This window comes from Enoplosus armatus, chromosome 19 (assembly GCF_043641665.1).
Source record: "Enoplosus armatus isolate fEnoArm2 chromosome 19, fEnoArm2.hap1, whole genome shotgun sequence".
Lineage (NCBI taxonomy): Eukaryota > Metazoa > Chordata > Actinopteri > Centrarchiformes > Enoplosidae > Enoplosus > Enoplosus armatus.
This window is the reverse complement of record NC_092198.1, coordinates 11,489,426-11,633,604: the sequence shown is the minus strand read 5'-3', so window position 1 is coordinate 11,633,604 and position 144,179 is coordinate 11,489,426. Positions and strand designations below refer to the sequence as shown.

At 40.7% G+C, this 144,179-nt stretch overlaps 6 protein-coding genes across 10 annotated transcripts in view; 1 reads left to right on the top strand and 5 right to left on the bottom strand.

The window, feature by feature from the left end:
• flvcr2b (FLVCR choline and putative heme transporter 2b) overlaps positions 1-12,818 on the bottom strand; it is an 18,803-nt gene extending 5,985 nt beyond the window's left edge. For 2 of the 3 annotated variants that reach the window (XR_011598902.1, XM_070925785.1), the window contains exons 1-7: positions 12,230-12,818; positions 8,215-8,356; positions 4,914-5,054; positions 3,630-3,697; positions 3,019-3,122; positions 1,952-2,062; positions 383-488 (exon numbers count right to left, since the gene is read on the bottom strand). Coding sequence is in view for 2 of the 3 variants with exons in the window: in XM_070925785.1 (XP_070781886.1) it covers positions 383-488; positions 1,952-2,062; positions 3,019-3,122; positions 3,630-3,697; positions 4,914-5,054; positions 8,215-8,356; positions 12,230-12,817 (1,260 nt within the window). In the remaining variant the exon portion in view is untranslated. Of the gene's footprint in view, positions 1-382; positions 489-1,951; positions 2,063-3,018; positions 3,123-3,629; positions 3,698-4,913; positions 5,055-8,214; positions 8,357-9,124; positions 9,767-12,229 lie in introns of those variants that run through there. The other variant, XM_070925784.1, reaches the window with a different exon arrangement.
• A 966-nt stretch (positions 12,819-13,784) lies between these two features.
• On the bottom strand, positions 13,785-18,987 carry batf (basic leucine zipper transcription factor, ATF-like). The gene is made up of 3 exons (XM_070926058.1): positions 18,874-18,987; positions 17,720-17,824; positions 13,785-14,678 (listed from the first exon to the last, which is right to left on the bottom strand). Exons 1-3 carry the CDS (start codon positions 18,934-18,936, stop codon positions 14,472-14,474), a joined length of 375 nt encoding a protein of 124 aa, XP_070782159.1. The 5' UTR covers positions 18,937-18,987; the 3' UTR covers positions 13,785-14,471.
• Positions 18,988-23,758: 4,771 nt separating this feature from the next.
• On the bottom strand, positions 23,759-29,506 carry zc3h14 (zinc finger CCCH-type containing 14). Its single transcript, XM_070925585.1, has 17 exons — positions 29,391-29,506; positions 29,012-29,054; positions 28,794-28,908; positions 28,622-28,662; positions 28,298-28,469; positions 27,839-28,160; positions 27,568-27,731; positions 27,257-27,357; positions 27,021-27,179; positions 26,574-26,645; positions 26,242-26,398; positions 25,896-26,101; positions 25,169-25,307; positions 24,931-25,070; positions 24,458-24,540; positions 24,207-24,313; positions 23,759-23,970 (listed from the first exon to the last, which is right to left on the bottom strand). The coding sequence occupies exons 1-17, from the start codon at positions 29,424-29,426 to the stop codon at positions 23,967-23,969; spliced, it is 2,061 nt and encodes a 686-aa protein (XP_070781686.1). The 5' UTR covers positions 29,427-29,506; the 3' UTR covers positions 23,759-23,966.
• Positions 29,507-69,068: 39,562 nt separating this feature from the next.
• Positions 69,069-77,375, bottom strand: bmf2 (BCL2 modifying factor 2). The gene is made up of 4 exons (XM_070925279.1): positions 77,294-77,375; positions 74,020-74,265; positions 72,470-72,687; positions 69,069-69,266 (listed from the first exon to the last, which is right to left on the bottom strand). Exons 2-4 carry the CDS (start codon positions 74,240-74,242, stop codon positions 69,150-69,152), a joined length of 558 nt encoding a protein of 185 aa, XP_070781380.1. The 5' UTR covers positions 74,243-74,265; positions 77,294-77,375; the 3' UTR covers positions 69,069-69,149.
• A 25,485-nt stretch (positions 77,376-102,860) lies between these two features.
• On the top strand, positions 102,861-120,225 carry ptk2bb (protein tyrosine kinase 2 beta, b). 3 transcript variants are annotated; one of them, XM_070925655.1, is made up of 31 exons: positions 102,861-102,939; positions 107,506-107,741; positions 108,115-108,293; positions 108,400-108,487; positions 109,010-109,089; positions 109,339-109,401; positions 109,633-109,687; positions 109,816-109,956; positions 110,107-110,181; positions 111,012-111,113; positions 111,284-111,401; positions 111,574-111,613; positions 111,814-111,845; positions 112,032-112,076; positions 112,171-112,268; positions 112,562-112,643; positions 112,720-112,820; positions 113,047-113,162; positions 114,254-114,354; positions 114,444-114,533; positions 115,320-115,524; positions 115,938-116,046; positions 116,150-116,209; positions 116,325-116,447; positions 116,601-116,753; positions 116,994-117,029; positions 117,892-117,916; positions 118,041-118,075; positions 118,316-118,450; positions 118,573-118,653; positions 119,116-120,225. In XM_070925655.1, exons 2-31 carry the CDS (start codon positions 107,544-107,546, stop codon positions 119,329-119,331), a joined length of 2,982 nt encoding a protein of 993 aa, XP_070781756.1. In that variant the 5' UTR covers positions 102,861-102,939; positions 107,506-107,543; the 3' UTR covers positions 119,332-120,225. The 3 variants fall into 3 exon arrangements, with proteins under 3 accessions (XP_070781756.1, XP_070781758.1, XP_070781755.1); XM_070925657.1 differs by having other exon boundaries at positions 111,811-111,845; XM_070925654.1 differs by having other exon boundaries at positions 116,601-117,029.
• A 2,277-nt stretch (positions 120,226-122,502) lies between these two features.
• chrna2b (cholinergic receptor, nicotinic, alpha 2b (neuronal)) lies at positions 122,503-130,708 on the bottom strand. Its single transcript, XM_070925658.1, has 6 exons — positions 130,642-130,708; positions 126,220-126,371; positions 125,478-125,522; positions 125,216-125,325; positions 122,939-124,100; positions 122,503-122,628 (listed from the first exon to the last, which is right to left on the bottom strand). The coding sequence occupies exons 1-6, from the start codon at positions 130,706-130,708 to the stop codon at positions 122,503-122,505; spliced, it is 1,662 nt and encodes a 553-aa protein (XP_070781759.1).
• Between the last annotated feature and the right edge of the window lie 13,471 nt (positions 130,709-144,179).

Here is a 144,179-nt window from a genome sequence, read left to right as displayed (position 1 = left end):
CTCTTTTGTGCTGCTTACACGCAGATCGTAAATATTAGTAACGTCATGATTTATACATTATTGTTGCTCGAAAACTCAAAAATGTCATGCTCATGGTGATGCGTGATTTGCAAGTAACAGGCTCCAGACTGCAGACTTTCAAATGCAAAGTCAAATAGACTGTTGCTGTTATTAACTGTATTATTGTTTGAGCTATATATAGTTTTAATGCAAATACCCAGGTCTTCTTGGAAACCTGATACTGAGTGAAAGAAGGTGAAGGACTCACTTTTTTCTGTACAACCAGTAAAAACATTTGTTCTCATGCAATCTCTTTGCTGGTGTGCTGGGCTTTTATGCCACTATTATGTTGAGAGGGACCCTAAAGGTCATTGAGCTGTACCTGTGCTGAACAGTTGAGGAGTCCGGATGAGGTTCCCTCTGACTCTGGGTACGTCAGCTCGACTGCAAACTCAAAGCCCAGCGGCAGGTAGCCCGTCATGAAGAACCTGGACACACAGAGACATGCAGTAAACCTAATTGCTTATCATAAATAATCACAAGTTCTGGACCTAATTTGATCTAAATTTTAATAATTTAGTTTGGAATTTGCATGTAAAAGATACAAAAACACACCTTCAGCACAGGCTCTGCCCAGTGATGTGTTTTGCCTCTCCCTCTTAATAATACCTCGCAAGTGGATGAAAACTTTGTACCTACTAAATGTCAAGGTCCTCTCGGGAATTTAAGACTAACGCCCTTGTCTATGGCTTAATGACACTGGTGATGTTATACAGGAACAACAGGTTTTGAGTGATAATTTTCTCACTCAGTAGCACCATGTCGTCCTTCCACTTAAGTGACAACAAGTAAAACTCAATTACATGTACGTTCTTACATGGCAACAGCAGCAGCAAAAATGTGAGGGACAGTGGTTGTACACACTGGGAGAAAAAGGTTAAAGAAACATTAACTTTATCAGTGGAATGCCAGGAATCTCAGCAGGAATGTGAAGCTAGCCGTATTCTCCATTAACAAATTAAGCTTTCTGTGAGTTATTGGACAATCCGGCTTGAGTCACATGAATGATGTACACTGTCTGGCATGTGTGCATGCATGCTGTATTATGTAGGTGTAGGCCTTCACAGAAAGGGCGAGCACAATCTGGACGTCCAATCTGTGCTATTGAAGAGGTGTAATCATTTCCCAACGGCCACATAAAGGTTAAAACTAGATGCAAAAGTACTGCTGGCTGGAGAGAAACATATGTATGAAAATATATGTAGCCTTGTAGATCATTTTCAAGTGGCTCTACAACCTTTATTTTAATGTGCTGTACCCACTTCACTGTGATACTTAATCTGACGTAATCTGACTTGTGTCTTGATCACAACTTGACTATTACTGCTGTTTGATATGTTTTAATTGTCCCATTTTTGTTTTGAATAAACAGCATGTTCCCAGGACTCCCTGGGAAGCAGTAATGATAGAGTGCATTATCTTGGTGCATTAAAGTCAATTAAATTAATTGTTTCTCTATTCCCATGAACAGCAGGCTGTATTACCTCTGCTCTACATATCCGGGGTTTAAATACTGGATCAGCGTGTATCAAAGGCAAATTTTTAACGCTGGTCCTACTGTGTGTAGAGAGTATGTACGAATGCTCATCAAGCCAAAGTTAAAACCTAAATAAACACAGCTGTAAATTATTGTTGCAAATGTCAACAGAAATTTTGCAGTTAGAGAAATTACCATAACAGAATTCAGTGAATTCAATGGAACAGGTTTGCGCAAGTTTCCATCTCTGATTCATATCTGCACCTGCACTGGAGGAGACACAGCCACTGTATAAGGAATGTGCAAATAGTTAGAGCTTAAAATGGGATATTACTGAGCTCACTCCAGCTAATTTACTAAAATCCTTACATCATGTTACTTCTATACCCAAAAAAGGAAAGAATGAAAGAATACCCAAGTGCTCCAGCTGTGATGAAGACCACCCAGAGGTGTCCCAGATTGAGTGTAGCAGCATAGACTATCATCCCTACCAGAGACATGAAGTAGACTGCAAGGGTTGTCTGCCTGGAAAAACACATGAGACATACACAACACTGAACATGTCTGATAAATCATTACAGGCAGATGCAAAATTTAAAGGTACCTTGTGGAGTATTTGACCACTCGTAGTGTGCAAACAAAGCCAGTGAAACAAGAAAAAGAGCTAGTAAACATAGATGTAAACAGTGCAGGTTTCAAAGTGTTCAAAAAAACTGCGAACAAAGGAAATGCATTCAACGCGTTTGTTAGACCTCAAGGATGCACACACAATGTGTTTTGGTGACTAACTCTGAATGTAAACAGAAACACTGTCTGTTTACAAGAAAACTCCACAGGACACCTAACCTTAATATTCACAACATAATTACTGTTACTTGTTGAATTAGAATTACACATGAGTTCACAAAAACATAATTTCATACATCTTGAAATAAGTATTGTTCGCACTGATCATTAGACCATCAAAACTGCAGTCAGGACGGGCAGTCAGTGTAATTACAATACTTCAAATGTCTGGAGTAGACAACAAAGCCAGGTGGGACTGAATGTGTCCCTGCATGTAGCCACAAACACACCCGCATTTCCCCATTTTCAGAACAAAACTCTTGTAAATAAGACAGAGGGGGGTGACTGAAGCCCCCCATAGGGTTGATACTGCTGTCACTACACAGCCAGAGGGTCGACGAGGCAGGAGGTCAGAAAGATCACTGTTAGAGCAGCATGCTGCACCTGGATAAACAGACACGGAGCCGCGACAGCCAACTCGTACACACTAAACAAGAGAGATGAGAAGCGAAATGGCAATAAACAGAACAAGAAAAAGCTTGTGTAGATGCCTAATGTCGGAAAAAATACAGGTAAACAAAGTAGTCATAAACTTTGTCAATCAGTCATAATCTTCTTTTTTTGTTCAGTTTTCAACCACGTGAACTACAACTTCAACTCCCTCCCTGTGCATCTGTATGATTCCCAACTCTTACTTGTAGGTTTTAGTTTTGTCCAACCAAACGCCACAGATCAGAGAGCCAACCATCCCCGCAATGACAATGGTGAGGCCAATCCTCCCAGCGTTCACCTCTTCGCCCTAAAGAGCCAAGGACGAAAGCTCATAGGTTAGTGACCTTGCGGCCTTACATACCGAGGAAAGGCAAGGCAGCTTCAGAGAAACCAAAAGTCATTTCAAGCCAGGGATTTGAGGTGAGTTTCTGCATTAATCTAGTGTCACATCATTGTCTTGTCCACACCTCATATTGATGGAGAGTGAAATCAAATTAAAAGCTTCAGCAGGCAACATTATTCCTTAAGAATATACACATATCTTCATATCATAGCATCAGCCTGTATTGATACTTCAATAGAGAAAAGCATCCTGTCCCCATAGTTCCAAATCAATCAAATAGACATTACCACACCTCCCAAAGGAAAAGATGAGAAAAAACTTCTAATCTGAAAACTGGATTTACCAGTGTTAAAACTATTACCACAGTGCAGTTTGTTGATGTTAAGTTACATTATCTCTATTAAGTGTTATAGTTGAAATCTTTGCAGATGTATATTGTATGTGTATCCAGACACCGTAGGCAGAACTTACAGGGTAATGCTCGATGATCATGCGGTTCAGCAGGGTGCCAACAGCATAGAAACAACCCACGTTCAAACCTGCGAGTTGGGAAATATTGTCAAAGTTGGCACAACACAAACCACCGGACAAAAACATCTTTCAGGAAACTTTTCACAATGTCAAGGAAGCACTGAGATAACTTACTTGAGCGAATTATGAAATATTGTAACGTGAGCAGTGGAGGGGTTTTGGTTTTCATTTGTGTCAAATGAACCTGATCAGACTAGTTTCCGAAACAGAGAGGTGTCCCAAACCAAGGATTTCTATAAAAGGATAGGTCTGCACTGAGGGTTTTGTCTGAGAGAATATACACCTGAAAAACTCTTTTTTAAGATCAGTATTACCATTTTTTGGAAGAGAATAATTTAATAAATAATTTTTTATTTTATTTTATACTATTTATTTATTACTTAAAATGTTACTAATATAACTGGACATTCAGGAACAGCAGCTACAGCTCAGTTAGACAGACGGGGACAGGTGGAGCTGCAGCGTGCAGAGTGACGGTCACAGGTAAACCTGAGACCAAGTGAACTCTGCATACTTATCTGGCAACCCAAAGATCACATGCAGAAAGACAGAAGGACAGAGAGAGACACGCGCACTAATAATAAGTCACATGAATTTGAAATGACACGGTGAGGTCAAACAAGGTGAAAGTGTTTCCTTGAGCTGCTCACAGCTGTCGGACATTTTTGCTGCGAAACTTGACTAACCTGACAGACTGCGAAGAAACTCATTTCATATTTCATGTCTCAGAGTGCTTTCACTTTGTGAAACGTTTGGCCTTTTGGTCACATCAATCAAAACGCATCTGTTAAACATTGTCAGACCATAAACAAACTTTGGACCCCTGTAGGACAAACTCGCTCTAATCTCTGTGAGCTTTTGAATAACTAATGACTTGTGTGCATTTTTTATGAGATTCAACGATTAGATGAATCTTGTTACACTTTAAAGGGAGAGTGTTGAGGCTTTCTTGGGAATCAGTTCGGGGTTTCCACACTGATTCACTGGCTGGTGTGGTGTTGGAGAATACCTGAATCTGGCACACATTTTGAGTGGGACAGGTCAATTTAATACCTTGCCACACTAAATGAAAAAGCCAAAGCCTTACTGACATCTGCAGTGTAAGAATTTAACATTTTTTAAACTGTTTGACGTAGTGTGCAGAAGGACCTTTCCCCTAAAATTAAATAATAAACCACAAAAATGATGAACAACACGATTTAATAAATAGTACTTTGGACCAACCGTAAGTGATGATGAGGAGGATGAAGGGCCTGTTGCGTAGCAGCCTGAGGATGGAGGCAGTGTAGGAGTATTGCTCCGGGGGGATGCTACGAGCTGTGGCCTGGGCCTGAGTCGGAGGAAGTTTAGGACGCTCCTGGAAGACTAATATAAAGGAGAGACAGAGTAAACACAAATAACAACAACAAACTCAACACTGGCCAGTAACAGGCGTATGAGCATACAGAGTCACAAACGGATGTGCAAAATAATATAGTAATACAGTATAATAATATATGTAGTGTAATCCTATGCCCTTGTATTTGATTGTCAAATATATTGCATATTTCAATGTGTACTTTGGCTTTGTAAACCTGCACCTGCCTTCAGCTCACTGGTAGGTTCATCATCACAAACTGAAAGAAATACCACATTGATCTGCATATTTATCTCACTATGAGATTATTAAGTTTCAATTTGGAACAACCAGAAACAAAATCACTGTATGTAATGTTTATTCTAACTTTGACTAAAGGGGGAATACATATATATATATATATATATATATATATATATATATGGGGAATATTGGCCATGTTAGGGTTTAACTGGCTAAAGCAACAGAAGCTTACTGTTGGACATCATGTTTCTCCTCTTCTGCAAACAAGACTGCAGTCTGACATGTCCACACACTTATGGTATGTAGATATCCTTATATTCTTCCACTGAGCGTCTCTTAGGCTGAGGGACAGTCAGCCAGTCTCTGACCGGACAGTCACCTTGTGGGGTGATGTGACCTGTTTCAGTCTTTTTCCTGAGTGGAAGCACGTGCCCTCGGGCCTCATGGGGAAACACAGATGTCTTGTCTTTGTGGTTCTTGGAGCTGAGCCAACCTCTTCTCCCTTCAGCAAATCTGACCTGAAGGTTTGCGCTCAGCAACTAGTTCTCACTAATCCTGTGAAACTAAACTAACCTGCTCTTCCAGACAGCTGTTCTGACGAAGAGTTAATGATCTCATTGTCAATCAAACGAAACACAAAGTTTTATTCAGATAGTCTTTGGAGTTCTCATACTGATAATTAGTAAAACAGTTTGTACATGCTAATTTTCCTTTAACACCCCTGGGGGGTTCCCCTTTTTCAATCAACCAGGTCCACTCATTTTATGTCTCAATGCAGACTTTATTTGTGGTTAACTTTGGCTGCCAGTTTGTTTAGAGGAAAGCAGCAGCCAAACTTCTTCTTTCACCTCTTTTTGCACACAGTTTATGCAAATCCCTGAATCCTGGGACTTTGTCTGCCCTGCTGACTCACAGGCCTGTTGCAGGGCTGCAGATGGCCCTGCCAGCAGGACAACCCTCACACATGGCATCTTGCATGTATGTGTGAGGGTGTGCTATGTGTGTGAGTATATGTGTCATATCATGAAACTACTGTGGCCAACTGGTGTGAATTATCTCACTGGAGTAACCAAGAGCAGCATAAGTCCATCGCATGACAGAAAGTGGAGGAAAGTCTGCACAGAATCAGTTGCCTGATCAATCTACAGAGCTATATGATGTGGGAGAATTCAGAATATTTACACTTTATCGCTAGAATATCTTTTTGTTTATCTTGTTTGTTTATATGAAATAAAATAAATCAGTAGTTCCTAACATGGGGTCAAATTTACTTATTTGCTTTACTGCAGAGATTTAGATGAGAAGACAGATATCACTCTCATCTCTATACGCTGAATATTTCGAAACCACTAAAATTAATTATGAACTAGGTCAAATGAGCAGAGAATGAGCTGGAGTCTGAATTTCAAGGCGTTTCATTAACAACAGGAGAGTCAAAATACTAAGCACACTGACAGTTTAGTCAGTCTGAATGTTGTACATGGTGCTACTATGGAATGCCTTCACAAGCATCCTTTTGTGTTTCTGAATGCAGAGCGCTTACGAGCACCCGCGCCCTCCCCCTGTCCCAACAGGACAACAGCTTTTTCATGCAACTTGTTCCTCCTCTCTGTCAACTACTCTGTGTTCCCTACAGAAAAGTACCACATCGTCACAACATAGTTTGCTACTGTAGTCTGACTAACCACTTCTGTTATTAATCTAGCTCCCCTCGAAATGACACAGCATGTGATTCTAGTTTTCTCCACAATCAAAACAGAGAGAAAAACAAACGTGATTGCTACTTGTGATGCGCTAAACGTGCAATTAAAAATAGAAACTCTGAGATGATATATAATGGAATGGCAGGAAAAAGACAAAGAGGGGTCAAAATGCATGGACAGCAGATATAAAGACCATAACTAAGCATTTTTCCAAACAACTCACATCCTGTTTGTCATGTCAAGTTACGCCACTTCCTTCTACCAGAAACTGTCAAGTCCTTTTGTGATCCTAGATCCTCTATTTCTCATATATCTATACTATAGCTAACATATACTTTACAAAATAATGCTGTTTTTTTCAGTGCTGAAGCACTCTTGCACTTTGTGCCCGTTCCCGGGACATTTCTCCTGCCCTTTCTTGAACCACAATAGTATCTTTTTTGTCGATCTCCCCTTCAGGGAGGGTTTTGTGTTGGTGCGAACATGCTGGTCAGCACTTTTCTTGTCCACTGAATGGTGCTTCTTGTCAGAGTGTAAGTCTGCTGTAAAGTAAAACCATCATCGAGTAGATCCACTGAATAAAGAAATCCCATCGGCCTGAGTGAAAAAGGCCCAGACACACATCAAATGTTCTGATGGAATGTACAAAATGTGGGGAAGTGGAAAGGTTTAGTGACTGAGGTGATGGCGCCTTTGACCACTTCACCTCTTTATCCATTCACAAAAAAAATCACTGGTTACATGGTCCAGTGAAATCAGTTTTAAAATCTACATTTTATGTAAATTCAAAAACTGCCGAAACTGCAAAAAACCTTCATGGTGTCTAGCCATGCAGAGAGTTTCCGTTTTAAGATATGTGGCTCTGAGACTACTGTAGACACTCCAATATGATGGAGGTGAATGAAGAAATTATATTTGAAAAACACTATCATGTAACTGCCCTTGTTACTCTGAATAATCCACAGACCGTCAATATTAAGTGTCTTCATCTGAACTATTTTCTTTCAAGGAAAATGTCCGAATTTAAATTCTAAAATGTGGTGATTCAACGCTTTGAGCAGCACAAACCAAATCCATTCACCTCCATTGTGTTGGGATGGCAGGAGATATTTCAGACGCACGTTTCAAAACTTTGGCACATAAAATCAAAACTATCTGTGAACTATAAGTGAGTGAGAAAATAAATGAATTGACCCTTTATGTGCCACATGACAAAACTTACCAAAGACAACAAGGATGAAGAGTAAGGTAGCCACTCCTGCTGTGATGTAGAACATAATGCTGATGTGGTGAGCCAGCTCGTCCAAATCGTCCACATTAGGCACCAGGATGGGAGGCACAAGGAACCCAATGGCAATACCCAGCTATAAGACAATGAACACATGTAACACAAATTAACACGTAATGTCCAGTAATATCAAATGAAGGTGGCTTAAAAATGGAAAAGTTTTGCTTGTATGCCACACTATTATATTTTCTAAATCATACATACTGAATGGCATCACAACATGTGTATTTAGAGGCTATTATTGCTTGTGTTGACACCACTTTAAGGGTATATATTATTTGTTTGTTTAAATGTAAATTGAATACGTTTAAGACCCAATCTTTAAAGGTCAGTGGGAGCAGTGTTATCTACAGTACATGATAAGAAGACAGTTGCCTCACATCTTGGTTTTTAAATAAGAATTAGAGAATAAAATACGAATTGTTTTTACTTTTCAGTCCTCTCAAACAAGCTCTGCTACAGTATCATCTGAAACTAGCATGTGCAGGTCAATGACACCACATGGAAACTATCTCAGAAACGTTTTATTCTCTTATTGTTACCAAATCAGGTCGCTATATGAACATGTTTTAACAACATCTATGTCATCTGACTAATTCAACACAGAACTTCACGACTGGGAACATTTAAATGGCTAAACAGACAAAGTATGACGAGAAGGTTTCAGCGAACAGTTAACACAGTTTTCTCAGGACTCTCGCACCAGGACACTAGATGTCTTATGCGACTCTGGCATCCAGTGCAGCCCTGCATAATCTACAGACAGCTGTCAGACAGCCTCGCTGAGTGGACCCTGCTGCAGAAGTAGAAATTAAACGGTGATTAATTAGATATTCAGACAAACCTGGTTTCCCAGAACTCCTATGGAACAAGCAGTGGAAACCTCTTTCTCTCCAAACCACACTGAGGCAAGGTAAGAAGGAATACCAAGGACGAAAACAGTGGCTACTGAGCACACAAACTGGCCAAAAAAGGTGACTGGGAACAGATTAGGACTGGCACTACCAATTTTTATCCAAGCACCAATGCAGTTAAAGGCTGACCCGACGAGGACAACATCCCGGATTCCCCGGTTGTCCAGAAGCCACAGGACGGGCAGAATAAGTGGAATGTAAGTGAGCAGGTAGATCATGGACAACCAGTCGATGGCCAGAGAGTCAATGTTGTAGAAGCGCATGAATATGTTGCTTATAATGCCGTACTGAAGCCACATGAAGGCATTGCTGGCTGAGACGGCACTGAAGAGGAACAGCATCAACCAGCGGCGATGGTAAAGTTTGGTCTCAGCCTTGGGGACCAGCTCTGCCCGGTCAGCCTCAATGTCTAACCGTGAACCAATGGAGATGGCTCTGCCTAAAGGTCCTGGACTCCACTGCAACGAAGCGAGGCCCGGAGTGAGATTCTTTGCAGCCTTGGACCTCAGCCACTCTTCGCCACCGAGTTCAGAATTTGCATGGTTGCCTTTCAGTGTATTGTTTTGTGGCATTTTAACTGTCCTGAAGCGGGGCCCCTGGAGCGTGAGAGGTGAGAGGTCTTACACTTTCAGAGCTTGTGTCCTAACAGCTTGCTGTCCTGTGCGCAAACTGCCCGTTGTAGAAAGATGCTTTTGTCAGAGAAGCCGGAGAGCGAGCACAGCTGGAGTTACTGGAGTCCATTCACAACTCATTGCACATATCTTCAGTCCTGTCATGTGATGCTAATATAGGAAATCCTCCAAACTTACATAAACCACTCCTACCAACTCATACCATGTATTACCTCTTAAGTTAACTGCCCAAATAAGAAAACACAAAACAGACATATTTCTCTGTTAAACTTTAATGATGTTTAAGGATAACTAATTTGAAGAGGTTAATGTTTCCAGGTCTTTGTTATTGATCACCCACTGATCCTGTACCCTTTCCCCCAATCATTTTGTATGCATTCGGTTTAAAATCTAGATTTTATCACAGACTTTGTTTTATGTTCTTTATAAAATCCTGACTTTTGACTGTGCTTGAAATGAACTGCTCCTCAAGCCTTTAAAGACACTGTAAATGAGACATTGGTGTGGCAATGTGATGTTTTTGACATATGACTTACTTAAACATATTCCTTCTTGTAGGCAATTGAAGGGAGTGATATGATGAAATGTACTGATATAAAGGCAGTTTGGACACAATAAAATGACCTATGACACAACCAAATTGAGGCCTAATTTGTATGGAGGCAGTAAAGTTTTTTTACCGTCATTTGTGCAGGACACAAATCCAAAGAAAGGCTTCTGATGTTAAGAAAATAAACTCTGATATCTCCACTGGCTCTGTGCAGGTGTCAGTATGAATAGTGTGAAGGAAATTTTGCCAAGGAAAGTTTGAATGGGGTGTTAACGCTGTCAGAAGACCAAAGCATCAAATACACAAAGATTGCAAGTTGAAACCAGAGGATTTTTTAAAAAGGACAACATGCTTGTTAGAAGTCCATCTGAAATCAAACAAATGTTTGTTCTTACTTATTGAAAATGCATCCAAGAGCCCAGCCCGTGCTCTGGGCTACACACAGCAAATCTTCCAGCACTAAGTGATGACTTTTTGGTGACATTTACTTGGAGTTGCTGTACTGTAAGTTGACTCAAGTGTTGTTTGTTCCAAATCTTTCAGTGTTAAATCTGATGCCCGTGAACTTACATTAACAGTGGCACGATGCTGATCTTTGCACTCCTGCTTATTTGGCTGCTCATTTTCAAATGCCCTGCTGATACTAATTTAGATAAACAGAATACAATAGCAGTGCACTAACAATTGTTTGTGTGTGCGGGGATACTGTGTGCGTTGTTCATGTTAAGCAATTTCCATGGGTAATAATGTGGGACAAAACAATGGTCTATTACATTCAATACAATGACACTGTATGTATTTACAGCTTTGATCTGTTTGTTTTTGAGTAAGTAACTGCTGTATCTCTAGCAGTTTTGATTACTGTAATGCCCTCCTCTGGTCTAACCAAGAAAGCTTTGAATTAACTGCAGTGAGAACACATTATGCCATCGAGTACATCCATTAGCTAGTTTTTGAACAAACGTCATGATTCTGCCATTGGTTTTGCTATCGCATAATGCCTGAAGACATTCACTATTAGACATGATTGTATTTAATGTCCCTTCTAAATCCTGTAATTTTTCCAACTCTCATTTAGGCGTTCCCTGGGCCAGGACCAAAATCTGCAGCTTTGCAAAGGACCTGAGGGCACCCCTATCTGCTCACAGCTTCAAGACATACTTTTCCGGTGTGGCGCTGACATAATGGTATAAACTAGATGAACATTCATTTTTCCTCGCTTACAGCCATACCACCTGGAGCATGCTCAATCCTGACTTTTATTATTCCCTATTTCTTTAGGATAACCTCACCTACATTAAATCATAGACTGTTTCTTTGCCATCTTTTAACTCTCACTATTTTATTGGTGATTTACACAAATGTGGATGCTTTATTAGTTTGTTTCTTTCAGACAACTTATTAATACAATTGTTTTCATTGTATTACCCTTTCTGTTGTTACTATTATGGTCAAGTTTAAGGACAAGTTTAAAAGAGAGGTTGTTCTGATATCTGCCTCTTGTATGTTCCATGTTGATGAATAATAAGTGTTGGCATGGTTTCACATGTGTTTAGAGATCTCTTTCTCTACAGAGTTTAATATATATGTAACATGATTAGACAAACTGTATATTACTGCCATTCATTCTTTCACATTCCCAGCAAGCAATGTTGTGGCTTGAACGCACATTAAATGCTCTGTTGTCTCAAGAACGCGCGTAATTACGCGCACACACCAAATAGATGTGGGAATGTCCAAATGATCAGTGGTTAGTGGAGCTATTCCATGTAGTTTAAATCAGTGATCAAGTAGGTGAGGAGCTAACCTAGCCTAGTTACTGACTACAGGACAGCCGGTGTCTCACAGCCTACCTGATTGCCGAAGACTCCGATGGAGCAGGCGGTGGACACCTCCTCTGAACCAAACCACACTGACGCGATTCTCGACGGCATCCCGAGGATGAACACCTGCGCGAACGAGCAGGAGAACTGTCCCAGAAAGGTGACGGCGAACAGGTTGGGCCTGACGCTGGCCACTTTGATCCACGTCCCTGCACAGTTGAGCGCAGTGGCCACCAGCGCGATGACCCGGAGTCCCTTTTTGTCCAGCAGCCAGGTCACCGGGAAGATGAAGGGAATGTATGTCAGCATGTAGATCATAGACATCCAGTCTATGGTGAAGGCGTCCACGTTGTAGAACTTCATGAAAATGTTGTTGATGATGCCGTACTGTATCCACTGGAAGGAGTTGCACAGTGAATATGAGCTGAACAGGAGGACGATCATCCAGCGCCGTTTGTACAGGCGGGTCGGTCGCGGCGCTTCATGACCGTCCAGCTGACTCTGATCGTCGGCGCGCGGCGCAGCGTCACCCGCCTCCAGCTTGACATGGTTCTCCAAGTCCGCCTTAGTTTGATCCTCGTTTAGTTTAGTGTCTCCTAACGCTTGTTTCTCGCTCATATTAAACTAGCCTCCTCAATATACTCATGGAGTATAAAGTTTTCGCTCACTGCGCGTTAAACCACCGCAAACTCACTGTTTCATGGGAGACAGGCCTACGACTTCATGTTTTACAGCTAAACGGAGAAGCTCAACTAAACATATGTTTCAACTCTACAGTCAGTTTATCTGAACAGTGAAGCACTTCACAACTTCCACTTAGTGCGGCACCCGCGGGTCCATTAACTCATTTCCTCCTCGGGTTGAAGTTTTGTTCAGTAGTCGAACTTAACACCTGAAGCCCGCGCAGTTTCAATAAGAGTTACAGATCATTTCATGAATGAATATGATCCTTTCTTTCAGGTCGAGGTTTCCGAGTGTTAACACGTGTAGGAGCGCCTGCTGTGACCCTCCACCCGGACCTAAAAACCGCTTTGGGATCTTGAAACAAGTCGGTCGACCCAGACAAGGGCGGAGTTTCACACACTGGTCTTTGTTATCTGAGCAGCCTGTAAAGCCGAGATATCTGGCAATATGACAGTCAGTAACGTCCTTCAATGTCTGCGATTTCTTCTCTGATATAATGTGTCTGTTGTGGGATTTGAAAGTATATTTACTTTATTTTTCATATTCACTTTACTTCCTAGTCTAAAAACATTGTAGATCACAGGTCATTTATTTTGTCCACTATTCTAATAATGATAGAATGGTTACAAAAAAAAGTGAATGACATGAAAGCCTCAGTTGTATTCAAGGACAGAAATGAATTCATACCCACACAAGGCAGGTTATAAATGATTTTGTTTTGTTTGTGCTTTACAACATGAGCTACTGTAACTTCATCTCTCATAATGGTGAACAGTGCCATCTAGGGACTCTCTCATTAAAACAATAAAACTCCGAGGTGGTTTGTCAGCACCAGTGCAGACTCTCTACAAACTGCATGAAGGCGGGAATAACAACCCTCTGGAGGTCAGAAACGATCACCTAAAACGCATCACATTTAATAAATATCTTTGCTGGGTCTTCTCACATACCAGCATTACCACCAGTACACAAGTCAAGACCCTTTGAATACCCGTTCTTCACTGCCAGCCATTTCTTTTTGGTACATTTAAGCCTTCTTTTTAAAAGGATCTTGACTTTTACATTCTTGTTTGTCCACAATCAAATCTGTCAAAATCTCCTGAGCATCATCGATCTACATTTACACACTGAAACACATTAATAAACATGAGAAAACTCAAAACATGACAGGATGACAGAGGTGCTCTGCGTGACACTAAAAACAAGCAATTTACAAAAATACTGTATCGTCTGAGTCACCTGAACACACAGCAGGTTGTTTTTTTCCCCTCCCAATGTAAACATAGACTGGTTGGTAATTCTACTTATCGAACCCTTTAAGTTCACAAACAGATCACTGATATTAATCAGAAGAAAAAAAAAGCACAGACATGAGCAGAAGCAAAATAAATAGTTTTGAATACGGCATGTTACAGTTTGGGTCCCATACTGTCATTGATTGGCAGACATATTGGCCTGTCATGTTACTCCTCGGTCAGTTTTGAACAATGATTAACATTTATAGACACATCTCCAGTCAGTCTTTCGCTCCATTGAGGTCAGTCATCTGTTCGCAGCACGTCTTCGGCCGTCTCAGTAGTCATACAGGTCAGTGCTGGTAGTGTGGTACAGTGATGTGCTGGTGGTGGTAGCTGCCGTGATGAGGAGGGTAGAGGAGGTCGGGGGTCTGAGGGGTCAGGCCGGTGCACAGAGGTTCGTGGCTGCTCAGCACGGATGACAGATACTTGGCCTCCTCTGTCAGCTGCTTCACCTCCTTCCTCAGGGCAGCGTTCTCCTTCTCCAGGTTCTCGCTCTCCTGAAAAAACACACAGGGACAGGATGTTTGAGCAGATGTGTCTTTTATTAGTGATAAATGTGGTTTTACTGTGTGGTTACAAGTCAGCCTGGATGACATAACAGTGATGCTTCCAGTTATCAATGGAAAGCAAAAGAAATCTGCAGCATTGTATCCTGTTTACATACAGCGTTTTTTTTTTTTTTGTTGCATGTTTTAACCACAAAGCATATTTTACTCTGATCATTTTCCAAAGCATGATAGATTTTTTTTAATCTATTTGAATGTATTTTGATGGCAATGTCTGACTGTTGATCCACCACTTTAGTCCAGACTGATATAACTTAGGAAGTACTGGATGGATTGCCATGAAATCTTGTACACACAATCATGGTCCCCAGAGGTTGAGTCCTACAGACTTTGGTGAGCCCATGACCTTTAATCCAGCACCATTATGAGGTTGACATTTGTGGTTTTGAGTGAAGTTTATCCACAACTATTGCCATGAAATTTGGTACACACGTGTCCCCTTTAGCATGACTTGTAATAACTTTGGTGATCCTCTGACCTTTTCTTTAGCGCCATTATTAGGTCAAATTTTCAAATAGTCTAATGGCATTCCCATCAGTTTCAGCTGTACATTGTGTTTTGTGCTAATTAGCAAATGTCAACATGCTAACTCACCAAACTAAAATGAAACATTATGTCTGATAAGCATTAGCATGTTAGCATTGTCAATGTAAGTATGTTGGCATGCTGGCATCTCAGAGCTGCTAGCATGGCTGTAGACTCTCAGTCTAGTTTCTAAACTCATAGCAGCCATTAGTTCCCATTCAGTTCTATAGTGTGTGAACAGCAACATGTAGATACTTAGATCTTACTTGAGATCGGTTTTCTGCGGTGGCATCATGTCTACTTTGTGCTTGCAACTGCAGTATAATTCAACAAAAGCTAAATGTAGACATGATGTTCACTGTGATGGACTGTCTATGCATTGTTGTTTATCAGAGAACAATACCATAACTTAAGTAATAAAAGTAGAGTCTAAGTTTAAGTTAAGTCTATTCAACTAGTTTTTCTTTCTGTACTGAAATGAATGAAAACCAAAGGCTGCTGGGGAGTTAATAAAAACATACAATAAAATCTAAAAATCTACATCATACCTTACCTTAGCTGCTTTAGTATAAGGTATAATAAAAGTCTTGTTTTTAAATGCTGTAAAAGTAGTGCACTGCCCTTTAAACATCAACACATGAATACTGATTCAAACAGACTTATATATAAACTGCCTGCAGCTCACTAAGCACCACAATCTGAAAAGCTGCCATTCTAACATTTTCGATGATGTGAGTACATTTTCTAAAACAAGCTGTCTTTCTTATTGATCATCAACTTTGAGATAATATAAGTAGAGCACACTGCACGTCAACATTTTTTTTTCTTTTTGGTGTGGGTATAGCAGGGGGGGGAAACCTTCCACTTGGGTAATGAAAAGGTCATCACACCATGGCCGAAAGATTATAATACAGAGCTGTGGCTCTTTACTGTCACAGAACCTTTGGGCAAACCCCTGTGCTTGCGTCACTTAGCCAAATACAGCCCACTGCTATCAGCACTTTACAAGAAGTGACTGCCTTTTTCTCCCCTCCTGCCCACGACATACAATTTCAAGCACATTTACACAGAAGAGAAAAAATACTACTGAAGAAACAGGAAATACGCCAGTGTGTCATAGAGAAGGAAAATTTGCCTTCCTGTTTATCTAGTGAGACGATGAAAGTAAACCCACAGAGTGTGCACTGTGGTCCCCTGGTGTTCACTGCGACTCTGACATGTTTTAGATTGATGATATACACCGTACTTCTCAGGATTCTCATGTATTCAAAGCGATGGATCTAGTACTGATCTACTACCTACAGTGTGGTTTCTGTGAAGGTCAAAATCACTTCAGTGCATCTGATAAAGTTCACAGAAACAGCTGCTCTGAAAGCATGGTGACAGAGTACAGAACAAATCGTCTTGGCTTGAACACGGAAGTCACACAGAGAGAGGCTGTGTGGTCAGTATGTTGAAATGTGTGTTGATGTAAGAGGTGACAGCATGAGAAGAGAAGTCACTGTGTTCATACACAGGTAGGTTAGGATTTGAGAAGAAGCTGAAAATGTGCAGCCTCTCATTCACAAATACGTGAACCTGCAAATCCAGATGTTTGGAGGTCTTATTGACTTTTTAATGAATGACTAAAAGACTCATCTCGTGCCAAGTCAAACAAGTAAAAGCTGAAATGACAGAGTCCTCTCTCACACCGACTACCAACTATCACATGAAATGAGCTGCCTGCCAGAATAATGGGGGACGATGAACAAAGCGGGCCGGCCCGAACACACTTCTGTTATCGTATTCAGCGCTGCTGTCTCTGGCGCTGGATTCTGCTGCAAAAAGGGAGTGATTGCCCACACGTGCTAATTTATTCCTTAAGCTTCTGCAAACACACAGAAGCAGCGTCCAAGTGTGCAGCCCAACAGAAGCCATGACACATCGCCACATGGTCAGGTAGCATTCTGTAAATATAGTACAAGCCCATTCCCAGAGGCTTCAAAGTGCTGCATGGGCACTTAGAAAGCATCACAGACAGATACTGTAAGTTCATGTCCACGTATCATGGAGTTAGATTGGAAATTGATCAGTAGGCAATAACTATTCATGGCAAAATATGGAGTGTAAATTTCACTCAATTAATCTGTACAGTATTTTGCAAGGAAACCCAACTAGTGCCATATCTGCTATCAATATATATATATATACATAATAGCCTAGAAATGTGGCTTGAGTACAGAGTGATCCTTCACTTTTCCATCTTTGTTTGTCTCACAAAAACATTGTGCAGTACGTTATTAAGGAACAGTGGTTATACATGTAATACCATACGTGTTTTGCTTGTGTCTCTTAAATGTCTTAAGAGGTAGAAGTCAGTGTGAAATGATGTTGCTTTTGATGCATGAGTCTGGTGTGTGTGTGTGTGTGTGTGTGTGTGTGTGTGTTGCAGAGAAAGGTCTCCTCACCAAGTGTAGGCTGTCAGCTTTCTGAGTTTGCCTCATCCTGCTCTTCTGAGCAGCGATCCGGTTCTTTTCCCGCCGCATCACCTTCTTCGCATCATCTGAGGAGCTCTGAGAGGACACAGATGTTGACAGTTAACATAGACAGAAACACCAAGTGGCAAACTGAGCCGAGAGTGTTTCCTGTACCTGGAAAAAAAAACCTGTGTTTGTTGATTGTGATCAGACCGTCGTAGTTAATGTCACTGGCTCTTGCTGGTGGGTTTATGTGTGAAGCGTTTTAATGACAGTTTGACAGAAGATGGGCTCAAGTTAACACCTAATGTGAGGGGCAGGGTCTGGGAGTGGCTGAGTCATCGGTTAGGTACAACGCACACCCTGTTTCATGTCCTGAACGCTCGATTTTCTTGGTATCGTAATAACTAATCTCATCTCAAAATGCTGAGTCAGTTGTACATCAAAGAGATACCAAAATTAATTATCTAACATCTTCTGAAGTGACCGTTAACGCATTAATGAAAAACCCAAAACAACTGATGCTGCTAGAAATTGCTTCATCTGCATAAAGCGAGGCTCCCGGCTGGTAACATACATACATATATATTAAAAACGTGAATGTTTTATTTCCACAATGCTCTTGAGCAAGAAAAGGTGCAACAATGTGCTGGAGACTGGCACACGTGAAACCAGTCAGCACTGAGGATGAGGATGATGATGCCTCACATGCACAGAAACGCACAGCACACACTGTATTTACCTCGCTGTCTGTTCCTGACAACTCTCTAATGATTCACAGTTTGAGGACTCGCAAAAAAAAAGGATTCCCACTACTTGGATAAGTGATAACACTTTGCAATTCACAAAAGCCTACACTTGAAGCGACTCACGCCTGCAGCCCATGTGTGCAAGTGAAACACTCTTGAGGAGCTGTGAAAAGAGCCAGCGAAGACACAACCAGTGTCTCTTTGATAGGCTGCGTCGCTGCCCAACCAAACATGCACCAACCGCCGCATCCAATCAAAGATTTAGGGTAAATGTGTGCCGTTTAACTCACAGGATTTGTATTTAAAATGTACATCTACAGCTCTTCAGTGAAAAATAGGATGTGACCACGTAAACTGGGTACATTATTGAGAAAGTACATGGAGGTGCACACTTACCGGCCTGCTTCCAGGAGATGGGGACTTGTAACTTGTGTCATTGCTGTCAGAGCCCTGAGCCATAGCCAACCGCGGCGACTGAAACCGTGTGTCTTTGTCCACTTCTGCTTTGTGTTTTTGAGTATGTGTGTGTGGTGTGTGTGTGTGTGTGTGTGTGTGTGAGAGAGAGAGAGAGAGTCTGTGTAGCAGAACGAGTGCTCAGAAGAACTTGGCTTAATGAGTCTCTTTCTTCCCTCTTTTCTTTCCCTTTCTGTCACTCCTCCTTCTCTTTCACTCTCTCTCTCTCTCTCTCTCTCTCTCTCTCTCGCTGACACACATACACTGTGAGACTAGCTGTCTGCCTAATTAGCTGTATTTGATGTGGCTTCTGGTAAGAATCTGGGTAAGTTGCATTAGACTGGAAGTCACATGTCTGATGGAAAGTTAAAGCACATAAGGTAATCTTGTAAACTCCAGAAAAATAACATATTGAGGGTTTAAGCTACGATGGAGGGTGGATATTTGCAGTCTCAGAAAAAGTTTCAACTACTTACCTACCTGACTATGTGTAAAAAATGTTACTCTATTTTATTTTTTTCACTTTATGTAGAAATGAATGTTTGGTAGCAACACAATCAAAACTAAAGAAAAACAAAATTTCTCCTAAAAGACAAAATATTAACCTTGCTGCTACCTTTTTTTCACACACATGATTATGTGTGTGTGTGAAGGGGGGAGGGGGCGTTTAAGTATTAGTGTGTGAAAGGGGTATCATGGGCATTCCCTCTTCCTCTTTTTTTAGCAGCCACATATGACATCATGTTTCAACTAAATCCTCAAGAGACAGTGCATCCTAAAACTCCACATGGATGACTGCTTTGTGACTATTTACAACTGCTTCATGGTGATTTCCAGATTTGTAGCACGCTCTCTTGCTTTGCAACAAGCCAGCTGCAACAAGGTGGAGGCAATGTGGAGGGCTCGGGCCTTGAGAAATGCTCAAGGGGCTCCCCAAAACCCCCACCTAGAATTCCCTCATTGTCTTTCACTCTAAATGACTCTGAAGATGTAGAAGCGTGGGGACTCTACTAGAAAATGTACAGTTTGTGGAGGTTACATTTACTGGACGTACACAGTGATGGTGATGGTGGGTAGCAAATGTTTGTGTTCTTACCCAGTGACCTTTGAAAGGGTGTTCAGTGCCTTGCAGAGAAATATTAGTGTGTATCTGACACATACTGCACCTTTAACGTCCAATAAATTCTGCGTTAAGGTCAGGTCCGAGGACGGTGAAGCTGCATATGCGAGCTCTTGTCTTATTTTCTTGTTTGCCCCCATCACGAGGTAGCATTTGGTGATGCAAGAACAAGATTTTCTTGTGAGAAAAAAAAGAATCAGGACCAAAACAGCTTTGCTTGGCAGAACAGCCCTCCCACACAAAAACATGTTCTACCATCACAGGAATTTTGAAGAGCTTGGGCAAGGGCAGACATTTCTAATGCTTGGCATTTAACGCTGTCCAAGAGAGTTGAGACTGTAAAAAGAAAAGCAGAGAAAACGAAGAGGAAAGCTGATTAGTCAAATTCTGCTTTAACCAGGACGCAGACACAATGCAGTACAAATATAGAAAAACAAAACAAGTCTACGGCTTTCTGAATTCAGCTTATTTCTAAACCTTAAATGACCTTAAGGTGCTAGATATATGACAGATCTTGGGCTCCTCAGAAGCTGCTTTTGGCTCCTTAATAAAGATTGTGATCATTTAAACATGTAAAGATTTTTTTTATTTTTTTTATTTGTTTGACATTTAAACTGTGGGTGCATTTTTGCTCTAGTCCATCTGGGGATTATTACAACAAAGAGAGCTTTTTGCTCTCTTTAGTATTTTTCTCAGAAGCAGCGAGAATTCACAAAACAGGCTGGACAGCTTATCAATGGCAAAAGAGTTCAAGCTAGACACACTTGCTCACACAACATCTGTCCTGAGAAAAGAATTAGTCGAAGTGACAGCTGATAAGTACAGTTGAAATGAATTTTAACTACTGCTGTCAACAGCAGTCACTCCTCTTCTTCAGGCCTCACTTATACTTGGAAAAACCCCTAAAGGGCCATTTATTTCGATAGAAAACTGAGATGCCCTCATTTGTGGTCTCTCTTCCTTGGAAATTACTGTGGGAGGTTTCTAATGAGCGTCGAATTATTGAGGGAAAGTAAAGAACCATGTTGACGCTGATGACGCTAAAAATAACACTGATACGCGTATTAATTATACTGGACACAGACACATATTCACTTCATAACAAAGGCCATTTATGAGTCTAACAACATTGTAAAGTCCAGTCCGTAATGCTGATATTAACTTATTTTTATCTTTATTGGTTCCTTTATACACTTACCCTTGACCAATACTCAGATATTTGAACAATAACTGTAGCTGAAATAAGTCATTATATTAACCCTGGCATTTGTGGTTAACCACAAATGCCACCTGTTTGTCATGAAAAAACCGAGAGAATGGCCCTCTGCTAATCTGGGAAACAACATGGTGGAAAGTTTCCACCCTTACATAGTTTCATATTAGGTTTAGAAATACACTTCTGTTGGTTGTTCTGTGTTTTAACGTTATTTAAGATACTGAAGTTATTCCAGTATGTTGTATTATATGCATGTTGCATCAGTCTAAATATGAGGCAACACGTCTTCCTCGTCACACCATTGGACAAATCCTAAAATCATAGATCAAGACCTATAACTTCCTGATAGCAGCAGCTGCTGGGAGAAGTCAGTCACTTTTGTATCACTGTCACTGTTGATTATTTGAATGAAGCTATAGAAACATAACATTTTCTATAGGGATACAACAAGACCACTTTCTGATTCTTGTGTAACTCTGAGTATCAGGCATGGAGACATCAAGTTGGAAACGCTGACAACAGGTTGTTACAGCGCCGTATTTTACTGTATGAACCATCAAAATGAAAACATCGACTGATAAAAGCCTAAAGTTTGTTATCCTGGTACAACTTGTCTCAACAGTGTAACTGAAAGCCTCTTCTAGTCGTTTGTTTGCAGCTTTACATTAGCGCCACCTGCAGGACATGATGAGAAGTGTTCAGTGTGGTTGGTGTAGTTGCAGGTGTCCTCCAGGTGGAGGCGGTGTAGAACAAGCAGAGCAGCTGGTTTCTGAAGGTTTTTCGTGGAATAAGAAGACGAAGAAGCAGTGATGAAGCTGTTGTTGATGTGAAGATATAATGTTTGAGTGTGTGTGTTGTGACAGCAGTTTGTTGCTGAGTGTAAAAAAGACTGAGTCCCGCTGTATTACTCAGGCTGCACTACAGCGTCTATTCACAGGCGCGATCCCACTACTGAGCGGCACGGGGGCTTTGACCTGCTCCGTTTCCGACCTGGGCCGATGCACCCCTCCTTAGACGACCTGGTGGTCCCGGGCTCCCCCAGGAGCACCATATCGATACCGAACTTAGTGCGGACACCCGATCGGCATAGTCCGCTGCAGCTCAGATCTCCTGAGCTCAAACGATCCGCCAGCCTCAGCCTCCCGGTAGCTTGGATTACAGGCGCGCGCCACCGCACCCGGCGACAAACACGCTCACTCACAGGGTTTTTGACTTGGACTAACGTGACGTCATCGCGGAGCGTGCGGCAGCGGCTGCTAGTGGTGGAAAATAAAACTGCAGCTGCAGTGACGAAGGCTGATCATCAAAACATCACTGATGACTTGAAAATGTGCTCGTGTTTAGCACTTTTTTCTCTAATATTTGAGCTTAATTTACTGTATCTACTGTATGTAATGTGCTGATCTGCCTCAGTCCAGTCCCTCCAGTACACAGAGCAAATAAACCAGAATATATATATACAGATGTTTCATTTTAACAATATTGATAAAAAAAAATCCACTTTTACATCTCCATCTTGATGTTACACAAACCATCACAAAATACTGTCAAATGTTACACGGTGTGATGCTGATGTTAAATCCAGGTGTGGACAAATACGTTTCCAAAAGTTTTCTGTATTTTGATCAGTTGTTCAGTTGTTCACAGTGCACAGCTGCAGGGTTGGAAGGCTCTTCCTCGTCACCTTAAACACAGCCTCGCTGTGATAACAAAGATCACTTTTAGGTACAATGTGTGTGTTTCTGCAGTGTCATGGTCAACAGACCCTGTCCTTTCCCATACGTGCATTTGAGGAGGTTCAGAGTGACAACAGTGTCTAATCAGAAAGGTTTTAAGACATGTCTCAGTTTCTTCATGCAGGCTTGAGACAGGCATCGTGTTGTTGAAACTAGATAAGTAAGAAGAGACGCACACACCGCCATCTGTCACCTTGTTTCTTGGATATAACTGAAGTTGGAAAGATTACAAATGTAACACTGTTATGCTGGTTGTGCACTGTCATGTCTCTGTAATAAAAACAGTCAAAACAGAGAAAGAGTTTGTTCATCAAAACTGAGTCAGACCTGAAAGAACATATATTTCTATTCATCACTCACTGGATGTGTTAGTAGATGAGACGCAAACTTCATTCACTCACAGTATATTCTCTCATGGTTTATCAGTGGGAAAAACTACTTAATTTTTCCAATTAACAGTGAATCAAATCTACTAGAAGAAAGTACATTCTTTGTACATTTTCTTTTTAATTTAACTGCCAATGTTAATGTTATTGTTTCTATGTTTATCATCTGCTACATGATGCTGCATGTGACTTGTACCTGATCTCATCCTCGAGTCGAGAACAAAAGCTCCACTGAACAGCCAACTATCCTCACAGACTTAATCAAAACATGTATAAATAATCACCTGTCAGTGAACGCCTCCACGAACCAACATAGTTAAGAACACGAGACAACAAATGATGAGATGAGATAAATGTTCATTGTGTTCATTGTGGAGCATTTTAATACTCTGAGAGCTTCAGAAAAAAAAACCTGTTTCGTGTTACAAAACATTTCTCTTAAAAATCAGTCCAAACAATCAATCAAATAAAATGTAACAACAGTTAAATCTGAGAATGAAAATCCATAAACACAGATACAGCACATCTTTCATAGCTTCACATGTTAACATCAGACTTCAGTCAGGCTCCGGACTTTATTAGCTGTGAGAGACAAAGACAGACAGCATTTAGTGGATGCAAAAACACGACTGCATATCTTCATGAGCTGCTTTTCAACCATAATACATTAAAATTAGGATTAGAAATGAACTACATTATCAAATCAGATATAGAAGATGACATTACTTAAATCATGGCTTTTAATTCTCATTTTTTAAATGAAACACCCTCAAACATTAGTTGAGCCTTGTGGTTTGTATTACCCCCCATCTGTTCACCTGCTCTGTGTTTTTGTCCACTTCAGGGCGTGTCTCGGGGGCACAGATGTAGTTGGGTGGTAGAAGGTACATCCGGCTCGTTTACACTTGGCAGCAAAGCGACAAGGCTGTAGATAAGAGGAACAATATTTAGAAAGTCAGACTGCACCTTAGGCCTTGGGCAGGGCTTCTCCATTTAACCAAATCCTACATGCATCAAAACGACCAGTTAAAGAATCAAAGCTCCACATCTGCGCTTCACTGTGTTTCACCTTGGGATGATAAAACGGACAGTCCATCTTCTTGCAGTCTGGGAAGAAGCGACACACACTGGTGGTTTGCACTGGCTGAACTGCTGTGAACACAAAGAGTCAAGTTAGCGATAACTGCTAAAATAAAGGTAAGATCTGCTTTATGGTGAAGCTTTATTCATGGAATCCAAATACACTTTTACACCGCTTTGTTTGCATTATAGTTGTCTAAAGAGTTGATCATAAATGTCAATGCTGTGACTGTGGGAAGGAACAGTAATGCTTACGACCTCAGCACACCTTTGGTAAACCAGTGCTAATACTGCACAATAAAGCATTGGTTTTTGGGTTACTGCTAATTATTACTAATTATTTGTAATGTCAAAATTGCATTGAAGGGAAATCACTTGGCATAAAATTGATTAAAAAACTGTGTGTTAGGCAGAGAGAGGCTGAACAGTGTGTGTTGAATCGCGGGGGTAATGAGAGAGTACCTGGCCTGGACGGAGGAGCAACTGTGCCTCTGCGGCTGACATGAGTGAAGGGACAGTCTGGCTTGGAACATCTGGCGTCGTATTTACAATTAGGGTGGACAAAAAGGCATTTATCTCCGAACTTGCAGCTGGGAAAAGTCCTTCAGAAAAACAAAACACATAAAAATCATGATTTAGTGAGTGCTGAGCGATTAAAGCACCATTATCATTTCTGCGCTTTATTAACCAAAGTACTCACTTGCACTGTGTTGTAGGGTGATGGTACACACACTCGTCTCCACTTTTACAGACCGGCCAGAACTTGCAGCGCTCCATCACCTTCTGTTTCTTTAAAGGGACGGCGTCATCCTCCGCCATCTCAACATCCATCACATCATCTGTCAAAAGAGGACAGGATGTAAAGGGATATGACCAAATGACATTATTAGTATTATCCCATATTACAGAACAGAGTAATTCTGCAGGTATGCAAACTGGTTAGGGGTGAAAAAGGTGAGACGGCGTGAGCAGAGAAAAACATAAAAAAAAAAAAAAAGAAAAAACTACTTTTATTACTTTTAGGACACTTTATTATTAGATTATCAGTGTTCGTCCTACCCTGTTCTCCCCTGCAGTATTACTAATAATGATGCATTGGAATAAACTTAAATTAATTGTTGATCTAGGATCAGTGTCTTTACCTAAATGAAATATTCACCAATGTAAGCAAACACTTATATAACACTAAGCTAGAAAACTAGCCAGCTAACTGATCTGGACTATCGTTTGCTAGGCTAACGTTAGTTTATGTAAAAACTAGCAGCAAAAAATCCTCGGCTATTTCTACACTGTAGGTGTCTTTATGGAAGTCGCTTTGAGTAGGCAGGCTCTCGACCCCCCCACCCCTTTCTCTTCCTAGATATTTCTCTTCGTGGATTCCAAAAAGGTGACACGTTTGAATGCCTGAATCTGACGAGACCCCGCACCTTCTGATGACGGGACTCCTCCCTGTAGTCTGTGAAGGACGCTGAGTTTGGGCTCCCTGTAGCCCTGGACTGTCGCCTCCGTGACCTTTGTGGGTGGTCTCACATCATCCAGCTCCATCTCACAGTCCACAAGACTCCCCAGTGGACTCGGTACCCCGTCCAATGTCACGATGAACTTGGGGCTGGCAGAGTCGCCGATCTCCTTACTAGTGTGAGAGAGAAAATCCACAGAGCAGAGAGGAGAAAAATCAACAATGGCACACACTTATGCTTATGTATAAATGAACAGATCTGAGAGCATACTCTGATTATGTGTGTGTGTGGGGGTGTGTGTGTGTGTGTGTACCTGGCCTGGACAGTGCGTGGCAGAGCAGGCTGGACTGCATCTTTGACCAGAGAGCGCTGCTGGCTTCTGGCTGGAGGTTCTTGCAGTTGAGGTCGACTCACTATGAAGGAGCGAGTATCAAATGCCTTGGCCTCACTGCCTGCAGCGACCTCAACACCTACAGGTTACATCACAAAACACACACATGCCAGAGTAATGCATCACCGAAGACAATAAATTAGGCATCTTCTGGGACATTTATCATTACTTACTACTTTTAAATGTTCTAAGTTGAGTTAACTTTTGTGGAAAGAAACTTTTAACGTAGCAAAACTGAGCAAAAAGAAACTCACCATAGTCACTCTGCTCGCCTCCATCATTGCTCTCTGGTAAGTCCAACTGGAGACGTGAAGCTAAAGATCTTGCTGGAGCCGGGAGGAAAAAGTAACATCAAACATCAAAAAACAAACAAAACAACACAAAAAAAAAGACTTTGTTCCTGCAGTAGTTAATCTACAAAGCAATGTCACTCAATTTGTGATGTGAATTCACTTCCATCAGTAGCTACGGCCTCATTCTATTTGCATTAGTGCAGTCTAGTCATACAACAATTACGCATGCATATTCAAAAACGATATGAGATTTCCCGGTTAACCTCTGGAGTTTAACACTGAACACATTTTTGGATTCGTTTATTAGTTTACCTCACTAAACAGTAAGTGTGTTAATTCTGGCTTTTGGATGGCAGGGTGTTTAAAGCCGTACTCCAGTATGTGGTAGTAATTACACGCTTCACATACCAGGTGTTCTGGTAGGAGGTAGCTCTGTGGAGGTGTATGTCTGAACCCTGGGGGCCAGGCTGTGGAGGTGCTCCTGGACCAGCTGGATGGCTGCAGTCATCTCTTCACTGCTGGCCAAGCGAGTGCGAGGCGCCACAGGAACAGTCTGCCTCTGTGGTACTTGGGGGAGAGAGAGGTCAGTGTAAGAAAGTGTTCACCGCAACTGAGATGTTCATGGTAACACACATCAGACATACTTGTGGGGTAGGTTGTAGTTTTGGTGATTGAGTCCTGGGCCTCAGAGATGGCCTTCAGTATCAGATTCCTGTTGGCTTGCTTGGCTGGAGGGAGAGTAGGTCTGAAACAATATCCACAGTAACGTTAAAGCCCAGCAAAATAAGATCACTTTCACATATGGATTCTAACTGAATGCAAATACTTGGGACAAATCACATTTGCTACATAATTTTGATTGTTAACAGTGAATTGAAATCTCAATTCAATTCAATTAATGTACAATGTATACCAAATAATGTTCTAAAGTATCATACGAGGTGTTGACACTGACTTGCGTTCTGGTTTGGAGGGTAGGGACACTCTACTGGACAGCCCTCTGCCTCCATAGCCTGTATCCTCCTCTTCCACATCATCGCTGTCCTCGTCCGCCACTCGGTTCACTCTCACCACTGAACTCGCTACTGGCGCCTTACGCTTCCGTGACAACTCCTCCTGCTGAACAAAGTTGGCAGAACATTGTTATTACGGATCCTTACCAACAACTGTCTGATGCTTTGTCATCTTTGAAAAGAGGGCCGACCACACTCATGGAATCACGGTACCTTACTGGATCCGGCCCTGGAGGTTCTGCTGCTCCTGCTGTCCTGCTGCCTGGTGTGAGAGGATCCTTCTGTGGGTCGACATGTGTCCGCAGAGCTTACTGATGTAAACTTGCTCTGACCCGGTCTGTAGATTTCTGCTGTGGGTCTACTAGCTGTGCGGCGTGTTCGACCGTGGTTGGTTCCTATTTCTACAAGGTCCTCAGCGATGAGGTCATCATCCATCTCTGGTTTGATGTCAATAACAGCCTCCAAGGGGAGCGGCTCCATGAGTGGCTTTACAGTGGAGGTAAGTCGAGAGGAACTCTTCTCCAAGGTGCCTCTCCTGCTGACAAACAGATGTATATCGGTGTTTTTATAGTTGCAGGATCTGACATATGTGCTGTTTAAGACAATGAAATTCAATCAGTGAATGTCAGCACATGAGGACAAAACAAATTATCCTAGCTTTGCATTAGGCACCTGCTTTCATGAGCGGAACTGGACACACGCGCTTCAGTCCTATCAGATCGTGAGCTGGACACCATAAGCACCTTCGACTCCTCTGCTCTGCTGTCTTCACTTACAGACGATCGGCTCTTCCCAGCCACAGTACCACCGTCAGACTGGAGCTGATGTCTGAGGGATGCAGGCTCTGTAACAACCATGTAAACAAGTGGAGGAAGAAAACATCATTTTGTCTGAGACAATAAAAACTACAGGTCACATGCATTCAGTACGTATAACGCAGTTATCCAAACAGTTGGTTAAAAAACACTTGAATGCATTCAACATAGCCTGACTTACCGACTGCAACAGATCTTAACTTCTCAAGGACACCCTGTAGCCTAAAATCAATCAACAAACAAACAGAGTAGTGTTGAGAATAACTGTACAGTGTCCATTTTTACAGGAAAAGAAAATGGGGAATTCAATTTTGACAGGAAATACAAATACAAATGTACTGTTTTGATCGTACCAGGCTGTGAATTTAATGGTGTTGTTTCCAAGAAAAAGGGAGAGGTCGTCAGCCATCTGCTGGGAGGTTTTCTTGTTTGCTACCATCACCATGATATAGTCAGGAAGCTCTTCATCTAAAGCGGAGAAGAGAGGAAACACAATGCAGCATGCAATGTTGGATTGGAGCACCAAGCAGCTGTTGTCTCCGATTACAATATATGCATTTTATTCACTTACCAATATATGCACCGAGCTCTTGAAGCTTGCCCTTGATAGCCGCCTGAAACACATCAAAAGTACAGGAACGTTACAGGTTATATTATCTTTGATAAACAGATATCATTCATTTGCAGATATGACGTTACCTTACAAACGACAACACAGCACTATCTATGTAACTACAGAAGTTTCCTTAACGCCAAAGAAAATGCTGATAACACGTCTGTAAACCTGCCCCATTCCTCGGCCTAGTAAATAAAAACCTCTTTACCATTCTGCCAACTGACAAAATACGCTAGCAAGCTAATGTTAGCTAGCAAAATCTGTGCTACGCTAACCTTACCCAGACTTTAGGTCCGGAGCAAATCACTCATATTCAGCCCATAATATTACTCACTCTTATTTTCTTGCTGATCTCTGTCCCGATCTCCATGTTTATCGTTGTATTATTTTAAAAAAGTTATAAAAGAAGCGACTGTTTTCCAGCTTCGCCGCTAAGCAGTAGAGGCGAATATGACGTGTGATCACGTGGTTAATGAAGGTAGCTGAACAGGGACAAAATTAATCTACCGTATCCGCGATTTCTTTTGTCAAGAGTTTTATGTGGATATTTAAAATTTTAAAATATCGTAAAAGGAAGTACGAAGGCCCCGCACATCGTCAGCATTAGAGCAAGTTGGTTTAAAATGCAACGTTTCTACCTAAACCTGAATCAGGCATCAAATTCGCACAATATGAAAATATAAAACAACAACATCTTTGTACTAGAGCCACAGGCTGCAACAGTCAATCAAAAAAGGAATGAAATCGCAAAGTCCTCGGACAATTACATCAGCAATTGATTAAAATCATCCCAAAAATGACAAAAAAATATAGAAAAAAGAAAGCTGGATTGGCAATGGAAAATACATACATCAGGAATAAACAGTCTTCATTATTGTAATTTATTGCTGCTGTTTCTCTATTCATACAACCAATAACAATGTTGAATGTATGAGAATTTGGGCAAAAAAGCATCACAAACATTAAGACTATTTCAAACCTGAATGCTGTATCCACAAGATGGCGCAATAGACCATAAGGGACACACCACCTAGAGGACATGAACATATTAAAGCCATAGAAAACTTACTCCAATAAACAATGACCAAAACTGATCCAGAAACCTAAATCTGGATCACTGACACACATAAAAGGCATCCAGGGGGTGCAGCTAAAACAAATTAGTGTTACAAATTATAGTGAAGAAATGAAAAAGTGTATGAAGCAGCCCAGTTTGTGGTTTGTTAAAACACTTATGTCAGTCTTAGAATTTAAATTTAATTTAAAAAAGTTAAAATGTTGTATTTTACATTTTTTTTATGTCTATGTGTGTTTGACTTTTGAATGTTCATAGCTGTATGTTTTCCCTCAGAGATTACTTCCTGTTTTGCAGCAACTCAATGCCAACCAACAATGACGGGAAGGATCTCGCTTGCCGTCTAGACAAGCGTCACACACACTCTCAGCCACGGCCGTCTGCTCTGCTCTTTTCTGTCTGCTTTGTTCACACTGTCTGTGTGACAATGTCGATGCTGATGCACAAAATATTTAATGTTTAAGAAACATCAACTTTGTCTTGTGCCTCAGTTAAGAACCTCCACTGACCTTTCTCAACTTTCCTTCTGTAGATGTAGAAATTCCCATTTTAACTTTCACTATTGTCATGCCTTTTCTACCAAAACATGGCTTCATTCAAATTGATGTGGTGATGGGCTGAAAGGTGCTCTAACTCATTGTTCCTCATTATTGCTCATTGCTCTATTGCTTCATTGGATCAAAGGAGAGGCAGGACCTCTGCAGTAACCCCTGTAACAATAGCATTGCAACAACATCCATCAGCAGAGCCAGAACAGGCCTTGTGCTGTACCATCACACACAGCCAGTCTGCCCTGCTGCATGCTCCGAGGCATGGTGGTGTATATGTATCATCCAATGTGTACGCTCCCCTGTATAACATTACCATGTGACTTTGGTTTGGTGCAAATCAGGTGCATACTGTATGTATGTAGATCATCACATAGGCTACGAATATAAATGTATATGTTATCATCACATCACATGTTACCTTAGGTCTCTTGTATTGGATGCCTAAAAAATGATGCCTTATCATATTTAATGTGTTAATGTTACTGTTACACATCTTATTTTAACTTACGAGGGTAGTTTGGCTGACTGCCTAATAATGTTGGCCTCAACAACAAACTGAACACTTAAAGTGACAAATCGATAAGTTGGCTAGCAAGCTAACACAACAGCTAACTAACGTTAGGTCTCTCTGAGTTAATCATAAACTTTTGTTTGACTAGTTTATTACCGAACCTGCCTGTCACACGCCACGCTGTCCACCACCACAAGTAAATTCTCAACCTGTGGAAAACACTGGCGTTGTATGTGTACCAATAGCAGTGACATTTGGCAGATCTGTACATATATCAACAAAAGCTAGACAGGATGATGGTGCGACACTTCACAACATACAGTAAACTTAATCTGGATGTCCTGATGTGTGACCTCCTCAAAGACCATTTCTTATTTCGAATGCTTTGTCACTCCTGGCAGCATATTATTATTATTAAGGGTTTTTTTTCTTTTTAAAAATATAAGGGATTTCTCTCTGTACTTCTGTTTTGGTGTTACAGTATTTGAAATGTTCCAGGTAACACGTATCACATTTACATGGACATTCTGCCAACATACAAGTACAAATAAGATAAGAATGCAGTATGAAAAACACTTCTGAGAAATCTTATGGTAATTTCAACTGTATTCAGTACGCCATCTGTACTGTGTGTATGTGACCGCAAATCCGCTATCCTGCGGCTGGCATCGGTCTCCCCCGACACCTACACAGAGGACTGTGGTAATTCTACTTCCCTTTTCTTTGAATTGTTGTCATAAACTAAGAGACTTTAGTTGTGAATCAGCTGATAAACTTCCGCAAATTCTTCAACCGCATGTGCTGTGATGACGATAGTCCTGCCACCGAGTCCCCTGACCCAGAGACACAGTGAAGCTCTGCTCTCTGCTCCCTCTGAAACTGGTCCACCATTAAGGAAAGTAATACTCTTTTAGTGTCACGTTGCAGTTTGGATAAGTCAAGCTCCTGCCTTGAGGCTGGAAATGGGGTAAAAGAGAGGATGGAAAGGTAGAAGATTACAGAAAAAAAGCCTTTAACAAAGACGTGCACAGGAAGATAATTCATTGCACCTGCTCTGACAATGTCCAGAAACCTAATACAGGCTTTCCTGGACAAGATGACACCTGTATGAATGAAGCTGCTGCAGCTGGGTGTCGCCACACAATCACACTTTCATATTGCACACACACACACACACACACACAGAGAGAGAGAGAGAGAGAGAGAGAGGAAGACTTGCATGCACACAGAGTCACACAGTGGAACAGCAGCTCAAATTTTGTGCACAAACACTTAGATAGTGAAAAAGAGGTGATGTCAGAAAAGCTCCAGTGGAATTATTGGTTTGCTGCAAAGACAAAAAGACATGCAATCAGTTAGAAGTGCAATCAAAGCTTGTTTGCATCAGAAGTTTGCATTAATATAATTTTCTCTTTGAACTGTCTTGTTTTGTGCAGTAAATCAGGAAATCCTGAAAGGTCGACTGAGGACAAGATTTGACTGCACCCAGATGTTAAAGGGTTAACATCATTTTGATCCACGACATTTGAGTGGTGAAGCTTTCACTCATTAGTCTGGTGAGGAAGTGAAAGCCCACTAAGATTTACAGCTGGTCTAATCACTGTTGCCAAACCTGCTGGAGGTTCAGTGTAGGGACTCGGTGGGTCACTGCAGGCTCTCCGGCACTGAGTCTGGATACGTCAGGGTTACACAGCTGGAAACATTTTCAAATATCAATCTTTGTTTTGAGTAGGAGTGCAGGTTAAGGTCTGATTTTGTATTTAACAGCATATTTAGAGAATTATACAACCTGGAAAGTGTAACTTTAAGGAACTTTATGAACTCTGGACTGCAGTCTGTAATATGTGAACTTTGTGATATGTGAACTGTATTATTAATTGGCCCTCAGGAGAGCAGCATCATCTGTGAGGATTGAATGTTTTGTTTTTGTCTGTATGAACCTTCTTCCTATTTTTTTTTTACACACACCAACCACCCACACAGACTGGATATGTTTTGGTAGCTTCTTCAAGAGATATGACCTGGTTGTTTAGAACAAATCCACATTGTCTCTTCTATTAGTATCATTGTAATAAGTGCAGAGAATAAGGGGATTTGCTGGATCATATAAGGACATCAATCAAATTCAGTATTATCCACTGATGTGATTCTGGAGAACATGCAGAAAAACAGGTTTTCACTCATTTAAAGGAATAGTTCGACATTTTTGGGAGACACACGTATTTGCTTTGTTGCTGAGCGTTTGATGAGAAGCTTGATACCACTCTCATGTCTGTACGCTAAATATGAAGCTACAACCAGCTGCCAGCTACCTTAGCTTAGCATAAAGACTGGAAACAGGGGGAAACAACAAGCCTCGCTCTGTCCAAAGGTAACAAAATTGCTAAAGCCAGCACCTCTAAATCTCAATTGCAATGTTATATCTCCTTTGTTTAATCTGTACAAAAACTAAAGCGTACAAGCAACACCTTATGGTTTTACAGGGGGTTATGGGGATTTTGTTACCTTTGGAAAAAGTCATGGGTGAGCTGTATCCCCCCATTTCCAGTATTTATTCTAAGCTAAGCTAATCAGCAAGCAAGCACTATTCCTAACATTTAAGTAACTGGATGTTTACAGAGCAAGTTTTCAGTTATCAAGTAGCAAATGTAGCCTTCTGATTTTCAGATTTTACCATTTTTTCCACACCAAAAAAAAAGTCAGTGGTTTTCTTTTTATTGCTTGGCTTGTGTTGACGCTGCAGGCCCAATAAAAATGTGTTACACCACCATTTTTGGAGAGATTATGTGTAATGGATCAACACTTTTATTTGCAAAGGACATATTTATAACCAATATAAAGTACATATAAAGTACATCTCGCACAGGGCTATTAGAAAAGATAATTTACCATGCCAACGGCCCCTACAGTGTAATTGCATTGACTTAATAGTACAGAAAGTAAACCATGGTCACCACTGACAAACATAAATCTAGTGGTTACAGATACAACCCACATCAAATCTTGTAAAATGGAAAACATCAGGTGCATCTGTTGTGTTTATGTGGAAAACATGGTGTGAAATTTCTGGTAATTTTAAGTACACATGTTAATGAGACCTGACAGGAAACCAGACACAGACAATACCACATTTTTACATATCATCCACACGCTGTATACTGTCAGTTGTTTTTCTTAAACTGGCTGCTCCTGCTAACTTTAGATGCATACAGTTAGTATAGTAGTAGTATAATTTACCAAGTCTTTTGATAATAAATAAAGTGTCATCTTGGTTGATGACAGCAGCACTATCACTTCAATAGATCAAAATGATCGAAACAGCCAAAGTACAAGCTCCTTTCTGACCTAGATGTGTGGAAAATGGAGAGGGTTAAAGCTGAACATGTGGCTTTCTCACTTTTTATTGCTTCTCTAAAAATAGAAAACAGTTGTTCAAAACTTGCTGGATTTAGTTGATGCTTAAATTTGTATATCTGAAGAACTTTGTAACCTTTTTTGATCAATTTGACCTTGTCATCGTATGTCTGTGGACAAGTACATACATTGCAAAAGTATCACATAATACATTTTGGGCAAAAGACCCAGGCTGATTGTCTGTGTATTAACTTTTTCTCTGTGGGGCATGCTTTGACCCGGGCCTGACTTATACCTTGAACTGACTTGTGCACTGTTACTTGTGCATTTGTTGAGGATTTGTTGGTCTGAATTAATGGCAACGACAGGTTTAGTTTGCAGCTACTCAAGACACTCCTCAGCTGAAGCCTGTTAAAAACCTTCACATCTTGGCACGCCTCGCAGAGTCGTGTAACAACCTCCACTGATTGCATTTGCAGCTGGTTGGCTTCAACAAGTGCATTTTCCCATTTGAATAGACAACATATGTGGAGTCTCTTTGTTTGCAGAGAGGTTCAAGCCCTGATTTTTCTCCATATTGCAGCTTTCAATAACACTTTTATTCGTCTGAGGGCCTGGCATTTGGTCCTTGGGCTCCTAATATTGTATAAAATTACACAAAATAGAGTCTGATATAACACTTCAGAAAATATCTTCCATTAACATCATGATCTAGTGTAGCTGTTATATTTTTTCAGTAAACATTAAGCCAAAGGTTTTCTTTGACCTTCTTGAACAAAGCCTTTCTGCCCCTTTCCTACATTATAAAGCACATCACGTTCAGGCTATTTTAACTAATAATCTTCTTATAAAGACAGAATAAGGGAGATAATACATGCCATTGTTAAAATGGATCTCGGTGAGCGGGGGTGACTGATTATATGGTGGAGCAAGCTGTGCGGCTGTTTGGCTTTAATTAGAGTATTAGCAGGATGCCGAGCTGTGCTTTTCATCAGAGGACCAAAGGAGGGAGAAGTTTCACAATGAGACACCCTGCAGAGCTAGTTTATCACTTCTGTTGATAAGACTAATCTCCTCCATGAATGTTAAGATATGATATTCAATGAAAATCTTAATAACAATTAACATGTTGCTTTTGAATATATTAGCGAACATTATTAAGCTGCAAGATAGAGCATTATTTTTCAGTTCATGGTTAAGGGTATGGGGTCTTATTGTTCTTGGCTGTCATCAAAGTTTCTGGTTTGGCAAAAGATTTCATCATCAATTGATGGGTGTAGCAACTTGTGACAGTTTTATTATGTCTGTTTTATTTGCAGCTGATCTTGATCGTCCTGACCTGTAACACTCAGAATACTAAATCACATGGATATGCACTTACACCCACATGAAGGACTTTTCCCTGCTACAGGAAATATTCATTTAGAGGTTGTGGGTGTTTCAAGTTTCTCGCTGTGAGTGACTCACTGTGAATACACAGAGACATTTCCAAAGCCACTGAGTAAGAAGCGGTTACTAATAGTATTCTTTCTATTATGAAAACCTGTTTAATATGTACACTTAACACTGTACGGTACTTAGACTGACGAGATAATGAGCTATTTTTCTCTCCTGTCTGATAACCACCTTTCCTACATGTTTTATGTGAAGAGCTACATGGCAAAATATTACAGCCTATTATGTATGTTATATTTTAACAACGTGATTTACTGTAGATTGCTGTAATCCATTCATCCATGACGGATAATGAACCATTCTGCTCTCCAGAAATACAGTTATAATCATGTATGTACTTCAGCTGAGTTGTTCATTTGTGGAATCAGCAGGTGACCAGTTGACTTAAATGTTAAACTGATCATTAGCTCTACTTGGCGACTTCTACCAGAGCGTCTCACATGATTTCCATGAAGTCAGGCTGCTTAGTCATTGTGACCATATTAATAAGGAAAGGGCGAGAGTCTGTAGAGCTGACTAATAATACATTAGAAAATTACGTGTCGGTATCAACATTAGTGATTACTGAAATCTTGTTTAGAGTCTCGACCCTCTCACGTTAGATCACATTCTGGGCACCTTAACACACTTCTTAATGCACGCACTCTCTGCTGTGTGCATGAGTGCAGTTCCAAAAATTCATCCAATAAGCATGAACATTTAGCATTATCAACTGTTGTTTGTGTTTTAACATGCATGTGATCAAGTAATTATAAGAGAATGTGCAAAAAAAAGCTTAATGTTTGGGCAAATCACTCAGTGGTAATGAATGTATTCAGAAGTAGCCTATAAATGATGCATTCACCTCATAAATCATGACACATTTCTCTCCCCTACATTATGGTACATTTGCCTCTAAAAAGTATTGGTCTGGGTATCGACATCTGTGATTCTGGCATTAGTCGGTACCGATAGATGTATTGCCACCTACCGTTTACTGTAGATGTGCAGCCCAAAACCCACTTTGAAGCGTTTAACATTCTGGCCACAAGTAGGCACATGACCATGGAGAAAAACCCACAAGATGCAGTTAAACCCATATGGTGCAACTGGGAGAAGCATTTGATGAGCTTCAATATTTATGGCTAATAGAGTCTTACAGTTGTGGTTTAATATTGATTGTCTCCTGCCAGGCCTTAACATGAGTCTGTGGGCATCACACACAGGCTAATGCAGACAGAAGGATGATGTGAAGGCTGCAATGGCTGGATGTCAAAAATACAAACATCGGTTGTATATTCTGTTGGAGAAATGGTTGTGATGACCAGACAGCAATTACCTAAACAGCAATTAGAAGAGGTCTGGACTTTTCCTGGTCTAGTGCCTGGCAGATGGATTTAAGCTGATCTGGATTCCCACAGATGTCGTGGACTGTCCAGACAACAAGTTTGTTAAAATGGTAATTTTGCCGTCATGGCCCCTAAGTTTGAACTGCGACCTTGTCCTCTCAACTCATCTATCAGCGCCATCATTTACACAGCTCCACACCTGCACCACCACAAACCTGCTGTCATGCCTCCCTGTTGGTAAAGGAATACGGTGGTTAACTTCTTTATAATGATTTGATGTTCTGTTTTGAAAAAGCACTCACATTCTCACAGTGTTATAATTCCCAAAGGCAGCTAGTTAAAGGAGCAAATGAAACTCTGGAGGGTAAAACAAAAAAAAACTTTAAATATAACTTCTTTCATTTAAGCCTGTCTTTCAGCACTTTCATTGCCCTTGTACCCCCAAAGGCCTGTAGCTATAATTATCTACCTAGTGCACTGTGAATGGGGAGCAGCCTTAGGTTCCCAGATTAATTACCTTTGCGTGAACTTCACTGCTGGCGTTACTGCCTGAATGAAGCTGTCGGACACACTACACCTGACGGCTGGGAGAAGGGAGGCTAACACTGAGGAGCTGGACTTATCTCAGAGGGTTAGACAAGCCCTGGGAGATTACAGGTGCTAAATGATGAAGAACAGAGTCTGGTGACAGTTTTTCTTTTTACGCATGATACATCGTCACATAGAAAAAACGGGGATCGTTGATTTAATAACTTGCTGTTTAGTTGGATTTCTAATCAAGTTTGATGTTGACTTCCTGATGACGTCATGCTTTTAACAGGGGGTTAAGTAGTGAGTAATTATTTTAAATGATCATCAGCAGAGCAGCAGAAATTACGGTTTCATTTCTAATCACAGAATAACTCTTTGTTCTCGATCCCATTTATATATATAATTAATTAGCTCGGCAGCATGTCCCTCAGACTAACAGTACATGCTGCCCTTTCCAAATGCAGCTTTTGAGTTCTTGCTGGTCTATTTTTGATATTCTCTGACATTTCCTCTAATTCTGTTAGTTACGTCTTAACATATATCTGACATATAGGGCCATGAAGTATGTCCCTCTACTCCTTTATCCTGGTCTCATGCTCTGAAAGAAATTCCCCCCAGGGACAGTCCCAGGAATCTTCTTTAGCTAAATCAATTTTAAAGGAGTTCAGTGGGGAATTCCTTCATTAGCTTGTCACAAGTAATCTCACCATAAATCAGGGCTGAGTACCTGCTCTGGCTGAACAAGGATAACGAGACTATTAAAAGCCCATTATTATATTAAAGTAATAATTCGGATCTTTTGAAAGAAGGCAATATTATTTGCTGGTCATGGTGTCAAAGCATGAACTTTTATAGCTGAGACGAGAGTCTTAAAATTTGAAATCTCCTAGCCAGCCGGTCAGAAAAAAGAAAAAAGGTGAAGACAAACATTTTAAGCCACAACGCACCATGAAATCCTTTATGTCTTTATGATGTTTGAGTCTCAAGAGTGACCACATACTGCACAATGCTGCTATTCAGAGTGTCTCATTAGTAGGCTAAGCTAATGGGTCCTTTTTATTTGAAATTTTCGAACGTGGAAAACAATTAAATATTCAATCTGTAATGCTACTTTATGCTTAAATTCATTGAGTTCAATCCATTGAGGATTATATTTCTGGTTCAAACTGTTGAGTTCAGTTTAGTACTAAACTAGGCCCACACAAGCACTGTTTATAAGGTTAATAGCTCAGTCACTTGATTGTTTTTGTGGATTTCGCTGTCTTTCAGTTAGCTTTCAATCTGGGAGTAATGCATTAAGGCCACTGAATCAGTCAGTGACAATGGTGATTCAGGATAGTCAGTTACGTTTGAACATGTGGTGTCAAAGATTTCTAGATGTATTCAACACCTCTAATTGCATGCCCCGTTGTCCTATCAGTAAACTAGGCTGGTTCCCTTCGCTAACGAAAAATTGAGAAAACTAGGAAGCCATGCTAACCAGATAATCATGACACCAAACCATCTGATGAGTAGATGAGGAAGCATTTTGAATTCAACAAAATGCCACTGTCTTACAGTAACGTCAGCTTGTCTTTCAAGCAAAGCAGCGGAGGCTCTGCGAATGAACGGATCAATTCCACAACCTAGTTTAAGTTTAGGCCATGCGGCTTGTGTTCAAATTAATGTGAAGTGTTAGAATGAGCAGTGACCTGACATATTAAAAGAGCAGGATCCATACTTCTTATTTTTTTCACATGCACTTGTGAGTCTTTGTGAATGTATAGAGCATGTGTTATATCCTACATATGTGTGTGTGTGTCTGTGTCTGTGTCTGCATATGGTTGTGTGTGTGACCATTATCCTTTGTGTCTCTGATGTGAGTTGAAAGTTCACATTGAATGCAGAGTGAGAACACCCCGGGCTGTTTTCTCTGGGGAATCTAACAACCATCAGGGGTCACAGCTCTGTCTAATGCTGTGACACATTAGCAGGTAATTACAGACCACATACTCTGCAGCTGTATGAAACATGCCTGTGCATGAAAAACCCACATTTACAAGTGCATTCATCATACTGGCCATGAATAAAGTTGTTGGACTGTAGAAGTGCTATTTGTTGCATGTGTACATTCTGAATCACAAATACAAAAAAAATGCACGGTTTGTGTCAAAAACACAAACATGTCTCTTGTTAAGAGGAGATACATTCTTGTGTGGTGCACATGTAATCTGCCGTCTTTGATAAGAAAGGTAAGAGGAGATGTGTTGTTTGATATTGCCTTCAAGTTGCACATTTAGTTCTTATCATGTTTGGCTTTGTCTGCCAAGCCAGCGTGGGATTACTCACTACACCATATGACCATATTTTGTGGGCTGTGCTGGTTTTCTTTGCCTGTGTCTTCGACCTATTTTAAAAATGGCACTGACTTCAGAGGAAGAATCAATTTAAGACAGCGTACATTGGGTAACCTGACAGTGATCAGTTCCATTTGTTCAGTTTAAGATAAAAACTTTATCAGCCATCTTGTGTCATATTGAATTTATAGTAAACATTTGAAATCAAGTGGTTGGGTGCTTGGACCTACAATCATATCAACATACGCATATCTGTAGTAAAAAAAACCAAAAACTGTGAAAACAGGGTCAGTAATGATTTTTCTTCTCACTTCATCCACACTCAGACTTATTTGCAACAGACACATGGGATCTGGATCAACATACTGTGGATCCAAGATGCAGACAAAAGTGAGTCAGACGAGTCATAGGAAGTCATCACCTCAATCTGGACCCAGTCTGGGAACAACAGGATCAGAGAACTCATTGTATGTCTTCTTCCTATGGAGGAAACAACTGTCAGTAGTTATTCACTGTATTTTCACCTCATCTATCAGCACCGTGCCACAGGGCAATAACAAACGAGGGTAGGATGACTAACAATGGCACCAAAAGCAGATTCACATCTGCGCTGTTTCCTACCTGAACTTTAGTGAAAGAATAAAAGACGGCGCTATGATGAACTGATGACAGTGCATGCTGGGATTGGCACCAAAACCCTCAGTGACCCTGAACAGGATATGTGGGCATGAACTAAACATTCAGATTGGATTCTTATACTGGGACAGAAAAAAAACATTATACAACCAACTACTCTACACCGGGTTCGCCTGTATGTGGCTGACACTCCCATTAAACTATTGGACGCCATTTACCACACTGTCATTCAATTAATCGTCTATTGTTGTCACCACTGTGAGTTATGTGAAAAGGTCAGAGGGTGATCATCGCTGATGATAGAAGGTATTAGCATACCTGTGTTTTCATTCGAAGGCCTTGTTAGCTAAGTTGCAGAGATATTTAACATCCTTAGTTGAGTTCAAAGGTACTGTGACACCATGACATAGCATAGGTTAGCTTAAAGAGAGTTCTCCATACCAACACCAAACTGGGGAAGACTGGTATCTGTTACAACCTTACCACTGATAATCAGCCTGAATAGCTGTTTCACTCATTCAGTTTTGTTTGTTGGGGGTTACTTTGTCGTATTTTGTAAGTAATCAGTACCAAGTGACGTATCATGCCATCGTCAGACACTCGTTGATTGGAAGTGGTTGCTATTAGCTTAAAGCTTCACTCCTCAATATTTTATATTAACAATGCGTCAAATGATTACGTATATGTAAAAGGTCCCTTGTGTTGACATATTGAAGAACTTACCAAGAATGTCGCCCAACTCTACACTTCCTCTCAGTGCTACGGAGTGTTTTAGCATATTTTAGCTAATTGTTTTGGTTTCGTGTTCCTGCAACTTTACTGTTTTGTTTCAGTCTCAGCTCTGTTATCAACCCTTTGTATACACCACCTGCCCAGAACCAAACAGCAGACATGGTTAACATCCAGCTGGTGAACATTTAGGAGCTAAAGAGCCAGATATTTCCCTCTAGAGCTGGTGGAGAACAAAAACAGAGCTAAAAGGTGAAGTGAATGCTAATGTTGCGCTATACATGCTGGATGTGTAAATAAGCAACTGTTTGCTGACACGTTCACCATATAAACTTTATGGGGATAATATGTCAGTGTTGTGTTTACAGCTTGTTCCACTGCCACCTGTGCCTGAAAAAAGGATTTAAAAAAGTTTTTCACATCAGCCGTATTTAATAGCTGTTCTGTAAGTTGACTTACAACATGTTTAGCTGCTGAGCTGTTTTTGCAGCAATTGTTCTGTTTTGTTTATTTCATTAAGTTTATTACTCTGCATAAGTGCATACACTGCATATTCAAGACTATTTCACTTGTGTCACAACAAACTGGTCATTATATTGATTTCCATGTGAAAAAAACAGAAGGATGTCTGATTTTTCTTGTTTTTCTACTAGTTTGAAAAAGCTCTCTGACATTTCCTATGTCAATAAACAGTCAAAAGTCAGCAGATCTTTCATCCCCATCACTGAAGTTTATACGAACTGTTATACTGAGGTTTCCTTTCATCCAGCCACAAAATGTGTCACAGGAGTGAAAAAAATCAGCTTTGAGCCTGCAGCGTAAATCCTCCCTGACAGGACTGCTGAGATAGCTCTGCGTCCACAGCAACGCTCAGAGAACTGCCTGCCTTGCCGTCCACACGGCAACAAAGCTCACACAGCGGGCCTCGACCAATCAGGACGCTCCAAAGGTGACAGGCCCGGGCCAGGTCTTCCTTTGCTCTCTGTCGCTATGGCTGCTGTGTTTTTTTGTTTTCCTGAGAGAAATATCCAGAGATGGAGGGAGAGAAGAGTGACAGGGGATAGAGAAAAAAACATTTCTCTCATTCACAGAAGTCCAGTAAAGCTTGCGTAGGGTAAATATTCATTGTAATACACTCATACCTTTAATATACACATGTACAGTTTCATCTGAATTATAGCAGGTTGTGAAAGTCACGCTTGAGTATGACATGTAGGTAAACGTGTGATTTTCTGTGGGTGGCACTCTGTTGCGTTTACACCTTTCTTATTTTGTGGTTTGCATATGCATATTCTTTTTTATATTTGCATGTACGCATCTGTTGGCCTGTCTGCAATTTGTCTAGACATTAGTACAAGTACAAGTGGATATTGTGGGATATGATAATTGGACTCTGTGTAGTCATTATCACGTTAGTCTGCTAATGTGTCAACATACACATGTCATCTGAGTAAAGAGCAAGCTGTTAGAGTTTGCACACTGTCCTACTACTTATATAGACATATATTAGAGGCAGAAAACATTCTTTGACTTAATGCCTGCAGCGATTGCAAAGCAATTTGCTAATACTAATCTACAGTTTGCAGTGGCGACAGTAAGATCAGGATATAACTGTCTCACATAATTTGTTTCCTACAGAGAATACACTCAAATTCAAATCTATGAACTGCTGCACATTCATTTTAGTCCTTTTTTTCACAGGCTCTTTAATGCACCAGATCCTTTCAATAGTGCATATAGAGCCATCTTTCAAGTTCAAACTGTGCAGAGCTGGTGCACTTACATAATGAATTTCAGCACTGAAGTAGATCTTGGAAAAGAGCATAACAACGACTGGCTCTCAATAATGCTTACACATAGTAAAAGGCAGTAGATTTCCTAAATGCAGAGGTTATTGTGTGTTTGTGGTGCATAAAAGAAATCAGGCCAGTAAAAGCTCTGCACATTGATGCATTCAGCTCACTATACACTTTAAACCTTCACTTGGGCTGTTTTTGAGTGCCTGGTCTCTGTTTAGATTTGAGATTTTAATTGTTCACCAAGTAGTTCTCCTCGGTGTGCTGAGGTAGATAAGGTCTGCGAGCAGTGAAATATCTTTGAAAAGAGACAGCCAGTCACAATGGATTTATTGTGTGTGTATCCTGAGGTGACCTCTATTCTCTCTCGGTGTGTGTATTATTGCTGGAGCCTGTTGGAGTCCATCTGGGTGCTTGGATTTGGTCGCTTCGATCCATGCCAAGAACAATAGTCCTTCCTCCTGTGGCCTGGCTATTCTGCTGGCACCGCTTCACTACTTCACTCTCACATTGAGTCTTGGCACCACACCCTGACCAATTAAGAGATACTGTCAAAAAAAACTCTGAAGCCACGTCAGAGTGATAACCTTTGGTTCTTATAATCAAACTTTTTTTTATTCTTTTGTGTGGTTCAGCCGGATTCCGTGGAGAGAACTGGTGTTAATGACGCCATTTAGATAGTTACTCAAATTCTCACCTTTTCCTCCCAAAACAGACTTGTTGACTCATCGTCATTTGTGAATAGACCTGACATAACAGAAAGTGAGAGAAATACATTTTCCCGCCACAAAATAATTATCAAAGGTGTCAGGACTGAAATCACAGGTCAGGTGGTGGATGAATGCTCTGCTCAGCAGACCAAAGGCTGCAAGACCTGCCTTAACCTTAACTGAAGTTGTTTTTGTTTTCTTGCAAATTAGTTCACTTTTTCATTTAACAAACCAACAACTGAATGTCCAATTGGCCATTTGCTAAAGCCTTGATTGTCCAATCATAGCTAAGCAACCCTAACAGGACACGGCAGGGCTGTCAAGCTTTGGATATCTGCAGCTGTACGAATGTAGACAAAAACACACATTTACAAGTGCATTCATCATGCTGGCCATGAGTAATGTTGGACTGTAGAAGTGCCATTTGTTGCCTGTGTGCATTCTGATTCACAAATATAAAAAAAATGCACTGTATGTGTTAAAAACATGCACAAACGCTGAAAAAATGCTGAGGCGGTGTGCATGGGGGTGTGGTAAGAGTGATATTACCATAGACTGTATATAAAGTAAGCTGTAGCTAGTTTACTGCAAGGATGTTTGCAGTTTTGCTTGGTTTGTAGGATATTTAGAGTTAAAATAAAACTTTTCTTACACAATACCGCCTTTGAATAAATGTTCAGATGTCACATGTCTCATCCTCTTTTGTGCTATGTGTTTTAGGGGTTATGCATTTTTAATGTAAAACTGAGCACATTTTTAGATCTCACTACTGGGCCATTAAGATTAAAGGCACATTGTTATTTAAAGCAGTTTGTATACATGTCAAAACATACATGACCGTGCATGGCCACACAAAGCTGACCACAATAGGCCACTTCCCTTTAAAAACACACACTATATTGCACATCATCATGTTTACAAGCGTTGGTTAACATGAAAGCCTCTTAATGTTTTCTCTGCAGTTCCTCAAACCGTGTCACTTCTGAGATGTAAACAATTCACTTGAAACGTGTGGTGGACCAAGTGCAGCCCAGCTCATCTCTCCTGTGCTGTCCGAGTTCAGACAGCGTGGGTGATGTGTGAGACGCCAAACCATGTCAGCTGTCCTCCCCTTAACCAAAGCAACAACATCAAATAGAAGTTGCACAATTGATATGATCCCTATAAACATGAACTGACAGCTTTTGGGGGGCAAAAACACTTTTTAAAGATACGTTCTTATAGGTATAAGTCTAAATTGGTGTTCTTTGATTAAATTAGCTCCTCTAAAAATATTCTCAGTAGGTTAGAATATCATTCTTGCTGATCTTTGACACATAGAGCTATTGCACATTTGGCAAGTCAAGTGCTCCACTGGACTGTAAATTTAGCTCGTGTCCCTCAGCTGGCAAATCATCTCCTCACTCAGCTGAGACTAACAAAACATCACAGCACAGCGCGCTCCCCGTTTTCCCACGGCCGTCTGTCCTCGACAGTTGGTCCTGACAGTTAGCGGGACAGGTGCACATCTTTCACTATGCTGTGCATTCGGTGTCAGCGCTGCTCCACCATAATGACCTTGCCTCATAGCTGAGCAGGGAGGACCTGTTGTTCTGTTTGCATTTACAGGCGCTAACATCAAATTGACTTATGTTTACATTGTAAAATTACAGGACTCAATACAAGCCTGTAATTACAACAGTCTATTTGGACAGAGTCTGGGTGTGGAGGTGTTCACTCACTGTTATTGTGTGTTTTGTCTCAATCTTCAGTTTTGCTCAGAGGATTAAATATAATAAGGATTATTAAGCCTGCCCCTGTGTGTACCATAACTCCACAGAGGAATGAGGTTAGGTGTCACTTTGTGTTCAGACATTTGCAGCTGAAACACATTACAGACCACAAATCAAATCATCAACCGTCATTGACAGCCATCTGAAACAAAAAACTAAACACATATGTGTTGCAGTGATGAAGCTAGCCCATCCTGAAACCAAACAAAGTGTTTTTGGAATTCAAGCCATAGTTGGACACTTTGACTTGCGGTTTGCGGTGCTTTTGAGCCGCAAATGTCTGCACGCAGGGTTAGAGGACATTGTGTATACGCACATTGGAAAAAATCCAATTTGGCATCAGTGGCTCTACTAGACCAGAGGGCAAATATTGTAACACCACAAATAGAAAATGAACCATGAGCCAAATGGAGCAAACACCAGAGCCTCTATTGTCCCACCAGAACAAACTTTACAACACAACAAACATGTCTTCACCTTGGCAACACACACACTGTTGAAGAGAGTGAAGTTCCTCCACGGGGGAAGGAATGAAGCTGCAGCACCATCCCATTCCGAACCCTCTGCCCAATCTGCCCTCCAACTGAAAGTCTTGACCTTGCTGTTGAAATTTCTGACCTTTCGACCTTTCTGCTGAAGTTTGCCTTGACCCCTGCACAAGTGCACAATGCCCCTGGCTTGGGCCGGATCGCATGCCACAAATACCTGGAGTGTGGGTTTACTTATGGAGGAAGGCGTGCCAGCAGTGTGCACATGAGCAGAGCAGCAGCTGCCGTGTAAAGCTGCTTGTTATGAGCCTGTGATACTTTCACATACCGAACTATCCGTGAGCGTGGATATGAGAAGTGGCACACTCAGGGGAGCGACACAGATATGGGTGTAACTGATGTGTGAATGTGCCCTGTGTATGTGCAAGTTTGTGTGTTTATGATACACAAACCATAGCTGAGTGTAAGCAATGTGCAGTGCATTTAGATGCATGGGATTCCTGCTGAGATATGTACTGCATGTGCACAAAGGGCATGTTAGTTCGTGTATCACTATGCTATTTACTTATAGCTCCTGAAACATTGCTGACACAACTCAAGTTTAGAGGTTGTGGAGCCTTAGCAGATATTGTTGTGCGCGTGCCACTGCACCAGTAAAAGTGGGAGACGATGAGATTGTGTTATAAGTGTATGTCTGTACATGTTTGTACAATACGGCCTCCTCCACATGCTCCGGCAGCTTGAGATAAGGTTGGGGACGGGCTCTTTGTAACATTAGTCGAAAACGCTGATGGAGATTCAATGTTTTAATGAGGCGGGCAGTGCAGGAGGAGAACAACGGTGATAACATTAACACGGGGTCCTCTCGGCCACTTCAACCCCTCGTCAGAAAGGAAGCCTGTGAGAAAACAATATGGGATGTTTCCTTGCCACACAGACCATTATAATGCGGGCTGTGATAAGAGCAATAACAACCTCCCTGCCATGCTGTGCTATTCTGGGAGAAGTGGGCTCTGGAAAAACAGGATATCCCCCTTTGTTTTGGTTGGTGTTAGTTGATTTGTGTGTGTGCGTGCAGAACACATTTTCAATCTTTTTCATCCGTCGTACCAACAATATGTTATTTTTTTGTATTAGCTTTCTTAGTGATAGTGACGGGCTGTGTCATACAGCACTTCTATTTTTTACCCTGTCTTGTCAGCAGATTGGCATGTGGGTCAAAGGGTTATAGGGGTCAAGCATGAGGTTACAGCTGGTGCTCTGGATGTCTACACAGTGATACTGCGAAACTCCTCTCCTGACAACCTCATAATAATAATGGAACCACAGTGTTGAGCAAAATCAATATTTGATATAACGTTAGTCTGGTTATCTGAAGGCCTGACCATCTCATTGGGAGAGGAGGCTCAGGTTCAGCGTGGTCCCCAGGAGGACCTGCCTTTGAAGGCTACATCTTTCGGAGGATGCAGCCCCTGAATTTAGACACAGCTTTAGTGTACTTAAATACAAAGGCTCCTATATTTTAATTAGCACGGCTGACACAAATCTCCATTACCTGTATTTACAGTATAAATAGACCAACTTAACTTGTAAACCTGTGGTGGACTAGTCCTGCCAGTGTTTCAAGGGGATTCTCACATCTGGTTGCATTAATCTTTCTCAAACCTGTAATTTCTTGGCCAGTCTGTAAGAATTTCTGTTGGTTGCCCTACCTGCTGCTAGCACTGGTACCATCATCAGCCTTTGTGCTCAGCTAACATCATACAAAGCCCTGTTGGCTATTAAAGAAAAAGTTTCACATGTGGGAAATATGCTTAACTGCTTTCTTGCCAAGAGTTAAACGAGAAGATCCATACCACTGTCATGCGTTACGTATGGAGCTAGAGCTGGCAGATGATTAGCTTAGCAAAAACAGCTAGCCTGACTCTGTCCAAAGTTTAAATAATCTGCCTACATAAATTCTCAATTATTAACATCCCACAAACATTTTTAAATGTATCAACAACTTTTTTGAGCGTGGACTTGATCTTCTCATTTAACTACCAGCAAGAAGGCATGTTTCCCAAAATCTTCATTCCTTTAAGTAAATATCAAAATTAAATAAATATTTATTGGAAACTTTTCTAGTTACCAATAAATATTGCCAATACTTATTATGGTTATTTGTATACATCTAGACAATTGGATATAGACATTATTACCTGTATTTGAACACCTGTGTGTCCCCTAAAAGTGAATGGTGTTGAGTCAAACGACAAAATGAGTTTGGTTCAAGTTTTTTTTCCTCAACATACTTGCAAACAGACCAAACAGTCATGGAGCCACAATGTCCCCTGACATTATCAGAGATCACATCATTTATTTAGTTTCATCCCATTTTGAGGTTTTTGTTTCTGTTATTATGTGTTTTCATCATCATGGCATATTTCTTCTCTTCTTTTTGCACCTCCTCCCTCCTCCTTTGTCTCTCGCTGTGCGATCGTGGAGTTATCTGTCGAGGAGGGGGAGGGATGCTCCACCACCCAGCCCTGCACTAATCCGCCCCTCTCTCTTTAACATACACTGGCAGCATTGAAAGGATTTGTTTTTCTACGTTAGCTCCATCTCCCTCGATGTCTGATCTCAGGTTACAGTGACTCTATGTTTTCCTGTCAGCTTTGTAAAAGAGAAAAAATCCCAGCTGAGACTTTGGACTGGACAGAGAGACACAGCTGGTGCCCCCAAACCCAAAAGTGTTTCCCCTGTTTCTCTCAACTGACACTGAATTTATAACCTGCCACAGAATTTTTATTCGAGCTGCTTTTTAAATGTGAATCATTAAGCCAGTTTGGTGACAGTCTTATAAGTAAGTTGTTTATACATTTAGCACCACAGCTCTGCAGAATTTGACAGCTGCTCCCACCTGATCCCCATATTTTTTCACTGTGTAGATAGAGGAGATCATGTTATCTAAACAAACCCAATCCTGTACACACTTAATGTCTGCAGTTTTATATGGCTGTAATGTAAATACTGTAAATACTTCAAGAAAGCAGAGCACAAGGACAATCAAATAATGAAACATGATGGCTTGAGCCTAGTTGCAGGCACTTAAAGCTGATATACACCCAAGAAGATGGTGTGTCCTGTGATGAACTGCTGGCGTCTCCAAGGGCTTTCAACAAATGTACACTGGGATAGATTCCTGTCTGCAACACTTAAAGCGAAATTCAGTAATCTTTTCAGTCTGCCTCCATTGTGACTTACTTCATGCAGACTCTCGCAAGAATGTTGCAAGAGCCTCCTATAGCTTTCCAAAATTAACAGAAATACTCTTGAACACCTGTGTTTGAGGAGAAGTCCCCTGGAAGTCACTGTAGCTGTTGTACCAAACTACATAGCGGTTCAAGAGCTACGATTGGAGTCCCCCTTGATTGTGCAGCGGCATTACATGGAAATTGAGCAGTGTGTATCTTTATACGTTAAAGAAGTTCTTCAAGTGTCTGCGTTTCCCAAAGAGCATTAAGCATTAAATATTAGGGCGTTAGCACGCTCTAATTAAAGTGCTTGTCGGATGGTACTCTGAAACCCCTCTCCCTAAATCTTTCCGACGCCGGAATTGGGTGAGCTGCATCTGACAATTTCTGTAACTTAACGAAAGCATCAAACCATCAATAACGCCCTCTTCACACAACCATTGGATAGGTGCAGGTGAGAAACTAGATCAGGATTTGAACTTACTTCTGTCATTTTTGTGTGTACAACAGAGGTTGACACTATGAATGCCTTCCATAAAAGACTGTATAAAAGTGTGCTTTATTATCCCCCTATTTAAACAATTATTGTGTCATCACCTCTACCACCTCGCCTTCAAGTGTGGCTGTCCGGAACAGCTACAACACACTGCCTTCAGATATGATCAGATGACACTTTATATGAACTAGTTCATTTTGAGCATGCATGAATACTCCAGGTATGTCAGCCAGCAAGTTAACCAAGAAGTGGATTCGGTATGTTCTGCCGTTTTAGCTACAGGGATTCCAGGGGACTACTTTCTGTGTTTACTTTCACACTCAAAGACACGTGGTCTGAAAGCTGTAGGAGGCTCACACTGCTTGTCCTAATCAATGCCACTGTTACAGGAGTCAGTGTTTCCCAGAGGTGGTGAGTTAAATGTTATAACAATGGACAAATGTATTAGAATAACACCCAGATTGACATGGAATGTCCCTTTAAAAAGAATAAGCAGGTTAATATATGTTTCAGATTTCATCTGAGTGTCCTCAAGACAGTGGCAAGCTCATAACAAGAACTCTTAAGATGTCAAGCCGTGCTATAAGCGTCTCTATGTTAGGATAGTCTCCATGGACGGTGATGTCACCTCTCTAAGTGTTAGATAAGAGCCTGGAAAGTCCCCAGTGCGTGACTGTCCGAGCTCATTTGTGAAACTGGTTAAGTGTGGCCTCTTATCAAGAAAGTCCTCCCGCTCCTGTCTGTGGTCATCTTTTTAATGGAAACAAATGTATGCAGACATGCACACACACATAATCACACGGCTTGCTGCTTCCTTGCCCACCTCTTTCTAAACCACTGTATGTACACAGAACAGAAACCTGAGTCACCAAAAGCAATGGCATAACGTCTCTCATATCTGTGTGTTTTCAGTGCAGAGATGAGTGTGATCATTAGCAACCACAACATGAGCCAAACACAGTGTTCTACACAAAAACCTCATCGCCCACAACTTTTAACCAGATGAGGCAGACTGTGGCATTTGCATTTGCAGATATCCTTTCATGCACAAAGTCTGTGTGTGAGTGTGGGAAACAAAGAGGTTAAAAAGGTGTGTACTTTTAAAAAAGTATGTGACAGTCACGCTACATATGAGGGTTAAAACAAAACACCAGTATTGTCACACAGAAGAAATTGTCTGGTTTTAATCTCTAAAGCTATCATAATGTTGTTTCTGAATCTACAGGCTACTGAATTGTGTTTGTGTGAGTGTGTGTATGTGCACCAGCAGCTGGATGTCATTACTCATGTTTGCGTGTGCTCTGCTCAGCTCCCCTTTTGGCCTTTTGTAAGTGTCTGTGGAGCCAAAGGCTGTTTCCCTGTGCACTGCTGAGCAACCAGAAGTTTAATGTTCTCCACACAAAATTAAACGTGTGCCAAAATGGACAAGCTCCTCATCACTCAATGTCGTGACAGTCAGTGCAGTTTTTTTTAATAAGGCATACTCACACTGGGAAAAGTTGGCTTTGGAAGTACTTTAGATTTGAAATGAGATCTTTAAAATCAGGAGCTCCATGTTAGTCAGCTGTCAGAAAAGTCACATATGGCTTATTATAATGTTACGTTACGAGGAAGATGTTCAGTTTTTGACGACACTGTTTATGTTTTATCCTTCGAAACTCCTAACAGCATGCAATGTCTTTTCTATTTAGCTTCCGTAGTACAATGTTAATTAATATCATGAGATATCCCTGTGTCCTACAAATTATGTTCATGTGCGACTAATTTGCGATTTATATTTACCAGCTAAATTTTGTGCCAAACCAGGAAGACGTGTGAGGAGTAAATAAAGGTGTGAAAGTCCCAATCATTTTATAATAAGTGGTTTTAGGTGCCCACATATAACCATACCTTAAAGGTAACCTGTGGAGTTTTGACCACCTGTGGTGCTATGGAGCAACGTTTCATGAGCGGATTGTCATCTTGTTTTTATCTTGTGTTCTCATAGCACACACACACACACAAGGTGACGCACTACAAATTTCTGCATATGGTTTAACGCTATGCATGTAAAGAAATGCAGCATTGTGCCGGCAAAGGGTCGCGCAGGGCAGAAGAAGACTGCTAAACATGGACAATAGACAATGGACAAAACAATGCAGGTTTCACTATATTTAAAAAATCAGCTCTGCAAATGTTATTGGATATGTATGGGACACACAATGTGTTTTGTTTACAAAAAAATTCCACATGGTACTTGATGGTGCTCGATGAAAAGTAGTGCAAGCTCACAAAGACCATGAATGTCTGCATTAAATTGCATGGCAAACTACAAATGTGAACCTGTTGGTGGTGCGAGAGGAAAAGTCAGGGGATCACCAAAGTCACCAAAGGATTCATCCTCTGGGCACCATGAATGTCTGTACAAAAATTCATGGCAGTCTATCCAGTAGTAGATATTTCTGTCTCGACAGACCAACACTGACATGCCTAGAGCCACCCCACTAGCATGGATAAAGAGCATATTAGACAAGATATTAGGTTTAATGGGTTGTGACAGTGACTGTTTACACTCTGATGCTGTTTCATTCATATTAATTAAGCCCTGGAGCAGTGATACCAAAAAATACTAATATTAAACAAACACATCATCTGAATTTTACATCATACTATTTAACATCATTGGCTTCATTAACAACACAGGGCTCTTATTGGATTTGATGTAACCATACAGAACCAAACAGGAAACATTCACCAAACAGAAATAAACAATTCCTTGAATATCCACAAAAACAAAGACCCCTCTGTAAAGGGAGGACCAAGACTGGTAGTGACACCAGTGCCTGTGTTTGTTTGTTGTCTATTTCTGTGTGAAAAAGATCAGAACATGTGCAGCAACGTGTGCAATGGATGTGGGTTTATTTCAACCATGTCTGTATACATCCCTTTAAATGCTAATTTCTAAAACCACAACATTATCAACAGCAGTCAGTGTCTGACACGAGGTTTCCATGTCTGTCAAGCTGTGGGAACGTGTCTGGCAGGAACAGCGATTCACACACTTTTATGACACATGACAACACATCCTCGTGAAAGAGACTGTATCTCATAGATCCTGTCACTGTGTCTATGAGAACAACGTGTCATTTTATAGTCACGGTAAAGAAAGGTACAATAGATATGAGATTTAATATGAGTAGGTTAATCTGCATTTTAGAGTTGTTAATCACACAACAACTGTACCATTTGGTCCTCTCTAAAGGTTTGTGCAGTTATGTCAAAGTGTTTTCAAAAAGGGTTCTTGGTTGTATTGGTCATGTGGATCAGGACATGTTTCAGCCTAGTTTACCACAAAGACTGAACTGTTAATCCAACCAAGGACTGTTGACTTATTCTACGGTAAAACAATTTTGACATTAGCCTATTTGATATGACTGGGTTTTCTACACTTTTTATACCACCACTTTTCTTCTGGGTTTCTGCTTATCTTGGCTGTTAAGATACAATATAATCCCAGACTAAAACAACAGCAGTGTGAATAATGAGAGAGATGAGTTTCAAATGGTGGCCTTTCAACCCCCTGACAGACACACTCACCACAAGCCATGTGGTTATACAGAAAAACCAGAAGAAAGTTTCAAATACATGTCATTTACAGAATTGATGGCATATTCACAAAACAAAACAAAAACACAAAATTAAGTGGAAAAAGGTAAGAAAGAAAATGCCAAGGTGACACAAACACTAGTATCAAACAAATTAATTTTCAGAATGTTTTATTACATCTAAAAATCTCTACAACACTACACTGTCATCACAGCTGGTGTCCACTAGACTGAGATTTAGGATTTCATGGAGACACAGTCCATCACACTCTGTGCTTTTACCATTAAGCAAAGCCCATTAAGAGCAAAAATCCAGATGTTGTTTCCTCTGGAGGCGGGCCAAACTATGGTGTCTCCTCTGAAACAAACCAGAGCCTGTGATGTACTGTATGACTGTCAACATCAGGGACAGTGGTTGGACCATTTTGAATTCATCTGGTAGCTTACAGTAAATGGCTTTGACTGTTGTAGATCATAACAATGATATATTCTCAGCAATGTGGCCTCTAGAGACGTTTCAGTTGGGGCCAGAATGACTCTAATACTAATGTGACACGTTTAAGCCAGCAGTTGGGCAGTTGGGTCTAAATCTCTGACGCTTCTTGACTACAAGTATTATTAACATGCTCTTAAAAGGCAACATAAACTTAAGCTGAGACTAGACACATCACAATTATTCATGCAAACCATATAAAACCATACAAACAATATCAACATACATACTCTGACTTTTCATCTAGCGCCATCATCAGGTCAAAATCTTTGTCCAAAACTTTATTTAGCAACAAACACCTACAAAACTAATAACATTCCCACCATCCTCAGTTGACCGTTGAATTTAGGGCCAATTAGCTAATGTTAGCCGGCTAACACACTAAACTAAGATGGTGGATATGGTAAACACTATACCTGCTGAAAATGTTGCCGTGTTGTGACTGCGAGCATGTTAGCTTGTTGACAGTACAGCCACACAGAGGGTTGTAGACTCTTAGTCTTAGTCTAGTTTTATTATCACCTCTATTGCTACATGATGGTTGCAAGTCCTGATGTAAAATTCAAAAATGTTAGTCTTGAAGAGAACAACGGATCAGAGGGCCAACAGTTAGAACCATTAACCTCCACACACTGTATGACTTTATCTCCCAACTGTCAACACCAACAGACTCAGACCTTGATCCCATCAGCAGTGACGCCCAAATCACAAAAAAAATGAAAAAATGTAATGTCTTCTCCCACCTTTAGTAAATAATGTCATGCAACATTACTTTTTCATAATCATTTCAACATTAAACGCATTCAAAGGCTAAATATGCTCTGTGATATTACAACGTAGCTGTCTATGTAAAACAACGCAGCTTTTTTAGTCGTAGTACAGTGTATCAGTTTCAACAATTTAAATTACATTTTACAGCATTCATCTCTCCTTAATACACAGCCAACTTTATATAAGGAAGTCCAACGCATGACAATTCTGTCACAGTTTCCTTCCTCACCTTCACTCAGCAGCAGCCAAGTGGCCTTTTCCTCAGATAGAGAAAGGACCTCTCAGCTGCAGCTCACGTGCCACAGCATGATAAAACGCCCGAGGCCGAGGGTTTGCATGTGGAGGAGTGTGAACAATAACCAGGCATGGTGACTAATGAGCTGCTCCGTCGGCTTTTTCCTTCCCTCCGCTCTCTCCCTTTTCTCCTGATGGCACTGTAGGACACAGCTGTGGAACAAGACTACATTGTGTTTCAACTTCTTTTGTCGGTTTTAAGCTGGGTAATTAAATGTAACTGCTGTGGAGTGAACCCACCTGTGCTGGCCCTGCATTGTTGCACTTGTCAAAATCTTGCTCAACAAGATCATTGTGCAGCGTTATGTAATAATGACCGAAATTTTAAACCTCAAATATACCCTAATGAATTTCTGGTTCAACTGGTTATATCTGTTGATGACTGAAAAACAACTCCGATACCTGTGTTCATGTCACAAAACTGGCTCACTTAGGGCCAGAAGGTATATACTCAGGTGTTTTTATTGCATAACAATAAAGACTTTTCTGTTTCTTGAAAAGATAATTGGTTGGTTACAGACTTGTAAGGTATGTTGTATAAGCAGATAATGATGATGATAAAAGAAAGTAGTGCAGTTAAGATGTTTATTATTTGAAAAACAAAAGCTCTGAGCACTGTGCATGAAAAGACATTCAATATTATATGTCTTTAATGGCTCTAACGAAAGAAACCCACAGTCCCTGTTGTCTTTGCATTTTGGCAGTGGTGTTGGAGGCATAACAAGCTTGCCAGAATAAAACAGGATCATGTAGCACTCGTGTCTCTTAGCTTGTCGATTTGAATCGCTTCCATGTCAGAGTGCCAGGCCCAGGTCACAGTTTGTTAGCCTGGTTGAGGAGGGGGAGCAAAAACTGATGTGAGGGCCATTGTCTGGTGGTCTCTGGAGGTGGTGTAGGTTTCTCTCTCTCGCTGATACTGCTGATTGAGATGGAAAATCAGCACTGCAGCTCTTAGGGGTGTTGAAGTGTCTCCTGAAGTCATGAGACACGACGTGACAAATGGTGGATGAAGTTATACAAAAAGAAGGATCTGGCTGCATAACTTGAATCCATCTTGAGTTTCACTGGATATCACTGTCTCTTATCTCTAGTAGCTGAATGTACAACCAAAACAGTTTATGTATTGGCATTACTAAATTACCACTGACTTGGTGTGGTATAAGGCCTGGTGGCGCAATAAGATACATTTGTTTTAGAAGTCTAAAACAGATTATAAGGCAACCAATTATTTTTCCATCGAATTAGTCCTGATTAACAGACTTAACTACTTTGTTTTTCTAATATAAATATATAAATACAAATCCTCCAAGGTCACGGTTTTGTCTGCAAAGGGAAATGGAAAACTGACCAATATCAACACCTAAAAATCAATACCTGGAAATTCTAGAAATGACATTTATATAACATTATCTAAGAAAACAGGAAATACATTTTGAGAGAAACACAATGCCGCATGGATTGCATTTGTTTTAGCAACATATTGAGGAAATTACATTAATGAACGTATATGCCTATTCGCAATCGTGTTTCATTTGCGTTCCCTGCAATATCCGCTCATGCCAAACCCTACTCGCTTGTAGCAAATAAAGCATTAATAAGGTTTTTATGGTTATATTAGGCCACTCACAGCACTTGGTTAAGGTTAGGGAAAGATTGTGGTCTTGGCAAAGTATTGAAAAAAAAGGAGACTTGGAACAGAAGGCAGACGTGTTTACAAAGTGCTTTTGTTGCCTTCCTTCACTCATCACCACTGAACATACTCAAAGCAGCAATTGTGTTTCAAACTAAACATATAAAAGATCCAGCAAAAAGTCACACTTTCCTTCTGACACATCAAAAGTCAAAGCATATGTGCAATTTGTCTAACTATCACTTTGGGATTAGCATACACTACATTAGACTCTGCATGAACACCTTTTTTGGAAGACATTTCACATTTTTCAGTGAAAGAACAAGGCGAGTCTTCATAAGGAAGAAGATATTATCACCACATTAAGCAGAATCACTAGAAATGGTATATTATATATATCTGGGACAAAAGTGTGTGTAATAAGTGTTAATGCTGATTCAGCATTTTTATTTTTATGTTTCCATTCAACTTTTTTAACTCCCAGTTCTACCAGTTTTACATTTCAGCTTCCAGGTTTTAGAGCAGTGCAGTGCAATACATTTGAGCTTTCAGATTTTTCAGGCAAATGATCTTCTGGTAGAGAAACACTATTGCAAACGCAGCTCTTAAGTGGACAGACAAATGAGCAGCAAAAAGAGGCAGTGAAGGACTTCATTGCCTGGGAAATCTGACAGCAATCAGACTATCTGTGTCTAAAACGCAAGCATTAGTGCTCATTTCCTGTAATTTTCTGTTTCAGTGCGCAGATATCACAGCACATAAAACCAAAGCAATCGCAAAAGAAACAGGGAGAGGACTCTGTCTCAGCTCCCAAATGAAAGGAAATGCTCCCTGACTGAGTGCAGACACATACAGCCAGGAATAAGTTGGTGAACTCTATGAACTATCCCCCACTTCATTTAAAGAGGCAGGTTCTTCATCATCTATAAATCTGAGCCTCCCATTGAGTGCCTCGAGTTGAGATACAAGCTAGCACTTATGCTCTCCCTCAAGTGTCCTCATAAACCACATTGTTTCCAGCTTATTCTCCCCTCTCCCTGGAGCCGGGCGATGCCAAAAGTTCCCCTCGCAGGCCTGTCCTGTTTGGGGACATCTGCTGCCATGTCCAAATATTGTTTTTGGCTGAGCCATCGCTGGCTCTGCTGCGAGAGAATAGAGCTGGGAACTATTTTTACCTCAGCGGGATAGACTGTGTTAACACAATGCCTCTATCCCGTGGTCCTCCAGCTGCAGAGCAGGGCAGCAACTGCTGGAGAGTGCGAACACACAAAACATCCAAACTAGTTGCTTGTGTTGAGGAGGCGAGCCAGTGGTAGTAACAGCATGTGTGAACTTTTAACCTCTTTCACCCTCTCTCTCTGGTTTTGACTTGGTTATGTCAGTCTCAGGCAACGTTCCGAAAGTAAAAGACTAACTTTCAGAATAAATGTCAAGTTTCGTTTGGACAGCATGACATTGATGCTGAGCTTGCTATAATGTGACTGAAATATGTCACTCTCTGAAATGTCATTCATCCAAAATTACAATAAATATATACATATGTGAATGAAATTATTTCACTATCAATGCACTCTTTCATCACTCATTGCTACATTCAACCACCCTCCGATATAAACACTGATAAAACACAATATCTTGGCTTGTGCAGAGTTCCCCAGTTGCTCCTCCCAGACTCTTCAGCTCTCTTTTCTACACATTCCCATGAGACCTGAAGTCCCAATTCATATCCGTTTATTGAGCTAAACGAGGAGAGTGTCCAATTCATTTGTCTTTTAATGGACTTCTTAAGGCCACAGTTAATGCGGGGACCTTAGATTTTTCAGGGCACGCAGAGGAAATTATACTTGGGCTGAGTAATTGAAATGAAAACACTGGAAGGAAAAGGATCTGTGTTTTAAGGGAAGACATAATGACTGCTCACTCTGTTTGCCTTTCACATCATATTACAGTATTACTAGACCTCTTCTGTTCCAGTTGGCAGTGCAGGAGCGCTATACAGTAAGAAATAACAATCAAGACGCCAGTCAATTTAAAAAACAGCCATTAAGATATTCATACAGGAAGATCTGAAAATCAGTCTGGACTCTATTTCAAAGGCTTACAGATTTGTTTAATGCCTTCAGTGTCTCCCTGCATTTTCTTTGTGTCCATGAGCTGCTTTCTGTTCTGGATCAGTTTTGATGATGTCTCCTTTATTCATTCGTCCGACATCAGATTTTGGCAAAACTTGGATAAATTATGCAGATAATCACATGGTTATCAGAAGTATCAAAAGAAAGTTTAGCTTACACACTGAGTGTATCTCTAACCTGTTGATGACTCGGCCTCATTTAACCTCAGAACCCTTAGATGAACCATGACACTGAATATCTAAAGAAAACAGACACAATATCATAAAAACCTTTAAAATTAATGGAATATACTATAATTGCTCAGTATGGAAGTATGAACATCTCCCCCAGCTCCTCCAGAGCCACAGACAACATTATACAACTGTTTTCACTGGCTGAGTAGTACCCACCATGACGAGCAAACTGCTCTTCAAGAGTAAAGTGCCCCATACATAAACCCTAACCCGCAAAAACTATATATAAACAAGCTCAAATGTTATATCTTTACATTTTATGGACACCCTAAGTGTTCACACATTCATATATTCTAAATAAGAACAAAAAAACAGACTTTTATACAAAAGCATTGCTTTTAATACGTTGAACTTCTGCACATACACTATACTTGGAGTGGAGGGTTATCATGAAAAAACACATCTATCATATAGAACAAAGAGAATCAGTAGATTTTTGTTTATCCTGCAATAAGTCAACTAGTCAGTGCCTTTGTTCCCATACTCCATCCTTTCCACGAGGGTTTCTATAAATATCTTGTCTGTCTACATGCACTGCTTGAAAGCGCGCAAACCCTGTGTAGTGTTTTCACTACCTACAAATAATTCATCTCTGAGAACACACACATATAATTGTTTTCTGTCTTTTGTAAAGCTAATTAATCACGTCCATGACTCAAAGGCTGACTGCAGGCTGGATATTGTTACTCCACCGTTCTTACACAATTAGTTACATATCACACATGACACGCAGGGCGTCGTGTCATCAAGTCATTATGTGACTGTGCAAACTGATACTGCCACCATCTCGGGTTTCTGGAAGTATTCATGGTTGTTTGCAGAGTCAACAAACACGATCATCAGAGTTTAACCCTCATCCAACAGACAGACTGTCATAAACAAAACCTTCCAGGAAGGAACACCCCAGAGATTCGCCATAAACACCAGACAGAAAAAAAGAGTTTCTCTCAGATAACGTCAGAGAGATGCCAATTCTACATGAGACAAAGTTTGGACACTAGAAACGAGTGTAATAGACTCACTTTCTAATGTTCTAATGTAGATTGTGACCCGGCTGTCAGTGCTGGGCAGAGTGATACCACAGTGAACTGTTTCCTCATTTTCTGTCTCTTCACTGTCAAATGCTCAGTTAGTTAAATATCACAGTTAGGAGGGGAGCAGTTGAAGTATAGCTGTGTAAAATAACAATTCTTTTGTTTGCGTTAGCGGTGAACATGAACATGGTAAATGTACTTTTTATGTATACTAAATCTGCATGTCAACATGGTCATTGTGATCATGTTAGCATGTTGACGTTAGCATTTAGCTCAGGGCTGCTGTGCTTAAGTAGGCCTACAGCCTCACAGAACTGCTGGCGTGACTGAAGACTGTTGACTGAAGATATGTTGTTTACATATTACACAGAAATCTTTATCTATCTTAGATTGTTTGAATTTATATTGTTATAAAGTTGTGATACAGACTATACTGCACCAAAAGGACATAACTATCATTATAATTTTACAAATTCACCCTCACCCTGAACAATACTACATTATCTCTGTCACTTGTTATTAGGTAACATTAGTGTATGATACTGTAGCTCACCCTCTGCCAGATCTTCTCCAATACTTTTTTAATGTATTTCAGTGTGAATACACACAGTCCGATGGCATTGTGTAGCACAGCATATACAATACATTATCATTTTATTACATATTATCATATCCACCCTTTCCTCCTCTTTATCCCAGAGAGACAACAAGAGAGAAAGAGGTTGTTCTTCAGTCTCTTGAGACTGTTTGGCCAACTGCTGTAGCCCTTTACTACTCATCTGTCTTGAGTTAGACAACAGTCACCACCATATAAATACCCACTTATCATCTCAGTAGTTTGTCCAGCCCTGATGCAGGCCTGAGATGACAGAGACAATAGCGGACGCCCATTGCACCAAGTCCCCCTGGAGGCATGTCTCGACTCAGGGGCTGCATTTAACTTTTATTACCCAAGGAGATGGATTGGCTGCTCCCCACCCTTATTCGGTGGTGCAGTGTGTGTATACGAGGGGCTGTGGTTGTAAAGTGAAGGCAGCGTGGCTCAGTCTGAGCGGAGCCAGGTAACTGAGCAGCCCTGCCACCAATTTGCAAAATCTTCTCTCCGAGAAATTGTGACTCATGGCAAATTCTTTTTTTCTATTGTTTTTGTTGTTGTTGTTGTGTAGATTTCTTAATTTTGTCATGATACAGTAACTTGTGGCCTTGCAGGTTTTGTTTTGGAAAAAGGTGAGGACTGCATCTGTAAAGCAGCAGGAAAAGAGGGTTAGAGGAACCAAAATCCAATGTTGGAAGCATCTGCTGTGCTGTGGGCAAGTCCCTGAACAAGATGACTTTTATTGACCTTCAAGAAAATCAGTTCTAAAATGTACTTTATTTCTGTGACATTTCGCTTCCCAGTCTTTTAATTTCAATTATATATTTTAACCTGCACAGGCAGAGAGCAGTGGAGAGCACTGGTAGAAACAGTGAAGTTGAGAGAAAAAGAGTTTTAAGTTGTCTGTAACTGATAGAAAGTACTTGAAAATGCAAATACTGCACTCTGCCTTTGGATAATCTTTACAAGAAAAATATACAACAAGGGTGCCATGAATTATCAACATGTCAGCTCATCAAAACGGATATTTTTCAAATACAAAGAGAGCTAGAGTTAAACGCAAAAAGTAAATTTAACTTTAGCTAAGGCTAGCTGTGGCTTTACTGGATATATCTCTCTTGTTTTAGCAGCAGTTAACTCTCTGTGGCAGAGAGTGCAGCAGTCTGAGTTCATTTCCTCAGAGGATGGAGCCACACCTATTGCATTTTATAATGGCATATTATTATTTTTTCACCCCAAATGTAGCATATTTCTGTTCTTCATGCTTTTCTTCGCTGCACTGAAAAATGTTTTTTACACTTGAACTGAACTTCTTCTTCTTCTTGGACCTATATTCATATCTTTGTAGGTGTTGACAAAGACTGGAGATCAATTATTTCTCCCAGTAAGAATGGATGTTGCTGACACTCACGGTGCAGGAAGACACACCTCCCTTGACCTGTTTCCCCGACAGCAACTACAAGACGCAGAAAGCTTTTACGAGGTGATAATTGAAATGTCATCACTCTGTGACACATCTCATGGGATTGCTCTGTAGATTCATAAATCAGCTCATTTTTCTCCTCACTTTGTCTTAGTTCAGAGCAGCAGCACAACACAGATGGGGAAACATGAAACAACTGAACAAAGAAACAGGGTGCAGAAATATTAGTTCATGTGGTTATGGTAAAACCAGACTATATAGCAAAGTGATGAAAGTGCAAATTTGACACATAGACATGAGAAAACTTGCATGTGACTGCTGGATGCCACATATAGAGAAATATAACATTATACACAGAAAATCACCAAAACATAATGTCCTTGTTGTCAGCTTTGCACCACTCAGGCAGTCAGACACCAAAGGGTTAATTTTCCCAGGCAGAGAAGCAGAAGTAAACAAAAAGAGTCAGGGACTGGAGCTTCTCTCCCTGCAGAAGTTGAGGCGTGACCCTTGAGATAGGCACCGGGCTATCATGAGGGCGTCTCCCTGAGTGACTGGCCAGGAGAACAGAGAGGCCTTTGTCAGGGCTGTGTGCGAAAAAGTGCTGAGCCAAGCAGGCCCTCACCCTCCCTTCACCCCTCCTCCTCCTCCTCCTCCCACCCCCACATTTTTTTTCTCTTTCTCCCTGAAGACACACACATGCTTACACACACACTTGTCTGTATTTACCAGCAGTCCCAGGGGAGGAGGCTTTCACTTCAGCTGGTGGGAGGTGAAGGAGGGGAACTCAGAGCCTGTTTTGTGGTTAAAACTGGATAAGTTTGCATTGCATTCTGGGATGCATCTTTAAGCTCTAATACAACCTGCTGCAAAGAGTTTCTAACAGTCTGCGTTTGCAGTTAAATCGACTTTGAGAGAAATGTCATCCTGCCTGGCAAAACGTCTGCTTTTCATCTCTAAACCATTATGAGGATTAAAATGCTTTGAGCACAACAAACTCTGTGTTTACTGGTCTGCTTGCAATTTTCACAGTGAAATTTTGCCAAGAGCGCACAGAAGAAAACAAAAAAACAAAACTGACATGTCTTTTTCAATGAGCCCTGGTTTATTTACTGCTCGGGCAAAATGTTTCACATAAATCAGGACGACAAATTATTCCGAAATTAGAAAATGACAATGAAAACATGTCAGCATCTCATTAGGTCCATGTACAATGTGTTGTGCTCTGAGGACATCTGGGAATACAAACAATATGGCATTATTCTTTGAAGTAACTTGACAATCCAAAATGTGTCTCACAGTGTTCTTAGACAACTTGTTCTGTGCAGATAAAGGGCAGACAGCCTGTCTGCAAGTGATTTGTGTTGAGCGTCTGTTTAAACATACAGGGACTCTCACTTACCTTAACACACTGTTTGCAAAAGCAGAAACTGTTCTGTATGAGTAGTAAAAAAAAGAAAAATGCCCCAGCTGTAACAGCTTTTGAAACATTATTATATCAACTGATATCAACTGGCCCTGCGGCACAACACACTGCGGTGTGTTAATCTTTATGAGGTTCAGGTCAGGCCTTCTCTGAAAACATGGATTGTCTATTTTCCTGGGGCCATGTGTTGCTGCACTCCCCAAACCCACACACATACTGTATGTATACACTCCTTTAACCTGCCTTGCTGCCCCTGTCTACACAAAGCAGCTGCCTGAGGGAGATCGCTTTAGAAACCCTGTGACAGAAAAGTGAATCACAGTTTATGTAAGGTTGCACCTTTCCCCACCAGAGGGAAGAACATATAAAAAAAAAAGATGTGCTGAGCTCCAACATTGCCTCCAGGGCTTATGAAATGCTTCTATTGTTCATGCTAAATTAACTTTTTAGGGACTGAGAGGTTTTTATTCAGTCACTGTTGACGTTTTGGGATTGTTGCTAAATGTGGCAGCAGAAGCTTGTGAGGTGACGCATGACTGATTAAAATCACCCCATGTGATTTTTAGCTTTTTGATGGCAGTGTTGGTTGGTCCACCACTCTGGTCCAGAGTGAAATATCTGAACAACTACTGGACGGATTAAGATGCAACTTTGTACAGACGTCCATGTTTCCCCAGAGAATGAACCCGAATGACTTGTGACGTGATTAACCCAACTTTTCCTATAGTTTACACTTATCCTGAGACATAAATCAACGTCAATATTTTCTACAGACATTCATGGTTCCCAGAGGAAGAATCCTACTGACTCCCCTGACTGTAGTGCCACCATGGGGTTTACATAAGTGGTTTTGACTGAAATGTCTCAACAACTATTAAATGGGTTGGCATAAAATGTGGTACAGACATTCATACCCCCCTCCGGGTGAATTTTAAGTAATTGTGATGTCTTGACTTTTTGTCTAGCGCCACCATCAGGTCAAACTTTGACAATCCCATCACCCTCAGCTGTTGTTTGTGTTTCTTAGCATGCTAACACTCTAAACTAAGATGTGTTAGCATTTAGCTCAAAGCACAGCTATGCCTATGTACAACCTCACAGGGCCACTAGCATGGCTGTAGACTCTTATTACCGGATGTCTATTAAACAATTCCAATTACTTTAGGACTCAGTGAGAACTATTTACTTCTCAATCTCTTTAAAAGTGAAAATGCTGGTTTTGCTCACATTTGGAATATGACACTTTAGTTTCTGGCTGCTTGGACTGAATTCGCCACACTGGTGGATAAATTTCTCCATCTGATAATTAGTGATTATGATGACGTGTGCAAAAACATAGCAAGCCCAGGATAATTTTCCTAGTCCCATATTCCCATTATTATTGTGGATTTAAACTGTATGGGTATGCTAGTCAAAGACCAGTCAAAGCCAGTACTGGGAACCAGCGCTAAAAAGGCATTGGGTCAGTTGCAGGCATCATTTTCTTCCAAATAACCAGAATGGCAAACACAACAAAGTGAAGTTTGTGTAGACTGGAAAGAAATTAAAAGAGGATTGCCAGTGTGGTTTTCTTGTTGTTATTGAGAGTACACAGTTTTACGGTTTGTGTTTAGTAAAAGAAATGAAGCACAAGCCATTTCAATTGTCCATAAAGTTTTAATGAAAAAAAAAACAGCAATGTACCCATTTAACAACAAAAGAAATGAAGAGAAATTGTAAGATTTGGAGAGCCAAGCTCTTATGTACAGCATATTGCACTAGAAAAAGAACAAACATCCCCCGTCCTCCTCCGTTCCTTACATCGCTCCATGTCCTGCGCTGTTTGAAAACTGTGCAGTAGACACAGAGCAGTCCCAACGATAACACAGCCAATGCTTTTAACAAAAAACTGCTACATCTGGCCTGGGTCTCACTTCATAGGACACATGAGTGTGAAATCCTTGAGACCACTCTGAACGTAAAGAAAGCAATGTGAAGACAATACAAACTCCCCGCGCTCACACAGCACAGGAGTCTGAAATAAGTTCCACTGTTCAGTTCATGTGTTAAAAGAGATAATGTGGTTTTCACTCCATTAAATTACATTCAAACCCTTAAGATACAGATTTTTTCAGGAATGTTGGACATGCATTTTTACTCCATTTACATATATCGAAAAAAGCCCTTGAACTGAGAGTGACACAGCAGACTTGGCAATATCAAAAATTAAAAATGCCACAACATTGGAAAAAAAAGGCAATCATAGAAAAGCAAAAAAGTCCTGTTGTTGTAGTTCTTTCTTCGTTGTCTTACAAAAAGATATGGAAAATTTTTGCTAAAAATTTTTAGAAAGATAGCAACAATAGCTGTGTCAAATTCATGTCTAATGTATAAAAAAACACCAAATCACAGCACTTGACAGTAAAGATGCACTCTTTCTTGGATATTCAAAAAACTGATCGAATAAATTTGATATTAAAGACACTGAAGGTTGAACGAATAAAAAATGTTTCACTTGAGTCAGGGCTGCAACAGTGGTTGGTAACGACAGATCACCACCACGCCGACTGAGTGGCTGTTCAACCCATCAAACATACAAATAATACTGGGCACCATGGTGGCTCATTCCTCCTTCAAATGTAAACCCGCAGCCCTACTAGATTGTAGATAATAAAGCACAAGAGCCCAGAAGAACTAGGCCGATCCAGCATATTACAGATCTTAAAAAGTCTCGGGAATCTAGAGGGGAAGTTCAGCACAGGAGTAGAAACAGAGAGGTGCAAAATACAGTATACAGGTAAAAAAGTTTTTGTTGTTTTTTTACAGTGCACATTGATTGCAAACAGTCGTTTCTGATATTGAGAAAGTTTTGCGTGGTGAAACTCGCCGTTCGTGCTGAGAGATGTCAAAGGTTGAGCCTGTGCCTCGTGAGCTAATGTGAGGAATCAAACAGGTTTGTTTTTTTTGTATCAAGGCACATTGAACACGCTGTACTGTTTGTGCCAACTCTATTGTATCAAGAGTATGTTGATCTCACAGAGCCCGAGTGAAACAAGAGCAGTGACCAGTGACTTTGGGTAATTATGCCAAGATTGAAGATTGATGATGATGTGGCAGGTCTGTTACTCACAAGGCACATTTTGTACATTTGATTGTACATTTGATTGTCTATTGTTCACGTGATTTGTAAAGACTCACACCATTCGTGTGAGACCGCACGAGGCACATGGCTTTAGTCCAACCTCCCCACACACAGGCATCAAACACACAACTGAATGCACATCAACAATGAGAAGAAAAGGACTGTACACACTGAGATAGCATCTATACAGTAGCACTGAGCAAATATACACAAAATAAATTAGAATAAATTATCGAAAAGAAACCAAACAAAATGAAACTTGTTCTCGATAAGGACAGGGAGTAGTTAACCATGACGTTCGGTGAAAGACGGTGAGAGTATGAAGCTTTGGACTGAAGACCAGAGAGTGCATCACAACTATCTAAATTGGCTCAGTGTTCAGTGTTTGCAGGAAACAAACGTTTGGTTCAGCTTCTCATGTAGTTACAGAAAAAAAATCCTCCTAACAATCTGTAACACACCTCTGTGTTGATGATTCGGAAAACATAAAAAGTCTAATGAAGCGTCTTTGCTTGCTCAGCGTCTACTACATCAATCAAAGACTGACAGCATTGATGCGTGGAGTCCTCACTCAGGGATGGATGATGAGAAAACACAACTCATAATAAGCATCAGGTAATTTTCATGGTTATTAACTACTCCCTGAAGAAAACATAAAGGAGAAAAAAACCCATCAGTGTCTTCAAAAGTTCATATCATGAATCTACAACAGACTGAAATACATGAGGAATTTTTAACATCTTATTTAAAGTCCTTAAAGACTTTTTCCTGTTGAGAATGTGTCATTGCAAAATGCTAACGTAGCAGTTGTTGCACAAGGATGTTTAAACTCCGATACCCAAATGTGTCTGCGTGATGAGTAAAAATGTCTTCTTTTTTTCTGTACAGAAGAAGTTCTCAGTGAAGCTGAATGTACCACTGGCAGTTTGGTGAAAGAAAGCACTTAAATGAAAGGTTTAGTTGATACGTACATGTATCGGCAATATCAGGGTTGAATCAGTGCTCGAGACTTTTAGAGTGAAATAAAATAAAAATGCATCTCTGTAACTTTAACCCAAAATGGTGTATTTCATTGAGAACACAGCCATATTCTGGGAAATGTTCTTCTATGGATGTCAGTTTGATTGCAAATGCAACAGATCCCTAAGATTTGACTTCCTTCCACTGGCTTGAATATTGCTCGCCCCTAAAAATGCAGATAAACGCCATCTCTCTTGCAGGCGACTCACAATGCAGCAAAGGGCAAAGTTGCGATTGTCAATCCAGCCAGAGAAAGAAACCCCTGAAAACCTTTAGAAAATGATGACATTTATCCAAAGATTTTCAGCCGTCTGATTGTTTTCCAGTTCCCTGATCGTAATCTCACAAAGGAGACGTTGTCTGACTTCGTTTGTGCTCATTTGGTTTCAAAATGACTGCAGATTTTGGAAACAGTAAGCACACACTCCTACACACACATGATCACACATGTAATCATGATTACATTGTCAGGTCTTGAAGTTACTCGACTAAAACATCTTCAGTACACCTAAATTCAAGTATGCATGTGTTTATCCTTTATATCAACAGGATCCAAATCTACACAGTGGGATTTTAGGCCACTTCAACAACATGAGCGGTACTGGAGATGGGGATGTTGATGGATGACACAGGTTGATATAATGTCCCTACGTCTACAGTGGAAGCTGGTAAAAACACAAATCTAAACTGACCGACAGTGCAACACCAGTGTGTAACACCGCCACAACGTCATGACAACCATTTTCAAATTAGCCAGTGTGGAACAGTAAAGGATAAGTACAGGGCTTATTGTTTTTGCGGAGAATAAATTAGAAATGTGCCTCGAGTCCTCAAGGTTTTATGTCAGTAACTTCAGCACAGAAATGTCCACGTCCACAGTCTGTCGCCAAAAAAAAGTGGCCTAATCTTAAAATTGATCTCTTTCTTATGATTTTCTTGATGCAGAAGAGTTGCACTGTGGCAGGAGAGAATAAGGCATTCCCTGGACTGATGGAGGTCCTTCAAGACTTGAAATACCAAATAAAAAGAGCAGTTTACTGTACAAAATAGGTAATCTTACAAATATTTCGAAAATATCTCTTCAAACACAATGGCTCCTTCTTGGAAAGACGAAAAAAAACAAACAAACAGAAAAACAAACAAAAAAAATTGTAATCAGTCTCCGTCCAGCGGTGACCAGTGTTTTCTTCATCTCATCTTCATATTCAATTACAAAACAAAATCCAAACCCGTGTTCCATCTTACAGTGCCATCTCTTAAAGTCTGGTCCATTGTCCCTGTGTGGGGAGGAGGGGAGGACAAGGGCTGTGGCAAGGGCCAGCAGGAAGTCCCTTCATCTCTGCGCTCCTCTCAGGCGGGGGAACAGAGCCTCTCTTGGAAACAGAAAGCCAAACAGGGCCATGGTAAGGCGCATCCAGACAGGCAGGTTTTGTCTCTGATGCCTCCTGAACTGCAAGGAGACAGAAGAAAACACACATCAGGTTATTAGCACCAGGTTGGGCAAGTTAAACCACAACTACTACGCTGGTCGGACTTTCATAATTTCAGTCATGAAAATTGCTTCACAGCCTCTGATTTCATCACGACAGGTTTATGAGGTAAAGCCTTGATGAACTGTGGTAAACTCTGTGAGCTCAAACCATATGACCAAGTAGACTGCATGTTTCCACAACATTAGCTTGTGTCTAGCAAACATGTCTGTCAAACGCACATCCTGCCCGGTACTTGGGTGGGACTCTCACTCCCACACAGAAGTTATAATAGTAATACTTAATGTAGTTGTTTTCTTTCATGGAAAAGTGGATGAAAGGATGAAAATGACCAGGCTAACAACTGTAAAACAAGACATTTTTAATGCTCATCATAAGAACATCACTCTGCCCTCCTCCCTCAGGTTTGAGACAGTCCCTCTTGTCAAATGTCGCACTGCTGACTTCTAAACAAGAACCTCAAAGTGAAACGCTTTCAGAGAGCGCTCTGCCTATTTCATCACAGCTCTCTTGTAATAGCGAAGTCAGCTGAATAATTACCAAAACAAAGCTGAGGAAACTGAAACTGCTCCCTCCTATGGAGCTGCCCTCTCCCACCCCTGTCATCTTATATTGGGATGAGCAGCCCGTGTGGACTACAGACAGATGAAGGGGGTTCCTGCTGAAGACTGATATCTCCCCTCTCCCCCTTCCTCGTCTCTGATCCTGCACGGCTCCCACTGGCTTTCTGAACAGCCGCGCTCAGACATTGCAGCCTGTTGCATAAGCATTCTTGTTACGATCTGTCTCCCCGCTCCCTCCATCAAGGTCTCTACCAGCCTAGCAATCAGAGTCCGCCACAGGCTATTTGATGCAGAACTAGCAGACTGAACTGAATTGAACCAGCATGGCTAAATGTAACCCTAATTGTCCTTAATTGCCTTAATTCTACACTGCTGAGCTTATTTAAACAGTACCCTGGTTGGTTCCACACGAGGCTCATCTTTCTGCTGCCATTTGCACGGGTAGTGGAGAATGGTGTGTACTTTTTAGGTTAACGCAACCCTCACACGATTAAGAAAACTGAACACATGCATGTTTGCTCCTTCACTACATGCTTTCTGAAATTTCCCTGAACGTATCAGCATTTTTATTGGCCACAAAAGTAGTCAAAAGTGACGGATAAGACTCAAACCACACACACAACCTACTTTGCATAAACAACAACAACCCACACATTAGCCCACGCCAGCAACTTCTGCTTGGAGAAGCAAGCGAGAAAAGTCTAACAATAGCAGCAGAGACAATAGAGAGAAGCGATTGGATATCATGAAGGATCACTTGTGATTATTCTCCCTTTGGAATATTCCTACAGCAGCAGTATCAGATCCTGCAGGATAAAACCAACTCCAGTGCAGACAGCAGACAAAAAATGTCTTCTCTCTTATCTCTTTGTTAGAGTTACACGCGCACACCAAAAACACACGCGCGCACACACACACACTGAGGCAGTCAGCGGGACAACTGAGGTATTGTGGGTAGCCGTTAGTCAGATTCTATTTTTAGACCAGCGTATAAACAGCCGGCCAAGTCTACCCAGACACAGACATGCTGCTCCCTCCTGTTTGTGACAGTCACATCGCTCTCACCTGCTCTTTCTCAATCTTAGTCAGAATCTCTCACCATGTATCACTTTCTTTTCATTCTTTATCTAACTCACAATTTCTTTCGATTTCAAAATCTTCTTTTTTTCTGTCTCTTCCTTTTTCTCTGTTTCTTCTTCTTTCTTCTCTAAAACAGTCCCAGCAGCAGATAAGAAACGCTCCCAGTGTATTTGTACTTATTAACTAAGTTCACGGTCACGTGCCTAATGTGAACTCTCAGTCAGAGCTGTAACTGCTTTACAAACACTGATACAAGTAACCCCCTGAGCTGCTATCAAACACACTGATACCAAATCTTGCCAAAGGAGAACAGAAGTGTGAGCACAGGTGGGAGGTGGAACATGTTGTCACTTAATAAGACATCTGTAAAGGTGTGACGCATGTTTCTGTGTGGATTTGTACTTCTCGACATGCACAATTAACTACATATCATGAGCTGCACAAGGTATGTGTGCTTAACTATTCCCTCAGGAGCTTTGCGTACAGTGAGCCTTGCACGCTCAATTCCCTTCATCGTCTCTAAAGCCTTCACAAGTCCCAAAGTGTTTCATGCTTCATGTGGCATGTTCAGTATAAAGACGTCATTTGAGGAAAAATAGTCGGTCTACTTTCAGGTAAAGGACACAAGTAGCAAACAGAAGGTTGACTGTGTCTTTTAAATTACAGAGTGGAGACAAAAGGATAAAGGAAATTGGTCAGAAATGGGAGGGTGTCATTTAATATGCTCTTTGCAAAAAACATTTCCATTCTTCTTCCTAATACTCCAGTTGACTGTAATGACATGGTATCAGTGCCACTAACACAGTATTGGCAGGGTAGTCTGTAAGCCTCTGCTCAGACTGACGTACTCTTTCAGTGGAGATGACCTTGACCACAGTGCCAAACTAAGAATCAATATTTAGATACTGACAGGGGGATGGTGTGTTTCTATGACACTTTCAGCTGTCGCAATGTATTCCTAGCAGCCAGTGACTGAATGCATATTAGTTGTGTAGGTTTCGTATCCTGTATGAATTTACCAAATCCTGCCTTATTAGTAACTTAGGATTTTTCCTTCAGTGTGGCCAAGAAAGCGGTTGAATCACTGCACAGGATATTTTTATCCAGTGTGGGTTGTGGCCAATCCAGCTGGCAAAATGCTGGGTCCCTTTCTTCCCAAGAGTGAGCCACAAATTGGCACAAGGTAGCTTTGATTTGTGTCTCTAATCAAGTTAAAGCTGACATGCATAAATAGTTCACATGTAACACACAAACACAAGTCAACAAAATGCAGTTTAAGTCCTAGCAGCCCCTAGACCCACTGTTGCTTGCTGCTAACCTGTCAACAGACGTTCAACAGGCAAATAGAGCATTAGTTTGGTAATATCCATTTCTTCTTTGAGGTAATGTAAGTCCACTTGAGTTCATATTGTTTACACTTTGACACTTTGTGCTTTAAAGTACACACAGGCTCTGCAGTGGATTGTTTGAAGTGGGAGGTCATTAAAGGATCCACTTCACTGCTTGGGAGTGAGGCTTACCAGTTCAACGTGATCCTGTTGGAACTTGTCTCCGATCTCCCGAAGTTTACGACCGATTTGCGCCTCGACGCTCATCCCTGCCTGCTCCTCTGGCCCCTCTGCCATCCTGTCATCTTCCTCCCCTCTGCCCTCTTCCTCCTCCTCTTCAATCTGCCTCTCTCCCCGGTCCTCCATGGGCTCAAACTGAGCGGGGAAATGTGAGCGTAATCCAGCGTTGCCTAAAAGGAAAACATCAAGCTTCTTAAAACTTGTGTTGTTGTTGGATCTCTAAAATGCCAAGAGGCTGTTGTCAGTGTCATTGCCAAGAGGAATATAAGGCTGAGAGACATGACTGATATCAGTTCAGTAAAACCACTGATGTTTTTTTTTTTTTGGACCAGACAGTGAAAAACCTCAGAAAACACACAGCAGTCTTAAGATAAGCCCAACTATGTTGATTACTATTAATGACCTCAAACACAGCTAAGTCAATATACAATATCTACACTGCTGCTATATTGCTTTCTGAAACCCAAACAGGTTTTTATCAGGTCTTCTTAGATTAACAAATTACAAGGTAAGTACTCCAAGTACAATTGAAGAGTCTACAAACAAGAAGGGAGAGTGTGTGTAGGTGAAAAACTCAAACACCTTATTAAATCGACAACGGCCTCAGTGAACTGCAATCTTTCTGTGTGCTGTGTCACTGAGTTTACTCATTGCCTCTAGCATGCGCTTCTGCAGTCATGCCACTTGGAGGGAAAACAGTTTTTTATGTTATCATGTGTGCAAGAATGTCCTGCTATTCTGCCTCACAGAGGACCATAAAAACTCTAAGAAATTGAGCGTCCTGGTCTGTGTTTGGGAGAAGAAGAAATGGTACAGGGCCAAGTGCATGACATCCATTACTGGTTGGATTCCAACGAACAACAAGGTAACAGTCAGTGGTGTTTATGTATTGGTGACTTTAAACCCAGAACAATATGTACCTCTCACACAAACACAAACAACATTCTACTTCAACATTCGTTCAATTCAATTAGGGTGATGTCACACTGATTTGATTAGGAATGGGGAAACAATATTGGATTAAAGCCGATGGACATATTAGTGTGGGTATGTGCCTTTATGTATGTATGAAATTGGTGTTGTCGGGCTGGAATGTGATAGCATATTCATATTCAAATCTACACAGTAAACAAACTGTTTCTTAGAACAGCATGTTCCTCAAGTTCTCAGCATGCGTCTTATAGGGGATCTTCCAGCTACAAGGAAAATTGATTTCTAAACATTTTTGCAGTAATAATTCTAAATGGAATTTTGTCTAATAGCCCAAGAAAAAAGGGAACGGTCTCCCGCTCTCATCCGATCTGACATTTATCAAATCAGATTGACAGTTTTAAAAACTTTAATCACTGTCTTTGAGAACAGTTGCCACAGTAAGCTACCAGATAAAAGGAATGACTAATCGTGTGAGGTTGCACTAGATGTACAACATTCAATGCTGTACATGCTAAAACCGTAAGCCTGCATCACTTTCAGCAGGGTCACATTATCTCGGCCCTCCTTACCGTGAAAGGGTATGCGAGGCTGCCGGAGCAAGCTACAGGGCAGCGTGTCGATGCCGATGCTGTTGTTGTTGTGGCTCTGCGACGTGGGCACGGCAGCGGTGACGGCGGCAAGGGCTTGTCCAGCCGCGATCTGTGTGGCTTGGTCTTCGTATTTGAGGTCCCTAAAGGGCGTTCCCCAGAGCTGCGAGATGGGCCGTGACATGTCCTCCTCCTCATCATCCATCCGACGCCTCAGCGGTAAACTCCCTGGAGAGAAGAAAGGGACACGAGATGGAAACTTTAGAATGAGGTGTACGTGTGTTGAGTGTTTTGGTGGTACAAATGTAAAATGTATTTGCGGGACTGTGTTTGACTCATACCCATGTGTTTATGATCTTTAGCTCGCAGGTAATTTGGGTGAGATTTGTTTCAATACCAAACAAAAACTGCCAAATATCATCCTGTTATCACTGGAAACTTTGCCCTCTGGCAGATGGAAAACGATCTACATTAAATGAAAATAAATCATTAGTCATTATAATGCCCAGTAAGCGGCTAATGTTGTGTGAGGTAACACTGACAACAAACAAGCAGAGATGGATAGTCTCAGAAGCACAGATGGATCTGCCAATTTAAATTTCTATGGAGAGAAAGGTAATAAACATACAAGAGGCCAGCTGTAGCTAAAGCGATTATCTCTTATAATATAGTGATGAGTAACAACAGGAGCCAAACGTATGGAAACACCCTATGTAGGGGGACCCAGTGGGCGGTTAAAAATGCTACGCCAGATCTGCCACCCTCCCGCAGCAGATTTTGCCAAGCTGTTCCTGATAATGTGCCAAATTGTAATTGAGTGGCAAAAGATCCACAGAAGAGGGTTTTTTTCCCTCAAAACTACCTTAATCTGGAACAGTCAGAGGATTAGCTTCCTCCTGCACAATTCTCCAGCTCAACATTAAAACCTATGCTCGTTGTTCCTCCTCCTCTCTCTCTCTCAACCACACAATCACTGGATGGCTGCCTGTCTACATTATCAACACACACACACACACACACACACACAGCAGTGGGTGGTGCGTGAGTGAAACCAAAGTTCTGGCTAGACTGTCATGTGCTGCGTGCAGCAGCCGTTTCATGGGGGAGATAACGAGTTTCACTCCATCCTCGACTGTGCCTGCTCAACGCAAACACTCGCACTCTCTTCCTCCTTGGCCACGTGCCACAATCTGAACTACTGTTTCATCTTTTTGTCTAGGGTGCTTGTCTTTTCCTTTTCTTGTGTAAGTGGAGACAAATAGGCTGGGTTGACTGGCAAATGCAAAAGTTGAAACTGGATATACTGGTATTGTGTTTACTGAGCGAGGCGGCCCCAGTCATATATCTCTTTGTGAAAGTGTCCCTTTGCATGATGTCATATCAAATGGAGTCAGAGGAGGAAACTACATTTTGCTGTGGAAAAACACTGTCTGATTATCCAGGCCACATAATTAGTGTAATATGTATGTCTCTGAATCGGGCTGTCTATTTTTTTGGTACACAATAAACATATTATTGACCCACACATCCTCTGGCCTCCATTGTTCCCAGGGAATTTAAGAGTGATTTATTAGTGCACACTAATTAGTTGTGCAATACAAAAATTCAAAACAGCCCTAATCTGCCTTAACTTCTCCTCCAGCCAAGTTGAGTTGTACACTAATTTATACTAAGCAAGCAGTAAGGGCCTCTCTGCAACTGTGCCACAAGTTTCACTGAGATCAAATGTGCACTTGTATTGTGTGTCAGTGGCAATGCGAGCCCTGTCTTGAATATCCCCTGGCAGCCAACAGAGGACTGGCAAGATAACCATAGTGTCAGACACATAAAAAAACAAACATAGACAGGGAGACACACAGAAAGACATAACACACACACACAGCGAGAGAGAGAGAGAGAGAGAGAGAGAGAGAGAGAGACACACATACACACACACACACACACACACTGCCTGGGGCAGCAGGGAGGCCTGGCAGCCACTACAGTGCTGGTCAGAGGCTCAAAGCTGCAGCAGAAAGTGGCTCCCTCTGCTGCACCATCTGTGCACTGGGCTCTCCTCCATGCATGGCTGGGGGTGGGGGTGCACACAAGATGAGCTCTGCTGCTATTTCACCTACTGCCTTCATGAAACTAGGAACACATATCCTGTGCATATCAGTGGGCGAGTGACAGCCTGCAATAAGAGCCACAAGAGGGACAAGAGCCAGTCCAGCTAAATGATTTGTGTTTGAATGGTGAATTTGTTGTTATTATTGATCAACTGGGAAACGTGAGCTGTTGTTACTGAACTTGAAAAAGTTACAAACTGCGATTTTCATCAAGATGTTCCGAATCGTTAATAAGGGGGCTCCGGAGGTGCTGCATCTTTATCCGCATCAGGAGCACAATGCCCAGGGCAGCTCAGCCAGTAAACACGCGAGGTCCGACTACCGCAGGCATAACATCCTCAAACTGGCAGCGGCAACATCTCCTAATGCAGAAACCCGTCGAAACAGGATGCTGACACATGGTGCCAACCAAAAATAATACCAACCACAGCCAAAGTTGTGGATTTAAACTAAGAGATTTTCTCTCAGACGCTGTTTTTCTCGCTTAAAAAAACTTAAACTTGGGTCTTGGCTTATTTTTTTACTCGTGACAGCGGCGACAAACTAGTAGGATTTCAAAAACACTTAGAATAGTGTTACAACAGCGTTACTCGCATGGCTCCCATTATCCTCCGTTGATACTTTCTCTTCACTTCGCCTGACAACTCTTCCCCAAAACAAACACCTCTGAGATAAGAGAGCCGAGAGCACATATTAGTCACTAATATAAACTACAAACAGGACAAGTCATTTCACTGTGTAATAACTGCGTGGTGTTCCAATACACTAATTAGCTGTAATACTGTGTAATGAAAAAACACGACAGACCAGCGGTTGTGTGAGAAAGACCGGGCAACGTCAGCCGGGACGGTGAGAATCCACGCGCGAGAGGTGATGGATTGAACCAGGACAGTTCGCCACTGATTCACTTCGTCCGTGGAAACAAGAGAAGAAAGCCTCGCTAATATGACGAACTGGACAGAAATACACCTATAAATGACCTCTGCCAATATGCCAGCACTCCGGGAAGTCCGCTCACCCCGTCGCTGCCCGGGCATGCCCAAGCTGCCCGCACATTTGTTGACAAACTCCCACGATGAAGGAAGCACGCGACGGTGTAATAGAACGATATCTCCCCTTAAATTTGACTAAACGGTCGTTACACTCACCGCCAGCAAACAGGCTTTCCGTTGCGATCGGTGGTATCTTGACAACTTGCTGTTACCTTGTTTCCTACGGACTGTGTTGATCCGACTCGTATCCCTCTTTGCATTACAACCACTCATAAATGTTTGCTGACTGGAGTGGGGTTGTTTTTTCTCCCTGTGTCAAGACGGTCCGCCCCGCTGGCTGGGACCCGCCCCTTCTTAATAATGTGAAAGGAACAGGGAGTCAGCTACACAGTGTTATGCAAATACAACACACTGAAAGGCTATAAAATGCAGTTAGTGCTTTAAAATCCACTTGTATTTGTGTTTTAGCAAATGGTCAGTGATGAAGGAAGTATTCCCTTAATTTACTTAAGGAAAAGAAGGAGTACCATACTGTAAAAATATTAAATTACAGGTAAAATCCCTACATTGAAAATGTAAAAGTGCAGTCATGGTATTGCTAGCAAAATGCACTTGATGTACCAAAAGTAAAAGCGCCATAAAGAAGCATAAAGAAATATGGCCCCTATTCATTTCACTGATAATGTGTAAGCAGCATTTTACTGCTATAACAAGATGGCGCTATTTTTAAGTATTTTATATACTAACATACATACATACATACATACATACATATCACAAGTACCTCAGTACTTCATGTAGTAAATTTACTAAGTTACAACTCCATTGCTGCAAATGGGTTGATGCCATCTTTTGCCAAATTAATCCATTTTCCATTTGAGTGTTTATTTATTTGAAATAAATGTTACAGATTTAAATTGGTGTCAGCACAAGATGTAGAGCTCATGCTGTATTGTTGATGAGGTGAATATTGTGCCTGGCCCTTTAAGGAAACAGTCCTTCTCTCGACCATAAGCTGGTGACACTCAGTGGACCAATCAGATGGTTTGTTTTGGTCCCGCCTTCTGCTTCGTGTATCTTGACACGTGGAGGGGGAAAAAACACAAACCCAGATAAGACATGTGACTGCTTTCAGTGCTCAGCTCAGCTGATTGGGAGCTGATGGTAGAAAGAGTGATTGTACCCACCCAATTGCTGGGGTCGGTGTGATGATGAGTTGTGTACTGTCAAGGCAACAAATGGATTCACAAATTTAATTGTCACACATGCATGTCAGTGTCCCATTAGGCAGCATGATATTCTATGTTTTTCTGTCTAAACGTGTCATGCAAACATAATCAGACATAACATAACCACTGGTTTAACGTAACTACATTTGTGTGTTTGAGTGCAATTTTGAGGTACTTACTTTACTTGAGTGTTACCTTGTTATGCTACTTTATACTTTCAATTGTGGGACTTTTACTAGTAATGGAGTATTTTTACATTGCAGTAGTTCTATTTTTACTTAATTAAAGGATTTGAATATGTACTCCACCACTGAACATAATATAACATAACATAGCATAGCATAGCATAACATAACATAACATAACATAGCATAGCATAACATAACATAACATAACATAACATAGAAGGAATCAAATGTTCTTAAATACATCCTGGCTTGATAATGGCTCGACAACAATGTGTTGATATAAGCATACAGCCATTTTCAGTTCAGCCCCTGAGGGCACCCATTGTTAAGCATGGTGTCCTCCTTTGATGGATGCACAGTGACAGTGAAATAAACAGCAGCCGTGGCTGGTGACCCTCATTGCAGAGTGGGGACATGCCTGCCCATGGCATCACTTGAAAGAGGAAGAAAAAAACAGAACAGTACAGTGAAATCAAGCCTTATCTGCAAAAAGGGGTTACTGAGTGCAAAACAACCAGGCAAGAAGAGTGAGACTATTTGATCCATCGTGTGAGTCAGATTTTTCCCAGGAGACAATTTTTGGATGAAAGCAGATGCTGTTGCTTTTGCATTGAGCGTTGGTCAGCCCGTGCAGGATGTTATGTTTTCACACTGTCCCACTCCTTTATTGTGCAGCTGGCAACGTGTGAAGTGTGATTTTCTCAACTTGTCACAAAATTCCCATGCACAGACCAGCAAACAACCCCTGCTCAGCCTTGTTTAAGCTGCCGCATGACAGCTCCCAACCCCCCATCCACATCAACCCCCTCCAACTCCAATCCTGCAGCGAAAGGGACCCCACCCAAAATTTGGAAGAAGACATCAGATGGTGGTTGTTTTTTGCTCACTCTCCCTTCCTCCCTCTCTTTATATGTGTGAGAACATTCAAGCAGACTGCATGCATAGGAATGAACAAAAATAACACACATTTTCAGTTATTTTGCTGTAAATCTCCACAGCCAAACAAGTGTTAAACCTCCCTTGCATGCATGTTGCATTAAAAAGAATTAGTAAAAATGGAAAAGTAGGTAGTAGTACAAAAGTAGGCATTTTTGACCCAATGGTACTCTCATTCAAGCTGAGATGGTGTTTGTATTTCACAGCTGCAACATGAAGTAATTTAGATGAACCCAAGTTGTATGTTAGTAGCAAATGCTATACTATTTTATCTGTTGTTGACTGATGTTAAGATATTTATGATTTGAAGGATGCCGCTGTGTTATGGGAATAATAACTAATAAATACCTCATTAAAGCACCTTTTGAAGAATAAAAGCTGGATCAAAACAAAAAAAAAAACACACTGGAATTAAAAAGTTTAAAACATCAGTTTTGCAACAGTTTGATGTGGTATTCAGGCATTTAAAGCTACTTTTCAGAGGTGGAACCTTTCAAAAATTAATTAGTCCACTGTGCGCTGCATTTGAAAAACAAAGAAATGAAAAAAATCGAATTGCCCATAAGCATTTCATCGCTTTTTTCTCCCCCGAGTTCCCTTTATCAATAACTAATTAATGTTCCCAAACAACAGCTCCAAGAATAGCACATTTCAATCACAGTCAGTTATCTCATTGCCAATGGACTCTGGGGTATACAGTAGTTTTTCTTAAGTTAAGCTGTGGCTTGGTGAAGTCTTTTTGAACACAGAGCTGTTAACCACATTTGTGTTGCAAATCGGATATTTTTCTCTGTTTTGGCAGAGAACATAACATGATGCGCTGTCAATGCAAGAGATTCAGAAACACAAACGTCATGCATTGTGCAATCTCATCCACTGTTTTAAGTCATTTGCCATCTTTTACTTTCAAGTGCACAGCTTCAACCCCTTTGAAGAGGGAAAACAGCCTTTGTGTTGGTGCTGAACTCAGAACTTGTCATCTAAACTGAAACTTCCAGTACCTCTAATGTGTCAGCTGCAGTGGCAGACAATGTGTCCCAGCCCATTTTTATTCGAGCAGTTTTCCCCAGTGAGGCAGTCAAAAATTATCCACAGTGAGTTATTTCTGACTACGTGCTGCCAGCAGAGGTGATAAGGCTCTGGATGTTGAAATTTTTCAAAGTTCACTGCATAATGATACAATTTGCTTTGTGGCTTTTTCCCTAATGGTGCCTGACGTCCAGACGCTTTGTCTTCAATCTTCAATCCATTTCACACACCCAAACAACTCCATCAGTGTTTGTACTTGTACTGCATGCACTCTCGTGTCGCAATTTTATGGTTTCCATCCCCATGCCATTTAATTATCTACCTAAATCCCTGTTTTAGGAGGCTGTTTTTCACATAGATTGATTGTGAAATTTCATGACAGACATGCCAAATCTTCATAGGTTATTGGAAACCTCTGTCCGCCTCCACCCCCTCCTCCTCCTCGCTGTTCTGTCAACACCTCTTGATTTTAACCACAGGTACAGCCGGAGCTCAGCCAATGAACGTGGCTCTCCCAGAGTTCATCCAAAGGTAACACATTTGAAGCCCAGAACCACCCGAGGGAAACACTTCCATGTGATTATGTGTATTTTGACACCACTTTAATGCTATGAATTTAATGTAACTCAATACAGAAGAAATACTCGGCATGTTTTGGATGAAGTGTTGTATGGAAATGAATTTGTGGCATTGTGCTGTTCAGTTTGTCTTCACATGTTTCCAGCTGCGATGGCAAGTCGAAGTAAATAAACGCTTAATGATTACTGAGCAGCAGCAGCAGCTCAGGTGGTAAACAAACCATTTGTCAGGCAGACGGGCGGCCTGTCGACATCTGTGCAGTATCCAAAACAATTCCTAGATCCAATTTGCTGGTGTCCTTGCACTGGTGTATAGCCATAGATTATTGATGTCACATAGTTACTGTTTGATATGGCTAGGCTACACCTTTTATTACTTGAAATGCAGTGTGAGTTTACTCATCATTTGTTATGATTTGATTAGTATCATATAACACACACTCATCCAACAGGCTTCAACACTTCATCAGTCAGAACTGACTCACTACTCCTTGAAATCTTATGAATTAGATGACTACTTGAACTGAGCCTTTCAGTTTGTCTTGCAGTTAAAATGTTTACCAGGACAGACATCTTTATGAATTACAAGTCACAAAGAGGTCTTGAAGAAACCACCAGACTCTAAAACTGTTCCAGGAGCACCTGTGCGCTGACCTCTGTGCAGAACCTTGTAAGTACTGTGTGTCTGCATGGAATTTAAAGGATCATTTCGGGTTTATTTGAATTTTGATCTTATTTTCATAGTTTTGGCCAGTTTAGCCATAGTTTTCTTCTGATCTTATATCACTTTGCTCACCAGCGTAATTGCTGTAACAAATTAACAGTTTTGCTAGATTATCTTAATCACTTTTGGAGGTAAAAGTGAAAGTAAACAAACTTGAAATGTCGCTAATGATCTTTCATTGGACAGGAAAACGGTGTGGGCACAACTGCGGCAAGTATGGTGGGTTAAAGTTGGAACCAGGAAGTTGTTTTGTAAACTGTGATGGATGTTTACAGCTGACGGTTTGGGTTATCATTTATTCTTTTATTTGGGGTTTTATCTTCCTTTCTTTAAAACCCATTCTTACATCCATATTGGATGATTCTACATCCCGCAATTTACGTCCAGTGCTTTTATGTTTAGTGCTAATGCAGGAAGTAGTGTGCCCTTTATGTAGCAAGGCTGTAGCAAGTGAGGGTGTGGAGGTCAGGGAGGTGGATAGACGTGTAGCGGGTCTGACTTTCATGCAGGAGACCGGAGTTTGTGCACCATGACCTGCAATGTTGGCACTTTTATTAACTGTAACCACAATCTTTCTTTATCCTTTCCTTGTCTATAGTATTATTCATACCAATAACACTGATGGCCAAAATTATGAAAATAGGATACTAGTTGTGATAAACCAGAATTATCCCTTAACAAGAAGACATAAAAACACAAATTATGGTTGCCATGTGTCACGTGTTCATTAAGTCAATTTTCATGTTCTCTTTCTGAATAGAAGAGTTAGCTCTTAAAATTAGTATTGGAGTTTGCGACTTTGAGATCTATAAGTGAGCTTGTCATTTTGCTCCACTCTTGCTTGTTGAGTTTTGAGGGAGAATGAAGTGGATGCACAGTGGTCATCCGTCCACTCACTCGCTGCACTCCAGTTTAATTCTTGTAACTCAGTGTGCACTCAAGAGGCAATAATGAGATTTTGGGAAGCCCGTGTCAGATGTGATGAACTGCTTGCCTCTGTTAACAGAGGGTTCAAAGGGGGGTGGGGGAGTTAACATGTTGGTGAAAGATAGGTCTGAGTTTGTTTTTTAGGGTGGGGGAGACCGAGATATTCTGTGAAACACAGAGACAGTTAATCTTGTTACCTCACAATCTTGACATGTTTTGAGCTGTGACAGAGCAAAAGTTCAGGTGCCAGTGTACAAGATGTACCAACGTGTGCTTCTGCAGTTCTTCATCTCTGCTTTTATACAGTTCCTCTTCAAAGATGTCACACAATTTTCTAAATACTTCATTGGCTGCTAAAGTGTTGGTAGGTAGGCGCTGTGCAGTGGATTAAAAAAAGAAAGCAACGATAAATCATTGAAGGAAGGAGACATGGATGGAAATAGAGTTGGAGTTGCTCTTGTTTCTACGGTAACTGTCGATGGGGAGGTACCATGGATGAAAGTGGAGGGAAAACAAACCTCCCCGCTCCGATGGCAACAGCACAGCAATTGGTTCTCGTTTCCTGCGAGGACAGGAAGAAAAAAAAAAACATAACAAGGTCCCCTAGTAGCCCAGGAGACACAGTTCGATGTTGCATCAGAAAGCAAGAGGCAGGGCAAAATGAACACGCGCTCGCAAACATGCACACTCAACTGGCACTTGCACATACACACACTCGCTCACTCTCACACACGCACACACAATCACATGCTCCACTTCACCCTGCAGCCGCCCCTCCCGCTCCTGCTCTCTCACTCTCCCGCCAAAACATCTACAGCACGTGAAACCTGCCTAGAAACCGAGGGGAAACTTCCGCCTTGCTCTGATTGGCTGAGCTCCCTAGCAACCGCATATGCCCAACCAGCCAGTCAGGCGCGCTGTGAGAGGCACACTGACCCAATGAAACAGATCATTCAGAGGCGCGGGCAGGCACAGTGACCTGGTAACAGTCAAGAGAAGAAGTCAGGGAGACGCTGCAGGGAGAGAAGGAAAGCTTTCTGTGATTGGCTCACAGATTTCCTCTTTGTTCTGATTGGCTTGATGCTCTCCTCTTTGCAGTCATTCATACATTTCTCTGCCTGCCTCAGCAGTAGCTGCTCTGTTTCCTCCACCCTCAGCCAGTTCGTTCAACTTCCAGAGTGGCCACCCTGCCCTCAAGGAAATCCACTGCCCAAGGTCAAGGCAAAGACTGCGCTGCTGAAATGGGATTGGTTTAGACAGGCAGGAGCAGAACAAGATCCTAGTAACAAGTCTACCTCATCATGTCAGCATGGGATTAAAGCTTGTGATCAACAACTTGTTAAACAACACAAGTGGTCTTCCTGTTGTCGCTGCTGATGAGCTTGTTATTGTGTTGCTTGTAATGGACACGGGCCAGTGAAAGGCGTAATTAGCTTTTCACTTAATAATGCAGTATTTGACAGGGCTGTTCTCCGGGCAAGTTGAAAGACACAAATTAGCAAATGGTTAGTTTGTTTTGAAAAACCTTGCTTTTTGAAGATAGTCCGGGCGAGGTTTGCAGAGTCTTTTTTAACATTGCAAACTGCTTGCTCCAGTAGTGTGGGGAATTAATGTCAATACCCCGCAGGATCAGGAGTTCACATTGAATAGTTAATGAGTTGGGGGAGAGAAGGACTCCAATAATTCTGTGAATCGAGCACGCCATGCATACTGCCTAATTTAACATAACTGCAGGCAAAGACTCACTCAGGCAGGAACATTATACTGCTATGATTAGTAAAAACAACATTACCATCCAACACAGAAATGCTCATAGCTCCCTAACAAATTAGTTTACTCGGGTCGGAAGATAAACTGAATCTATATTAGAGAATTTATTTTCGCTTTCAACAATAAATGCTGCACTGTGTTATTTATTCTGCACTGGAGGTTTCATTTTAAATTGTGATTTGGAGCTAATAAGTGCTTTCAAGCTCTTTACCAATGGTACAATAGACCGTTTGTACTTTATTAAACCCACCAGAAAGTGTTTTTCATGGAATGATATGACGGAGGTATCATGTCAGAAGTCAAGACATGCATGAGTCAAACAACTGCAGTCAAAAACAATTTCTCCACCTAGGGGACTCCCTAAAATTCTTCCTTCTGCATTTTGTATGTGTGTGCAAGGGAACATGCATTTAGTCAGTATGCATGACTTTGTTCCCCAAATGAATGAACTTCTATTAGGAGTCCCCTGGGTCTGCGGTAGCCTGAGGAAGATAGAAGATAAAGATCACATTGCGTTTAGCGGTCCTCACAGGAGGATTTGTCATAGGGAAACTCTTGTGAAATCTCAGATGGGAGTTTCTAGCATATGCTTATTGTGAGGATGAATATTAGCTCGTGGGAGCTAAGCACAGTCTACATGATGTGTGCAGTTGAGATTAAAGGAAGCCTAGCAAGCCCTATATCATAAATTAAATCAGAAGGTTTGATCTTCCAAGTTGAAATGTGAACTGTCAGCACCCCAAGAAATTTTGCAGACCCTGCTGTTACAGGGTCAGAACAAAACTCTTTTATTTGCTGCACAGACCTTCATACCTCTATCTTTCTTGTTCTTCTTGTTTTCTTGCAATCTTAGTTTTCTCTCTTTGCCAAGGCCTCATTAATGTCAGAGGGGATGACTTCAAGACAAACAACCCTTGAGGGCCTTTCGAAATGGCCTGAAGCAACCTATGACTCACCTAATTTAAAGCTGCATTGTAGGAGACCATAAATCCTCCCTTTCAATACATGGCTCCGTCTTTCACCAGTCTAGGCACTTCTTGGAAGCCGATAATGTGTCATGATTTAAAAGATTTTATGTTTTGTATTACGTCATCCCTCCAAGCTATAGGGATTTACATATCGTTGGGCTTCTGGGGGGGATGAGCAGTACGCTGTGCTCATCCGTGAAATGACCTATTCAACTTTTTTTTGTTTGGCCTGTAGAGCATCGCTTCTGCTGTCTGTGTGAAGCTAATTGGATACAGCGGAGCACCAAGCAGGGCTTCACAGCCAAGGGGAATAATTTCAGGACATAAAGCATAAAGGTATTGTCTCCATGAAAACAGTGAGCGTTCAGCATTTTAAGCACATCACCATCGCCGGAAAGGACTGGCAGAGAGAGCAGGAAAATGAAAGATGTTGGACAGGCCTGTGAATAGACGGCCAAATCCTCACACACTTCCTTTTAGTTTTGATTCCACAGGATGTACTATTATCATGCAAATAATTAGTTTAGCAGGAAATGCCAAGGAAGGGATTAACATATGCAATATTCATTCATATTAAAAGAGGTCCATAACGTTTGGCTATAAATCTTCAAAATACTGCTCAGTCTTGTTCTCATCATCTTAATGAACTAAGTGCATGGTTGTTATTATGGTATAATTAAAAACTGAATATACTTGTCGTGGAAAGAGAATTTTAAATTATACAAATGCTGGGAACTTAGCTTTAATTGCACCTCGTTTATTCATTCAGCTCTGACCTACATAGCAACTTTCCCAAAAATCATTTATCAACCAAATCAATTATCCTGTCTTGGATTAGTAGACATAAAAGACCCACTAGAACTTTACAACATCACCTCTCTGACATGGTTTAAAGATACAGCAACGAAAACCAATGGAGCAGCTGCTCCTTTCTTTGAAATCTCTCACACTCGAGCAGCTTCCTGGGCAGCCCCGGTGTATCTCAGGGGGGTCAGCAGCTCTGAAGGATCTCCACTGTGCTGCTGAAGATTGCCTGGAGGTGTGACAGCCGCCCTCTGATCTACCGGCGCCTCTGAAGATCTGAGGACAGACTTTGCCCATATCGTCAGTCGCAAGCGCTCCTCACATTAAAGCAGTGGCACTTGAGCAAGCCACGCAGGCACACAGCGTGAGCCCTGATTTCCACCGTCTTCCTGAAAATAAAATAAAGAGCTGGAGAAAGGCAGACATACTGTAACCAAGTCAGTCCCGGGCATGTTTTGAATAATTTTAAGGTTGTCTTAATTAGACAGCCATTATCCAGTACCTCAGTCAGCGCACATTAGAGTGGTTGTGCAAAGCATTTTAACTAACACCCACCATGCTTCACACCTCAAATGTTAGAATATGCTGAATGCAATTTTGTACCCCTCAGCAGCGGCTTTGCTGAAATTTGTCAATCGGTGTTAAGAAATGATCCAGTTACCACAGAGGAATTTTATGCTTGTGAAATTCTATTTTCTGGTCAATTTAAGACAGAAGGAGGAGGCTGCATGACTGAGCTGCAAATTAATTTTACTGTCTTTACTCTGGCTTCCTTCCTCTTTTCCCAGGGGCTTTGCTTTTTGGGTGACTGAGCCTTACACAGCTTTCTGTCACCGCTGGATGCAGCACATGGGCAGCAGATGTTGGCAGTCTGTGTGCCAGGATGGTATTGGTACCAGAATACCCCTTGTACCCTTGTGACAGATGTGGCTCCAGTTCAGGCAGAGAGTTAGGCCATCACACCTGTGACCAGGACCACCTGCTTTTGACAACCAGCACATTCCTGCAGCTCGCAGTCAGTGGAATAAATGTTATGAATTCACTGTGTGTGTGTGTGTGTGTGTGTGTGTGTGTGTGTGGTGGGGTGGGGTGGGGTGGGTTGGGGGGGCTGGCTATACCACACTCCAAAATATTGCTTCGACAAGGATTTGGAAAATTCGCTAACATTTGCTAATTAGAACAAGATCTGTGTTTGACTGACAACAGCAAACTTGCGCTGTATCTTACAAGCCATGGGCAGACAATGTGTTGCTAGCAGTGGTATTGAAGAGTACGGACCACACCAGCATCTAAACCCACCAAAGTTTCAGTTGCAGGTACTTTTAAATGCTGTTGATGAAAAGATGTGTGTTCATGTAGCAGGAAAGCTAATCTGGGTAATTTTTTGTTTAAAGTCCATGGTTCTTGTGTTGTGTAGCAGGCTCTTCATCTACATACAAAATTTAAAGTTATTTCGATGAATTAATGTGAAAATAGGGGGCACCATTTCGAAACTAAAAAAAGTCTCTATTTTTGTTTCAGATTTTTTTCTCAAACACAGGACATGTGATTTGCTGTAGTAGACAAGAAAACACATTTAAATGACTGTTCCAAACTTCACGGCAATCCATCCAATAGTTGTTGAGATATTTCAGTCTGAACCAAAGCGGTCCACACCGTTAGTTTGGCTAAGTATATCTTACTTCACCTCAGGCTATGCCATATCTGAGAGACACGAAGTGGAGGTATACACATTAATAAAAAGCTAAAGATCAATGTCAAGTCACGAGATGATGATGCCACTGTTCAAAGCGTGAGCATAAAATATGATGACTTAATGAGCTGTGTTCAGGACCTGTCTTAGGATTTTCAAGAAATGGCATCAAATATTTATGAAGATGTTTCCACGGCAGATATTTTTAATTGTAAGAGATTTCTCCTCTGCCTAGTTAATAATGAAATATACCAGGTAGGCAACCTAACCAGCAGTAATGGCTGGAGACATTGTCTTCTGCTCGGAGCATTTTTGTGCGGATCAAACGATCATCATCCAGGAGCACTCACACACTCAGACAGCATCGTGACAGCCATGCCTTAAATTCAGGAGTTCATAAAGGCGAATACGTCTCTGCCTACTTGAGAGAGGATGAGTAGATTTTGGCATAGTGGATATGAGCTGCAGCTGGCTGGTCCTCCATAGCCAGCAGTCACAGTCAGTCTCCTCATCTTCCCCTAGTCAGCATCCCAGGGGAAGCAGGAATTGACGTGCCATTAAAGAGGCTTTGAAGAGAGGCAACTGTCAGCATGACTGTCTCTCGCTTTTTCAGCAGTGAAGGAACGGAAGTACAGATCTGGGTGCATTAAGGACAGAGTGAACAGCTTTTGGAAATACATCTCACTGTGTCTTGTGTGCTACAACGAATGGGAGATAGGTAGAGTTGTCTCTGAAGCAAAAACTGTGATGGAGAATTTAAAGTTTCTTCCACAGACAAAAGATAACAAGAACCATACAGAAAATATAGATAGTCATCTGTGATTGTTTTACAGACATTTTCAATTTAACACTGAGATACAGCTGTAAATAAACAGTGTAATTATGTAATAGTATAGTAGTTACAGGAGCATCAATTAAGAATATAATTCTAAAGTCATCATATCATAATTTACATTAAAGAAATAACAAAAATAAGAGTTTTCAGTTTGTCCATGACCTTAGTGACATGACAAAGACCTAATTATCTCAAATAAGTACACACACACACACACACACACTGCAGGGGAGCCGAGCGTAACCAAACCCACAATGATGTCACTCATGTGTTCAGTAGCCGGCAGAGTGACTGAGGAGATGACCTCATTTCCTGTGTGGTTAAAGGAGTTTTGGGGACTTTCTCTGTTGGCCTTAAAGTTGTCAGAAAGATTGAAATTACACAAAAACAACATGATGCATGCCCACTTTTCCACCAGAAACTGAGGAATTGTGCAAAAGTAAACGTACAGAAAGTATGATTTTTATTTCTTGCCTGTGCGAACTGTGTTGAATAGTCTTTCTGCTCCTGTTAAAGATGAAGTATACAGTATGTTCCGGTAAGGCATGTTACTGTATATAAAGAAAAGTGTCTGCAAAATGAAATTAATGCATATGTCAGAGCTGAAGCCTACAGAACATAACATCATTAGATTTAATGTCATGAATACATGTCATGCATGTCATAAAAAATAACACCCAAGAGCCATCTTGTCTCACGAGCAACAGTTTTTAAAATCGTTATCCACATTGAACCAGTTCATGTCACGTGTCACACTAAGGACGGCAGCATTCACGCTGCAACCTTCATGGCTTATTTTGCATACTGTTCCCTGATTTTGTTCATTGTTTGTCTGCTGAGTCTCTCTGAATAAGCATGTGCCCCACCCCTCCCTGCAAGCGCCACCGCCACGTCTGGTAGCACAACTGGTGTGGGATCAAAAGAAGTCGTGTAAACAACCCATGAAAAGGGTTATGTTACGGATGACACCATCACTTAATTACAGTGTCTTTTACACAAAGCCCAGTGTTGCTTGTTGCCACCATGGAGGGATATACAGCCATGGATCCAGATGATGCCTGCTGTTACTGGGCTGCATATTTTTATAGTAAAGCCAGCAAAAATGTTAAATAGAGTTAAACAAACTGTGCAATAAGTAGCTCTTCACAAAACCGCTGACTGAATATAAGATCTTGCTATCCGTTTAGCCTCCTTTGAAGCCCATAAGTCCACGACTTAAGTCACAAGTATGGTTTAAATGCTGAAGGAGGATCACATGCATTATAAGACCTTTGACCTTGTTTGTGGGACTGTCCCTCCTGGATGAGATTATAAACCCTGGTTTCTAGTTTCTCACAAATCTGCATGAAAAACCGAAGTCACACTGCCATTATTTCTATTTCTATCTATAGCTAGTCATCATCATCCCACAGTGTATATGACAAGCTATCGTCTCTGCATTTCCATCACATGTTCTTGCAAGGAAGTGAGAAAAACATATATGTGCTCTTGCACTTTTAGTTTTTTCACCTTAATTACAGCACCTGCTGTGAAAACCTCATTATAAACTGGAAGATGATGTTCAACGTGTTTTCACTTGTCGCTTGGTTGATTAGAACTTCAACCCCACTGTCACCTGAGAGCAGCATTTTGCCACATTTGCAATGTTCATTAACAAACCCCAAAAAATGTTGACGTCATAATCGTTCTCATTTCTTAAATATAATTTTAAAGTGATCTTGCGGTGTTATTCTTAGCATTGCTTTAATATTTTTAGTCCTTACAGGGCAGCTACATTCCCAGAGGTGAACCTCATCTGTCCAGACTGGACATAAAAGACTGCCACAACATCCACATGCTGACTTCTTTTTCCTGAAAAGCCCTACAGGTTGTCAGACTGGGATTTTTTTTAGAGCAGTGGCTTTGAAGTCCTCATCCTGATTTAGCAGGGGAAGTGAATGTTTGCTCAGTAGAAAGTCAAGGGAGAGGCATGTGGGTGGACAGAAATAGCTGCAAAACCTTTCGCCCCTCTTTCAGGTGGGTGGACAGGACTTTGGGGCAGCAACGGAGGCAAACAATGACATCAGGATCGCCTCCCACGCACACGTATTTGCACACACATACACACACATTTCAGTACATGGCCTCCGCTCCTGTGGTGAATGAGGCGTCGACGCGTTAGGATTAAGTGATGTCATCCCCTAAGCAGCTCTTCTGTGGTCTCCCTCTGGGACCCCTGTGACCCCTCAGGAGCCACCTGCAGTTCATAAACATCACCCGTGTGCACGTATCAGGGGGGTTCACAGGAAAGGCCACAGCCCAGATGGCCAACAATGGGCCTCAGAGGTGCAAAGGGCCTAAACCAATTCATCACAGCATTCCTGTTGCGTGTTGTCAGCCTGGTCAGGGGAAATCCACCTCAGGAATGCCAGAGTTATGTTGTTACTTTGGTGGCTGAAACCAGTCGGGTCACTGAGTATGAGACCTTTGACCACAATGACAACCTGATAATGTGGTGGCTGTGCAGCCATGTCACTTTGTTTGATTAAATTGATGGAACTCATCAAAACAGACTCTGATTCAGTTTGAACTACTGCTGGCCCATTAATGTCTTACCAATGTTTACCAGAAATGTTTAATCGAAACAGTTCTTCGTGCAGAAGTTCATTGTTGAACTTGGGAACAGCAGTTTGTCAAAATAATCTTCACTCAAGGTCCACTTACTAGGTTTCAGCTGCAACTGACGACAGCAGCTACAAGTGGCAATGATGAGATAATGGTGAATGCTAAAACGTCATGTAACAGTAGCACAAGCAGAGGAGAGTCATACAGGCAACATGCTGACTCTGAAATGTCAGTTACACAGCAATATCTAGCCAACATTAGCTCAAGTTAGCCAACATTACCATAAGCTACCGGCCATACCAAACCAAGTAAGTCCGTGGCAGCAAAATGTATTGAATTTGTGCAAATGTGTGTGAATGTGTGTTTAATTGCTCGTCATTCCTCCTCTCTCATATCATTAATGTCACTATGAAAATAAAGGCACAAATGGCACAAAAACTAACTGAAAAAAGTGTTTGGGTTGTCAGGTTGTAAAAAATGTTTGGCAGGTGTTTATCATCCTCTAGCTTAAATTGCTTTGTCTGTTCAGCTCTTTAATTCGTCATGACCGCAGCCTGCACTCATGGACTGAACATTAAACCACTTAAACCATTAAACTGCAGAGCTGCAAAGCATCTCAACCAAAATCTTTTTTATTAAAATTTTAATGTATCAACAGTATAAAAATGTACAACTTCAGGCCCGATGGCTTTTTTTATATGGCGGGAAACTCATGAACCTTTGTTAATGACCTCCTCACTTTCCCATAAGCCATCAAATCTGCAGTTAGTAATGTTAATAAGTCATTAAAAAAAAAGGTCATAGCTTTCTCACTTACTAATAAGCCATCAAAATGAATTAAAGGGTCAATGAAAAAGATGAGGAGCTTAAAGGGATTTTCCTCAGCCCAAATCTGTTATGAATCTCTTACTACTGATCTATAAAACATTAATACATGATTTGATAACCATAAATAAAGCCAATCGTTGAAACTTGATCAAGTATGTCTTATTAGAAAGAACTAAGTACGGGAACCCTGAGAGCATTTGGTATTAGGTACCTCAGTGATATCTCAGGTGTAGGATAATATCTCTACATCTTAATTAATGTTCCAGTGTGATGAAAACTGTGTCACAAACAGCCCAGGGGTGATGGGAACAGGCCCACTCCTGTACACACACTAATGTGTGTCTAATGAGTCCATCAGCCTGACAGCACAGCGTCCCGGGGGACCCTCCGATCATGATTACCAGTGTATCACACATGAGTGTTCCTGGATTGAGAATGCCATCTGTCATAAGATCTGAGAGTATGTTTACCAAACAGGGGTGCGAGGTAATTCATGTGCAGGCGCACCTGTTTGTTATTTTGGCAAATTAGTACAACTTCCCATCTCGCATCACATCTCTCTCATTTCCTCCATACTCTCCACAAGTCCAATGTGTGCGTGTGTGTAATAGACAAGGTCAGAGCCTATTAAAAGTCTGTATATGTCAAAAACCACCAAGGTATGAATGATTTACCAGCCATACCTCAAGAGCACACGCAGTATATTAAGGTTTCAATAATTGATGCTACATCCCGTTAGTCACCAACACAGTTTTCACACATCAGGTGAGGCAATCAAACTGAAAATGATGTATATCAACTTAACTTTGCATTTCAGGATTGAAAAAGGGCCCCTGGGGAGATACAGCGAAGTGGAATTACTTGCATAATACAAAAAGGCTGCTGCACGCTACACAGCAGCAGCCTCCTCTGCACTCATAACAGCACTTCATGCTGAATGGTTTTAACTCTCAGATTCTGTCAACACTTGGAAAAAGCTATTTCCTTCCACTCGAAGTACAGTAAATATTTTCACCATGTCACTCTCGCTATGAATCCTCAGCCTGAAGATGGAAAGCTTTTCAACAGTCGACACGACTGCTAGCATGTAAACATCCGTCACATGTCATCATTCAGTAATTTGCTTTTATCTCGCACAATGTACAGGTGCAACTCTCTCCACAGGGGTGAAGAATCTTAAAACCAGGTCAAATGAGCCGATTTGATTTGCCAAACAGGATTTAACCAAGTACACTTGAGCTCTTTGATACCTCACATACTTTCGACATCTCAAACATGTATCCATCAAAAACTCTTTGAAAATAACAGTTTGCGCAAAAGAAAGCTAATCCTGCAGTTATTTAACATAATGTCTCTAAAACCCAATATCACTGTATCACTGTTACAACATATTATATTTCCTTGAAAATGTATCTCAAGTTTGACATGTGTACTAATGTTGCCACAGATATTCAGTATGAAAGTCAAATATTTACTCTAATGACTTTTATAGAAAACCTGCTGATGTTGAATGTACTGTATCCAGTCGTAAATTGGTACACCTACAAGGATGTAATGCAGGAATAATAACTACAGAATTGAAAAAACATTACAAGACAATTTTTGTAATTTTTCATAGCTACAGTTTGCGTGTAAGGAGTGGATAATGGTGTGCCATGTGTTACATTTCCACTGTGTTTAGCTGCCATGCTGCCTTGTTGTTGCTCATATTCATACTCTGCACACATCTGTGGACAGTTGTTCTTTCTACATTTGTGTCATGTGCTCTGGTTTCTGGTCGACTTCCTCTAGGTGTGTAGGGAAGCCTTCTGTGCCCCGTGATCCAAGTGTGTGACATACGAAAAGCAATCATATGATAAGACAGATGCTTATGGTTTCCGAAAGCTCTTTTTGCCCAGATACAGCCTGAGTGTGTGTGTGTGTGTGTGTGTGTGTGTGTGTGTGTGTGTGTGTGTGGCGGTGTGGGTGGGGGGTGGGAACTTGTTTACAGCTCACACACGCTGCTTTGAGTCCTCTCGACAGGGGAAGAAAGACAGTGTACCAGAACTTGGCAGAGTGAAAGTGCAGCACACTAGCGGTGAGTTTACAGGGATAAAAATACTGCCGGTGAGCAGCCTCGAGCTCAGCGGTGAGACTAGAGGTACAACAGCCTTTGGGCTTTGAAGCATCACTATCTGTGGCAATCAGCCCAGTATGCTGAAGTAGGTTAAACCAAATCTCCATAATATGCAAATGCCCAGTAAGTCTTCGGATTAAACTTTCTGGAAAGTAAAGTTGCCTTTTTTATACTGTATAGGAGTTGTGTGTTCCTGTTGAAGATATATAGTATCTATTATATGTCCTCTTTCGCACAGCATTTTTACAGCCAGCATAAGGCTTTGGAGCGGATATAAACGCTTAAGCCTTAACCACAGACTATAATACATAATATAATACGTTTCTGGAAAGAAACAGGGTTTGTGGGAAGTCAGGGAAACCTTAAATGAGCAGATCCTCAGGGTGAGGAGCTCAGCGAGGGACTCAGTGCCAACCAGCCCTGCAGCCTGGCAGCTCTCTGCTTGATTGGTCTCAGTGGGCAACTGGGATGGGAGGGCAGCAATCCCATCTACATACACATGCATGCACACAGGCGGCATACACATGCAGGGCCATGCGCATGCTGCCACATGAGCACGCGTACAGTGATGTAAACAAATGCTTTAACAGCACAGAACTCATGCACAAGCTGACATCCGAAAGAAAGCACAGCCATGTCCAAGCACCCACCCACACCCCCGTATGAAAACACATAACACCCACGTTCAAACACATGACACCCACACACATTAAGAGTCTCACACATCGCAGCTATGAGCACAGCACGGGGGGGCTGGGTTCACATTGCCTGCATGTTCTGCGCCTATTCAAAAGCTAATTCTTCTGCGCTGTGATTCAAAGAGCCTGGCCAGCCACCTGCACTGGTGATGAGGAGAGGAGAGGAGAACAGGAGGGGGAGGGAGGACGACTGGAGGGGAAAGAAAGGGAGGAGGGGAGGTAGCAGTGGAAGAATGACATCACCTTCCCTGAAATGTCACCATTATCTCAAGCCTCGGCTTAGCTGTCTACAGGGGTGACATCATCCTCTCTTTGCCCCTCCCCCCTCTGTTCTCGGCGAGGTTGTGTGCGGTGAGGGAGGGTGTTTGTTTGTGTGCATGTGCATGCAGGCGTGTGCAGGAGAGCATTTTCAAGGGAAGCATGAGTGGATGTTTGTCTGCGCTCCCTCTTTCATGCCTTTAAACTAACAAGAAGTAAAGCCTACTTCAGTGACACTTAAATGGTATTTGCCTCGTTTAGTGTTACAGGATACAATTACAATCAGTGTTTTATTCTAACAAAATGTGATTCAGTTTTAAGGCATATGTTGCTTTGCGTGTTTATTTGCACATATTACTTAGAATATAAAGTATATAATCTATGTAAATGATTTATGAAGTCACACTATGAAGTCAGTTCATCCAAATTATGAAAAACATGTTTTCTCTCTTACCCCTAGTGTTTCTTTCTTTATTTTCAGGGCAGAAAACAACACACAAATCAATGTTACAGTGCAGGGGTTAGCTCAGCAGCTAATTTGAAGCTCTAGTCACAACATTACTAAAACCTGGCAGAAGGATATTACAGAACTGGAGAACTACTTTGTCTTAAACAATCTTAAACAATACAATCAAACAAGTATAAAACACTACCAATAAGTTAGAGTCAATCTATAAAAACACCAGATGATTCATGAGTACATCTGAGTAGATTTTAACCATATTTTAAGTTCCTTAATTACGTTCCCTAAATGCTGATGAGGAATTTTGCTGCATCTGAATGGTATTTAGCCTTACAGATAGCTTTGGTTTTCTGCCTCCACCACGATACAATAGAGGTCAGTGACATTTTGTTTGTGGTGCTTTAACTATTGACAAAACTATTATTTTATTCAGTAGAAACATCTCAGTCCAGATACAGTGTCACTGTTACTCTGTCAACAGTTTTCATAGGGACTATTTTTTTGTTAGAATGTTATTCTAATTTGGGTGAACTGACCCTGTAATGTCACTTTTGAGTCCTTCACACAGTGCTTTGTCCATGCAACCTGCCCATATTCCCATATTATGGGGTTAGGGCGCTCACTATGAGCCGTTGCATTCACACTTCTCTCTTCCCTACTCCTGGCTAACTTATAAAGGCACATATATAAACATGCCCCCCAAAGTGTCCTTTTCTTCTCAAAAGATATCATCTATGGTATGTTCTAAGGCCCGAATAATACAAGTGCCTTATAATAATGTCTCACAAACCTTATTTACAATTTCACGGCGTTGCACACAAACCACCTAACAAACCCACCCCCACCCATCAGGCCACTGCTCCTGTCTTCATCATGTGTCTCAGTAGACCGCTGTAAGGATTGACCTCTGTCATGTTATTACACTATCTGATGCCATCAGCAGCTGACACTCGTGAAATCCACCGAAGCATGCCAGCCATGCCATCACTGCCCCTCGTACGTGCCTCAACACTCCCCGAATATACTCACTCTGGATGACACCCCACAAACGCCTCGTTTAGACCGTGTCAAAGGAGAATGGGGGTGGCAGGTAAATGTGTCATCTCATCTTAACATATCTCGTGTGTAATTGGAAATAAATAGGTTCTCTGGTTATTTTGTAAAACCTCTTCTGTATACTGTCACAATGAGGAACTTGTACATTATACACAGTTATAGCTCTGTTACAGTCTGTGAACAGGCATCACTCTACTGCAAACATGAGAGAAACCACTGACCTTGTAGCGTCACTGGAAAGAAAAATAAAGATCTGAAAAGGGGCGGTGACTTTGTGTAACCACAAAGTTTTATGTTACCGCACCAGAAATAGCCTTATATTCAGGCATTTATAACAGGTGTATGAACTGGAATTTAAACTACATTTGAGTGCGAGTTATCCCCCCAAAAATCTTTTGGGTCAACAAAATCAACGGCCCATTCACGTCACATCGATGGAGCAGAGCCATATTTTACATCTTAATGAGAGCAATGTTTAGTATACGTTCTAACTTAAAGGTGCTATAATCCATTTTTTTATATTAACAATGGTTCAAATGACTGTGTGTAATGTAAAAGGTGTAGCTTGTCACCCAACTCTGACGAGCCCCTCAGCTACAGAACATTTTAGCATCTTTTGACTAATTTTTCTCTTATTCTTTCATACTGTTTTGGTTCACTCTCACCGCTCTCATCAGCGACATTTCCAGTTGAAGCACTGAAGACAAATTTATGGCCTGTCATGTCTCTATCAACCTTTTTGCAAGTCACAGTAAAACAATCAACTAATTTTTAATGCAACTCTGTGTGTATAGTATTTAGTATCTTTTCATTTTTGCTTCATTGCTCATTGTAGATGGTCAGAGTGTATATAATATTCTAGTTACTTATGTAAAGTTACTTGGCATCTGTGTTTACTGTTCCCAATTTCCCTGCATGGGATCAATAAAGTTTATCTTATGTTGTCTTATCTTAATCACCTAAATCACTGTGATTAGGGTTTTTGTTTTACTGAAATGATCAGTACTTTTCTGCTAAACACATTTTGAGTTAGCATTTTCCCTATTTAACCATAGAATCAGCCAAATGAAGTGAAGCAGGATCATCATTTAACACTAAATTTCCACAGCATTCAAAGGTCTGTGTGAAAATGTAAATAGCGTTTTGTGATGCTATCAAACTGTGTTGTTTACCAGTCTAACCTGTCTTTAATGGCCTGCTGTTTTTTTGATGCTTTACTCCGGGACCCATTTAACCACCACTGTGACCTTTACTCTCTCCTCCAGGAGGCTTCATTGTATATCATTTTAAACAACAGGTCTCTATTCAAAATGCCTCTTTAAAGATACGCATGGGATATTCTTGTGCATTTTGTCTTGTTTGCTGAGCTGTAATATGGGGCCCCTGCTGCTTCTCACCTCTATTGTAATGCAGGCCAGGTTTATAATCCACTCCTGGCCCGGGCCACTTCACACCTCAGTGAACACTGTGGACTCCTGCTGAGTTTGGATGGGACTCAATGACCACCCCTTTACAGGACACACACTCCCACACACACACACACACATACATAAACACTAGAGACATACACACCTGCTACCCAAACCAAATAACTCCCCTACTTCTCCTCCACGTTCTGGTGTCCGATCTCTTTGTCTTGCAGGTGTCCATTCCCCGAGTCAAAAGGTGAACAAATAGAGAAACAGGGAGAAGTCATAGCCAACCATTACTCAGAGAAGTGATGTCAACGTTTTGACCTCAGAGGTCACTGCTGGAAGAATGCGGGCATAATGACCATCAGGGGAAAAATAAATATTCCAGACATTATTAAAGAGACAGAAGGTGGGGCAAAGATTTCTATAACGAGTGAGCAGGACCTGGGGGGGGGGGGGGGGGCAGACCTTTAAGATCAAAGCATACCATTTCAGCCATTTGCACAGCAAGCTTTTAGGGTGGGGACTGTGGTCATTAGGGTGGGATGCTTGGACAGGAGTCGGAGTCATCAGAGATTTTACGACACTTCATCCCTCATAAAAGAGCAGCCTCTAAAAATAGGGGCAAGTCCAAATGAGTCAACCTCAAAACATTAAAAAGTTATATTTTCGTAGTCAACACCTTCAGATGTTCTGGACAAAAGTCACACTGGTAGAATAAAAACATTCATTAAACATGACGAACCATATTTTATGCATCGGCAGATAATTTGTGTTATGGATCCTCTTGTGGACAGAGACGGAACTGCTATCAAAGCACAGCAAGATTTATTTTAGAACATGTTAAAAATAATTAATATATAAGTAAGAAAAACAAAAGAAGAATAACCCATAAAATGAACAGCAAAGGTGCAGCAAACTCACAATAAGCAAGGCTGGTAGAAGAAAAAACAATACTACATTGCCAGGGCATACATGTACTGTACCTTTAAATCTTGATAAACAAACACACTAAGGCTTCAGCAGTGGTATTGTGTTACTCAAGTATTGGACATTAAATCAGTTTTCAAGTACTTGACGTTCAGAGGGAAATATTGTACTTTGTATTCCACAACATTTATCTGACGGCAGGAGTTACTCGGTTACTTTACCGATTATCTTATAAAATATGATGTAACTACATTATTATGTAGTTACAATGAGTTCCACCTCAGCCTGCGACAACATTAAAATGCTGCTATTACATTAATGATAAATGGTTATAAAAATCCAACAATATATGTAACACTGATTCTATATTGTCTTATTGTTAGTGAATCCCATGAAAAGAACGAAACCAATGAATTCATCAAACTAACAAGTTTTGTCTGTGTATCCAGAGTCTGATATTTCCTTCACACATACCGTGTTAATATTGCAGCAGTAAATACTCACTGGAGTAGCAAATCAGCAGTTGAAAATAATCCCCAACAAATGCTCCATTTACTTCCGTTTGAGTGACATTTGCTAAAATTCAGGAAATGACTGAGTATTTTTTGAAAGTGAAATGACCACTCAAAGTACTGAGAGACAGACTAACACATTGTTGTGTCTGGTGTTTTCAAAGGATTTGATGACAATAACAAAAATACAGAATATTGCCTGATCTGTATAATGAGTACTTTTACCTGTTAATTTAAGTACATTTTGATAATATAATATAATATCTCTTAAGTAAAGTTTTAAATGCAGGATTTTTACTGCCAATGGAGTATTTTTACTGTATGGTATTTTAATTCTGCTTAAGAAAAGGATCTGAATACTACTCCACCACTGGTAGAACATAATTTAGTTCAATTACTCAAATACTGTACTTAAGTACAATTTCAAAGCACTTTTACTTTACTTAAGTATTTCCATTTGTAGCTATTTTATACTTCTACTCCACTAGATGTCAGAAGTAAATACTATAGAAGTATATACTTTTTACTCACTATAATTATTTGACATCTAAAGATACTAGTTACTAGATTTTACTAATACAACACAGATCTTAAATATGAAATATGATGCATCCTTATAGATTAAACTGTCAAACTATGTATAAAGTAATTAAAATGAGCTCCAGTGCAACCAGCTACAACATGAAAGGTACTTACTGAAGTTAAGATAATTAGTTTACTTTTATTGAACTTTTTGCCAGGACTCTTACTTGTAATACTCTAACATTATCAGTAAAGGATCCTGGTACTTCCTCCACCACTGCACTTAAGAAATACTTGCTAAATGTTTACGCCTATATGCATGTACGGTTCAAGTTCAAGCATATGTTTACTTGTCATTCTGATCTGATTCTGATTCTGAATGAAGCTGAAATAAAGTATTGTTTCTCTCAGGACCTGGGTATAAAATCAACACAACATCAGACAGGCCTGATACTGCTTGAAGGTTTTTCAGTCTGTCTTCACATTACATACCCACAATGACAGAATGAATCATATCATTAGCTCCTTTGTTGCACGCTGCCATAACATATCTGATACTTTTCCCTCAACACCTCAGACTCCCTGGGGAGGGACGCAAGAGACATTCTGCGTTAGCATGCCACAAAGCCACCTGTGTGCCCCGAGTTTATGTTTCTGAATACTTTAAACAGCTCCATACAGGGAGGTGGCTCCCAGCGTGGGCTCCCATGGAGGAGGGGGATGTGATGGTGATGATTTAGAAGTTTCAGGGCAGGAGGGGTCTCAAAAAGTCAGTATTAATGATCACATAGAGCCCAGTGAACAGCGAAACCATTGTAACTGCTGAAGCTTACCGTTGCAGAGGCCGTGCCTGCTACTGTCTGATTGCATACAAATCCGAGCTTGACGGACACCTGTTGTGGATTCTTGCCCTTGACACTGCTCCAGTCTGCTGGATGGTGGGTGTGGTTTGGTTCTCGTTCTGACCCAGACTTGAACCCCCTTACAGCTGTCACTGCTCCACACAGCTATGCCAAACCCTCTGGCACAGAAAGCAGCACTGGATGCTACAAAGAGGGAACTGAGTGAATAAAACATGCCACAGAGGAGACTTGAAATATATGCATTTTACACACATATAAGAAGTACACAAGTATAAGAAGGATGAAAATGTGGCTGTTCTTGAAGATGATCCTGATTTAAAAATATGTGTCTGCTGTTTATTGAAAATATGTTGTATTTCAGCTACAAGTAACTTTGTTGGGTCAGTTTATACCAGTGGTAGAAAGTAACTAAGTAAATATACTCGAGTACTTGTACTTTACTTAAGTGTTTCCATTTTATGCGACTTTCCACTTCTACTCCACAGTGTTTCAGAGAGAAACACTCACAGCTGGTGATTCTGTTGCAATGATGTGTAAACAGAAGGTAGTCCTGCCTACCAAAATCCAACATACAGCATTGCAACATGCTACGACTGAATTCAAACACACACACAGTCTGACACTATAACTATCAGTAATGTTTGTGAATCATTTTCTTTGTTATTAACAAGAAAATATTGTATATGTAACAAACACGGAAAAAGAAGTTACTTTTAAAAAAGATGCATAGATGTTACCCAGTGAAAATGTTTCTGTCTAAGTACTGGATATATTTCTGTTAAAGAAATTATGAAAATCTAGTTCATTTGTTTTTGGGACTGCGCTTACAATAAAATATTTTGGACTGATAAAGTATATACGTTTGTGCTGTTTGGTGTAGGGAAGGATGATTTCAAAGACTGTTATGTCTTACACATTGTCTGCCTGTATTCATACCAGCAAATGATCAAACCAAAAACCAAACTTCACTGTATTTAATGCCACTTTTGGCATCTATCTGGACAACCTGGAACTCAGTCAGAATAGCTTGTATCTATATGAGGAAAACTATCACATAAGTTCATTATAGAGTCATTTGTTTTTACTTTCTTTTTATTCTCTCTCTTTAATATTTACTTAATGTCTTAATGTTTGATAGCTTAGTCTATCTGGGTTTCGCTCTCATTGTTGTAAGTTATGTGAAAATTGTGACACACGTTTGCACTCATTTTTCACCCTTCCCTTTAATCATACATGAATATAACTAATATATACAGTTAAACAAAGTTCGGCCTTTAAGGTATGTTTACAAATCCTGTTTTGTGTTAGCTTGTAGCGCCATCTGCTGCTCAGGCGGTGTAATTACGTTGATATAACTAATATAACAGTTTGTAGTGAAGACGACAGAAGCATTGTGTGAGGTAAGGTACAGATGAAAGACCTAAATTCAAATGAAATGAGCACACAGAGTCATATTCCCTCAAGGCAGGATAAATGAGTTAGTAAAGAAACTTCTATATGTTATTTCTGACTGAATAACTGTGGTTACACGACGTGTCTTAAATGTTTTGCAACTGGCAAGGTTTTTTAAATCTACCATAACATTTCAAAATCATTCCTGCGTCTGAAAGAGTGCAAAACTCCTGCGAGACTTTGCGGGAAGAATAAGAGGCATTCTCAATCCGCCATATTCCTGAGATCCATGAAATGAGGAAGTGGGCCCACCTTGCTGCAGGATCGCATAGGTGAGGGAGTGGCCACCTGCCGCCTGCTGCTCGGTGTGAGACAGTGTGAGAGTGGAGCTGTCAGGCCTGGACTCTCCGTGAGGAGTAACACTTTCTGTCAGGCTTTCATCCGTTGAGGAATTCAATCAGAACCAGGTAAGACACAAGATTAATAGATGTTTGCGTTTATTGCAGCACAGGGATTTCCAAACTTCTCTGGAGGTGAGCTGAATAAGTCACTACAACTAATACAAGTGCGTGCAACAGGCCCATATTTATAGAGGTTAACGCAATAAACAGACAGCCCTGCATTTAAACCATTACATGAGCTTTAAAGTCCAGATTTGTGGTTTAACTGGTTACAAACAACATGTATTTTCTGCTTTTGAAAAGATTTTCATTCTTGGTGGGACCATGCAAAATGTGAAACCTGTCTGTGAGGCTTGAATAAGTGTATTTTTAAGGTAATGAATGGATTATAATGGCACAATGTGAGGCAGTAAGTGCCATCTTCTCCCAGAGAGAGAACTTTGTTCATTATCAAAGCAAGTCTGTGCAGGTGAAGCAGCAGCCAGCCGCATTCCAGTGCCTGGGGTCATAACGTTGCAATATGCAGACCCTCAGCACAACACTGTTTAGAGAGGAGGCCTGTCTCAGTGCCTGCCTGTGTTGACAAGCACCGACCAGGAAAAGAGGCTTCTTTATATCTACTGCGCTTTTAGGATTTACAGCATAACTCTGTCTTTATAAGAACAGAAGTAGCTCTTTTCACACTGCTTAATTCAGGGATGTGTCAACAATACCCAGATTTCCAGTTGATGTACCAGTTATACAAGCATCAGATTTTCAATCTCAAAAACATCCTTCTCTCAAATTACCTTTGAAAATAAAATGCTGTCTAATAAGGAGCCACTTCAGCTGGGCCGGTAGCATGACATGATTCCTGAGAGTTTGTTGCAGACAGTTTTTCTTTCCAGTTTAGCTGTAAACTAAATGATATGACTGAACTGTTAATATTGACATTTTTACCAAATGTATGTAAATTTCATGGGTTGAAAATGGCTCAACACGTCATCTACTGTTTTAAACCAGCCCTGAACCTTGCAAGGCCAATGCTGACGTAGAGTCGACCGGTTGGGACTTATCTATGTCATGAAATGTATAAGAAAAAATAATGTTAATGCCCTCTAATCAGTGTCCCCTGACCCACACGCTACCTAGCCACAAGGCCACGCCGCCTAAAGCTGTTGTTCCCTCCCTCCACATGTTTTAAAGTACTTTCCAACTAAAGCCTAACCTAGCCAAGCTAACGTTACCTAAAGCCTAGCCTTGCAATGCTTACGTTACCTAGTCTTGGGAATCAAAACTCTCTATCTGTGGAATGACCAGCCAGGTTTGACTCCTGTTTTCACCCGTTCTCTATCACTGTCCTCTTTTCACTTTTGTTCCTCAGTCAATACTTTCCTTTTTCCTTTTGTCATTATTTCAAAGGTTTTTAAACTGTAAATCTCTGAGACATACAGTGTTGCAGGACGACTCTAGCCTTTCTATACAGCCTCGTCTTTCTCTCAAATGCAGACTTGTTGAAGTTTGTTGCTTCTCCACCGGCTGCTGTGGAATTTCATTCTCATTTGTCACAATCTGTCACTCTGAATCAGTCTCTGTCATTCACCTCCTGACCTGATCTCCCCAGTAGATACCTGCAGGAATAACTCCCATCTAGACAAATGTTTGGGTACTGAATATTTGTATTTGTTGTACCGCTGCAGCGTTTGTTGTGGCTGAGTGTCCACCTTGGTCTCAGTTTGTGATAAAAGAAATCTCCCTCGGGAACGGCTGTTACCATAACAACTCAAGTGCCAGCATGGCGGTGTGTGAGAGAAGCAACAACACTGTGAGCTTGGAAAGTGTTCACTTAAAAAACTAGAGCTGTTACAAACAAGTAGGAAAAGGGACTTCATGATTTTAATCAGGGTTTTGTTTTGCATTGTATTGTTTAGTGTTTAATATTTGTTTACTTTTTGTGAGTGCTCTGTCTGCCTGACAAGACTGCCCTGCTTACAAAGTAATAGGTAGACTGTATTATAAATTACAAGGTCAATTTTAACACGTTAAAGCAAGAAAAGCACAGGTATAATTATACCTGGTATAATTAATAATGTTAATGATGGCCGTATTCCATTTCGGTGAGCCAGTTCCAGGGTTTGGTATTGTGCATGCTGGCCCACTGGAGAGGCTTCCTGGGACACTTACTGGCACAGAGCCATCGTTAACGTTCGTTGTTTCACCTGTGCTTTTCCTGCTACCACAAGTCAAAATACCTGCTGTGAAAAAGGCCTATTCTGACCAGTCCTTCTGTTTCTATGCCCCATTGTTTTGGATTTTAGTGTTTAAGTGTTAAAGACTAAAACTAGACAACAATCAAGTCTCACGCACTTGTTATCTGAACTAGACTAGAGGTCACAGGGATTCAGTTTTGACAGAGAAAACATGTCCCGAGCTTCACCACAATCGCTCCTATTTATGGTGTCATTCATCGTTCAGACTTTTTCTTTCCTTTTACCTCCCAAGTTTTGTCTCTGATGTTGTTTCACACAGCTGACAATTTCAGCTAAAAACTCTTTATCTATGTAATAAGCCATTTATTTACAACTCCCCTTCTCTGTCATTTCTCTTTAGACATGATACATGCTCAATATTATGGCATAGCAGATTTTGCAACATTGTCTGAGCCTTTGGAGCAGTCTGTAATGTATATATATGTATATGTGTCACTAGGATTACTCACTGTTTCTTCCACGTGAGGCCAGGAATGTGTTTGTGTATCCACAGCCCCACATACTTTAAACCACGGATGTTTTCTTCTTAGAAGTACTTTTAAACTTCACCCTCTGTCTCCTCAATCCCCTCTTGTCAGGCCTCCCACACCCATGTGATGGTGCAACATGCCGGCCGTGCTGCACACTCATCTTCTCTCTCTTTCCCTTTCTCTCTCTGTCTCACTACACACACACACACACACACACACACACACCACACCACACACCACACACATGCACACATGCTTACACACAAACACACCCACACAGCCCTGCTGGGGAATTCATGGCCTCAGGCTAACAAAACACAACCCCGTCCAACAGCGGCGGAAAGCCCTGAGAGAAACTAACACAGCTCAGCTCCCTCGCAGCAGACTAACAGCATGGAGATTCATTTATGAGAAAACACGTTCTGACAGCAAAAAGGCACTTCTCTGACAGACACTGTTGTCAGGTGGGTAACCGGCAGAAATCTCAACCTCATAGCTAGGTGTGTTGTGAAGGTTGTTTTTTTTAAATATTTAGCTCACTCTTACTGTGTTTGCTGAGTCAACATGCCCTCAGATGTTTGATTGACAGGGCAGAATATTAACATGGGGAGTGGAGAGTCAGACGGATGTTGTGGGTTGTTAATGTTAATGTGAGAGCAGCTCTGGATGTGTTTCCCTGATTTTTTTATTTGATGCATCGGTAGGTTGCACCTGAAAAGTTGAATCAGTGTGTGCAGGCTTTCAGTTTTTTTCACCCAGTGAAAAGATTTCAGTTGACTTTCCAGGTGTGTTATGGTGGCTGTGAGCTCAGGTTTTTACGATCTTCAGTAACCGTCGCCATGTTTGTTTAAAGTGGTTGGAGCAGAATCTCCTGTTGCTGGGATGTATTTATTATGAGGTATTCATGTATTAAAGGAATAGTTCGATATTTTGGAAAATATTTGCCTTCTGCTAAGAGTTGATGAGATGAGAAGATTGATACCACTCAGACAGAGCCAGGCTAGCTTTCCCCTCTGTTTCCAGTCTGCATGCTAAGCTAAGCTAACCATCTCCCGGCTCTAGCTTAATATTGAGAAGACAGATATGAGAGTGGTGTCCGTCTTCTCGTCTAACTCTTGGCAATAAAGCGAGTAAGAGTCTTCCCCAAAATGTCAAACTATTCCTTTCAGAAGGACAGAGGAGTTGCTTCCCTGCTACCTTTGGAGATTTTTGTATTGCATGTAGGGCAGATCAACACAGGTTGCATAACAGCCCAGAGCTAAGAAGCTACTACATGGGTTGGTTAGTCATCACTCTGTTATTCACTGTTGTTTTCGTATATTTAGTTGTTGTCTCGGTTTATTATTTATTCTTATTGTCCCTGTCACCCTGCAGACATGTAGTTTCCCATTCCACACATGTAATGAAATTTAAGTGACATTTGCATTCAGGGAGAAGACAGCGTTTCAAGGAGTTTTCCTGGATGATACAAGTCTCCACACTGTCACAATTTTGCATTATGAATCACACAGGCCCTCACTTGAAATCACAGTTAGGAAGGAATGTAATCAGCGGATCTCAGAACCAAATGATGTTAGTCATGGACGCCACCTGGCACAAGATCACAGCATCAATGTGAAGGGTAGCATGACTGTAGTACTATGATGAGGCAAGTCACAGAACAGTGTGTACTCTTGTGCTAAAGACAGAGTATTGTCACTACAGACTTTCAGTCAATATATTATGAAGTTAAATGTTTGTTTTTCGTGGATCACAATCTTTAGCACCATATTATATAAAACACACAGTCCTCTTCCTTTTTTCTAATTTGTCTACTTCAGGCTTGAAGATTGAAACAAATTAAGGATCAAGACTACTACTACGACTACTCATGTTAAATCTGAATTAAAGTCTTTTCCTTTCTGTGTCGAAAGGATTATGTGGATATGATGGTGCCGACCCAGCCTTGAGAATGTATGAGGTGATGTCCGGTGACACCCTGTCCTGGAAGGTACCCAGTCCAAGACAAAGTGACTCAGACTCCTGCCCCGAATCGCAGTTCACTGGGGAAGGAGGGCCCGTCAAGATCCTCAAAGTGTGCTTCTGCACCAACAACAACCTGGGCAAGAACTTCAAGCTGGTTAAATGTGACAGCTCCTGGCAAATCAGGGTGAGAGCAATCTAAAATAATATGGGGAAGGGAGGTCAGATGACTGCGATAAAGAGAGAAATCGAGATTACAAATTTGACCTGTCAGGATGGAAGGTGGTGTTTTGTATTTTAGCCAGAAATCTGTTTTATTTGGCCTTAACATGCAGGAAAGTTAATAAATCCTTTATCAGTGCGCAAATAATCTTATTCTCTCTTTGAGTGTACAGCAACAGGCAAAAGTTTAAAATGTTATCTCCAGAGCGTCCTCTCCATTTTTACAGCTAATTTGTTAGACACTACGCACAGTCAAGCCACAGTGTGCAAGAAATGGAAGCATGACTAAAAATGAATGATAAAACTTTGTCAACAATTGCTCCTTCTGTCTCCTTCAGGCCATCATTCGTTCGATTCTGATCAGCGGTCGATTGGGGCCGAACATCGAACACGCAGGATGCTACGGCCTCCTGTTGAAGCACCTGAAGTCAGAAGAACTTCACTGGCTGCATCCAGATCTGACTGTTGGGGAGGTGGAACAACGCTACGAGAGCCATCATGTGGAAGCTGAGTGGAGGTACAGATCGATTACTTGGACGTTTGTATCTGATTTTATCTTGCAGAGTGAGTGTTTGAATGTTGAATGTTGAAAGTATGGCATTTGATATCTGTTGTCTTTGCAGGTATGACCTTCGTATCAGATACGTTCCCGTCAATTTCCTGGAAAAATTCAGAGATGACAGGTCGACGTTGCTGTATTTTTACCAACAGGTAACAAACTATAGTGTATTTTGTTTTCAACCTTTTGGCTGATATGGAATTCACTTTGGATTCACATGGATGTTGGATATATTCTGTAGGTGGCACTCCTTTTGTTTCAAACAAATCTACATATTATAATGTGAAACCTTCAATACTGTTAAACAGGGGTCATCAGCCCCCGGACCATGAACCGTACAGGACCACAAAATATCTGTTACCTGTTATCTGAAACCATTTGATTCTGCGGAAAAGCTGAATAGTAAAACAAATGTATAGACTCTTAAAAGCTATTTTTGCGGTAATTACCTCGAATCACTCCGTTATGCTTCTGATAAAAATACCCAGATTTTTAGCTATAGTAGGACATCAGTACTCAGGTAAGCAGTCTGTCACCACCACCTCTCAGCCAGTCAATATAAAAATAAATCTATATGAATTTGATATCCAACTGTTTTTTACAGTAGTGTAATAGTCCAGAACTACTGTCGTATAAATTGGTGTATCTGATTTCTGTGTTTCATTTTATGACAGGTGCGTAGTGATTACATGCAGTATCATGCCAGTAAGGTCAGTGATGGGATGGCACTGCAGCTCGGCTGTTTGGAGATCAGGTGAGTCACTGCATTCCTCTCATTCTGTTGCTCTTGCTGGTCAAGCTTTCAATTTCATTTGTTTTATTGAGTGCAGTGAGTTGGTTAGAGTTATATTGACAAGTTGCCCCATGTGTTATAAAGCATGTACTGTGCTAATCTTCATGTTAGTCAGTCATGAATGTACTTATTGTTTAGGATGAAGAACATTTAGTTGTATGGAATGTATTAGTTGTTGGGATGTTTTCTTTTTACTCTATTTTCTTACAGGAGGTTCTATAAAGACATGAATTCAAAAGGTCTAGAGAAGAAGTCCAACTTTGAACTTCTAGAGTAAGTTTTTATTTCCCCCTTAATCTTGTGACTGTCATTTTGGCAACATAACTTCCCTCAGACGATGACTTTACTCTGTATGAGTTGATAGTGAGCCTTGAGTTAATCAAACCCTTTGAAAAGCCTCACTGGATAATGTTAGAAATGCCTTGTGGCAGCTTGACTTCCATTTTCTTAGTTCATTAAAAGTTTATTCCTTCTATTTTTCTAAATTTCACTTTACAAATGAAGAAAAGAAGTGGGCCTGGACCTTTTCTTTCCTCAACAGCTGATTAACAGCATGAAGGTAAACTATCCTAACCGTGATTTCAATTCTTAATGACTTGACAACACAAATGTATTTTCCTGGTAGATCAGCCCTTTATCATATGTACATAAAAAAAACGATTTAAAATTTCCCTGTTTGTGATCCAGTCAAGGCAGCTACGGAAGTTGATCCAACAAACGTTTCAACAATACGCAACACTCAAGGAGGAAGACTGTATGGTCAAGTTTTTTGAGACCCTCAAAGAATTCATCAGTTTTGATGAAGAGGATTTCCCATGTGAACTAGTGGTGAGTAGCAACATTATGTTCAGCGTGATACTCAGCAACAAAAGGTTTCTTCCCCTAAATCCTATTGTAGTCATGGTTATAAACATCAGGAGCTCCAGTTTTGGTTCACATTAATATTACAAACATTTAACTGCTCTCTCTCGTCAACAGCAAGGTTGGAGTCTGTCAGTGGAGCTGGTCATCGGTGGGAGGGGAATTCGCCAACGCACACAGAAGAATTCAGCGGTAAGCATGGTGAACATTTATTCATATAGTTCATCATTGTGTTGTTTTATATTTCAAATCTATCTGGCCCAGTTCAAGGATTTTTGTTCAAGGAATAGTTGGACATTTTGGGAAATATGCTATTTCACTTCCTTGCCGAGAGTTAGATGAGAAGACCACGTCTGTATGGTGAATACCAAGCTACGGCTGGTTAGTTTAGCTTAGCATAAAGACTGCAAACAGGGGGAAACAGCTAGCATGGCTCTCTCCAAAGTTATCAAAATCAGCTTAGCAACACCTCTAAGACTCATAATTAACAGTAACTGTCTGTCTCCACCGGTTGCCTGGCAACTGCTCCCATCAGAGAAATAGTCGGGCACATAACCCCGCTTAAGACACCAACTTGTCAATTTTAAACTTCAGTTTTTGTACAGATGAAACCAACCAGATACAACAAGTGACTTAGTGAGCTTTAGAGGTGCTGGTAGGTAGATTTTGTTACATTTAGACAAAGTTTTATGCTAAGCTAAGCTGACTGGCTGCTTCTTATTTCTCGTACAAACATGAGAGTGGTGTCAATCTTCTCATCTCACTCTCGGCAAGAAAGCAAACAAGCATAATTCCCATAATGTCAAACTATCCTATAATTTCTGTTTTATTCTGAGAGTTTGATAGATATTAATTCCTGCTGGATATTTCAAGTCTAGACATATTTTGCAAATAATCTGGTTTATATAGTATCTCTTTACCTTGTTAACAGCCATCAGTGTATGCTAAATCATTATATATGTAACACAGCTTGTTAAATGTAATCAGCCCCATCATTATTTCACTTATTGTATTTCTCTCAGCCTGTTTTTCTAGCCGACTTCAAACAGATCAAGAAAGTACAATGCTTATCTCAGGGCGACGGCAAGGCTCTCATAAACTTCGACATAGAGGGGGCCAGACAAGTAAGTACCTCAATAACACGATCTACCTATTATACAATAATGCTTTGAACACTGTTAAGAATCAGAATAGCTAAAATTAGTAAGTACATTTACTATAGAGAGCATTTGCACAGGGAATTTGACCAATGTAGTGCTCACATTGTCATGTCCTCTTTTGTACTTTCTGACAGCGTCTATCGATCAATGTGGCCACGGTCCCTATGGCGGAGAACATGATCGACCTTATTGATGGGTACTGCCGCTTGGAAAATAACACAGATGATACTGTTATCTACCGACAAAATAGAGGTGCGTACGCCACTTCTCAACATCACTGTGGTTAAAGCTTACAATGAATATGTTATGAATGTGTTGTTTTTCAGGATGAAGCGTGGTTGGGTGCCTTAAAAGCTGTATGAAAGACTTTTAAAATGCATTATTTAAACTTAATTGGAATTATTATTGCTAATGTCTATCCTAGATGCCATTGCACGAATTTCCCTACCTGAGATTCCTACAGGGTGAGTGGATTTTGGCTGTTTTACTACTTTGAATGATTTGTGACCTCTCTCAGCCTCAGTGTAGCTGCAAGCTGTACTCATTCCCTTTTTGATTGTAATATGAAATGAAAAGTTATTGATGAGAAAGGCTGTTATTGAATCTGTCAGCGCTCTGAGGAGCCATAACTTGAAAATCTCATTCTGTCTTTTCTCTGGAGCAGCACAGACACCGGATCGGCCAGATACAGTATGGGTGAGCTGACAGTTTTTATAGTTTTACATAACCTCCATGTATAATACAATACATAGCATCTGCATTTCCAATTTTAAAAGCCAGACCTTTATGTCATTATCCTACAAAAACAAGTAAGAGCATATTGATAGAAGTGGCTCTGAGGTTCTGATCAAGAAATACATGTTCTTTCTTTTGTATTTTCAGGGTCAGATATCTATTGTGAGATTCTGGATGAAAGACCGAAGTCAGGTTTGTTAAAAGTTTTCCCATTCATGTCTTTTGCAGAATAATAACTGCGGGAACTCATTTTTGAACTTTTATAAATTAAAATCTTGTTCTGCAGCTGTCAAGTACGGGATCGACCGAAGTGACATTGTTCTCGGCCGAATCCTTGGCGAGGGTTTTTTTGGGGAAGTCTACGATGGATTTTATAAAAAAGCTGTAAGTGTATCTTCCTAGTTGAAGTACAGAAAATAGGTAAAACCACCTGTCGCGATTATCAAAAACTCAAGTTAAGGTCTTCAGATTACTTGTTTTGTCTGACTAATTGTCCAAAACTCAAAGTATCCGCTTACTGTTACATAAGACAAAGAAAAGCAGCAAGTCCTTATCAACTGAGAAGCTGGAACAGGAGAATGTTTGGTGTTTTTGCTTGAAAAAACTTCTTGAATGCTCTCACTAGTTTCCATTAAAATATTTGTCCCTTTTGTCTTTTTCGCTTTTTGATTGAACAGAACGGCGAAAGGGTTAATGTGGCAGTGAAGACCTGCAAAGACTGTTCACCTGATGTGATGGAGAAGTTCATGAGTGAAGCAGGTAACTAGAAAAATGTGCAGAAAATAATAAGATAACTGATAACAATGACAATAACATTAAAATGTGTATTTGCCAGTAATTATGAAGAACCTCGATCACCAGCACATCGTCAAACTGATTGGCATCATAGAGGAGGATCCTGTGTGGATTGTCATGGAGCTGTATCAGTATGGAGAGGTTAGTGCCAGTCTTCAGTTTTAATGCCGTCATGCTGTGTAATTGATGTGCTTTTAGTTTGAGAGGGCATCACGCTCGACAGGATTCACACAAAAAAAATGACTGCACGGTTCTGGCATGAGTCATGTCTGATCGTGTTGCAGCAAGATTCATGCATCTCAGCGTGACAGAAAGTGTGACTCTGTAAGTGAGTTCCTGTCTTGCTTAACTGCTGACATTCTTGCAGCTCGGGAACTACCTAACTCAGAACCAGAACAAGCTGACAAACACAACTCTGGTGCTGTTCAGCCTGCAGATCTGCAAAGCTCTCGTCTACCTCGAAGGGGTCAACATGGTGCACAGGTGAGAGGCTCCTTATTATAATAGACAAGACTCACAATGAATTTGTCCAATCAACTGACAAATCTTCTGGAAATTGATGGAACCATATTGTAACATATGTATGTAACATGTATCAGTACATATTTATGAAACAGATGTGAAACTGAAGGACAAAAACTACAAACGTAGCCACAAAATGGTATAAAACTAGCTAGCGGGTCCCCTGAAACATTATGCAGAGAATCAAGGCCTCGTCTTTAGAGCGTAACAAAACCTTTTGTCTGCGATGATGACAAAGGTGTCACTTTGACAGCACTAAGTCACCGTGACCAGCTAACCCATACTGATTGTGTGTGAAGTGATAGTGTTTGTACAGTGTGTCTGTGCTGAAACTGTCATCATTCCCTTAAGTAGGAGTAATGGGTCTTTTATATAATTCATTTGGTCCTTTGCCACTGTCATAAGAAAAGAGGCACAACCTGTAATGTACTGGGCCAATCATGCTGGGCTACAGCATGTCCTTGAAATAATTTGACAAATCTGAGACCAGATTGTGATTTACTGCACAGTGTTCATTCACAGGGATGCTGAGGGAAAAGGCAAGCTGACGTTCCTAAGAGGAAGAGATATAGTGATAAAGAGATGTGGCTAGGAAGAAAATGAACAGCATGGAGTCATATAAGGTCGTGACAATCGCAAACTTTTTAATTTAAACTTGATATATTTATACAAAGACACAACATTACAGAAAGTTGATGATGAGATGCCAGAAAAACATGCTTCACTTAGTTGTTTCTGCAGAATGTTATCAACAGTTTTCAGGCAGCAAAGCAGCCACAAGTGGATTCAATCTCCCGTGAAGAAAAAACACAGACAAAGGAAATTAGTTTCTGCCTGTGTGGAAAATGCAAACATTCCTTTTGTATTATATTCTGCTGCAGTCGTTGGCAGCACTGCAGTAACCCAGAGGCAAGTTCAGGTCAATCAGTGGGGGCGTAAGGTCATTTCAGACACTCTGCTCCGCCCATAACAGACTGATAATATCCACATCAGGCTACTCTACCTTAACAAACCTTAATATTTCTTTCTCTTTCATTGGTGTTTTGTCACAGAGACATTGCAGTTCGGAACGTGTTAGTCGCCAGTCCAGACTGTGTGAAGCTCGGAGACTTCGGTCTGTCAAGATACATTGAGGATGAAGAATATTACAAAGGTTTGGGAGGCACATCTGATGCACATTTCACATTTTGTTCAAAAATGAAAAAGGTTGACCGCAAAATAACGCCTCCCGTTTCTTTGCAGCGTCTGTTACTCGGTTGCCAATCAAGTGGATGGCCCCAGAATCCATCAACTTCAGACGTTTCACCACAGCCAGTGACGTCTGGATGTTTGGTGAGCTTGTGATACACTAACATACAGTACAACAGCTCAGTGCAAAGACATTTAGGGGGTTCAGGGCACAAGACAGGAAAACACACTCACTCACATGTGGCAACAGGCAGTTGGCTGGTTAATCTTCAACCCAAACAAGCACTGCATGATTTTATGAACAGTTATTTGAACTAATATCAGAGCTACATAGAGGTCCCGAGTTTCTTAAGTACTGTAGGCACATAGACGTATGTCTTTCTTAAACAGGGATGATGGCTTAGAAACTGCTTCATATACATTTATATAGAGCATGCACAGGATCAATAATCAAATTACAGTATCACCTGTATCTCTACCTGTCTTCACTTGTGGTCTTGTGGTCCACAGACGTATCACAATCAAATAGCTCACAACAAATGTCTTAGATGCTCTTCATGTGTATTTACTTCTACCTTTCTCAGTTCTCAGGCCCATCATTTGAAACATCTGACCTTTGATGATGGATGTTTTGTTTAGACGCACTCGTCTTTTTGCCCATGAGAGAGAAAAGCAAACAAGGCATAGCAACTTTAATGCTCTTTATTATTAATATGCCTAATGTAATAATACTGGCTTGTATTGAAATACAAGTTGACATCTGACTATTTGGATTTCCTTCCCTTAAACATTTTCTGAAACACAATCAAACTATCTATACTTTCTGTTTTCAAGGCGAAGAAAAAGTGAACTGCCAGAAGCAATGTGACTTTATGATGGATAATAAATAACAGTAAGCATGTATCTAAGCATTTTTTGTTTCTCCGATAGCCGTATGTATGTGGGAAATAATGAGTCGTGGACAGCAGCCGTTTTTCTGGCTCGAGAACAGAGACGTGATCAACCAACTGGAGCAGGGAATCAGGCTGCCCAAGCCGGACAACTGCCCTCCTGCCCTCTACTCCCTCATGACCCGCTGCTGGTCCTACGACCCCAGAGAGAGACCCAACTTCACTGAGCTGGTGGTCAAGATCAGGTATTTCTTTAGATATAAAGAAGAGCTTTACTCTTACAAAGTGACTGATTACACAGAATGAAACCCTCTACAGTTCATATAATTACATGTTTATGTTTTTCTCATCAGTAAATGTTTTGCGACTCTCAATTGCCAATTTCTGTTGATGCATGAACAACAAGGACAAAGGCCTCACAATGCTGGTTACACTGTTTTATGGTAGCCTTTGTAATGATGCAGTAATTGTGGTAATTTTATGTATTAATCCAACTACCTTCTCAGAGTAAGTTCAATATAAAAGAAGTTAGTTACTTTTTAGTTTTTAAATTATAAAAATGAAGATGAGTGAACAAATATTTAAGATCAGCAGTGCACTGTGTTTTTGTACCTCTCTCACTCAGACATGATATAACTTGTTGTCTCTAATCTGTCAGCGATGTCCACAAGATGGAGAAGGAGCAGGAGGTGGAGAGAGAGAGGGACAGAGCGCGCTCCACAAAATTATTCGACACCAAGCTCAACTTCCATGAGCCTCCTCCCAAAGTACGAATCCCTGTCAAATTCAGCCCGTTATATGTTACAAAATAGCACGTTATTCAAATTGAATGCATGTACTTTTAACACATCTTTTCACTATTCACTGTAGCCTTCAAGAATGAAACCAGGGCGCTTTGGGAACACGCTCAGTATTGGTCTACACATTCAGGTACAGTTGTTTACCCAAGCAGCCTGAAAAGATGCCTGTTTCCTCCAAGATGACAGACTTTACTTCAAAAAGATTTTTATGTTAGTGATGTGTGTGTATGTGTGAACCTGTGCAGCTGAACGAGGCTTTGTGTGCCAGCTCACCTGACCTGGCCAGCCCATGTGAATATCAGTCCCCTGTGGACTCCATGAACACTCTTCCGTTGCCAATCAGGTCACCTCGGCGTCGAAGCATGGGGGTAAGAAAGACTCAGCTCTGTGTGTATGTCATGTGTTCAAATGTTGACGAACCTGTAGTACTAAAGCACTACATGCAAGTTAAAAATGAATGCATTAAGAGAGCAAAATAGACTTTGTGTGCTGTTAACCCATCATACTTCCCCCGATCATAGGAGGGCGAGTTTCTCCGACTGGACCCGAACAGCCGGGAGGACGCCCAGCGCCTGTGGCAGAGGGAGAGACACCAAATGCAGGACACTCTCCGCCAACAGAAAGAGCAGATGATGGAGGATAAAAAGTGGCTGGAAAAGGAGGAGAGACTCCTGGTGGGAACCAGAGCATCATTAACTTTTGTCAACCCCCTCTCTGTGTCTCTGTGTGCCCCCGCCTCCGAATTCAACGTGGCCCTGGAGGCTACGCTGAACGAGGCATCGTTAAACAATATCGGCCCACTCGTTCACTCTCGACGCCACACTAGTCTTAAATTGAATGTTCCCCTGATAACAGTTCCAAAGAGGGGGTCCATGTCCATATTCTATCAAATGAACCTGCCTGTTCTTTTGCAGGACCCCATGGGACCAGAGGAAGCTGCCAGCCCAGTGGTAGGTGTCAACTCTATATCATGTTAACCAAACAGATTTTGGCAATGTAGCTCACATTTATGAGCCCAGTTTGTTTTCTTCTCATTCCCATTGGACAAGTGGCTAAATGTGGTCAGCCTGATGTTACACAACATGTACTAGTTTGTAATCTATTGTGTTGTAGAGACATTTCAAATTAGAAACATGTTTTGTCAGCTACCTAAAACTTTTGCAGCAACAGTAAAGTAAGCTTGATTATTTAAACTGGAAATCAAACCAGTGAAATTGCAATGATAGAAAAAAGAACTACAACTGCTGGCCTGTACATATAGAAGAAATATAATATTGAATACAGATAATATTAATTATATTTAAATACATTTAAATAAATAAGAAAATAGCATAAGAAACAGGCACATAAAAATACATGTTGTACTAGTGATCACAAATATATTAATTAGTGCATGTTTATGTATGCGCAACAATCCAGTACAATCATAACTGCAGTCACATATCAGTATCATCTAAATGCAAAAACTTTACAAATTGTTCTTTGGGGTTATCAAAAGGCATTCTGGGGAATATAGGACACCACATTTAGTGAAAGTGGTTACTACCAATAAGGTTTAGTGATTGTCACAGATATGTAACAGTGTAATTGAAGACAAGGGTAACTTTTCCTTTAAGCTTTTGTATTTCTCTGTAGTTTTCTTAATCTAAATTATATCTGAGAACAAGTTCAGTCTGTCATGAGTTCTTGTGCTGTTTGGCAGGATTACCTGCATTATTGTCTACAGTGTTTGTGAGCTATTGAATATCATGAGAGCAGACAGGATGTTTGTATTTTCTCGTCCTCATGAGAGTTATCTTTCATTCTTTTTAGTCCCTTGAAGCTGATGCCGAGAACGGTAAGTGCTTAAAGGAAAATTACAGTCACATTTCATTCTGATTTAATCTGAATACTTTTATTCCTCTCTCTCAATCCTTCGTCTTTTCTCTGTCTCTCATGTTGTTCATCTTTCTGCCCTGCAGCACCTCCAGTGAAGCCCCCGCGGCTCACAGCACAGGTAATTATATCAATTTGTACTATTTTTACCTCTGAAAACAATGTTTTAATTGTATGAGCTTTGATTAGATTTAGATAAAAAATAATTTAGAATCAACTCATTCATCTCAAAAAAGTGAAGTTAGCCTGTAGTTGAAAGGGAATTGATGCCACCATGCGTGTAGTGTGCCCAATGATCTTTGTTTAGAGTAATGAGAGTGAGTATTTTAATTATTAAAACACATTATTCCCTCTTACTCAGCCTGCGCCCACAGCTGAACTGGACCGCTCAGACGACAAGGTTTATCACTCCGTCATGAACCTGGTCAAAGTTGTTGTCCAACTCAAGAATGACGTCACAGAGCTGCAACCGGAAAAATATATCACCCTTGTCCAGGTACACTTAGACATATTTCTATTTTTTACTTAAAGGTTGTTGCTGCTTTAGTGGCAAATTTATGTATGACTTGAGTCATACAGCTGATTAATTCTCTGCTCTGCATTGATCTCTGCCCGCAGTCTGTTGGGATGGCTTTACGAGACCTGATTCGCAGTGTGGATGACATACTGCCCACCTTACATGAGTCTGTCAGGACTGAGGTACTGAATGTTGTCTTCAGCTTGTTTGCTGTGTTGTCTTTACTTCCTTTTTTTATTGTTGTTATTTATTTAAATGTGATGCATTTCTTGCTTCTAGCAATTTCAACCAAAACATTTATAAGCTTCAGAAAGATAGTGCCCATGTCTATGTATCTGGATTACGCAATATTGAACAGGTGTGTTTACAGGCTTTTTTCACAGCAGACATTTTGACTTGTCACAATAGAAAAAGCACAGCCGTTTCTAATAACGTTAACGATGGCTCCGTTCTGTTCAAGTGCATTCGGCATGCACAATACCAGGACCCTGAAACTGAAGCAACTAAATGGAATTCAGCCGTCATTTATTTTATTATTTACACCTGTGTCTCTCCTACTGTGACATGTCAAGATGTCTTCCATGCAAAAGGCCAATAGTGCCCATTCAAAAAAAGTCATCCATTATGTTTGTTTGTCCCCACAGATCGAGGGCACCCAGAAGCTGCTGAACAACGACATGGCGGAGCTGATCAGCAAAATGCGGCTGGCCCAGCAGAATGCCATCACCTCGTTGAAGGAGGAGTGTAAGAAACAGATGCTGGCTGCAGCACACACTCTGGCTATGGACAGCAAGAACTTGTTGGACGCTGTGGACCAAGCCAGAGTCAGGGCCAACTTAGCCAAGCCAGTGGCCCCCTAGTGGACTCTAAACTCTCTTATTCAGTTTACACATCAAGCTTAAATCAGACTGTTTCCACATCTGTCAGTCAGAAATAACATTTGCACACAGTCAACCATTTTTATTGTGATTAAACTGCTTAAATTAAGGTTGTGGCAGTTCTTTGGAGTCGTCATACCTGTAAATGTGTTTAAATATGATGCCACAACTCTGTGGATATGGACAACTTGGGAGAAAGTGGATGTGTATGCTTACCAAGGTAGTATAAATATGGTCTATTGGCATCCTGTTTAGGATGCTGTCATTTCAGACAAACTTCATTAAATGTAAACAGTTCTGATGTGTGATTGGTGAGTTATTGAGTTAATTATGTACTCATGAATTGAATAATCCTTGTAAATATAAAATGTGTCTTATGACAAGTACAATATGTTTTACCACAGAGAAAAATAATTGTTGTTATTGTGTACTGTCCAGATATTTAGACAAATTGTATTTTGATGCTTTGGTAACATAGTTTTTTTTATAACTTCCATACCAATAAAGCCTTTTGAATTGAACTGAAGAAGAATGCAATGCAAATAAAAATTAATGGTTTAATCTTTCAAACCTGACAATAGTAACTTGAGTGAAATGTAAAGATGACAAAACCAAAAGGTTAGTCAGTCATTCAACTTTTCAGAAGTGTTTTATATATATTTAGTACATATCTCAAGTTTATATATGGTGCATTATGTTCAAATGATGAGATGAAGACTTCAACGGTATAGATAATAGATTGAGTCAGGAACTTGAAAGAGTCTAAGGTTTTTGTATTATGTCCTAATAAATCTAATTATTATAAAATATGGACTTCTAGCATGTAAATCAAGTGATATAAAATTAAATATCATGATGTATACTACCGTACATTAAAGCCTGTTCTTTGAAACCTGTTGTTGAGCGTTTAAATCTACATGTTCAGCGTTTCCCCTCACTGTGACATTTGTGGTCATATTTAATGCTAGTAGAAACTGTTGCTGTAAAGTATTGATAATCTTTCTGTATTTATTTGGACCAGTTTGGATTTTTATAGTGGTAGACACAATAACAGCAACACCTGTATTATATAATACAATCCCATGCAACTATTTTTAGCCTCAGAAATTACCACAGCTGAATCACCTATGTGATGCAGCCTCATCAAAAGGTTAACATTATAAACTCCCCCCTGCAGCACTATAGCATTGTGTTTAAGCATACAGCACATAGACATATTGACATGGTAGGAATAATTAATATAATTATGTTATAATTATGTGTCTGTGTATCTACAGAAGGTTAAGTAGACTTGGTTGTTCTTTGTTCTATGACTCACTGTTATAAAAGACTACTTTTATATGTTAAAGTGATATTAATAACTAATGTCAAGATGAAATGTCTCTTTAATCAGGGAGCTCATGGGCAGCATCATTTGTATTTGGACTCTGTGAAACTGTATTTAGGACAGACAACTGACGGAGTGTTAATCCGTTGCTGCCCTAGCGTCATTTTCACACCGCTCAATAAATGCAATAAAGACGGATTTTTAAAGGTTTTCATAAGGGTATTTATTATATAGTATGATCATTCAAAAATAAGTGTAATCATGGCCAGAAAAAAAGACCTGAAGAAAAAAAAAATGACCCCAGTCAGTGTGTCCAGGATACTATGGATTCCTTGTACAGCATGCCACTGTTGGTCAAAACCAAAGAAAGTTGAGAAACTTATAAAAAAGGTAAAAGCCATCCCATTTTAGGTAGAATGAAGTTTCTGACTCGTCAAAGTTTTTGACACAAACCCAGCATCTCATAGCAATTTTTCCATATTTCTCTTCATCCACGTTGGAAAAAATGTGGCAGAATGGGAATTTCAGTCTGTCACTGTCTCCAACAGTCCAACATATGAATGACATTAACAACTTGGACGGATTGCCATGACACTTGCTACATTACGTCCCTAGAGGATAAATCCTAATGACTTTGGTGATGCCCTTACTATGCTCATCAAGCATCACCCACAGCTCTAACTTTTCACAGAATACCTCAAAGTACTGAATGAATTCCTGTCAGTATCAGCTGTATTTTTAGACTAATGCTGCTGACCAATGTTGGGCCAGTCACTTGGAAAATGTAATCAAACTGATCTCTTATTGGTAATTGAAAATGTAATCGCATCACTTTACTAGTAACTAAATACTAGCGGTAATTATAACATACTTTTCTCTCCGTTACTCCACACTCTCACACTTTGTAGAGTAGCCAGCCTATCGGCATTGGAGGTAGCTACTGTCCATTAACCCAGTGACCTCAGACCTGGGAGTCCGGTCCTCAAAGACCTTTATTTACACACTATACAACTCAAAACCCAGGTGTTTTCTGGGTATACCAGTGGCTAGCTGGACAGCTAAGAAAACAACAACAGATTTGGAGTCACCAGAAGGCATGTTTCTGCCGGAGGTTAACCGATAGCCCCCACTTCCGCCTCGAGCCACTTGAAATAAGCGTTTACATATCTTGACCAGTCTCTTCACTGAAGGCACAGAGACGAAAAACTGTTGACCATCCCACCTTCTGACTCCCAGCAAGACAGCTTTAGTTTAGTTTAGCTTAAAGATTAGTCGTTACTGATCCCAATGTTACTAGTAAATGTAATGTTACTGAATAACTGTAACACTTTTCCCAACACTGATGATGGCACCAAGTTAATTAACATGCTAAAGAGACAATACACTAAACATTGGCATGTTAACATACTAACCTTAGCATGCTAACATGCCAAATCTTACAAGCTAAACATTAGCATGCTAACATACAGGTTGGTTAACTTAAGATAACTGTTAACTCTGTGCATGTTGACATGCTAATGTTAGCAACACAACAGTGTTACAGTAACATTACAGGTGAGGCTGAGAAAGTACACTTGAGGCTGACAAAGTGCACCTGAGACAGATGAAAGTTGAGCCAAGTCTGGACTGCTGAGCCTGAGACTTCCCAAAATGGCCACCGTACAGAGGATAAACCCTTTTCATTTTTGCCCAACTAGTTATAAGGATCTAAAAATAGGGTAATTTTGTTTTGGTGGCATGTAAAGAGCATTATAGCCTCATGGGGCCGCTAATGTAGCAGTTCTAGTGGTGATTATGAATTTTTTTTTAACACTTTCTCACAAGAGCTATATCATGCCAGCTAGCCAAGGGGGTAGGAAGAGACCAATGGTCCCAAGCAGGCACACAATAATGAACATCCACAGGAAGATGCGGTCAATCACCATGGCGACATACTTCCAATCCTCTTTCACCTGCGTAGAATTAAGACCGACAGAAAGAGACAGAGAAAAAACAAGAAATGAAAAAGTTACAGATATGAAATTCTCATTATGATGTCCATAGTTAATTAGGAAGACTACCTTTTATACACATGCTGACTTCATACTTCATACTACATTTTCTCTTTTGAACCAGTCATCTTTGTGGAGCCAGACTTAAAATGCTATGTAATGTGGCCAACTTTCCCTGACCCACATAATCCATATACTATGAGGAAGTTGGATAAAGTAAATCATGAGCCTTTGCAGGCCAAAGGTTATTAGGCATTTCATTGATACTCACGCTGAAGTCAGCATCCTCAGCCCTCAGATGGTCTGCAATGTAGTGCACCCCTTCCAGAGCACGCATGACACTTGGTGAAAGCAGGAATGTTGAGTCTGATACTGCGTTATCAACTTTAGTTGGCCTCTGAGTGGGATTGACTCTGGCCCCCGTTAACTGTCTCTTTGTCCCTGCAGCCCCCTCCTGTCGGTTCTGGCCGTTCTGTGGGTTTTTCTGTTGTGGAGGAGGAGTCGACCCTGGAGGTCTGGGTGAAGGAGGACGGAAGGAGAAGTATGATGTCAGTGTTCCCAGCTCTAAATCCTCGTAACTGCTTCTATCCTCTGGTGTGGTCCCATCTCTTAACCAGTTAGCCGAGGTGCTGAGGCAGTTCCCAGATTTGTACCCGGCTATCCGGCCCTGCCGCCGCTCCACCACTGCTTCCTGCTGGAGCAGCAACAGCCTGCGACGTCGGCCATCTGGTAAGGGCCGTCGCATGAACAGCCAGCGTGGGATCAGGTCCAGGAACACGGAGTGGACCCAGCGGGGCATCTTGTGAGTGCTGGGAGAGCGATGGTGCACGTTGAGCACGAAGACAGTGATGACGATGGAGAGGGTGACAAAAATCATAGTGAAGAGGAGGTACTCGCCGATGAGCGGGATAACGAGGGATGTGGACGGTATGATCTCTGTGATGAGGAGAAGGAACACAGTGAGGGACAGCAGCACAGAGATGCACAGGGTGATCTTCTCACCACAGTCTGAGGGTAGATAGAAAACCAAAACAGTGAGGCAAGAGATCAGCAAGCAGGGGATGATGAGGTTGATGGTGTAAAACAAGGGAAGCCTCCGAATGATGAAGAAGTAGGTGATGTCTGGATAGATCTCATGGCAGCAGTCGTATTTCTTTGTATTGTATGTCCCCACAGCGTTGATGATGGCCCATTCACCGCTCTCCCAGTAGTTGTTCAGGTCTACAGTGTTTTCAATTCGCTCCAAGTCAATCTTGGCCTTGTCATATGTCCAGGAGCCAAACTTCATTTTGCAGTTCTGCTGATCAAAGGGGAAGAAGGTGACGTCGATGCTGCAGGAGCTCTTGTAAATGGCAGGAGGGACCCAGCGAACTTTACCATTGTGGAATAGGTGAGCTTTCGTCATATGGGTCACAGCAAACTCACCGTCAGCGCTGGAAAAGCAGAAGTCGTATCAGTGATGGTGACAAAGGCTCAAATAGCAGATAAACAATCATATCCTGCGTTGTGAGGAGTTGTAACAATCCTTTTTCTGAGAAAACGAATAATCTTCTCCATTAATCTCCCCTTCATTCATCGTTTTAATGGTGATAATAGCTTCTGCTGGAAACATAATGATGAGTCTTATCATTTCATCAGTTTCAAACCTTTTTTTACCTTCACTCACAGATTGTGATAACACTGTCTCCATCATCCACCCTCTCGGTTTAATCTCCATGAAGTGAATTTAGGAGAAAGGAGAGGTTTCTTAAAAGTCTATTCCACAATTGAAGCATTGCAGCATTTTAAGATGAATAAACTGCATCAACAGACACTAACAGAGATGCACAATACAAATGAAGTGAATATAATTTTTAACATAGCTTAGAGTTTGAGACAGGAACAACTGCTGTCTTCCAATGTGAAGGTGCAGACATTTTAACAGAGGAGCAGAATATGTCCACTAGATGGCGCCATCTTCATATAATATACCATCCAGTAAAGAGGCATCCATTTGAACCAGTCGTTGTGTCATTGTCATTGAGTGTAGCTGTTAGACTTATCTTAAGTTATCTATTACCTTTTCAGTGCAGTAGACAGAAATAGTTTTCTTGACCTGGTCATGAAACCACTTAAATAACATGATTAAGTTGAGTAGATCTGAATAGATTAGTCAATTAATTGGTTAGCTGATTGACAGAAAATACTAATAACATCAGTAACACTTTCAATAATCAATTTATCATTTCAGCAATTTTTAAAAGCAAAAATGCAAAAACAAATCTCTGGTTCAAGCCTCTCAGATGTGAATATTTGATGGTTTTCTTCATCCTTTGTGACAGTAAAGTGAAAGCCTTTTAGTTTTAGAATGTTGGTTGGACAAAACAAGCAATTTCAACAAGTCAGCTTCAACCCTGGGAAATTGTGCCATTATTCACTATTTTCTGACTAAATGATTAACCAATTGATCAAGAGAATGATTGGCAGATTAAACAATAATGAAAAGAACTGTTAAGGCCTAATGTTAAGGTTCTTATGTACTGTTATGTTAGTCTCATATCACACTTACTTGTTGTAGAGGACAATGTCTGGTACCCATATGAGCTCTGACGGCACTCTTATGGACGTCACATTGTCATAGTCAGACGGTCTCCAGCGAAGTTTGTAGTCATTCCACTCCTGATAGATACAAACAATATGAGATGTTTTAGAGGGCTGCGATCCTTTAAGTAATTGTCATACAAGTAATTAAATTCTTCATAAACTCTGTAGAGGTAGGTTTTTTCTTATTCTTAACATTGTACATGAAGAAAAATAAATATTTTTCTGACCTGTTTAAGCCACACATTGGTTGTCATCATTTGGTTCTTCTCATCCTAGCAGACAGACAGACAGACAGACAGACAGACAGACAGATAGACAGATAGACAGAGAGACTGAGTTAAGGCTGTCATCTCTGGGTTCAGGCCAGAAGAATATATATGAGAGGTTCTTGGAGGTTTGTCAAAGCTGACCCAAATATACCTCGCAGCAACTTTACTTCAGTAACTTGATGGATGTGAAGTGTTCTGTAACAGTTTCCTCTGTGACAAGGCAGAGGGTGCATAATCTAGTTTTGCTAAATTTGTTTTTGCTACTGTATATAAAAATGTCAAAACATACTGGTGAAAAACCACATACAGAGTAAAGCTTGCAGGGTAAAGAGGGTTAAAGTTGCAGTGGCTTCAGTTTTGGTAAGTATAGGAAAGACAATGTATAAGAGTATGAGTATAAATCATGCGAATTAAAGCTCTAGGAATAAGTTGTTGCATTTAAAAATAAACTAAAATGTCTTCTTCTCAGTCTGACCTTGAAACTTGTCGCACTTTGTTCACATTTAATCAAGTCATATATAAAAATCCACGTCTTAGTAACGGGCTTTTCAACTTAAACAGATTAACAGCTTGTTTTCAAAGAGAGAAGGACATAAAATTACATAATCCCACAATGAAGTCACCAAAAAGAACTTTAAATATCACCTCTGTTAAAGTCTTTATGTACAACATGAATTGGACAAACGTGCTGTAAACTCACCACGTCAATGAGCTGTGCTATGGACAGTCCAAACTTGACAATGACCACATCGGAGATGTTTGGCACGGGCCTCGACCACTTGTTGTAACCAGCAAACAGCGTCTTAAAGAGATCATCCTCAGCGTGCGTGTGGGTCTTCTCGTGACAAAAAACTGTAGGTATATCATTTATTTTAATTCAAAAAGTATTTTTTAACATTTATAGAGGGCAGATACAATATGAGAGTAGTGGAATTTATAAATTGGCCACATTTATTCAACACTGCAAATTAAATTCCAGATTCTATTAAATTTCACTCCCATCTTTCTTTTTTTATTTAAATATGCAGTTAATAGATCTATAAAATATTTCTTGAGACTATCTCTCTTGGAACTGCAAAATGGAGTTTTCAAAATTTAAACAAGCTAATATGAAACTAGTACAAACGTCCTTTTGACATTCTGACATGTAGTTCATTTGGACGGTTTTAACTCGTCACTTTGTTTTGTTGGCATTCAGCATTTAATATTTCATGGTATGAAATAAAGAGAATGTAACAATTACATGGGGAAGTGTGTACTGTGGAGGAGGACAGGAGTAAGTTGCACAGGGAATGCTGGGACCATATCCATGTTCTCTCGTCCGTGTCTCCCCTAAACCTCACTTAACAAACAGTAGTAAATCAGGCTGGCATGATATTGTGGCTTTTGGGAGTGAGGGTGAGGGTTGTAAACATCTCATGTTTCAGCTCAGAGGCCTACTCTAAACATCGAAGACTTTTCTTGGTAAAGTCTTATTGACTTTTCCACATCTTGGCAAATCTTTTGATCTCTTGATCTGAGCTCCCCATGTGGGGCGCCTGCTAAAATCTCCCAAGGTGAGCAGGGCGAGACTGAGGAAGTGTCTCTCCTCCCTCGACAGGAACATTTCAGCCCTCTCTTTATCTCTTAAGTGTTATCATTATGTATATGTGGCTTCACAATGACTGGTGGCCTAATCAAATTGATTTTGAATATGCAGTCTAGACAGATTTGCATACAAGCTCAGACTGAGTCACTGTGTTATTTTTCTGCAGAATGAATAGCATGGAAATAGACAGGAATCCCGTCCCTCGGGGATTACCGCTTCCACCTTCATCAATGTAGTCAGAGTCAATTACACACATCATTACTTGCTTGTGTTAAGTGGAGGTGAGCTAATTCCTCACTAGTGAAGGGTGTTTATTGTCGAGCTGTCTGTCACTCTGTGTTACAACTGATGCATAAAACAGTTAACAGTTTTCACTTGAAGCAGAGGGTGACGATAGTGTGTGTTTGCAAAACTATATCCTGACTGATACTGGATTGTTGAAACCAGTATATGATATTTCAGAGTTTTCAAAAATCTGATGATCATAGATCGCCAATATCCGTTTTTTAACGAATCACTATTAAATCACTTTTTGTAAAGAATTGTGGCAAAGATATGTTATGAGTGAGACCCCTTACATTTAACAAAAAGTACCATTTGGTTGGAAAACTATGTAGTAAATTATGTAATGGATGTCAGTGTTTCTAAACTACCTCAAACATATCTTTGGCATTACTGTTCTGCAGTTACTTGTTACCTATGGGCTGATGTACGATGATAACGGTATATCAGCCATAAGCTAACACCTGCAGATTTGATGGTCATGCTTCAGTTTATAGAGAACGTGTGGACATTTTGGGAAACACACTTATTCACTCTTTAATGCTAAAAGTTAGATAAGAAGATTGATACCACTCTCATGTCTGTACAGTTAATATGAAGCTGGAGCCAGCAGCTGGTTAGCTTAGCTTAGCATAAAGACTGGAAACAAGGGATTAGGGTTAGTTACTGTAACAGATATGACAGTGGTCTCAATCCCATTATTTCCCAAAATGTTGAACTATTAGTTGATGAATTGTGACCAAGATACGCACTGAACTAAGTGGAATACTAAATAAATAAAATAATTTCTTGTTAGTTATAGACTGATGTATACACGATACCGTCAATATAACTGCAATCACTGTTAAATGTACAGAAAAATAACTTTTATGACAAATATCTCGTAACAGCTTCTCTCTAGAGATGTATGTAAGGAAATGTGGCAGTACATTAAAAGCATCACACCAAAGCCAAACCTCAAGAATCAATACTAAAAAGATCTAGTGATGTGCCATTGGGTTTACATGCCATTATCACCCACTTCCTCTGGATCTCTGTTCGACAGTGTATAAAGCAACACAATGAAGTGTGCTTCCATCAAGGATCCTCAAACGAGACCTTGGACCACCTGCATCTGGCAGCAGTCATGGTTGCTTGGCCAAGGCCACATCATTACCTGTCCATGGGTGAGTTGTAGTTCTGATGACCATATTAACAGGTATTTACAACCCATAACTGTAGGACAGTCCAGTGGAGGATAACCAGGTGATGGGGCTTAAATAGCATGCATAGAGCTAACCTGGCATGCAAATCTGTTTAAATTATTTATTGCACATGATAATTCTTTGGCTTGAGGGTCTCTTTAACAGAAATATGCGGATATCATGTGAAGTGACTATTAAGGCAAGACATCATTGTTTTAGCAATAGTTTGTAAAAAGAAAAAAGAAAAAGAAAAAAGAAAAAGAGGCATTAGACATGAAATTAAACGTTAAATTGTATGAATTCAGAGTTAATTTGCCCACGGTACACTTGGGCTCTTCTCCTGCCATCATGAACTAATTTCATCCTGGCAAACAAGCAGGCACCAGAGACTTCTTATCTGTTCTCTTGACAGTCAGGGCGGCGCACGTTCATCTGTCCGTGCATCTGGGAAGGACCAGATGTGGGGCTTGAAAAAAAAAAGGCTCTTGGGTGCCATAGATCAAAGCCTCCTGCCAGCGGAGACTTGAAATGAGATGACACCTCCAACATCCAGCACACTGGGCCATGGATGTTGGACCGTGGCCAAGCCCATTGGCGAGAGGTGTATGAAACACTGACCAGTTAGGATGACAGAGTCAGCAGCTTCTCAGGCCAGAGGCGCTCTCGTGAAATTGGGCTGTCAAGTACTTAAGAGTAAAAAGTTCACAAAAAATCCAACATGCAACAATTTTGCGTGAGTTGACTAAAATTTCAGGACTCGAGTCGTAGAGCTGAACTCTGTCAATGTCGTAATGAGACGTATGTTGGCATGAGATCAAGTACCTGCACATCTGATTGCTGTTGCATGTCAAGATGGAGGGAGGCGACACAGAAGCTGCAGCACGTTTGATATAACAGTGTAGGCTGTGTTTTTAAACCCTCTTTCACGTACGTCACAAGAACACATATCTTAGACTTCCGAACGAGCACTAGTTTGTGCACACAAAGCTTACATTTGAGTCTATTGAGAACTCATACATGCCCGTACAGAAGCTCCTGAACCGACTTCCAAATACAGCAGGTCCGAGTTCCACTGTTGAGCTCGATTGGACTTGAAATTAACTATTGTTATCTCTGACCCTGTTTCCACAAATGTGTCCACAGGAAGCTCTTAAACTCTTGAAAAATGTGCACGATAGATGGGGTTTAACTCTGAGACCTAGTCCAAATTCTGACTATACGCTTCTTTGTCATGTCCATTGCTGTTTTTTTCACATATATGTGACCATGAACATCCACTGAAAATATGAGTACGCTTTTTACATATAAATATACATATAAAATATTTTCTCACTCTGCTCTTGAGACTTTTAAAACAATTTTTTTTGAAGTGCTCTGCTTCTCTTGGGCAATTTCTAAATTTTACGTTTTGGATACCAAACTATCAGCGAACAGACGGAAGCTAGCTAACGTTAGTCATGTCATCTTTTGTATTCAGCTAACACTAGCTTTGTGTATGTGTCATTATTATTATTATTATTAAAACTAAAAATACGTGGAAGTGAAAGATAGAGGGCTCCCAAAACGATGATTTATCGGTAGTGTCGAGTTAGTAACCCTAGATTTGCAGAACTCTCGCGAGATTTGTACAAACACAGAAACCAAATCAACGTTGACTTATTGTTTTAACCCAAACCATGATCTTTTCCCAAACCTAACCAAGCAGTTTTGTTGCCTAAATCTAATCAAACTGCGTGTGAGCGTTTCCCAAATCTAAGGTTCCCACCTGGACACAACCTGATTTATGGAAACATGAGAGAAAAGCATTGTGGGAGTTGTGGGTGAAAGCGCACAGGTGTTCAGATTGAAAGGTAAACTTAACATTACGTTTTGATACTTTAAAGCTTTTATTAATCCGAAATGTATCACTTACTGTTGTGCTATGTCGCTCCGACTGTCGCAGAGTTAGCGTGTTGTTGTGGTAAAATGTAAATTGTTGTTAAAACATCGGAAGCATGTTTGTCCACTTCTCCGTTTGTGAAAGGCACGTTAAGGCCGCGGGAACATATTTAAAAAGTGCTTAACTCACCTGCCGGAGACAAGAGCAGCGAGCAGAGGACAGCCGTCCTCGCACAGAACAGGTGGTTGTGTCCCATTTTGTACTCTGGCACCAAGAAGTCCAACTTCACCGGAGAGCACGGCGACGTTACCGTCCACTGTCAAAGCGTTACCTTGAGACCGTGATGTGTGAGCAAAATCTGTCATCTTCGCAGCTGGGAGGCATATCAGGACAACTTCACCTCCGCTGTTACTACAGCCGTGTTTATGTCTGTGGGCGGGGAGTGAGCATGAATATGCTCTGACTGGGTTACCCGTCTCACTTCAGCCCCGCTCGCTTTACGTGCCTTTTTGATTCCGCGCACTAAACCGGCGTGCTATCCATCACCCGGTGCTGAACCAGGGAGCGGCACAGTGGCTTACCTCTGGTGTATTTGCACACTTTAGTACCAGTTCATAATACTGCCTTTACGAAATCTGGTCTCAAGAAATGAATTCACGGAAAATAGTCCGGTTTGTTGCTGTGTATATATTATCCAAACAATTCCACGTTTTTACGCACGGTGCCAAGAATTTACGCGTCCTTGGCGACCTAATCTTTAGGCTTTAAAATCCAAATACATTTTAAATGAGGTCTTCTCCATGATTAGAAGCATCCGCAAAACAGCATCATCCACTGTGAGAAGACAGGACACATCTGAGTACCTCGCGTCTTTCATCTGGTACCTTTTAACAGTCCCTCCTCCTTTCTCTCTCATGCTCACTCTCTTTCACACACACACACACACACACACACACACACACACACACACACACACAGGATTCATAGTAAAAGTGATGTATGCATGTATGGGAAGTCATCTACCAATAACTCCAATTAGATCCTGTTTGCTCCACTTATTATTTAGTAAAACATTAAAGGATGTGTAAATAAGTGACACATGCAGCTGATCAAACGCCCATGGGATAATTCTGTGGAAAACAGCTAGAGGGCAGACTAGGTGAATTAATATGCTCAGTGAAGTTTTAGTTCCCCTGAAATATTGATATGAGTAGAAGACGTGAAAGCAACAAATGCAGAAACATATGCAATTCAATATATATATATCAAAAGGCTAATTTATTGTTTGTTGAATTTTACTGGATTAAACAGTTCATATCATACATTGTACAAATTCATACTATTACACATTTTATGATTGCAAACATGAAAGCGCTCTCTCTCTCTTGAATCCTGGCAGGGTTAAAGAGAGAATAGCACAATAGAGCTGGGCACACAACTAAAGCATGATTCTCACGTTTAAACGGGTAAATCCACATATAGACCCACAAATACTTTTCTTTTCTGATCCTAAGGTTTACACAGATACAGACTATCTATTTCAAGAGCTTTATCACGTTTTCTTATTGTGTGTTCACTGCTTATTTCTTCCTAATCACAGGAATTGTCTAATTGTTTATACAATAGCTTGTCCCTCACTCACAGATTATTGTATACTTTTCTTTTTAACAACGCTGTCTCGGTTGCAGTCTTCTCCTTTTTTTGTTGTAAAAACAAAATCTCAATTTGACACACTTAATGTATCCTGGTCTCTATCCTCACCCCTCAACCAGATGGCCGATGCATAGCTTCGTCTGGAGAGGACTAACAGAGCCATTATGTTTGGTCTCTGAAGGCCAATCTAGTTTGAGCCATAAACACTCAACTTGGCTTAAACCTGCAGCACATACTGTTGCCACGTTTTGCCTCACCAAATTCCACAAATAATGTGTGTTGTTGTATCTCAGTGCTGTAAAGCACGTATAGTTAAATTAATCAAAACTATAGAATTGCATGAAGGTTTATTTCCTTTATTTTGGGCCGCACACAGGATACCAAACACCATTCATGACTCGTGACAGCGTGCAAAGTCTTTTCAACACTTCCTTAGCGACGAATTTTGGCAATGTCTTTCAGCTGCTTGGTGAATGAAGCGTGCAGGGCCTGCGATGAGGTCTCCAGCCTGTTGGCGATGTCCGCTGCAGCACGAAGCATGTCTTCAAAGGCCAAGGACTCTTCTCGGATTCTATTCAGGAAGACGAACAATGCAGGTCACCAGGAGGAGTGAAGGGAGGGAGGAGACGGTGGCAGATGTGGAGAGAGACGTAGTAAGTGAAAGAGGAGCTGAGGATATAGGAACATTTTATGGGGTGGGGGTGGGGGGGTTATACATATGGTTGCTGTTAAAGCTGGTTATGTAATGGAAAAGATTAGGTAAAGGGGAAGACAGAATCATATATAATGCTAAAGAAATTACAAACATTAAAATATGACAGCAAACTTTTAGACCTCAACCTCTAAAGAACATGCTGCAGCATTTCAGGTTAATTACTGGATTCAGATGTATTCATCTCCAGGGCTGCAACTAATGATTATTTACAATCACAACAATTAATCTGTTAATTGTTTTTCAGTTAATTGTTTAGTTTATGAAATGTCAAAAAATGGTATGCCCATCGAAATTTCCCAGAGCCCAAGGTGAATTCTTCCATTTGCTTTTTTTTTCAACCAACACTCCAAAACCCAAAGATACTCAATTTGCAATGAAATAAAATTGAGAAAAGCAGCAAATCATCACATTTGAGAGTTGGGAACCAGCAAATGCGTGGCATTTTTGGTCTGTGTGACGACACATATGTTACAGCAGCCGAAAGAAGAGTAGTAAACAGAAACCTTGAAACCAATTTAGACTGCAAGCGGAGACACAATGCGGCAGGGTAATGCGTTTGCTCAGTTCTTTTGATTGACATGTGCATGGTGAAAGACAGGAGTCATCACCGCAGTCGCCTTTGCTCTGATAAAAGGCAAAATATTGCCCGTCCCTGCCATCATTTGAACACAGATCTTCACTCACATCTCTAATTTCTTTGTTACCACCATTAATTTGTTTACTTCTTCAGTAAACAAACACGAGCTGATCTTTTCTTAGCTGCTGTCTTTACACTTCAGCCTTTACTTTTATGAAGCTCAGCACAAACACATTTTTAACTTCTTGAAAAGCTGATTTATTGCACTCACTTCTGCATCCCAGCGAGGGCGCCCAACACTTCCCCCTCCAGCTGCTTTTCTAGATCTTCTTCAGCTTTCTCTACCACCTCGTGGCAACTCTTCTGGTCCTCTTGGATGCCAATGATGTTTTCCTTAATCACATCTTCATAGCTCTGATCTCCCAGCTCTGCCCCCACAAACTGCTCCAAGTTCTCCATCACCGCCTTGTTTCCATGCTGGATGGCCTGCAGGTAGACCAGGTCCTCTCTCTGGGCCTTCAGCCTTCGAGCTGAAGCAGTGTTAGTGCTGAAGTGGACCGAGCACTTGTCCGGTTGAGGCTCGTACTGCAGCGTAGGTGATGGTGATGGTGAGGAAGCTGCTGATGTGATCCAGACTTTGTTGTTTCTCATCCTCGCAGGCTCATCACCAATTTCCTGCGACGTGTCATTGGTGGCCATTATCGTGGAGTAGATGTCAAAGCCTGAACCCCAATCTCCACTTTGGCAGAGCGTTGGGGTTGCCATGGATACCCAGGCCAAGATGAAGGGCATCCAACAATGCCACATGTTAACCTGGAAAGAGGAGGAGGTCAGTAAATAACTTCTGTGAACTTGATCAACAGGTGAAGAGGAACCTTAAAGACGGTGTCTGACATTTTGAGCAATACGCTTATTCTTTTTCTTGCAGAGAGTGAGATGAAAAGATTGATACCACTCTCATGTCTTTCACGTCTTTAGGGTAAATTTAAGGCTACAGCCAGCAGCTAGTTAGCTTAGCATGAAGACTGGAAACGAGGAAACAGCTAGCCTGGCTCTGTACAAAGATAACAAACTGTGCCTAGCAGCACCTCTAAGGGCACAAACATGTTCCACGAACACCAGTATGTGGTTGTTTCCCTGTTTCCCATCTTTATGCTAAGCTAAGCTTAACCCTCTGCTGGCTGTAGCATCATGTTTAACAATCAATCTTCACCTCTAAAGCGGATTAAAAGCATTTCCCTAAATGTCTAATTATGCACATTTTAGGGCCCTGGTTAAGCCTAGATGGTGCACAAGTTGCACTTTTAATATGATTTCTATTCAATTATATCCTGTTTTTAAATACGTATGGTGTCCTTGGCGAGCACTACTGTAGTAAAACTATGGACATTAACGTAATTGTTACATCCTTCAAAATGAACTCATTCACTCAATGTCTCTAGTGGTAATTACCAAATAAGTCAAGGCGCTAAGGCGAAAAATGTAAATTCATGATTGAATTAAATCATGATGATTAAAAACACAACAAAAGACGTCAATATCTCTACAGAACCTTGGAGCACTGAGGGACTATTAAGTGTGGACTCCCATTTGTCCACTATCTCCACTCTGCTCCCTCAGTGATCAGGAATAAACACTGATGACACACACACGATTCAGCTGTGAATCCACAGAACCACAGGCTGTTTATTAGCACAGGTCTCTGGTGGTCTCAAAGGCTAAAAAGCATAAAGGAGATTTAAATCTGTCTCATGACCTTTAGATATTTATTGTATGCATTTCCCAGTTGTCATTCTTTCTGTCACACTACCTTTCAGTAATACAGAAATGGCTTCTGTTTAATCTTTAATATTGTTGTGACTCAAAAATGTGACACTCTGAATGTCACACTGCATATTTTAGCAGTAATCATTTCACACCAATCAGCTAACTTTCCTTTTTCTTGAACCTTTGTCACATGTCACTGACACCTTTTTATATAACATTATAAAATTCAATATGCATAGTAGTCAGTCAAAGAAGCAGGCTGCTTTTGAATAGTTCAAATTCAATCAGTTCAGATCTAAAAATCGGTTGCTCAAATTGGGTCGGTGAAATTTAGACATAAATTCAAGATGAAAAATTCAAACCAAAGATTGATCAGACCTCAGACCTGTCCGGTTACACTCAATGAGGAGGTATCTTCTGTAGCTCAGATGTTCAGGTTTGATGTTTGTGTTTTGAATTGTGGTTTTGTCTTTAATTTTAACATCATAATAAACACTTAGATATTGTTTTTTGAATAAAGGACACTTGAATACTTAAAATCATTTTTTAAAAATTGGTTTAAATTATGTAATTAAAATGGGGAGTTCAAATCACATAAATTCAGATAGATGGTTTTTAAAGTATTCTGAAATTCAGTGGTAATATTTGAATTTCACAATTAGTTAGTTGTTACACAATTAGTTCGGTTTCTCAGGAGATACTAATTTTTACAGCTATTACTTGCTTCCATAGAGATCCACATGACAACATCTCTAATTGTGCTTTTGAATGTTTTTCATTCATCAGTGCTGTGAAAATGTTGTGCAAAGTCGTGTGCTGCTTGTGTTATGTTGTTACACTGGAGAGGGCCTCACACTCTGTGGTTTGGCCATGTTGTAGCAGATGATGTGTCAGGGCGTAAAAGCTGACATAGCCTCTTGCAGCACTGTTTGTGTTGTTTTTGGTAACTAGCGGTTGTCTGGAGATCTTTCATAACATCTATTCACCTCGTGAATCCTTACAACACATGAGAATACAGACAGGGAGCTGCTAACATCAGGATTTCATCACAAAGTTTTGTCCAAAGTGTTTTCCTTCCTCTCTGCATGTGTTACAATGTCATTTTATCGTTTTGCAGCCATTCACCTCTGCATCTGGAAATATATTTAAAAACCTGAACCAGGCCTGTGAGGGAGAGGCATTACAGAACTCTTTCTGCTGTCGGAGCACATTTGGTTTCACCCGCAGTTTACTTTTACAGCAGCCTTGAAACTATTTGAACCTCTCATAGCTGAAGTGAAAATATGAGTTGCTTGACTTGCACCTATTGCACGTTCTGTCGAGAAACACAGAATGAATGCTCAGTCATGCTCGCTGGAATGGACACCGTAAAATTGTCTATTTATTTTAAGATGAGTTGTGGTGTGGCCCAAACCCATAAAGCAACCAACTGTTGGCTGCTCTCTCCCTTCCTCCCTCTGTTTCTGTTTACTTTAAATGGTGACCTCACATATGTTACAGCAGCTGTAAGACGAGTAGTAAACAGAGACCTTCAAACCCGTCCAGACCGCAAGCAGAGACACAAATCCAGGAGCTTTGCATCATGATGTTACAGTAATACATTTGCTCATTACTTTTGATTGACACATGCATTATAACGTACTAAAACAGATTTAATGCGTTTTTCCAGAGGTGACACATGTCGTTATGAATGAATACGTTTTGTTATTTGGACAGTTTGAATATTACAGATATTATTTACTCACAAACATCTTTGTACTACAATAGATATCTGCTGCTTTCCTGTACCTAGTAAATCTTTGCCCACCACTCATAGTGTATAGTGTGCAAAAGTCTACATTTTGACATTAACAAGAGTTAGAAAACATTTGAATGCTGAATGGCGTCTCTGTCTTTAAAGACATTTAAAGCTCCTTAATTGGAGAGATGCAGCACAGCATGTCCAAAACTTTTTATTACTCTGAACTTTTACTGCACTTGTTTGCACTAAATCAAAACCTTATGGCATAGAGTGACAGCAGAGTCAGCCTAATGACAGAATACAGCCAAATGGAAATGTAATTCATCTTAAAATATAACTTTATTGTCTCTGTGCTCAATTACCATCGCAGCAGTAAAAGGCACAAGTCAAAGGACATTTAGTGACATTAATTCAGTCTCTAAAAGGCCTGCTAACTGGAAGCACACATGCTGCTCTCTGCATCATGGATTGGCAGGAGCAGTTGCCTTTGTCTTTGGAAAATGTCTGCACAATTTCCACGCTGGCGTCTTACGGTTTAGTTTGAAACAGTGTTTGTGTTAGACTCTCCGTGGCCTGTAGTGACCCTTCTTGGCTCCACTGTGAAGGATCTGTCATTGTGAAGTGGCTTTTATAGGCTGACTTTTCTTTTGGCTTAAAATAGCAGAATCTCGCCTTCGCCGCCAAAAGCTCAGAACACCAACAGGATATTTCAGTTGTTGTTTGTAATGTTTAAAGAAAAGCACCTTGTTTTGTGGTTCTTCTGACAGCAGTTCAGTGATTGATTTATTGATTTTCTGTGCAACTAAATTATAATTCAAATGAGTGGGCGTACTCCGACTGTCAATTGGATGACCAGAACAACTTTTTACAGCTAGCTGAGACCATGGCCAGTATGCACTGATGCTACTGTAGTGTAGGCTGCACAATGATGAAATGGAGGAGTTATTTTCCCACCTTGATTGAATAAATGAATTAGGACTATAAACTAACAATTATTTTGATATTATAGATTCACCTGTAGATGACTTTCTCAATGAATCGATTGTTTGGTCAGAAAAAAGTACAAAAAATGCCGAAGGTAAAGTCTTCAAATCGTTTGTTTTTACAACCAGCTGTCCAAAACTAAAAGATGTTCAGTTGCATCATCTGAAAAGCAGCAAAACTACACAATTCAGGAGCTGAACTGGAGGATTTTTGGGTCAGAGCTAATCTGAGTGTTTGTGGCGTAGCTGCAGCTCAGCCCCTCTTGTCAGAGCCTGAACAGGTGTGTTTCCCAGGTGTCACAACACTCAACCGATTCAATGTTGCTATGACAACAAGGTCTTTGGCAGTAAGCCAGTACGGCACAGAGAGGCCTCACAGGTTCATGGGCCTCATAGGTAATCATGTAAGGTGGAAACATACTTGGCAGCATAATAATTAGAGGGATATATTTACACACACATGCACCTATACACATACATATATATCAACATGTACCGTACATAAATACCATCTGACATAGAAACAATCTCTATTTCTTTTACCTAAATTTCTAATCAACCCTAAAGCAACCATCCACATCAACAGTATTTTACAACCAAACAGAAATTTAATTATGTGTGTAAATTCATATGAATGCCATAAAAATAACAGTAACAGTAGGCTGTGTGTAAGTTCAAGTTATATTTTTCTACTTTTACCAATGGATAACCAGGTAATAAAGCCCCAGCCTCCCATTATGCTCTATAACTACAGTTTTCTAAATCCGAAAGCCAAACTTACCCAACTCCAGTAATTTTTCACAGCTAAATTCTGCCACCTCCACTTTTTCAGTCAAGCACAACAATTCAAAAGGCTCACGACGACCATTCACAAGCTCAGAGAACGAATACTCACTTGGTTTCCTTCTTCATGTCAGAGGAAAAAAAATGCAGACACACGCACACACAATTAGGGTTTGGCTGGAGAGTGTGGTTGTCTGTGTGCCCCTGTCTGCTGTTGGGAGGGGGAGGTATGGGAGGGGGGTGTTTGTAGAAAAGGCTGAAACTGAATGATTTCTTTCTTTTCAGTGGAAAGGGGCTGGCAAAAGGAGGGGTAAAGAGGGGCGTAATCTACTTCACATCTGTGGGCTCTGGTGGGGGACAGAGGAAGCTTGAGGGTTCCTTAGTATGGGGGGAAATGTCTTTATGGCCATCCTGGATATACATTTCCTATTTATTCAAGGAATGATCCCATTAGAGTATGTCTGAAGTGTGCACTTAGGTATTTTAAAATGTGAAAAAACAACACAGAGCTCTTTTTCCCAGCAGATATTATGACTTCCAAAGCACTACAGTGTACATTAGTGACAGATTAATAATGCACGGTGAAGTTGAGTTTATTGGCTGGTTGGCTAGGTTAATAAAGCTCCGATAATGTGGTTTAATCATATTTTATGAAATGTTTTCTTCAAAACACAGAGAGGCCTCATATCTGACTCTGACTTTATTTAGAACATTTCTTTTTTTACTTGTAGCAAAATGAAAAATACTAGTGATACTAAAAAGGAATTCCTTAAAAACATCTTACTAATCTGTTGTTTTATGTGGAAATGTGTCTTTGTCTGTAATTTACATTATTACTATTTAAATGTGTTGTTCTTTTAGCTTCAGGCCATGGATAATTGGAAAATTGACTACAGCAGGTCTCCTTTACAGTGTGTTATTTAGTTGAAAAGGGCATACTTTGGGTGCTTTTGGGATTGATTATTGCCGTTAGACTGTATTGGAATGCACTGCTCCCTGCTAACTTAGAGGTATAAAGAGCTTTACAGTGAAAAATGCTACTTTTGTAAATTTAAACCAAAATTAATCAGCGTGCCAAAACTGAAAAAACAAGAATAGGGTCAAAACAAATGGGGTGTCTTATCTCAGCCCAGTATTCCAAGCAATTACATCCACATTGGCCAATTCTGTAGCGCACAAACATTTAGTCCCTAGGAAGTAGGAACTAAAGTAGGAAGTAGTGTGTCTTTTATGTAGCAAGGTGAAAAGTTAGGTTTTAACATGTCTGGCTTTCACGCAGGAAGACCAGAGTTTGTGTCCTGATATAGACCTGCAATTAATATGTGTCTTTTTATGAACGGTAATCTTTTCCTAATCTTAACCAAGTGTTTTACAGTAGTTGCCCAACCTTAACCTTGCCGTACCATAGTTTAGTCACCATAACCTTGACCAATAACCACCCAACTCATTGTTGCTTCCCTTCATCCACGGTGAAGGGGTCACACTTCACAACAGCTGCTCTACAAAGTTAGAGTAAATGACCGTTACCATTTGAAATAAAGTACCGTTTCACATCTAATGACCAAGCCATGTTTGTTTTGTTGACAATGCTACATCCACAGAGCATTTTAACACCAGGTATAAATGGGATCTTTTTCATTTCCTCCTTCAGAGATGTTCTTGTCTCTTTGGTGCAGAATAATAGACAGCAAAAAATAAATGCTAGAAAAGAGAGTGCACATGTTTCTGAAAAGTGCCACAGGCAGGTGGGTTTACTGACAAGGGAAGACAAAAATTCAACTCTAAATCTTGGAGGTAAAAATCCATGACAGCTGCTGATGGCAACCAGTAATCCAGATCAGATATGATTTGAATGATTCATGATACCTACTGCAGAACAATGTTTCACCAGAGGCTGAATTTTAAAAAGGCATGGAAGAGATCTATGATTTTTATCGACCTCTAATCGACAACCAAGACATAACAACACTGACATGTTTCTGGCACAGTTTAACTTATCTGAGAAAAGGATTATACACATTTTAAGTCATGGATAATCAGATATCTGATATAGGCATGTGTCATCACAGTGCATCGAAAGGACATATTTACTTTTTTTTTACCCTTTAATAACCACACAAATCACCCTTTAATGCAACTTGAATTAGGACATGATTATTATCCTCACCCCACCTTGCATTTAGGCCACTTTCACATCCGTAGTTTGCTTCATTTAATCCAGATAATAATAATAATGTTGCACTGTTGCCTTTTAGTTCTGGTTCGGTTTGTGTTCACACTGAACATCAGAACAACAGCGCTGTATGGACCCACGTGAGGAAATCAAACTCAGATGACTGACAGCAAGTCATGCAGAACTTACAAAGAACTCAGGCAGAAATAACTGATTATTAGGATTATTAGTCGAGACTGCAACCTTCAACCTTATTTTATAAATAATAACGAACAGGTAGGAAGAGGACGAAAAAGAAGCATCTTGTACCTTATTAGGAACAATGTCTGTTTGGTTGCTGCGATATTTTAATCAGGAACTACCAAAATACACAACACACCTCTGTTGTAACTCCTTTTCACTTTCTGATTGATTTGGGAAAATGTACTAATTTGCTGACGCATATACATGTCACCATGATTACCGAATGATTTCCATAAATATGTACGTTGCTAATACAGATTTCTTATAGATTGCTTCCTTGACTATTGTAATGGTTCAAGTTTAGTTAACTAATCCACATCTAGTGTTTTTATAAGCCCTCTCCAAACAAAACAGAATAACCCATTTTATTCTAAATCAATCATAATTTAAAGGCAAATGTAGATTGATCATTTCCTATTTTTATTGTATTATTTGCACATTTCATCTCAAAGAATGTTGAAAAAGACTTTACAGCAACACACATGTTATCCTCACGTTGCAGTGGGCCAGATGGTCTTTGTCAAACATCACAGTGTTAAAAGCCCTCAGCCATGTTTGGACATGCATGTAGCATGTCCAAGATGCTCTGTTCTGCCCCAAAGGACCGGAAGGCACCATATGGGAGCTATTTTTCATTCTCAATGTAAACCAGCCACATAACTCACTGCAAAATCCTTGACATTCGCAATGAATGTTACATGAAATGCAGCAGCTTACTTAGGTGGGAAAAAATTCACAACAGGTAGCAAATCCATAACTGTGTAAGGATTTGTGTGGAGGTAAAAGTGGATTTTTGAACTAAATGTCCTTTAAAACCTCACCATTTGCTACATAGAGAATTTGTCTTGTCTCTGACACCATCTGATGGTTAAAGCTTAATAATCATACCCTTTTAAAATGTTGAGTATGCAAGACATGGTAGTTGGCCACTGTCCTACCACTTCTGTTTCACCCACTCCCATGTTAGAACCATCTAATATGAATGTAGTTTCCAATGAAAGCACAATATGAATTCACACAGTGATCCACTGGAGTGTTTACAAAATACATAGTAGATTAGACTGTGACCGTGAATATATTGACCAAGAAACAGTTTCAGCGTTTTCTAATTGACCAGCACCTTGTGTACCCCGAGGGCTGTTATTGACCAAGGCCAAGGACTCGGTGCTCTCTGCAGCCACTTATCCACAGCCCCGCTCAAGCAATGAGTGCCACAGTGTGCTGGTGCTGATAAACTCTGCTAATCCACTTTGGGAGCCCAACACAGTTGAGGCTGCTCTTAGTGCTCAGAACCAGTGTGCTCTGCCACTTTATCCATGTTCCTTTTTCACAGCACAGATTGGGGAGTTTTGGGAGTTACAGGCAGGGATTTGTGATAACGTTTACTTTTTTAAATCTATAACATGTCAAATCGTGTGCAAGAATTAATAAATCTGTCACTGGAAATGTTCTGTGAAATTTAGGGCTGTTGCCAGAGGATTTTCTGTAACAGTGACAAATTGTCTTTCTCCGGGCCCTGACACACCAGACTGACCTCAAATAACAAGCACCAACAAAGACCGTGAGCAGCCGACACACATGTTCATTCTGACAGGACAAGTACAGTACGTAAAGCTGAAGTGGACCATGTTTCAGGTCAGCAAGTGAATCAGTAAAGTACTATAGATTGAAAGAAAAGAAGGAATTGAAATATAAGTATTATATTTAACTACTTATTCTAGTTCTTTAAAAAAGGAATCACACACCATCCGCCGATTTCACTCTGATTATACGTTTATTCGACCAGTGGACATATCTCGATTGATAGCTAACAAAATCCAATTTTACTCCAACAATGTGAATTATGCTAGTAAATCAGATTAAACTGTAGATTGCTTTGTAATTCTTACTGGCATCTATCTGCTGGTCTGCTTCATGAAGGCCTTCAGTAGATCGACTCCCTGAAGCCGATTGAACAGATAGACTCTAATTTGAGTGCTGCACATTTTCAAAATGAGATTATGCATACCAGTTCCACTGTCCTGCCTTGATTAAATCTTGTGCATCAGGATGTTGTAAAACAACCAAACAAACTTTAGTGTGTTAGTATTTTACACAGATTCTCAGATTCTGCGATGCAGCGGGTGATGGTGATATCTGCAGAAGCTGAGACCGCCTGTGCTTGCAATTATTTTTATAATGCTGTTCCTACCAGTGTTAGATCTTGATTGAAGTACAGTCTGATGCATTGTTCAATAATGGCTACTCCTTGATTTGACATTTTCAGCTGAAATCCGTTGGCTAATAAGAGAAAACAACCTTTTGTTTTCTCGTGATAACGGGTTGATTATCACGTTATCTCAAGATAACAAAGCTCCTTTTCTTGAAATAACGAAATAATTAACTCGTGATCTGGAGATAACTTGCAGATTGCAAGCACGGCCGTTCTTGGCTTCCGTAGATATCGCTGAGACGCACCATGATTGGCTAATTTGTGGATTATTGCGATCTCAAATAAACATCATTATGCATATTTGTGACCAGGCTTAGATAACGAGATATTCACACCAACATGTGGCATGGTTCTTCCTGCTATATATTTGTATTTGAGCTGCTGTATGATTACATTGCACATCCTGAACAAAAATATGAGTTTGGTCTTTGGAAAAGTTGGCCAGGACTCTGCTGATGCTGCATTACCAAATTGTCAGTGTGTGTTGGTAGCAAGAGCAGTGCTTTCACAGGAACAAGATGAGCTGTGATTGGCTATGATTGATGTAAGCCCCTAACACGCCCACCGCTACTGTGAGACTGGTCCCTTCTAATCTCACCCCATTTCTGAGAGGACCACAGGTCACTAAGATACTAAAAGTGCCATCACGCCCACTGCACACTCGTCCACACTTAACGCTGCACATCTTGTCTCACAAAAACAGGGCCCCTCGATGGCGTTTAAGTGGAAGCTGAAAGGCTATAAGTTGCATCCCTGGTGCAGCTAAGGGGCACTTGGCTCTGCTCAAGCAGCCTGGGCTACGTTATGCATTTCACAACAGATGCCACCCTAGAAAAAGAAAACACAGACCTCCATCCAGACCTCATTATATAAGTCAACC

Excerpts from the sequence above, each read along its gene's own strand:
- batf (XM_070926058.1), bottom strand. The coding sequence starts at position 18,936 with ATGGCTCAGGGCTCTGACAGCAATGACACAAGTTACAAGTCCCCATCT. Across the intron at positions 17,825-18,873 it reads CATCTCCTGGAAGCAGGCCG|AGCTCCTCAGATGATGCGAA; the intron begins GTAAGTGTGCAC and ends GTGTCCTCTCAG. Across the intron at positions 14,679-17,719 it reads AAGCTGACAGCCTACACTTG|GAGAGCGAGAACCTGGAGAA; the intron begins GTGAGGAGACCT and ends GTGTTTTTTCAG.
- bmf2 (XM_070925279.1), bottom strand. The coding sequence starts at position 74,242 with ATGGATGATGAGGAGGAGGACATGTCACGGCCCATCTCGCAGCTCTGG. Across the intron at positions 72,688-74,019 it reads GCCTCGCATACCCTTTCACG|GCAACGCTGGATTACGCTCA; the intron begins GTAAGGAGGGCC and ends TTTTCCTTTTAG. Across the intron at positions 69,267-72,469 it reads AACAGGATCACGTTGAACTG|TTCAGGAGGCATCAGAGACA; the intron begins GTAAGCCTCACT and ends GTCTCCTTGCAG.
- zc3h14 (XM_070925585.1), bottom strand. The coding sequence starts at position 29,426 with ATGGAGATCGGGACAGAGATCAGCAAGAAAATAAGA. Across the intron at positions 28,909-29,011 it reads AGAGCTCGGTGCATATATTG|ATGAAGAGCTTCCTGACTAT; the intron begins GTAAGTGAATAA and ends TCTCCGCTTTAG. Across the intron at positions 27,180-27,256 it reads AACTACAACCTACCCCACAA|TACCACAGAGGCAGACTGTT; the intron begins GTATGTCTGATG and ends CTCTCCCCCAAG.
- ptk2bb (XM_070925654.1), top strand. The coding sequence starts at position 107,544 with ATGTATGAGGTGATGTCCGGTGACACCCTGTCCTGGAAGGTACCCAGT. Across the intron at positions 109,090-109,338 it reads CTCGGCTGTTTGGAGATCAG|GAGGTTCTATAAAGACATGA; the intron begins GTGAGTCACTGC and ends ATTTTCTTACAG. Across the intron at positions 112,269-112,561 it reads ATGGATTTTATAAAAAAGCT|AACGGCGAAAGGGTTAATGT; the intron begins GTAAGTGTATCT and ends TTGATTGAACAG.
- chrna2b (XM_070925658.1), bottom strand. The coding sequence starts at position 130,708 with ATGGGACACAACCACCTGTTCTGTGCGAGGACGGCTGTCCTCTGCTCG. Across the intron at positions 126,372-130,641 it reads GCTGCTCTTGTCTCCGGCAG|TTTTTTGTCACGAGAAGACC; the intron begins GTGAGTTAAGCA and ends ATATACCTACAG. Across the intron at positions 125,523-126,219 it reads TAGCACAGCTCATTGACGTG|GATGAGAAGAACCAAATGAT; the intron begins GTGAGTTTACAG and ends TCTGTCTGCTAG.